At 47.1% G+C, this 127,452-nt stretch overlaps 6 protein-coding genes across 9 annotated transcripts; 2 read left to right on the plus strand and 4 right to left on the minus strand.

Moving 5' to 3' along the window:
* Positions 1–1,628: 1,628 nt before the first annotated feature.
* Positions 1,629–16,208, plus strand: LOC141479493 (uncharacterized). The gene is made up of 7 exons (XM_074168691.1): positions 1,629–1,662; positions 8,896–10,197; positions 11,328–12,254; positions 13,791–13,885; positions 14,116–14,283; positions 14,782–14,939; positions 15,798–16,208. Exons 2-7 carry the CDS (start codon positions 8,897–8,899, stop codon positions 16,041–16,043), a joined length of 2,895 nt encoding a protein of 964 aa, XP_074024792.1. The 5' UTR covers positions 1,629–1,662; position 8,896; the 3' UTR covers positions 16,044–16,208.
* Positions 16,209–16,431: 223 nt separating this feature from the next.
* On the plus strand, positions 16,432–29,003 carry GZF1 (GDNF inducible zinc finger protein 1). Its single transcript, XM_074168692.1, has 6 exons — positions 16,432–16,495; positions 19,702–21,068; positions 23,000–23,094; positions 24,091–24,258; positions 25,474–25,631; positions 26,164–29,003. Exons 2-6 carry the CDS (start codon positions 19,723–19,725, stop codon positions 26,518–26,520), a joined length of 2,124 nt encoding a protein of 707 aa, XP_074024793.1. The 5' UTR covers positions 16,432–16,495; positions 19,702–19,722; the 3' UTR covers positions 26,521–29,003.
* Positions 29,004–29,539: 536 nt separating this feature from the next.
* Positions 29,540–41,500, minus strand: NAPB (NSF attachment protein beta). Of its 4 annotated transcripts, none has more exons than XM_074168694.1 (11): positions 41,331–41,479; positions 38,678–38,757; positions 37,907–38,023; positions 36,717–36,763; positions 36,517–36,594; positions 35,467–35,522; positions 34,417–34,501; positions 33,580–33,684; positions 33,255–33,323; positions 32,816–32,866; positions 31,112–32,301 (listed from the first exon to the last, which is right to left on the minus strand). In XM_074168694.1, the coding sequence occupies exons 1-11, from the start codon at positions 41,426–41,428 to the stop codon at positions 32,197–32,199; spliced, it is 891 nt and encodes a 296-aa protein (XP_074024795.1). In that variant the 5' UTR covers positions 41,429–41,479; the 3' UTR covers positions 31,112–32,196. The 4 variants fall into 4 exon arrangements, with proteins under 4 accessions (XP_074024797.1, XP_074024795.1, XP_074024794.1 ...); XM_074168693.1 differs by having other exon boundaries at positions 31,351–32,301; positions 37,907–38,046; positions 38,674–38,757; positions 41,331–41,428; XM_074168696.1 differs by lacking the exon at positions 36,717–36,763 and having other exon boundaries at positions 29,540–32,301; positions 41,331–41,500.
* A 13,711-nt stretch (positions 41,501–55,211) lies between these two features.
* On the minus strand, positions 55,212–86,943 carry ZC3H6 (zinc finger CCCH-type containing 6). The gene is made up of 12 exons (XM_074168298.1): positions 86,244–86,943; positions 73,076–73,256; positions 71,465–71,590; positions 70,173–70,428; positions 67,543–67,664; positions 65,034–65,150; positions 63,408–63,519; positions 62,715–62,824; positions 61,662–61,915; positions 60,514–61,034; positions 60,020–60,259; positions 55,212–58,067 (listed from the first exon to the last, which is right to left on the minus strand). The coding sequence occupies exons 1-12, from the start codon at positions 86,333–86,335 to the stop codon at positions 56,572–56,574; spliced, it is 3,627 nt and encodes a 1,208-aa protein (XP_074024399.1). The 5' UTR covers positions 86,336–86,943; the 3' UTR covers positions 55,212–56,571.
* Positions 86,944–92,353: 5,410 nt separating this feature from the next.
* On the minus strand, positions 92,354–98,508 carry FBLN7 (fibulin 7). Its single transcript, XM_074168922.1, has 8 exons — positions 98,339–98,508; positions 96,888–97,047; positions 96,162–96,332; positions 95,505–95,630; positions 95,262–95,399; positions 95,041–95,178; positions 94,013–94,151; positions 92,354–93,842 (listed from the first exon to the last, which is right to left on the minus strand). The coding sequence occupies exons 1-8, from the start codon at positions 98,426–98,428 to the stop codon at positions 93,470–93,472; spliced, it is 1,335 nt and encodes a 444-aa protein (XP_074025023.1). The 5' UTR covers positions 98,429–98,508; the 3' UTR covers positions 92,354–93,469.
* A 1,418-nt stretch (positions 98,509–99,926) lies between these two features.
* Positions 99,927–121,246, minus strand: MERTK (MER proto-oncogene, tyrosine kinase). Its single transcript, XM_074168334.1, has 19 exons — positions 121,131–121,246; positions 117,107–117,470; positions 116,712–116,812; positions 116,294–116,467; positions 114,544–114,630; positions 113,749–113,864; positions 111,114–111,297; positions 110,656–110,807; positions 107,387–107,540; positions 106,885–107,038; positions 105,386–105,471; positions 105,190–105,285; positions 104,802–104,882; positions 104,397–104,489; positions 104,134–104,252; positions 103,124–103,233; positions 102,763–102,922; positions 102,236–102,372; positions 99,927–100,503 (listed from the first exon to the last, which is right to left on the minus strand). The coding sequence occupies exons 1-19, from the start codon at positions 121,198–121,200 to the stop codon at positions 100,023–100,025; spliced, it is 2,919 nt and encodes a 972-aa protein (XP_074024435.1). The 5' UTR covers positions 121,201–121,246; the 3' UTR covers positions 99,927–100,022.
* Positions 121,247–127,452: the final 6,206 nt, after the last annotated feature.

Below are 127,452 nucleotides of genomic sequence, written 5' to 3' on the forward strand. Positions count from 1 at the left end.
GCCTCTCGGCCTGGATGAGTCTAAGCATGTTGAGTCTGCACTAGTTATTTTTATTCTAAATATTTTTATTCTGTCCTTCCTATGGTGGTCTTGTTGTCACAGAACTGTAACAACATGCTCTAATATCTGGTAGCCAGCAGCCTGATAATTACAGGATCCAGTTTCAAATTTGTGTCACAGAAGTATAGAAAAGAAAGGTAAATAGCGTAATAACTTTCAGTGATGTCTGCCTCTTCCTGTTTTTTTTTTTAATGGAGGACTTTATTTTACATCACCTTGAGTAATTACAATCATCATCCAACATTTTTACAAGCCATTCAAATTTGAAGATTAAAACCAGCACTTAAGTAAAAAATGCTTCCAAGCAGGAATTTATCTGCCATTGGTCTTGGAAACAGTATTTGTGTGCTTAAGTACTTGGCAGCCCACAGAGTGACCCTCCCATCCGTCGGCTGTTTAAAATCATTTCACTGATAAATGACAGCAATACAGGGTCACTGGTGAGAAAGAGCGGCTCGTCCTCCAGGAACAGTGGTTCTGGGAGATGTGAAACCACGTTTGTGCTTCTCCTAAGCCCGGACTTACCCCACCAAAGTGCCAACTCTTAAGTGAGTGCCTGTAACTTTTCTCTTAGTACTGGAAATAATCCATCAGTATCTGCACTGGGAGATGGTGAGGAGCAGTACCTGGGCTGTAAAATAAGACAAGACATTTAATGTGGCTGAGGGCCTGAGGAACAAACCCACCACAGCCAGCCATTGGCAACAGGAGCAATTTAACCTCATTAAACACTGAAACACAGCACTTCGTAAATGTAAAAACAAATTGACTTTTTTTTTTTTTATGTGGAAACAGCTAAACACAAGGTACAAAAAATAATGGATTTCTTTCAATCAACTCTAATGAAGATGTGGATGGACCACTGTAAAAATGAAGTCCCCACAGAAATTAATTTTACTGTAGCCTGGCCTGAAGATGTAGAGAAACAGTTCTGTACCACACCTGAGTCAACTGAGCCCTAGCAGCCAGCTGGAATTGGTTTTTCACATCTGGGGCCCTGAAACCTGATCTGCTGTGAGACTAGAGCAAGGCTGGCTCACCTTCTCACACAACAGAAAAAAAATAAAATTGCACAGACACCTGACATTTTCTTCTGCCAGGGGTGGGTACCCTCCCCCAAATAAATCCATGGGCCGGTCTATGTATATAGGCAAAAGCAAGGCCTGGCACCACCCTGTGGTATTCCTGACCCACCCGGGAGTTTCTTGAGAGAAAATAATTAAAAGCGTGGCGGGTGGCACGCCAAGTAACGGCGGTAAAACTGACCCCCGCCTGCAATTTTCAGTGCCTTTGAAAGGTTCGCCAAGAGACCGTGCCCCGCAGCGCCCCTCCGCAAGGAGCACGGCAAGCCCCTCTCCGCGCCCAAGATGGCTGCCCGCTCCGGGCCCGCCGCCTCCCTCACTCAAGATGGCTGCAAAGCGACCGGCGGCTGATGTGGCGAAGCCTGGACGGCCATGTTGCTTTCGGGAAGCAGGGCGCTGCCGGGCGGGCCTTCTCCGCGCCCTACCATTCCGCTGAGGCGAGGTGCCGGTGGGGGGCAGCAGTGGTTTCGCCCGGGAGGGAGGAGCGCGGCGGGCGCGGCTGAGGCGGGAGCGGGGCAGGGTAAGGCTGTGCGGCGGCCCTGAGGGGGCGGTGGGGCAGCGGCAAACCCCGGGGCCGCTGGGAAGCACCTCGGGGACCGTCGGGGAGGGAGCCCGTCGGCGGCTTCAGCCAGCACTGCCCTGTCCGGCGGGAGGGCGACTGCCACAGGCCAGGCCTCGATGCCTCAGGAGCAGGCATGACGGCGGCGAGGCATCACCCGGGAGCGGAGCGGCCTGGCCTGGCGCTGTCGCTGGGGCCGAGCTGTCCCCTGGGCGGGTGGCGGGCGGCGGGCGGGAGGCCCCACGCTGGTGTTGCTTGGAGGGCCGGCTGCCTGCCATGGCGTGAGGAGACTCGCGCAGTTGTCAAGCACAGGGAGAAAGGACCTTGGTTTCTGATTTTCTTGCAAGGCTCAGGGTGCCCCTAGGCATGCTGCAGGCTGTTAGACACATAAAAATCTGTTGGCTGCACAAAGTAAACGGCAAAAATGAGAAGGCGATCACAACTGTGTTTTGTCTGTGGTGTAAGGAATAATACGGTGCGGTATCTTTCGGATAGGACTGTTGGTGTCCATGGTGTTCAGCCTGGAAAGTGGAATCAGCCTTGATTTTCTCATGTGAAGAGCATTTTCAGTTGTATCTTGAAGGTAATGTACTTGGGTTTTAGCACGGCAGAGATCAAAGTTCTGTATGTTTAAAAGAAGAACCAAACAACTTTGGATGACTCTTGGAGGAATTTTTCCAGCAGTACTCTGGAGGATAAATTGGGATGCTCTGTGTGGCGATTCCTCAACTTACCCAGCAGTGCACAAACAGACCGCAGGAGAAGGTGCAGTTGTTACTATTCGCTCAGTGTCCTGAAGTGCCTAACTTTATATGCATCATGTGGAAATTTATGTGAATAAGCTTAATTTTCCAGATTATTAATACAGTTGAGTAACTTCAGCTGTTATTTATGTCCTCATAATGTTTTTTTTTTAAAATCTACATTAGTATTATTATCTCACTGTCAGCAATATATTTTATCATCACAATCACAAGACAGGTAAAAAAAATCAGAAAAAAATGTTGGGTGTGGCTCATTTGAGGACTGAAGCTAAGTCTGATGTATCTCTGGCAGTGAATCTCATTGCCCTTTACTTGGGGCAGTTTGTGTGCTCTTTTGGAGTTTGGACACAATTTGGAGTTTTAGAAAGCAGGCACTCTGTTGCGTCGCTGGGTACACAGGGGATAGCTCCTTCTATTGTGCACCTCGAATGCTGTCGTCAAGCCAACTTTATACACAACAGATATACATATTCAGTGTAATTCCAAGAAAACATTAGTATGTTCATTACATTTCAGAGAATTCATATACACATTATAATAAGCTTTTGGGCGTGCGTAGTCATGCCTTCTGGTGGTCCTCGTTTTGAGTGAGGGTCGTTTCTTCCTCAGTCTTCGTTGTCTTCATCTGTCCTTTGGCTCACTTTGTCGAGCAAATAATTGCTCACATGTTGGCAAAACATTGTAACTGCTTGATTGATCATTAAAACTAATGATCTTCCTGCTACCACCTGTTTGTCAGACAATGTCCATATTTATTACATCCCTGTCTTAGACCACCATGTTCTCAAGGCCACAGACATCCTTTCTTATCTTCTTAAGTCCTTGAAACAATTTGGGATGGTTACTAAAATAGTTACATTTCTTCTCTAAAAGAACATTCCCTACAGTTTAGCCATTTACAGAATACTAAAGTCTGCTTTAGGTATCAGGATGAAGATGATTAAGTAAGAGTATACTAGGACTCCTTTTTTTCTTTTCTTTTTTTTTTTTTCCCCTAATACCTTTGATATTTCAAGGGTTCTAGTTTTGATCATTTTCGGGCCCCTTTGTTGTACATGTACATGCAGCTATTGAGAGTTTGAAGGAACCCTTCCTGGGAAAATAAGGAAGCATTTCCTCCTTACTTCTCTGGAGACAAACTTAAGTTCTTGTTGAAACGGCTTAGGGAAAATCAAGCAGCCAAGCATTATCTATACTTTGCAAAGAGCAGGGAATATTTGTGTGAAATAACAGAATTTTTGAGAGGTATTCAATTCAATTTCTTTGACCTATTGGTTTTTTTTCCCCTAGATAGTTGGGTGTATAAATTGGTGTACCTTAACTGTCTTCACTTCAAAAGGGCTGTACCACATCACACCAGTTAAGGCTCTGGCCTGTAGAAATTGCAAAGTAGATGCAAACAGTGAAAGTCCAAGAAAGAATGATGTTTTAGAAATACTTACTGTCCTTCCTACAAACCTCTTCATTTACTGTGTTAATTGTCCTGAATTAGATAGCTGCTCTTGAATGTGTTGTTGCATCATTAAAAAAGAGCGCTATAGTACAGAGCAAATATAAATCCTTTCTTTGAAATTGGAAGCCTCTGTTAGGTTTCATTTTTGAAAACAGCTGTACTTATTCCAGTGGCCTTATTAGGAACTGTAATTGAATTCACAGAATCATATGGGGTTGGAAGGGACCTCTGAAGATCATGTGGTCCAACCCCCCTGCCAAAGCAGGTCCACCCAGAGCAGGTTGCACAGGAACGTGTCCAGGCGGGGTTTGAATGTCTCCAGAGAAGGAGACTCCACCACCTCCCTGGGCAGCCTCTTCCAGTGCTCTGCCACCCTCAAGTAAAGAAGTTCCTTCTCATGTTTAGTTGGAACTTCTTACATTCAGGTTTGTGCCCATTTCCTCTTGTCCTGTCCCTGGCACCACTGAAAAAAGACCGGCCCCGTCCTCCTGACACCCACCCTTTAAGTATTTATAGGTGTTGATCAGATCCCCCCTCAGCCTTCTCTTCTCCAGACTAAAAAGACCCAAGTCCCTCAGCCTCTCCTCGTAAAAGAGATGCTCCAGGCCCCTCATCATCTTTGTAGCCCTCTGCTGTACCCTCTCCAGCAGTTGCCTGTCCTTCTTGAACTGGGGAGCCCAGAACTGGACCCAGTGCTCCAGATGGGGCCTCACCAGGGCAGAGTAGAGGATGAGTAGAGCGGGATGACCTCCCTTGACCTGCTGGCCACATTCTTCCTGATGCACCCCAGGATGCCATTGGCCTGTTGGCTCATGGTCATCCTGTTGTCCACCAGGACTCCTAGGTCCTTCTCCTCAGAGCTGCTCTCCAGCAGGTCAGCCCCCAACCTGTCCTGGTGCAGGGGGTTATTCCTCCCCAGGTGCAGCACCCTACACTTGCCTTTATTGAATTTCATCAGGTTCCTCTCTGCCCAGCTCTCCAGCCTGTCCAGGTCTCGCTGGATGGTGGCACAGCCTTCTGGTGTGTCAGCCACCCCTCCCAGTTTTGTGTCACCAGCAAACTTGCTGAGGGTACATTCCATCCCTTCATCCAGGTCGCTGATGAATATATTGAAGAGGACTGGACCTGGTGCTGATCCCTGGGGAACACCACTTGTTATGGACCTCCAACTAGATTCTGTGCCCCTAATCATGACCCTTTTGATCACGACATATAATTGAAATATGTTTTGGTTTTTGCAGTAGTTCTGTTAGATTAATTGCGTTTTCTGTAAATCTTCCATACGTGCAAATTCTTTAAAGTGTTTATTCCATTATTACCAGGCAAAAAGCTGAAAGAAGTTACAAACAAATGCATAAAATGCAATATGTAGAAAAAATGTTGGTTTTACTGAAATCTTCCCTTTGAAGTCAATGTGTTGGGAGACTAGCAGCTTGCTGCTTTCAGAAGTAGCTTCAGGGTGAAGCAGAATGATGTTTAATAGGGCTGTTTGTTAACCTCTAACCAGCTCCCTTTTGCGTGCTGGTTTCGTAAGCGGTAGCTGGCTTGCAATGACCCGTAGTGGTCAGTGGTATCTTCCTTGCAGCGGGGTGTGAACCCTGCCGCCTCCGGAGCTCCGAGAGGGTTTCTGAGGGTGTGAGAAAATATCAGAGGGGTTGTGGAGTGGCCGAGCGTGCCCCTCCTGCTGCATTGCACTTTTTCCGCCTTCACTACAGTTCTGCATCCCACCCAGGAATTTATTCTGCTGAGTTAGTGTGCTGTGTTTGCAGGAGAGCAGGAGAGAGAAGTGCCGATCCTCTTGGTATTTGGGCTGGCTTGAGCGCTGGAATGTGAAAGAGATGGGGCGCAGTTCTGTGAAGGCTTGGTTTTTGGATGAAGTTAGGAGCAAAAGTTAGGATTGTGAAGACCAGGGTGCCTTGTGTTCATAAATAGAGGGATAGAATTAAACCTACTAATGATGTTACCATTAATTTTCTTACTCGATTACTGGCAGTTATTTCAAGCCAACGTTAACCTGCAATTAGAACAAAATATGTCTTTCTCTTTGATACAGTAACTGGATGATTTACTGCAACATTTGTCATCTGCATTCCCATTGCTCTAGATGGAAATTGTTCAAGAACCTTCTCTTGTTGTTAAGTGTAAAAAGTAAGAAGAAAATAGCTTTCCTAATCTGTTGGGTATAAGAAGCTGCTTCCTTACCGCCAAGATGAAAGCAAAATACTTGGAAATCTTCTATTACCTGAACTTTGGGGGAAAAAAGAATCTACATCCTGTTTTATACCCCTGAAACATAGTGTTCTACTCTCAGTCTCATGAAACTGTAAAGCATGAAAACATACTATATTGAACACCACTTCAGAAAACTTTCTTCTCTACATGGTGACAAAAAGTAGAGTCTCATTTTTCTGGGAAGACAGGGAAGTGAGAATTGGTTTGTTTGTGGCATTTTTCATTGGAAAGACATTTCAATAAACCATTTGTGGGCTGATTTAATCTAGAACCAGCTGAACTAAAAGAGATGATGTTGGAACGTACCTCTCCGTTTGGCTTAGTATCAGGTATTAGTGTTAGTAAAGCTCACATGGGAGCTTGTATCTAGAATTTTATCTCAAGATGGGGATCTTAAAAAGGAGCAGGAGGAAATTAGCACGTGCTCTGCTCATTGATTTCTTTAAGCGCTACTGATCAGTGAGCTCTGCAACCCTGGGGTCAGTTCTGCACAGAAATGAAGAAGGATATCCTGTTGGAAAACATTAATAAGGGCAAGCCAGGGGACAGATTAAGCGAAAGCTTTTGTAAATTTGTGGACTTAATTTGGTCTTAACCTCTGGATCTGTGCTTCTCAGCCTTCAAGCGTGCCGTAGGAGCTGTTAGGGTCGTGGCTCCACGTAGCTGGTGATCATTGCTAGGGAATAGTTGGCATATGTTGAGTTGGGAGTGTTTTAAAGATGCCTGCTGGCCAGAGTTCGTAAGGCAGAGACTGTAGTAATTCCTGAACATTTGTAGGAGCCTGGCTGTGAGCAGTCCTCTTCTGATAGAATTTAGACAATGCTATTTTGCACATCGCCCTCCTCAATTTCTAGCTTCTGTGGGATGTTTCAACACATGCTTTGTCTGTTTCTTCGAGTTGTTACCTTTCTTAAGTATTTTTCATGTAGTAATATTTTTGTTTTCTGTTCTCTGAGTAAACATCTTTGAACTTGCTAGGAGTGAGGAGTGCAGGAGTGAGGAGGTTCTGCACCAGCTAGGTGAGAAGGCTGAGATCTGAAGCAGTCTCATTGGTTGGGGTAGAACTTCTTGTAGGAGCTCATCTAGTACTCAGGATCAAACCCCCAGTTAAATACAAATATGTGAGGTTCTCCATAACTCAAATTTACAGACATTTTCTATCTAGTAGAAATCTCATCCATTTTCTATGAATGTAGCTGTACATGTTCCAGTGGCAATTAATGGGGTCATGAAAAAAATCAGTTTAAATCTTTAAATGCCATTTTAAAAACGTTATTTGGGATGTTACAAGTATTGAATGACTTGTGCTTTGCAGATTAGAAGACAATTACCCTCTGCAGTGCTTGCTGCGGTAGGTTTCTCTTGAGCTTGCTATTCAAACCTATTCACTCTAGGCTATGTATTGTATTTGACTTCCTGGTACTCTATGCTGAAGACGCATTTGTCTTCCTAATCAGACAGTTTGTATGTGCCAGGAATGTATATAATATAATGTCAAACATAATTTAGATGAAAAGTGAAAGTACAGTTTGGTGTCATTTTCTGCCAACCGTTATTACTGTGAGAGGGAAGCATAGCAAGCCAAGCTTAAATGAAGCCTTTAAGCAATAACAAGCTGATTCGCCTTTTTATTTTGGCCTAATGCTCTTCCCTTGGTTACAAAGCAGTTGTAAGCATGTGCTAAATAACAGACATTTTAAAACTGTGCTAAGTTGGGAATATCAGCTTAGAGGATCAGATCAGAGGCAGCAAGGCCTCAGTAAGGTTGACGGCGTCACTGTTGTGCTTTATGGGCAAGTGTAAATGAGACTTCTCATTTCAGCAGTATAGGTGTCATATGTAGGTTGAGACAGGAAAGCCACAGAGTTCTGAGACATCAGATTTACTGTAGTAATAGCTAGTGTCTGTCTCTAGAGCTGGTGGGGAATGCAAACTGTTCTTTCTGAAAATGTCAAAATGTCAAAAAACTTCTGACCCTCTATTTGTTGATTGAGAAGGAGCAGTTTTGAAATATTTTTCAAATAAAACACTATTATGTACTCAAAAAAATTTGTAGCTATTTCTAGATTTGTAGTTTGTCCCTGTATGTTATTTAAGTGGCCAAATACATGAGAACCTTACTAACTATCGTTATTAACCCCTAGGTCTGATTGTTTACATGGGGGGGAGGAAAAAAAAAAAAAAAACCAGAAACAAAATTGAACCAGATCCAAAGATTTATTCCTGTGCTTTGATGCAAGGGCTGCCTGGCACAGTGAGTAGAGCCTGGTGTGACTGTGAAAACACAGGTTCTGTTTCAACACCAGCCTGGAAACAATCGGAAGTGACTTGTTATGCTTCAGTTCCCCCTTTGTACAAGAGCGGGGAAAAGATGCTTGTTTCTACTATAAATTGTTGTGACCTTTACTGTTGAAAAGTGCTTTTATGAAGAACGTTTTATTAAGTTGGGCTAATCACTTTAATCATATTGCATTACTGTTACCATCTGTGCTACAGAATATTCACTTTGAAGGGTTATCCTGGAATGTAAATCTAAATCTATGACTGCAGTAAACCAAATGTGTTTGGTGATGATGGTTGCACTGATGGAAGTAACCTTGGGGTTTTTGCCATGTCTTGTAAATTAGGAATTAGGACATGGATCTCCACTGAGTGTTTTGTATGATTGATGTTGTATATGAATGAAAAGATAGCTCACGGAAGAGGGAGAGCAAGCATTCAAACATTTGCCTGTTTTTCTGGCAGGATGGAGAAAAAGAAAATCCTAATGAAATCCAAGGTTGCAGCTTCTAACCTCCTGAGGGCACTGCATTCTCTGTACCAGTTCGGTCACCTCTGTGATGTGACAGTTCACACACAACATCTTGGAATTCAGGAGGACTTTCTGGTTCACAAAGCTGTCTTGGCAGCTTCTAGCAATTATTTTAAGGGGCTTTTCCTGCATGATGAGATGCTGGACACCAAGAATTGCACAGTGACTCTGCAAGACATTTACACAGAAGAGTTCACCTCCTTCCTGGAGTTTGTTTACACTGCAGAAGTGGAGATTGAAGCGGAAAAACTGCAACGAATGAAAGAAATAGCTGAAAGACTTGAATGCAAGGATTTGCTTGACATCTGTGAAGAAGTGAAAGCAGAGGGCAGGAAAGGTTTGGATTTGAGCCTCCATCTGAAAGGTCAGCTGTGTGAAAATGGTGGGCCACAGTGGACTTCCATGCAGCAAGAGGAGAACCACAAACTCAGTAACTCTTCTCAAGTTGTGGCAATACCCGTGCAGAGGAAACTTTGGGATAGGCAAAAACATAAAAAGTTGCTGGCTGGCTATGAACTCTTTGAAGGCCAACCAGTAAGCCTGCAGCAAGAGGACTCTGCATATCCAGAACCAAAATCCAGAACAGCAAAGCTACCGAAATGTAATAAGACAGATACCAGAAACAAACTTAGCATGAATATCATCAGTCTGGAGAACAGTCATTCTCTCCTAAGTCAGGCTGAGTCAAAGGAAGCCTCCGTAGTAATTAGGAACACTCTGCCTGAGCAATGGGAAGATGAAAACAGTTTAATTTCCAAATTCACCAGTAAAACAGAATGTAGGAAATCACCACGGCATGTGGCAAAAGCCTTGCCACAGATTGTGTGTGAGAAGTGCAACGAATCATTCTGTTTTATTGAGCAGTACCAGTCGCACATGGAGCTCAAGCATGACATAAGCCTGGCTGTCAAGTACAGCTGTAATACATGTGAGCAGCTCTTCTCCACTTACCAGAACCTCCAGCAGCACCACCTCACCTTTCATAGTGATGAGCAGGGCTTCTTCTGTGTGTTTTGCGACAAGAAGTTTAAGCGCCAGAAGGACAGAAATGACCATATCCGCAAAGTGCATGAGAAGAAGCAGGATCCCCAGGCCTGCCCATACTGCGACAAGGTCATCAGCTCCAAGTGTGGCCTGACAGTCCACATACGAACGCACACAGGCGAGAAACCTTATAAATGCGAACGCTGCCCCGCCAGTTTTGCTCAGAGGTCTGCTTACAATACCCATGTAAGGTATAGCATTCTCCGTGTGTGTATGTCCGTGTCCCTGCCTGCGCGGGAAAGTGTATTTTCTCATTGGGCACCAGGTTAAAAGTGTTCCTGAAGTCCTCTCTGGTTTAGTTTCAGAATTCCTTGGATCTGATCAGAAGTGTGTTGAAATCGGCACAGATTTTTTCCATTGACCTCATCAAGCTCTCAGTCTGGATTACTGGGTTGAGGTCTCCCAGGCTGGGAATTTAGGCAAACGTTTACTGTTGAATCAAAGAGGACTTGAGCAACCAGATCTGTTAGGCGATTTTGGAAGCCTCAGATTTGGATTTCTTAATAGGAGTCTGAAAAGAATTGGCATCTGTTTAAAATGCACAAGAAAATGCCCATTTCATAAACTTTGGTGTAGTGTAGTGCTCTTTAGTATGGTTTTCATGGGGCAAATATCCTGCATGCTATTTTGCTGGGTAGCATGAGCTTCCAGATGGGCTTATTAAGCTCTGCCTGACTGAAAACAAGATGTTTAAATTGCACAGTAGTTACCAGAACTGCAGAAGGCACTGCACATGTCAATCCGTATCCATACCCTGCTTGTACGGTACAGGATATAGGTGGCATTCTATTGGATCCCTGCTTCCCTTGTGAAAAATGTCAACATTTGTTTGTAGTTCAGTCCAGGAGCAGAAAAAACATTCCGCAAGTGTCACGAGTGAAATGACATCGCTTGTTCCATGCACCGAGTAGTGATAAGTAGAGTTAACTGCTGCAAGGGATTGCTTACAAGGGAATCTGTTTTGTTTTTCCGTATAGGCATTTAATCTATATTTCCCTTGGTGTAAGTCCATGATTACTTATCCTGGCCACTATGGCCTTCGAGGAAAATTTACAGTCCATCCCATGTTACTAGTCAGATGACGAATATGTATACCTGAGAGGCACCATCCTTGATGAACTGAGACCTTTTAATTTTCTTTCATTAACTGGTCCAACTACATAAAATTTTCCTGTTCCCAGCTCTCCAAACATGCTATTAATTTCTTAAATGGTGTGAAGAACAATTAAAAGGAAACGACTCTTCCTCCAAGGCAAACATGTCTGAATTGAAACAATTAAGCCTATTGAAGTTGTGCTCTGTTGTTTGTTTGTTTTAACAGAAAAATCCATGAGTCTGGGCAAGAGAGGAAACTTATGCCTGTCTATTGGATGGTAGTTCCGCCTGCACATAGACCAAACACAACAAGCTGTGACAAAGGTCCTGACAGAGAGACGTGGGATGGGACATCGAAGGCTGAACGACGGAAGAGTGCGAACCACAAAGAGGCCACAAATCGTGAGGAAGAACCCAGGGGTTCATCTGTTACCGAAGCAGACTGCAGCAATGAGCAAGAACAGAAGCAGAAATATAAGGAAGCTGAAACAAGAAGTGAAAAAATAAGTGAAGAAGGGAATGAAGATGAAGGTGAAACGAGTGTGAAGGGTGAGGAGGAGGTAGATTACGAGGCAGGGTATTCCGAAGTTGAAGACAGTAGAGATAACGAGGAGGTCTGTACTGAGGAGGAGGATGAATACTCCAATGAGAAGGATGGGGAAGAACGTGAATCAGATGAAGAATTTAAAATAAAGAAGGTAAATAAAAGTGGGATGAATAAGAAATCTGCCTATGTAATAACATGCGACAAGTGTAATGAGCAGTTTGTCTCAAGGAAAAAGTATGTGGATCACTGCAGAGATGTCCATCAGTGCTTGCCTGGTAAAGTCTATCAGTGTGATATCTGCAGCAAGTCGTTTGCTAGTTACAACAGCTGGAAGGAGCATCGAGCATGTGTCCACACTGAAGAAAGGCAGTTTGCTTGCACCCTTTGCAATGCTACTTTTAAAAGAAAGAGAGATGTGAGGACACATTATATGCGGAAGCACGAAGGCAGGGTCAAACGCCCTCTCTGCTCTGTCTGTGGAAAGATCCTCAGCTCCCGAACAGCATTAGTGTTTCATATGCGGACACATACAGGAGAAAAACCTTACGAATGTGGCATTTGTCATTCAAAATTTGCTCAGCCATCACAACTTAAGATCCATACCAGGTCAGCCTACAGTACTGCTTTCTCCCATTACCACTACCTGCATGCCCAGCATACTTCAGCACTTTTTTTCTTCTCTTCTGACTTCCCAGTTCCGAGTCATTCTTCTTGCGTGTCCTTCTAATTGGAACACTGGGATATCATTTGTTCTGTAATACCTGTGATTAATTCTTTTACGTAAAGGCTTTGTCTGCATCTGGTCGTTGCATCAGTTTTGGTAGGGATTTTGAAACATGCTCTATCTGAACTTGTAAGCAAAAGCCAGTTATTTGAGACAGTGTTCAAAATAAGATGACGGCCTTCACTGATGAAAAGTAGCATAGGCTGAAGAATTAGTCAAGGACCTCGGAGACCCAGATGTTGAGCCCTGCTCGCTCTTTATCACTGTGAGCAAGTCATTTAGTGTGGGATTTCATTTCTTGTATGCAGTACAAAAGCTGGACTTCTCATCTGGCTCCCTCTGTAGTCACTGGAACTGAATTGGATTAATTGCTCCCTGGTGCTGTCTCAGTTAAATGTGTCCTCTCCCAGGAGAGGGTGAATCATCCCATGGAATTTCCCATGTTTCTCCAAACAGGGACCCTAGCAGATAGCTTATAAAGGGAGGTTGACTGTTGGAGAGCTAAATGAAGTGAGAGAAATCCCGTTACTAGAGACTGTGGACCCATACAGTGGGGACAGTAGCTTGCTTCTGTTTCCTAAGCGTTCTTACAGTGATTTAAAAACTGGTGAGGCATACTGATTCAGGAGCAGCAAAACATCTGAAATGTCAAGATAATCTGCGTCAGCTGAAACGCAGCAGAGCTGCGCTGCGTATAAGATGTGGTATGACTGCAACAAAACTTTGACTCACGGGGTTTGTGTTGGGTAACTGGCTGTCTCATTTGCAGCATTTTGCCTGACAACTCAAAAAAAAATTATCCATGTTTTTGCACATCAGGCTATTTGGGTTGGAATAAGAGAAGTCAGCACAGTGTTAAGACCAGACATTAGGCTCAGACTTTCTCCAGTTTGAGCTAGTTTAAAATCATGTGTTCAGAAACACTGCTTGCCTGACCTTCCTTAGTGCCTTTTGTTTTAAAAATGGGAATATCCTGCCAATTGAAGTTTGCAGGCCAGAGGACACGAGACAGGGGGATTATGGAAGCCAAGAATGTGGCCCACATTTCCCACGAGATCTGCTGCTGGTGTTGTGCTGGGGACAATTTCAGTCTCTAGCACAGGAGCAGCTTGTCATCTTCCCTTTCTCCCTTCCGATACTGGTACCACAAGCTATAACTTGTGAAAGAAAGGTGGATTTTGTAGGGCCTGAGAGTGAGGAAAAGGTAAACCTTAAATGGAAATTTTAGTGTTTTAGCGTAGCACCTATACTAGCAAACACTCTATTTCCTGACTGAGCAGAAAGTACTTTTTTCCACTTCATTTAAAAAATTAAGTATGTTGCCTGTAGTGCATAGAGTGTAATTTCAAATATAGTATTTTAAGAATGCACTACAAGAGCTAATTTATTAATACTCATTTGTGTTTTGCTCCATTTAGGTCCCATACGGGGGAAAAGCCGTATATTTGTGAGGACTGTGGGGCTTGCTTTGCTGATAAAGGCAAACTCACCGGCCACAAAAGGACCCACACAGGTAGGCATTAAATACTTCCATTCCTTCCATCTGATTCCTCCTTTTATACTTTATGCTACTAGAAATTGCTAGTTGGGATTTGAAAAAGGTACTTGCTTGTTTTTGTAATGCGCAGAAGAGACTTCAAGTACCAGAAAAGAACTACTAGGGATAGAAAGACATCTGAAAACCAACTTTGAAGTACAAAATTCTGCTGAAAGAATTCAGAATGTCTTTTTCTCTTTACTCAGGAGAACGCCTTTTTAAATGTGATGTGTGTGGAAAACATTTTGCCACCAACGAATATTTAAAATGTCATAAACGATGCCACATGGGTGCTAAGCCCTACAAGTGTGAGGTTTGTGGGAAGACATTTGGGCTGAGAGCCTCGCTAGCCCAGCACAGTAACGTCCATGCAGGTAACGAAACAAACTCATCCGCGCTAGGAAAATAAACAGCACCGGAAGCTTAGATCTGAAGTACTTTCCAGTTTGGATGGTGACATTTTATTCCAGGACCACTTTAATAAGCTCCTTGAATTAAGTGAGGAGGAGAAGCAGGGCTTATACTGATCCTGGCTTGTTAAACAGGGCAGATACTGTCTTTTATCATATTGGATGACACTTGCCCACAAGACTGAGGCCTGTTTAGTGCTGCTGAAGGAGGTCAGGGCAGAGAGCAGCTGTAGTTGCTGTTGTTGCCCTTGCAAGATGAGAGCTGTTCTCAGGCTTTCCTTTGCAGCCAAGAAACGTTACCCACATAACCTTAAAAACCAGGGCCTCAAGCACATACTTCCTACATACGCCACTTTATCAACATTGATCTTTGAAAATTCTTTATGCTTTTTGTCTGCTGAAATTAAGGCCAAAAGAACCTGCCTTCTAACTCGGTGCTTCCTGTTTTTTTTCTGGTTTTAGAGACCAGACCGTATTTCTGTGAGCAGTGTGGGAAAACATTCACCCAGCAGGGCGCTCTGCGGCGCCACCAGCGCATTCACACAGGGGAAAAGCCGTACAAGTGCAGAGCTTGCGAGAGAACCTTCACGGACATGTCGACCTTGCGCAGACACGTGTCGGTATGCTGCCCCTCGTGTGTCTTTGTGGCAGGCAGATGGCGGTGGTGACATTTTAACTAATGAGGGAAATTTCTTGCCTTAATGAAGGGTGCATGTTGGTGATGAATATGAGGGTTGGGGGATCGATTACCATCTACACGCAGCTTTTAAAACACGTATTTCTGAAGTGTGCAGAATTTTTCTCCATCAACACAGCAACTCCCACTACTGGCTGTCCAGCCAGTCATCTCCTAAGTACTCGGATTACCTTCAAAAGGAAAATCTAATCTTATGAAAATGTATGAGGAAGGACTGGTTATTTAAAATGCTTATTACTGATTGAATCCTTTTCTGAAAAAAAAGGAATGGTACCATGTTTTGTATTACCACAGTCTCTTGAAGTCTTTTGAGCCCTTTACACAGAGGCCAAACATGATGGCTTGTCATGTCCTTGTGTTGCTGATGAGTGTGACTTTACCTGTTTCCAGTGTTGTGACAGGCTGAAAAATGGATTGCTGAGCTAAGCTGTTCTCAGAGACCTTCAGGTCCTTGAAGTGACTGCTTCAGACATGACAGAACATAAGGGTTTTTTTTTTCCAATCGCAAGTTTTTATGTTAATGTTTGCCTATATATTAAAACTTTATAGCTCCTTTTGGAAGATGTTCCCTGACAGCAGAGCCAGAAAATCAGCGGAGTTGCCAAAACAGTTGGCAAAACAGACTTGTTCTTGTATTTCAGAGTTCAGCTTTTGCATTTGAACGTAGTATCACAGAATTAACCCCAATACTGTATGATTTTTCTCTGGATTAAATCTTCAGTTATTAAAGTTGTTGTTAGAAAAAATTCAGATGTAATTGTTTTTCCCCCTTTTTTTCTAGATTCATGACCGGAATGCTCACTGGAGAAGTTTCTTAATAGATCTTACAACCAAAAAAGACCACAATTGGTCCAAAATAGAAACATTCTCAGAAGCCTGTATGGGTGAAGACCCTGTGCCAGAAGTTTGGTCGGTTGACCAAGGTAAACTCTATAAACCGGAAAGCGTTAGTCTTAAAAAAGTGGAAGACGCGCCATCTAGTGTAAGCAACGCGGAAGACACCGATCGCACCCTTTTATACTTATAACGGCAGTTATTGCCGTGAAACGGTTATAGTAGGCCCGGTTGTCTCCCGTGTTGGAAGAGTCGTGAGGTCAGACCGGCCTGCTGCGGGCGCCCTGCTCTCGCTGTCAACTACTGCTGGGTTTTTTTTGGTTTTTTTAATATTTTAATAAAGATGCGCTCATCCCATAAGCGATGTATTTGCATAGATCTGACCGCGGAAAAGTTGTTAATTTGGTAAGAATAGGAAGGTGAGGGTCTCCGCTGGGGGCTGGGCCGCGTTGCATAGCAACGCCCGTCGCTCGGCCGTGACGCCACTTCCTGCGCGCCACGGCCATGCCTGCGCCGTCCGCTGCCGACGGCCGTTGTCAGGGCGGGGCGCGGCGCGTCAGCGCTTCCGGCCGCCGCCCGGAGGCCCTGGGGTGAGGAGCGGCGCGGCGGGCCCGGCCCGCTCCGCTCCGCCGGCGGGGCTGCGCGGTGAGTGCGGCGGCGGGGGCCTTTCCCTTAGACGGGACCGCCGTACTGGCTCCGTCCCCCGGCGGCCTTGGCCGGGGGGAGGAGTGCGTGTGGGCTGTGCCCGTCCCCAGGCCCGTCGTCTTCGGGCCGCTGTGGCGAGCAGTGGAGGCCGAGGAAGAAGCCTGCTGAGGCAGAGGAGGGTGACTGGCCTTGTCCTGGCCTGGTCCGGAATTAGTGCGCGTCTCTGGGTGCCCGTGTGCTCCCGCAGGCGGTGCCGGCTCCTCCTGGGGTGCTCTCGCCTGTCATCTCAAACTCGGGCTGGATGCTCGCTGCAGTGTGCTGGCCTTTGCTTTGCAGGTGTAGTTTCCGCTTCTGCCCTGCGGACTGTACCTGTTGTGGTGCCATTACTACAGCTTCAATCCTAAATGAAGCCGATTGGTGCCTAGCAGTAATGTCTCTTACTAGGCCGTGTGGAATTATTGGAGCAGAAAAAGAGACAAACTCGTGGGCTCACAATCTGTTAAAATTAGCTGGCTCTTTTTATCTTATTTTTGGCTAGTTCTGCCTCTGGAAGGGGATACGTTTGTGTTGTGTGGTGGCTGACTGTATGCAAGAGTTGCTTTTGTTTGAGTTCTTCAGGCTTGTCCTAGCAGGCAGGCTCAGTTTGCAGATTTTAAGGCCTTGTCTGTTTTAACATAAATGTATCGTACCTGTGTTGAAGATGTTGTGCCAACCCAGTGCTCAGTAGCTCAGTGTACTTGCCACGGCAGTGGCAATGTAAAGCCTTCACAGCATAACTTATCTTACATATTGGATTACCGCTCCTCCTCTGAACAGTTAATTCCAAACCAACGGAAGGCTAGTGATGAGAGTGAGCGATGTGTTTTTGCAGTGGCTTTTGATTCTGCAAATACTGTGGTGGGAAGAACAGGAGGTTTCTGTTTTGCAGCCTTAAGAAAAAAGGAATTGGCACGATGTGTCTGTTGACACACAGGTCTGTGGTTGGCTCCTGGAACGGACAGCTCAGTAGGCTCGTTCACCCCAGCGGGAGAGGTTTGTGGTTTGGGTTCTTGTTTCCTGCTGGGGATTGCTGTTGTCTACATGTGACCACAGCTTTTGCCGTCTTCTCAGATGGAAAACGGATGGATAGTTATGGAATAACATAAGTAATTAAAAATAATTGTATTGGGAGAAAAAGGTTCCATTTTTATATCATTGATTACTTCAGATATAGCATTCAATGAGTCTCCGCTTAATTCATTTTCAAATATTTGGAGTGCCAGTGTGTCATGAGGAAAAAGTCACAGTGACTCTGGAGAAAGAGAAGCTAAGTTTAAACGTCATCTTTTATGCTTATGTATAAGAGTCAGCCTTTCAGTCAGGAGTCAAATCATGTCATTCTCATTCATATAAAATTTCTGTCAAACTAAAGTGTAGAATTGGGTTTTGCTTGTAAAAGTGGACAGTGTTTTGAGATGCGTGTTGGGCTCTGAGCTGGCACAGGTGATTCTTTGTCCCCTTGCTGGGTCTTTTGTTTTAGGTGGTGTAAGTGTAACATGGTAACAGTGTTTTTTAGGTATTTATTAGAATAATGTTAATGGAACTAGTTCAGTCTTAATGTTGAAAGTTCACTGAGCTGAAGATGCAAGGGTTAAGAAAGGTTTGCATTCTGAGGACGCGTTTGGTTCTGAGGATAATCTTTTTCTGTAGAATCTAAGGTAGAAGTTTGGGTGCCCGTGGTGGATTGTGTTCCCTGTTGTCCCACTCGCTTGTTGCATGAGGTTGGGGAAATGATTCTGCTTCCCTCTTGTCTGCCCTATTTGTAGACTCCTTCAGGCAGGGGCTCTCTGTGGCTTTTTACCTTGTGTAGTATCAAGTCTAGGAAACATTCATTTTACATGCCTACCGATAATCTCCATGAATCTGTGTATTTTGTAGTTCTCCATTTTACAGTTTCTTGAAAATACTTTATCAAAGCTGTTTTAACAGAAAATTTTGGGATGCGAGTCTAACTTTTGGTTTGTTAAAGCGAGTATGAACTAAAATTTGAGTTTATATGTCTTTGTGAGGAGAAAGAGTATCTCGTTTTGATGCTATGAATATTATTGTTGTGTCTCTCATGCTTAATATGGCTTCCTTGCTGTTATATTAATATAAAGTTTGTTCTGTTTGTACACTATTTTTTCAATTTATCTTTCTGAGCAAGATTTTTAATTTCCTGTGTATAAAAGGCTGCAAGTCTACTGCACCTGAGCATGTATGGAGAAAACCAAACCTTAGTTATCTTTTAGGAAGTGGAAAGAAACTCTTCAGATTCAAAATGCATGTGTACATAGTTGTTTTGAACACAGTAAAACTAAATAGATTGCAGGGGGGGTGTTGCTCAGAACATCTTCAAAGTTTACAGAAATACTGTTTATTCTGGGACCAAACATTTTTTTTTAAAAAAAAAAACACGTCAGTTCTTTTGAGAACTTTGGAGCAGCTTAAAACATTGCTTGGAAAAGGGACGTAGCCTAAATGGTAGTGGAAATGGTGAAACTCTCGTGAGGCTGCAAATGGGCATTCAAGATTTAGAGGCTGTAAGTCCATTTTGAGTGATGAATTTCTTAAAAAAAAAAAAAAATTTGAGGAAGTTTTATGATTTCTTAAATTTGCAGTTTGAGAATATGATTATGCAGTCTCCTATACTTTGATCAATTAAGCATTTGGAATTTTATCTGCGTCTTGTTTAAAAGTATAATCTCAAAAGCCTGTTTAAGGAAGTGTTTATTTAGGATTGCAGTTAACTTTTACTTAATCTTACCTTTCTTGTATTGCCTGATTAGGAGGGAGAATAATTTCTTAATTCCACATGCCTTAATGGGAACATTTCTTTTGATCTTCCTCTGTTTGCTTTGTCCCTATTACAGTTTCTGATAACGTGTAGTGTTTCAGGTAAGATTACGGTTGAGGCTTAAACTCAAATTAATTTAAGAGAAATCTCTGGGTATGACTGGTGGCATGGTTTTAGATATGACCACTTAAGGTAACACTTTTTGAAATCTACACTTCTAGCCAGACTTCTCATAATGTTCCTTTGAAAGTCTGGTCACTTAAGCTCAAGCACCTTAATGCTTAAATGTGAAGTGAAGCACTCTTGAAAGTCTGGACATGACTTCTGGTCCCGAAATCTTTGAGTTTTGTTAGCTTCTATGCAAATAGCTAACTTGCGATGTTGTTAACAGCTTTTTGCAGAGAGAAGAAAGATGGAAAGTAATGCAGTTTTACTGGAATCCAAGTCCTCTCCTATCAACCTTCTGAATGAAATGCATCAGCTGCGTCTCCTGGGCCACCTCTGTGACGTGACTGTCAGCGTGGAGTATCAAGGTGTCAGGGCAGAGTTTGTTGCTCACAAGGCTGTATTGGCAGCAACAAGTAAATTTTTCAAGGAGGTGTTCCTTAATGAGAAGGGCATGGATGGCCCAAGGACCAACGTGTTCCTGAATGAGGTCCAGGTTGCTGATTTTGCTTCATTTCTTGAGTTTGTCTACACTGCTAAGGTAGAAGTGGAAGAAGACAGAGTGCAGCGTATGCTAGAAATAGCCGAAAAGCTGAAGTGCTTGGACCTCTCAGAAACCTGCTTTCAGTTAAAGAAGCAGATGCTTGAATCGGTGCTGTTGGAGCTGCAAAGCTTCTCTGAATCACAGAACTCTGAGGATGAGAGCGCTCCCCAGCCAAGCATTTTGCTTGAGTCCAAAGCAGCTGCTGTGGTAGAAGCTGACCAGGCAGACTCTCCTCTGGATCCTCCAGATTCCCCAGCAGATAGGCCCAGCAATGGGGTGTCTCCTGAAATGCCAGCTACCAAACCAAAAGAGAGAATGGACAAAAAGAAGGAAATGATAAAGCCTCCTTATGCCAAAATCAGAAGGGCAAGTGGGAGGCTGGCTGGGAGGAAAGTGTTTGTGGAAATTCCAAAGAAGAAATACACGAGGCGGCTGAGAGAGCAGCAGAAGAACGCAGAGGTTGCTGTTGAAGAAAACAAATATCCTCAAGACCAGGATACGTGTGATATGGAGAGGGAGGAGGAGCAAGCAGAGAACAACATCAAACCTGAAAGCGAAGAATGCGATGGCAACTTTGAATCAGAAGAAAACCTGAAAAAATCTGAAGAGGATAAAAAGAAACGAGGCAGTAACTTCAAGTGCAGCACATGCAAGAAGGAATTCCTGTATGAGAAAAGTTTTCTCAAGCACATAAAGCACAGCCACGGCATTGCAGCTGAAATCGTTTATCGGTGTGAAACCTGCAGTCAGACCTTTGCCAACCGGTGCAACCTAAAAAGCCATCAGCGCCATGTCCACAGCAGTGAGCGCCACTTCCCTTGTGAGCTCTGCGGTAAGAAGTTCAAGAGGAAGAAGGACGTCAAGAGGCACATTCTCCAGGTTCATGAGGGTGGTGGGGAGCGTCATCAGTGCCAACAGTGTGGAAAGGGGTTGAGCTCCAAAACTGCCTTGAGGCTCCATGAAAGGACGCATACAGGCGACAAGCCTTATGGGTGCACAGAGTGTGAGGCTAAATTTTCTCAGCCTTCTGCACTTAAAACACACATGAGGTATGAACAGACTTAAGTGGCCTTGTTAGATTCTGGGGGGAGAAGCAGAATCCCCTGGAACACACCTTGAGCCTTCAAGTGAAGTGGGGATGTAAAATATGACTGACTGGAAAGTGTCCATATTTCCTTTTTTCATAGCTTTTTGGTTTTTTCCTGCTTTTCGGGTTAAGGGAGTTGCTGTAATTTTCTTTAAGCCAAAGTACATGTGTGTGGGCCGAGGCCTCCTGCTGCTGAAGCACACAGTTACCTTTTCTCATGGGAGAGTGGACCTAATAAGAGTCAGTGGGACATTTCACATGAGAAAAGCAACCCCCCCATGCTGAATTATTTGTAGGATTAGGGCTAATTTGATGTCTCTTTACAGTCAATAGGATAATGTTATGCAATAAATATGAAAATATTCTAAAAAGATCAAAATAATTATTATAGTAATTTCCATTGAATACGTTGGCCGTATATTAAATTGAAGAACACCAGATTTGGGTGCTAAGCATAGAAGACAACTGATACGTGACTAGAAACAGGCTGATACGTCACCATCTGGAGGTGAGTGAAGCACCAAAGGCACCCCCGCAGAGATGATGAAATCAGTTGTGGTGCTTATATTGCAGTGAGACTCAAAGGCAGAGGTGCAGAAACCTGGTCTTGAAAGTTCATGCGAGAGACGTTTTTATCAAGGTGAAGATTCTAGCTAGTAAGTGCTTTTATCAGTCTACCAAAGTGGTCATCTGTCACCAAAGTTCAGATTATAGGCAGGGAGTAAGCGTGGAGAGGGAGGTATAAAAGAAATATCCAAAGTACTACTACTCGGATCCAAAAAGAGAATGCAGTAGTGTCAGGGTGTTACTAGGTGGCATTTCCTGCAAGGTAGAAGGGTTCATTAACCACTGCTTTCTTTCACTGCCCCCTTTGAAGTCAGTGGATTTACTCCCAGTGGTAAAAAGCACATCCAAAAGCAAACTTCTGCTGGTGCAGCTGTACGGCATCTCTCTTTCATCACGTGTCCTTTCCTAACCGCAAGTACTTGCTCTGTGCTGCTTAAAAATTATGCTTTGGCATAAGTGGAGTTTCTCCTCGGTTGTGTATCACTATGACTATTCGGTAAGCTTGGTGAGCGCTGCAAACTCAATGCTGTCCTAACCTTGTGTATTGTGAGAGTCTGTGGTGAGAATTTCTTGTCTTTTCTGGATATATTTTCACAGCTGTGCTTCTCCCGTTGATGTATTGCCATAAAAACTGTCCTGTGTTGGCTGTGTTCCTGTAGCACTATTCAAAAGAGCCCTGATGTGTGCATGGGCTGAAAATTTAAGCTAGAATACTGGTACAGGCAACAATTCTGTACACTGCCCTTTGTGTACACACAGCCTTCCCCAGGACATCACCCTGCAGGCTTTGGGGTGACAGGAAGAAAATTGACTGTATAAAAGTGACATCTTTTTATTCTGTTCCTTGGGTGCCACTCGTTTCAGAGTAGCCAGTGACTCTACTTGGTGGCCCTGCAAGAGCATTGTGCCAGGGAACATGTCACTTAGAGTCTGTGTGGAATATTTTATTGATAGTGTCAGCAATATAAAGATACCTGCTTTACTCAGATCCAAGACCTAAGATGGTTACATTTTTCTTTCAGTCTGTCTATCTGGGTACGAGTTTTCTAAACTTTACTCAATTTTTACCTTGAAAATTTTGGTTTTACCCTAAAGAAATTTCTGGATCTGGGCCTTTATCGTGCGGCACATGCGTGATTGAGAAATAAAAGCAGCACTGCAGAAACCGTAATTCAGAATTTGGCACACCTGAAGGTGTTTTTAAAAGACACTAAAATCTTGTGCAGGCGTACAGTCGGAGAGCAGCCGCAAAGTGAAGACGACTTGCGTTGTGCTGTAAAGGAAAGAGACGTACCTCAGTATTTTAATGTTTCTTTCCCATTTCAGAATCCATACTGGTGAAAAACCTTTTGTCTGTGATGAATGTGGTGCCAGGTTCACTCAGAATCACATGCTTATATATCACAAACGATGTCACACAGGTAAGGCTTTCTTTTGCAACATACTACTACGTATAGGAGGAGGCCTGCTGTGAAACCAGGAGATCTTACTTTTCAGAAAATGCTTTTTTGTTGTTGTTTTTTATATAAAATCAGATACTCTCATCCTTAGATACAATTTTACTGAGAAAGGTTCCTATAGGTGGATAGGCAGACAGTGGAGAGAGTAAAAGGAGCTGATGGAAGAGAAAAGGAGTTCCCACCTGGCTGGGACCCAAAGTCTGAAGTGAAGACTGAGGCTGCTTTGGATATTCTTCAGTATCCTAAGATCTGTCATCAATAAATGTCTAGTTGAATTCTTAAGAGAATAATGATTTCTCTGTAAGTCTGGAACAGTTGGCCCAAGGAATATAAAACAGCTGTCTTGGCTTATCCTGATCTGCAAAGAAATCTTTTTAACAGCATATGCCCTTTTCCCCAGTATCTTTCATAGAATAAATTGGTGTTTTGAATTGACCGTTTGTACTACCCATGAGTTGTGTGTGGTGCTTTTGCATTTGCCTTCTGCTGGTAACTTGTAACTAAATGTGGATAGCAGAAAATATTAAATTACAACGAAATAGAATATAATTCCAACAAGATGCATAAAACTAAAATTGGCTGCTTACAGATGGAGGCCTTTCATTAAAGGCATGCAGCGTTGTGTTTACGATGAGAGTAAGCTAGAATACTCCAGAAATGCTGAAAAGACTGCTAGCTGCAGATCTCTGGGCTTTTCATGTACTATGTAGAGCTATTAGTGTTCTGGTGGATAGGTGTGGTAGCCCTTTGCACTTGGAGGGTTTTGTGCAGGTTTCTTGCAGGAGACCTCTGTGTCTTATGCAGAGATTCCTGCTGTCTCTTTGGCCCATTCAGATCCTTTTGTGAGGCTGGCACATGCTCAATTTGTATCTAATAGCATTCAGTTTTTGCATGTGATGTTAAGTAGCATTCTCAAACGCTATGTTGGATAAATTCTCCTTTTCACTCTTGCTGTAGGGGAAAGGCCTTTTATGTGTGAGACATGCGGGAAAAGCTTTGCCTCTAAGGAGTACTTGAAACACCATAACAGAATCCATACTGGATCCAAACCATTCAAATGTGAAGTTTGCTTCAGAACATTTGCACAAAGGAACTCGCTCTACCAGCATATAAAAGTTCACACAGGTAGGAGGTGCTCTTTTTGTTTGAAACAAATTGCCACGATTTTAAGATGTAGACCTCACAGTTGCATGATTTGGACAAGGAATTTCTCAACTAAGATTTCCCATTACTATGATTCCTACCCTGCAAGCACATTTTAATTCTTGATGCAGTGTGTTCTTTCATCTACTTCCTTTCTGCTAGTACTCCCTGTGCTTCTTACTGAGTTACAGCAATTCTCGGAAATACTTCCAGGAGCAATGCAGATATTGTTAATAATACTGCGACATTACTAACAAGAAGATTATTGGTGACCAAAGAACTATGTCCATTTTAGCTCTGAGCAAAGCACTGCAGAGAGCTGGTCTTGTTCTTGTCTGCTTGCCCACCTTTCACATTTGTGTTCTCTCCTGCTCAAATTTTCTCTTCAGTGTCTCTTCTTAAGGTTTCTTGTCTGGTCTCTCAAAGTCCACGTTACTCAGCAATATAGGTTGCAAATACTCATGTTACTTTCATCATGTAATAAATACCATGTTTGCTTGTCCATTGCCACCCCATAGGAAGTGTCCTTGCCAATGTTCTCTGTGTTAATGAAATTCTTGTTTTGTTGCCATGCCTTGCTCTTCCTTTGCTTCCTACATCTGCGTATCTGGTGTGGTGTTACTGTAGGGGGAGCAGGGAACATCAACATGGCAGTGCTGCTGTTAACGGTTTTCTCCTGCTCTGGAATGTCATCTCTTTTTCTGTGGCACCACTTGCATCTGTTATAAAGTTTTTTGGCATCCCTTTTTCTAGCTTAGCACATGTGGTTGTTTCAAAAAGTACTTAATACAGTTACTGTAGCAAGTCCTAGTTTGTGATGTATTTGGAGGTAGCCCAGTGGTTCTGAGCGGCTCTGTTATTCATGCTCACAGAACATACCTTGTAAATAGGAGAGCTTGTGTTCTGGGACAGAACTTTAGTTGCTAATGGAAAATACATGTAAAAATGTGGAGGCTTCAGTGGTTGCACAGATTTATGCAGGCTATGGTGTCTAGCTCTCACTCTGTGTCTGCTTACTTCAGATGTGTCAAAATTTACCCAACTGTGAGAATTCTGAAAACATCTTGATTTTTTTTCCTGAAGATGCTTGTGTGTGTCTTATTGTTTCTTGAAGTACGGGGGCTACCTGAGGTTCCCCAGTGAGTAACACTCATAATACAACTACATCACCCCTTTAATGCTGTGCTCTGCTTTCAGGTGAACGACCCTATTGCTGTGACCAGTGTGGTAAGCAGTTCACACAGCTGAATGCGCTACAGCGTCACCATCGAATACACACTGGGGAGAAGCCGTTCATGTGCAACGCCTGTGGACGAACTTTCACTGACAAGTCTACCCTCAGGCGGCACACTTCGGTAAGAACCTGTCATCCCGCTACCTTGTAGCTCTAGAGCCTTCCTCCATGGCCATGTACTGAGCTGTCAGCTTTTTGTCAGGCTTGGAGGGGATCTCTGTCCAATTTTTGTTGGGTTTAGCACATTGCCCTCTCTCTGACATGGCATTCCAATACTCAAATGGTTTGCATTCGGTCCTCACTCTGCAGTGAAGCCATTCTTAATCCATTGTAGCATAGCCCATATTGGTTATGCCTGAGGACTACTCAGTCACACGTTTGTTCTGTCACCTCTAACCATGTTCCCCGTGCAGGAGAATTCACGTTCTGGGCCAGGCTCTCTGCTGGACCCATTAGATACTTTATGAAATCAGGACGCTCACCAGGGACACAGATTAGTGCGTGGATGTGTACTGACGTTGTTTTGGGATAGCTGTGTGAGATGAAAAGAGAGACCTTTTCCACCAGCATCAGGTATGAGCTGGATCCAAGCTTTTGCCTCCCAGACAGTCATCATGTGTTCAGCCTTCTGGTTTTGGGTGGGTTTTTTTCAGATACATGATAAAAACACACCCTGGAAGTCCTTCCTTGTCGTTGTTGAAGGAGCATCTAAGAATGGCGAAGGTCACAAAACAGAGCTCCCTGATGAAGAGTATGATGTGTCACCTAAAATACCAGAGAAGCTGCTGTCTTTCTCTGAAAACGGCCACTATCAAAACTTGACCGCTGTCCCAGGGAGCGTGACTGCACTGCATGACAACGGTTCTGCCACGGGAACAGACTGTAAGTCGGATGGGACTCCAGGACCTGAGGAAGCCCTTATAGCTACCACTTTAAGTGAGCTGACAGTGCTACATACACAGACAGACTCTATTCAGCCACAGCTTCATGCTCTGGTGAATATGGAATAATTGGGTATTTACAAGTCTGGTTTAAGCTGCACCCGTTGTACAGTCCTTTGACTTTGCCAATAACCTGCTGAGGGAACTAGGAGAAGCTATAACAAGGAAGCAGGGATAGATACTAAAGACATATCCTGGATTTCCAGAATTTCCTTAAAAAATTCGTTATCCACCTCCAATGTGCACAGCTCCATCTCCTGATGGTAGTAGGGCAGAGTAACACCACAACAATGTGGTGGTAGAGGAGGAAGAAGTGCTAGTAAGTTTATTCCCTACAAATAAAAGGGTGTAGTTCAGACTGTTCGCTCTAGCTGGCCTGCAGTGAAAGTGAGTACCTACATTCAGAAGGTGCAAGTTTGATTTGCAGTTGATTGATGACACACGTACAATCAAGAGAAATGATGTTGTGTTTCTCAGCCTAGTAGCTTAGTGAAATTAATTGCATTTTCCCTAGTGGAAATTCACACATTAAAAAAAAAATTACTAAATTGCTTTTCAGGAAATGTTGGTTTATCTCTGTTTTTGCCAAAGATCCAGGCAGTGAGCAAACTCACTCCTTCAGAGTGTAAGTAGGAGCAAGCTTAGGAAAGATCAGGAGTTTCATTCCAAGAGTTTTGATTCTCTAGTTGCAAAATGGGCAAGTGGGACCCAAGTGCTCTGTCTGTACAGGTGGTGGTATTATTTTCACATTTCAGTGAAACCTGGTGCAGTTTGACACTTGTGTTTGGTCTTCATCCTCTAGCTGCTCAGCTTACGTGTAACTTGGCAATTAGGAGACTAAAACGTCTCTTGTACAAATGTCTATGAAAAATAGTACATCAGCTATGCTGGAAAAGCTAGCGTAGAAAGCCAGCTTATTGCCATTTCCCTGTTAACTTTTCTCTAAGCTGTTATCTGCTGGTCCAGATAGGTCAGCGATGCTCTTTTCTCCACCGTAACTCAAACAGTGCTGTTGCTCTGAACTGCAGACCTACTTTTAAATTAACAAATACTCTGGTGGGAAAAGTTAATTACTGTTTTGCTGTGGAGTTGCTACAGCTAATCCCACAAGTAGTGCAAGAGTCTCCAGAGGTAAATTCGCTACAAAGGGGAGGCTGTCTGGATTAGTATGACTAATGGCATAAAAAGATGCAAATAAGTGAAAAAAGTACTGGACTATTCAAGGGATTTCGGCCTTCATTTCCCAGATTGTGAATACTTTGTAAGACTATGTTGGAATCTGAACAGCAGTTTTAGGCTGGTGTCTGTTTAACTGTCCTCGGTGAGGTGTTAAGAGGCAGGCCTTAAGAACATAAGCGATGAATAAACTTACAGTTCAAAGGTTTTTCCTGATTATCATCTGCTGCTAAATTTTAGTGGAGTAACCCTGGCAATGTGCTTTTTTTGGTTTGTTTTAAATAACGAAATGTGACAAAGTGAGCAGAGGGACTAAGGGTCCCAAGTATGGCTCCTCTTCAGCCCACGCTCCAAAACTGCAACTTCACACAGCCTACTCCAGTACCCACTGGGTTTGCATCCAGGGCCACCAATCACTAAGAGAATCATGCTTCTGTTTGGGCTTTTCTTACCAAGATAGACAGAGCTTTCCTTTATAGCTCCTTCCCTTCCCCTCATTCTCCCCAGTCACATCCAGTAACTGGGAAAGCTGTTGCACAGGGAAACCTGAGTTTCTGTCCAGGGTAAGCATTTTTTGAATTTCCTGAAGCTCAGGCACTTCTGCTAACAGCGAAGCTGAGCTGGAAAGAGAAAGTTACTTTGGTTGCCTTCAGATTAATCTCACTGGAACACTTGGGAGGCTTTGGGGTATTTTCCCTTTGCAGGGAAGGAACCTTTGCAGTAGCTGGCACTGACAAAGAAACACCTGACAGGGATGACTTGTGGTTTTGGGAGCAGCTGTGCATCAACAGCAACTTGCTGATATGGTTAACTCTTCAAACTCAGGACCAGATTCACAGTGCCACTACGGAAAAACCTGGAGCTCTTCTAATGAATTTTTCTGTTTGGCTTTTCTGTTTCTCTGACTATTAATGTAGTGTTTCCACAGAAACTTTCTCAGCTGAAGCGGTGAGAAAAACTCTCTGAAAGATTGCATTAGCGTAAAGGTAAGCACAATCAAGCCTTGTTAGGGCCCGTTCTAAGGCTTAGTGGTTGGCAAAGCAATAAAGATACCCAAACTGTGGCACAGAGCTATTTTTGAACCTTAAAGGGATGTCTGATGTGTTACCATGGAATCATAACTTAATCTATAGAAAGGGATTTTTTTTAAAAGAAAACATTTCCAAGAAGTTATATTTGAAATATTTATTCACGCACGATGTTCCTGTTGAAGCTCAGTATTCCCAATGACCAATGTAAAGAGTTTGTAGATATATTTAAAGTCTGAGCATTAGTACCTGTAGCCAGGGAAGCTTTTGTACTCCATGAATGTGTGGAAGTGAGTTACTCATATGAACCATTCTTATTAAAATATTGAAGTCTTAAGACTGACCCTTCCAGTGACTTGGTTATTATAATCAAATGTTTCTGTGTCTTCCACATGCCGCTGTGAATGCGCTAAGACGCATCCACGTGTAAGTCCTAACTCAGCTCTGCTGCAGGCCTGGAGCTGTCGAGTGCCGCTCTTCTTCCTCAGGCCCTGCAAGAGATGCTCCGGTGCCACAGTGTGACAGTCCAAGCACTGTGGCAGCCTGGGCTGGACCTCCTCTTTCCACGAGTCAGGAATAGTTTCTTTAGCTAGGCATGAAGAAACACTCCTGAAAAAAGTAGGAAGTGTAACACTTCAGGACATTCCGATTTCCTTCAGCTGACACACCGTACAACAAGCAATGTGTGGGGCAGTCACTGTCAAACGATCAGCCAGTGCTTTCCTATACAAGTATTCACCCTTAGCATGTACCTTAACAGGTCACCAGAGTGACTGAAGGAAGCGCTGTGCGTGCTGGCTTTTACCATCACACCCCACGTCAGGCTCCAGCTTTAGCCTGCTTTTTGTGTTTTCCAGGAAAGAACGCTTATCACTACTTAAATTCATGATTTTCACTTTATTAATGTACAGATTCACGCAAAACATTATATTCTTGCTAAGGCCATTTCAGTCATAAGTTTTCATAGTACGGAGTTGTGTACTGGGGGGGGGAAATACAGCAGAGTGGCAGATTGTCATTTTAAAACAGTCACAATTTACCACTGATACACTGGAGGACATGCTGTAGCATACTTATAAAAGAATTAACATTTGTATTTTATTGATATCAATCCAGAGCATAGTAGCAGACCACACAACCCCATGGGTACGCTCTTCTGGTCCAGCAGCTCCATATGCATCTTACCACAACTGTGCCTAATACTGACAACTGGAAAAGTGAACGAAAAAAAGGCATAAAATACTTCCCTTAGCATCACACAGAACTAAGAAAAGTATACCTCACAGGCCTGTACTTCCCCTGACCAAGGCTCCAAAGGTGTTGGACATAAGATAAAGCCTTCAGCACAATGGGTCTTTGCTCACTAAGGAAACAGGTAAATTAAACAAAAACTGTTCCAACCCCATCCTTTTAGCACAGGTGAGCTCAGCAGAAGTTACATCTTTGGACCCTCTTGTCCAAAATGAAAGCAAATTTGCAGCTAATCCAACTTCAGCAATAAGAACACCTCCCGACTGTGGGAGCTGCGTCCTAAACCCAGTGATTTCTCTGCCCCGTGGAGGTGGCGCAAGCACACGAAGGACTCTGGTACAGGAACGGGACACCCACGGAACCATCAGTCAGTCAGCTGAGGTGTGCACCTGTCTCTCAGAGCCTTTCAGGTGGACACAGACCAGAACCACAAGCTAAACTGAATTTAAAGCATTTCTCTGCCAAGTTTGTGGAAAGACATAGGGAACACGGGGTGCTCTAAGTTACAGTTTCATTGTGGACAGAGATTGAGCTTGAGCAGTAGCCTTAAAAACACATCTGAGGAGTGAAGAAACTGAAGTTGCTTGGAAGAACGAGTATCATCCATCCAGGCTTTCTTAATGTGTTCACCTTGCTGGTTCTGCACAGCTTTTCTTTCAAGTTATAATGCATAGACTAGTGTATGGACAATAAATGACCAGAGGGGGGAAAAAAAAACCACAAGGAGCGTATTTTGCTTTTCTTTTTTCATAAGCCAGGGGTAGAGATAAAGTACCGCTTTAACAGAACTAAACCCCTTGGACTAATGAGCCAGACTGTTTGACTGGAATATCTAGATGAAAAACAAACTGAAGAGACATGTAGAGAAGAGGCAGCATTTTGGCTGCCGGAGACAATCGCTTCAAGGGGCTGACTCCACGCTGAAGCTGTCTGCTAGGGGCTACTGTGCTATTCCCACTCTGGCTATGGAAAAGGGCCCACTTGGCACAATTGCTGTTTAAATAAAGCAATTAATTAATTACTCTTTTATTCTTTACGTAGCAGTAGTGCAGCTGAAAATCACTGCGTTACAGAGAAATACTGACTGATAACTCCCACTGACAAATTGCATAGGCTTCCAAGTCCTCCTTAACGTATAGACATGAACTCATAGGTAGATAGCTTAACCAGCTCTAGTTAAACAAAGCATTGCACTGAAGAGCCTTGGGTGCAGACGTTTTAAAACACATTTCTAAAATTGCCACAGGGATTTTTAAATGTGTCTACAGCTTTTCAAAGCAAGCTCAATTCGTCTGTCATCCAGCTAACTAAAACAAGGTTTCTGTATAATCTCAAGTCTCAGTCAACACCTTCATACGTCACAAGAACGAGGCGGCTTCGCCAACAGCAGAAAGGGCAGAAAGGAAGGGTTGTTGCCCAGCACACAGGAAAGAGAGCAGCAGGAATTCATGTAAATGAAAAGTTAGAAAAATAGATTATTACTTGGGCCAAGTCATCTTGGGGGTAGAAGGGATGGGATGCACCACAAAATAAAGTAAGTGGAAAAATAGATCCAAGAAAATATAGAAGAACCTTACATTTTATATTTAGATCTGAAATACAAAATACACCATTAACCAGATCTACTTGCAACGACTATTCCGAGGGCTGACAGCAGTCTAAGCAGTCCTGTCCCCTAACGTGTAATGCTTTCAGCACTAGGTCGTTACATATTCTGTATTTATACGTGCACACATGTATCTGTATAGGATGTATACACACACATGCATACTTCATATGAGTCACAAAGCCTTTCACTAGCACCATTAAAAAAGCTCAATCATTTAAAAGAAAAAACAAGGTTCCAAGTGTATCTGACGGAAATCCATTTAGAAACAGAAAACAGTAATAATACAGCAACAGATCAGAAGCAGTTATTTGTACTATACTGGCGTGGACAAAATATTTCCATGCTGGAATCAATGGTACTGAGCCTTAAGACAGAGCAGCAGGGAAAAAACGGTAGTGGGAAGTGCGGACTTTGGGTTCACAGCTACCAAAAACCAAGAAAGGATTTCTGCCAGAAGTGCTTCTTTCGCCTCCAAAAGACCTGCCAGTGTTACCCAGAGCATCGCTTCTTATCTACCCAGGTTGTCACGACAAAGAGCAGGATACTAAAGAAATACACAAGTCATTGTATTTGTAAGCAACAAAATAAAGCTAGATATTTTATCACGTATCCCACAGTGGTCCTTGGCTGTAACACAAGAACAGATTACTTGGGCTGCATGCCACAAATACCACGAACGATTCACTTCAGGTCCCCGTCTCCTTCTCCTTGGATGGACTTTTTGATGCGAAGCAGCATGGTTGTCAGCCACTGATCCAACCGTGATATTGAATCAAATTCTTTAACCTATTAGGAAAAAATGGTTTACATTTAAGATACTAGAAAGCAGATGAGACTGCTGCAGAAGAAGCATTCTGCAGCTCTGGAAGTACGGTCTTTTAAAACTTCTAGTCTTCCCAGAAGAAAAAGCAGTAAAATAAAATAAAAAGATATCTATCCAAAACCACCCAGAGCACTTTAAGCCACTGTCAAAAAACAGCAAGAAGCCAGAGCAAAACCAAGCAGGATCTTTACTTGTCTCTCAATGATAAACTAGTGATTTTAAAGAATTCAGTGTGAGACTTGCAGGAGCCCGGGCTGGAAGCAGTTCTGCTAACGGCCATCTCTCCTGCGGGTTGTTTCCTGGCAGGATGGTGAAGCAGTGAAGCTCCCGGCGTTTTGCCCCAATGGACTCGGCAGTAGCACTCAGAGCTCGGGCAACCAGTTACCCAACATTTAACAGCGCGCACACCCCAAAAAAGATAAAAAAGGACCAGCCAGCCAGCCGTGAGCACACCTTAGCAAATTGGTGACTACTTACTGCCTCGGTGTACGCCTCACAGTTCTGCTCCTCGTGGGCTTCCAGCAGTTTCTAGGAAAACACCGTGAAAAATTAGAAAATACTCTCACTGCAAGTTCCCGGTGTGTGGGCACCTTGTCCCCAGGAGAGAGGGCCCCTCTGCAGCCACACTGCAGGGCACCCACGCATTCAGCAGTGGCACCTTCGCAACCCATTCAACCCACCCGCCATGAACACAGAAATAAATAGTTTGGGTTGTTTTTTTTAAGTTAGCTAGAATAATCATCGTTCTGCTGCAGCTACTTCCATAGGTCTGGTATAAACCCAACGCAAAGCGAGTCTGATGCCCTCTAAAACATTGGAATAAACGACCAAACTTCTAGCAAGGTGAAAAAGCACAAGGGAAAGGGCAGTAAGCATTTTCAAGCGTGACTATTCTTTTAATACTGGCTTTACTCACTTTCAATAGCTTGCACTCCCGTGAATCTGTGAACGCTGGGAACATTTCTTCGTATTTTTCAAGTGCAAGCTGAAAGAGAGAAGATAAGCGTCACACTCAGTTCATACAAAGCCACTTGCTTTTTATTTCAGTTTTTGCCTTCCAGTCCTAAAACCACACTTGGGAAAGTATTCACAGTAAATCCAATCGGATGCTGTGGCACTTCAAGCTTCAGTCCGTGCAGCTGCCGTGCAAATTCCTGTGCACACAAGAATGTGTCTCGGCCAGCAAAGGTTGATGAAGAGAGATGCGGAAAGTTTGGGGTAACCACTCTGAGCCCACTGACCTTCGCGTTCAGCTCATCCACGATGAAGTGGCACAGAGCAGCTTTGAAGAAATACTCTTTGGCGCTATACTTCAGCAAAGGATTATCCATCGTGTTTGTTCCAACCTGGGCACAAAAAGCTATTTGTTAGAGTTGGGCAAGAAAACCACCATCATTAAGAACTGAATTAAAAACAGGACAGCTGATTAAAATTACACACAGCACCATAATGCGAATGAAGCTCATAGAAGAAATGCCAGTGTCCGTACAAAAAGCTTTTGGGGAGCCAGACAGATTTTTAACGAATCCCAAGCGGGTCAGAAACCCGCAGGCAGCTGTGAGAGTGCGCTCGGGCAGCCCATCCTCCCAGGGAGCCGCTGCACCAGTTCAGGGGCACCACACCGGTACCTCACCGTGTTCCGCCTGATGCAGAAAGGGGAAAGCAAGTCAACTGGGTGAAAACCTCCTCCGATATTCACCCTCCAGAAGCAGAAAAGCAGCACTGCAAGTATTCCCATGTAAATACCTGGTACAAAGGCAGAGCGATCAAGTTTACAAATTTTGGGGGGATATTTTCTGCCAAACATTTGTAAATACGATCAAAAGTATAATAATATATTTCTTTCCCCAGCCTTTCTCTAGAAACAAGAGAATTCAGGGAAAAAATGCCTTTGGTAAGCTAAAGCAACTCTTAAAAAGTAAGGAGCAAACCATGCCTCGTAAAGGCATAACCAGCCCCAAAAAATAAGTAAGAGTTGGAGCTTCTATAGGCCACGGCAATTTTGTGAGACTGACCCACTGACCCACTTTCCATTTTCAAGAGATTTTTGCCCCGTTGGCTGAAGAGCGCATCCTCACCTGCTCATAGATTTCTATCGCCTTCTGGTACTGCTCCAGCTGCGCGGCATAGGCAGCCACCTTCAGCAGACACTTGTTGGCCGAGCTACAATCAATTAGAGCATTGAAGTAATAAGTAATTGTGTCCTGGGGAAACACAAATCCATGCCCTGGTACCTCCAGGCACTACCTCCACTACTTAGCGTACATGAAAGTGGGACCCGAAAGCTGTAAATTAAGGGAATTTTCTTTTTTAACAGCCAAAATTAAAACACACGGAAAGGCGTGAAGACCTTCAACTCAGCACAGACCTGGAGTCAGACACTGTTCGATTGCTCCGTGCTTCCTCTGCACCCAAAATGGCCACCCCAAACCAGACAAGGCTGCGTGCAGGATGAGAACCTCAAACAGAAATCTGCCTAAGGAGGACTTTGGAGGACTTTGAAGGGCTTTGAGGCTTAGGAAGGACATGGACCTGTTGGAATGGGTCCAGCGGAGGGCCACGAAGATGATCAGAGGGACGGAGCACCTCTCCTGTGAAGACAGGCTGAGAGAGCTGGGGTTGTTCAGCCTGGAGAAGAGAAGGCTCCGGGGAGACCTCAGAGCAGCCTTCCAATATCTGAAGGGAGCTACAGGAGAGCCGGAGAGGGACTCTTTGTCAGGAGATGTAGTGACAGGACAAGGGGTAATGGTTTTAAATTGGAAGAGGGGAGATTTAGATTAGATATTAGGAGGAAATTCTTTACCGTGAAGGCGGTGAAGCACTGGAACAGGTTGCCCAGGGAAGCTGTGGATGCCCCATCCCTGGAGGTGTTCAAGGCCAGGCTGGATGGGGCTTTGAGCAACCTGCTCTAGTGGAGGTGTCCCTGCCCATGGCAGGGGGGTTGGAACTCCATGATCTTTAAGGTCCCTTCCAACTCTAACCATTCTATGATTCTATGACTTGGGCGTCCCACCAAAGGACATTTTAGAAGAGGCTGGCAGATGAGGTGTGTGAGCATGTGGGCCACCCAGGACAAATCCCCATCTCCAACCCTTCCCTGTTGTGACTCTTTTACAACGACCACTTGCCTGTTGGACTCCTCTCCTTTGTAATAGTCTGCAGCCTGCTCGTAGTGCGCAATCGCCTGGGGACAGAAACATCGCACTTGAATGCCACTTCTGAAGTACAATTTTTGGTCAGACCAGCACACAGTGACCGCATTCACAAAAGCTGTTCCATTCCACACCCAAAGGGAGCAGCGCTGCAGCACGCTGCGGGGTTCGCGGCAGAGCAAAGCACTGCCACACGTCCCCTGCACGCTCAAAACACAAGGCTGCCCTTGGAAATTTGACCGTGAACTTGTGAAGCGTCCCAAACTTCCGGTGCAGGTTTAATACAGGTGACACTACTCTAGTAACGCCTGCGAATATTTATCATCACGGCGTGACGAGGCTTCTGCCAGCTTTGCCACAATAGAATAAATCGCTCAACAGAACAGCCCGGACGCAGCGGGGCTTGATTTGCATGGGGCTGCTCGTGGAGAGGCGACACTGAAGTCATGAACAGAGACAGATGGGATCCAAAGAAGTGGAGCTGAGGAAGCAAATGATTGTCTAAAAAATAATACCTAGAAACCACGCATTTTTGTTCTGCAAACTTCAAGCAGATTTGCAGCCAGTTGAGCTGCTGCAGGATTCCTGCTCAGGGCCCCGGGCTATGGGAACGAGAGTCAATGCTGAAACGTAAACCAAAAGTAACAGCGGCTTCCTTTGGGTGCCTCAGAAAATAACTACAAAAACTGCCCCACAACTTCCCAAAGTGTTTTTCAGATGTGGTAAAACCACCACATCAGACAAGGTTTCTCCCCCGGGCATTTTGCCAGCCCTGCCGTACTGCTGCTCAGCAGAGCGGCAACACCAAGGAGTCAGGGCTGCCCCGTGAGAGACGCGTGCTGGGGAAACCATCCTTCGCCCTGGTAACACTCACTTCAAGTTACGGGGTGACTGGCACCTACGTAAAGGAGCCTGGTGGCTGGATGAGAGATGGGTTTTTATCAGCCGGCGCTGCTCTGGCCGGGGAAGGGAATGCAGCTGCCGCAGCACCTGCAGAGCAGCACCAGCAGCGCCTGGCACCCTCACCTTTTCAATGTCTACCAGCTCAGCCTCGTAGATCTCCGCAATGGTGATGTGGTGCTTGGCAGCGATGGTGAACCGCCCCTAGAGAAGGCAGAGGTTGAACGTGAGACAGGGGCTCCCCCTCCACCCAGCACACACAGCACGTAGAGAGCTGCATCTCTTACAAGCACATCGGTCCACAAGCTGCCAGAGCAGCTTCTTACCATGTCGGTGTAGATATCGATAGCTGCATTTAAGCAGTTGATGGCCTCTGCAGCATGAGTGTTCAGGAAAAACAACAAAGTCAGCCAGCGCGTCAGACTTCCCAGCCCAAGACCTTCCCCTTCCCCCCCCCCCCAGCAAAATCAGATCTCGGTAACATTTCTCTTCATCAGACCACGAACCAGCTTCTTCAATGAACACCTACTCACACGTGTGTGTATGTGTATCTGGAACAACCAACAGAACATTTTCAACACCTAAGACCTACAGATGTCACATTCCCTGCGATTTTGCACCTGCAGATGTAATTCTTTCACCCACCCCGACCAACCTGTATCCCACCAACAGCCTGTTGATTCACCTGGGCAGAAACTCTGACACTGAAAGGTAACAGTCAAAAATTAGGATGGGCGAAATATAAACGACTTGTACCCCAGGTTTGCCAGGCTGCATCCTCAAACAGCAAAATTCAAAATGCTGATCTCATAAACATGCAGAGGCTGCCATTTTCTAGGAAATTTGGGGGTTTTACAATTATAAAACAGTGCTATCTGCCCCGAGTTACCTTCTTCAGCCCCCTGGCACAGGAAAGCATGGGCAGTACTGGCGGGTTGGTTGGTGTGTTTCCAGATACTCAGCTAGAGTAAGGGGAATCGGAGGTCTTCCACAAAACCACAACCCTGCTCTTTGCGACCAGATTTAAAGAATCCAGATCCTTTATCCTCATCCCATCAGAGGTCGGTCCATTTTCCTCCCACCTCTCCTCTGCCCCAGGGAAACCCCTGGGAGGGGGCTGGGGCTAAGGGCAGGGATCGCCTCTGATCCAGACCTAAGACCTGCCTTAAGTGTTCCTTCAGAGGTGAGTGTGTCTCCAAAGCCAAGCTAAGGAAGGAAGCTGCCCAGGGGCAGTGCCTCACAGCAAACGCGCTGCAGCGTACCAAAGCACCAGAGATCACCTTGAGATGAGATGATACCCCTGCGCGTGCCAGTCCACACGGCAGACCATGATGATGCATCATCTGAAGGACTACTTTGGAAAAGCAGAGGTGCAGGAGATACTGTGGCTTTCAAATAGTGTGCAGTGAGGATCCACAGCCCCACAGAGCCGGCGACTACCGAAAGCCTCAGCGCGCCACCTCCTCTGCCACTAAGCAGCTTTGCAAGAAATGATCCCGGATTTCGCTCCCCTTACCTTGTGGATCTGCTTTTTTGTAAGCGTTCCCAGCATCCACGAAGCTGGTGGCCGAGTCGTGTTTGCTCTGCAGCTGCATGTGCAGCTTGGCCGCCTGGCAAAACGCGTTTCCTGCGGCTGAAAGAGAAGCGCACACCAATCTCATGTACCCCTCCGACCCAGCAACAAGCAGGATCGACACAGAACGGCAAAGCAGGCGTCACTTCCCAGGACCCAGAGAGGTTGAGAGATGCAACAACAACCCCAAATTGTGTCCAGGAGGTGCTTGTCTGCCAGGGGTTGAGCCCATCTCCACAGGGCACAGTGGGGACATCCCACCTGCACACTTATCCTTGACAGTGTCTGTTTGTCCTCACCACTGGCTGCACCCTGCATCTACTGGATCAGCGAGGGGGATCCCTTGGATCTCAAAATCCATCAGGTTTGATGTCCCACCCCAACGTATTTCCTTGCTGAAGAGCAAACGTGGGGCAGTGCCCCTTCAGCAGGCTTCCCTGCAGAATTACAAGCTTTCATTTTAAAACGGTTGACTGCACCCAGGCTAATTTAACATCAGGAACCCCCCTTTGCCCACTCTCTCAACACTTAAATCATCACAGGGCTGGGCAAAGCAGAGGAATTGCATTCACCACAGGGACTATCCCCATGGAAACAGCCTGGGATGTAAGACTCCGCTGTGATAATTTGCAGGAAGATGGTCGGGCACGTGTGGGTCACCCTGGCATCCGCCACTCTCCAGGCAGACCCTGCAACGGCAGGGACTGTACTCACCGCTCCAGTTTTTGGCGATCTTGAACATGTTGGCAGCCCTGGTGTACATTTCACAGGCTTCCTCCACCCTGGTGTTGCCCCTGAAATGAAGCGAAAAAGCTCCCTGACACCGTGCCAGAACAAAACGCTGCCCCTGAAGCAGGGCCCGAGAGCTGAAATAAATGCTTAGGGTGTTGCAGTCCCATGTGTTAGGGCAATGTGCCCCCCCGCCCCCAGACTTGATGAGGCTGATCGACCTCATTTTAAAGCGCAGGGTGAGCATCACGCTGCTTAGAGAGAGGAAAGCTGGATTTGGGGGAACGGCAGCCCCCACTCTCCCAAGGCCCTCTCCCAGGGGGTACCAGCTCGTTTCCAACACACAGTGAAGCGGGGAGAAATTCTGTTAGTGCCTGATGGGATCCCCCCAAGCCCCGCTGCGAATGGGGAGAGGTGGAGTTGGCGGGTAGGGAATAACCAAGCGCTGGCTAGAAAGGGGAGGCAGGGTTGCTCATCGCATAGAGCAGGGACAGGAGAGCAGGCAAAACCCGCCCCTGAAATGGCAGCTTAGAGTTTTGGCAAGTTCCTGGAGAGTTTGGAGCAAGGCCCTATCTGCTCTGTGACTTGGGTCCCTCCTTTTTGGGCAGGAGCAGTCAATTCCTAAGATGAGTCTCGAGACACTCAGCAAAAAGCAAACTCTAGTACGCAACAAACGAGTGCATCATTTAGTGACCATAAAGCAAATCAAAAGCTAAGAGATGCCGGGCAGCTGGCTGCCTGCGTAACACACACGAGTGCACACTCTCCAGGTCCCAACAAATAAACCTCATAGACCGAGCACAGACCGAGGTGGGTTCCTCGCCTCCGCATCTTCTGGTAGGGAACACAGGCAAGAGAACAGCTCAACACAAGCCTAACTGGTGGGGTCCAGTAGCACAACTCGGCTCCCTGAACCGGCTGATTAATTATTAATTTGTCTTGAGAGCGAAGTTAAATATTTTATCGAATTAAATGCAGATATCTTCATGGGCTTCCTCCTACAAGCTCATTGCTGCCCTCTGTAGCGCACACTCCTGCTGACCTCGGAAAGGGCTGGAGCACAGGAGATGACAACATTTATTATTGCCTTTTTTTTTTTTTCCCCCCCTCCTCCTCCTGGCAGCCGACTGCGTTTCATTTCTAAGGACAGGCGATTTTTTTTGGACTGCTTGTTCTTGCTCTTGAAAGCTGCCTTTTGCCTGAACTGAAGCCAAAGGGGGCAGCGCAAGGGAACGCTACACCCGGCAAGGCGTCCAAAACCAGGTGGCTTTCAGCCTTTCAGTCTCAATTAAAAAAAAAAATAATTAAAAAAAAATAACAAAAAAAGAGCACTTGTGCAAGCTAATGGATCTCTTCAGGAAAAAATCAGACTGTCAATAACGCTTTTGGCCGGGCATCCCCCTTTCACCAGGAGGATGCCGAGAGCAAAGTCACCCACCACCTTTCCCTCCATTGTAAAAGAAATTTTTCTTGCATCTATTTTTAGCCCAAGAAAATGAGAAATTTGCCTCTTGAAATCTCTGCCAGCTCACTCCAAGGATTTTCAGCAATTTGCCGGCCGGATTATGCCCCTGGAGCACACCCTTCCCGATTAATCTGCCGAAGGCTGGGGAGGAATTTATTTTTAAAACTTCTGCTTTTAGGGCTGCAGATTTTTCCAGGCTGTTGTTTAGAAACATCAAGGCCTCCACGGGAGCAACGCTCCATAAATGCTCTTTCCTTAAAAATGAAAAAAAAAATAAAAAAGCTGAGATTGAGGCGGCCAAATCTGCTAGTTTTTCAACAGCACAGCTCTCGCACCCCCAGGAATATCTACTTTTACACAAAAAGACCCAGTAAAAAGGGAAGCTTTACCGTCTTCCCATGGGTGTCGCTGCCCCCAGGAAGCCCATCGCCCCGGAGGGTCTCTGTGCAGCGAGCCAAGGGCTCGGTACCACGGGGGACCCTCGCTCCGCGGGGCAGAAAATCATCTGGAAAACCCCAATCCGGAGCAGATTACCAGCAGCGAGTCCCCACCGGGATAAAGCTGGGATGAGCGCAGCCGCCGCGGAGCCGGCGCTGAGGACACCCCCCCCCCCAGGGGGTTCAACCCAGGCGGGTTGAACACAGGGAGGGGGGCGCAGGCAGATGCCCTGAGCTGCAGAGGCCTGGCAGGCTCATCACACCGCTGTGCCTGTGACAGCTGCGGGAGAAGCAGCACCCAGGAGGGCTGCGGGAGCACCACCACCGCTGCTACGCTATGCGGGGGGGAAGGTGTTTCCACCCCCCCCGTCCCCCCAACACAGCTCACCGCACCGGCTGCAGAGGCTAAGGGAGACCCTCACCCACGCGGGGGCCGGGGGGGGGGGGCACAGCAGCCAGGCGGAGAGGGCAGGAGCTGCGGGCACCGACGCACAGGGCCCGGCTCCCTTCGCATCCCCCCCTCCCTTCTGCACCCCATTGCGAGCCCCCCCATTTTGCGCACCATGCTCCCCCCTTTTGCAACCCTTCCCTTCGCGCACACCCCCCCCCCCCTCGCGATCCCTCCCCACTTTGCACGCCCCCCTTCGTCATCCGGGCGTCCCCCGTGGCAGTTCCGTCCCGCGCATCCCCCGCCCCCCCCCCCCCGGTGTCCCCGCCACCCCCCCGCCCCGCTCACCCGAAGAGCCCCCGCAGGAAGGAGTGGGAGCCCTTCACCCGCTTCTCAGCCTCCGCCATCAGCTGCACGGCCTCCCGTTCCTTCCCCGTGTTGTCCATCGCGGCGGAGCCTCCTTCCTCTTCCTCCTTCTTTTTCTTCCTCCTTCCTCCTCCTCCTCCTCCTCCTCCTCCGCTGCACCGGCGGGCGCGTGCACGGGGAGGGCGGCGGCGGGCGCGTGCACGGGGGCGGGGCGCGTGGCATCACGCAGGGTGCGGGATGCGTTGCACGATGCGTGATGGTGCATGTTGCAAGGTGCGCGTTGCACATCACGCAAGGCCAGGTGCGTGATCGCGATGCAGGATGCACCATTCACGTTGCACGATGCGCGTTGCACGCTCATGGTGGGTGACTCATGGTGCACGTCGTACAATGCACGTTGCACCATGCGTGTTGCACACCACACCACACCACGCGTGACGCACAGTGCGTGATTCAATGTTGCACACCGCACAAGGCAAGTCGCGTGATCCGTGATACAGGACGCACCATTCACATTGCACGGTGCACATTGTGTGCTCATGGTGCACAATTCACGGTGCACATCGTACGATGCACGTTGTGAGACGGCGCCTTGCAAGACGCGTGTTGCGTGTTGCACACCACACCACGCGTGACGCACAGTGCGTGATTCGTGTTGCACATCACGCGATGCATGTTGCGTGATCTGTGACGCAGGATTCACGTTGCACACTGCACATCACCCCTCGCCTCTCCGGCGCTTCAGGAGCGGCGGCATCGACCCGCCGCCCCCGTCTTGTGTGCCGCGCTCAGGCGGTGTGAAGGACTCTAAACTCTCAGGACTCTTTTGCGGCTTATTTTAAAAAAAAGCACCCGCACATCTGGCTGGAGGCAACCGGCTTCTGCGCCTCCACAACAAGGGGCGACTGTGCACGAGGGTGAAAGCTGGGCAGCTGTGCCGCCCCAGAGCCACCTCAGCATCACAAAAGTGATTTCTAAAGGTGGATGTCTTCGTGACCTTCCTGAAAATGTACATCCCTGTCAGAAAATCAGCTGTGGCTGGGATGGGAATGCTTAAAATACAAGGAAATGGGAGGATACGGCTGCAGCACGTTATCAGACAGACACACGTGAGCAGCATGCGGCGCTGAGGGTCACATCTCAGTCGGGATCAATCCTTATCCCTCTGCAGCCAAAGCACTGACCTGTGCCCGGGTCAGCTGCATGTACTGAGCGTGCTGAAAAGGGAATTTATCCCTACCTGAAGGTGGGGTTTTTCTTGCAGCTTCGACTCCGCTTTTATTTACGGTACGCTCTGAGTTCCCACAGAATTACTTCAGCTTTAAGGCAAGAGGTAGGGCTGGAGCGTAGGCTCCTGGGAGAAGGGTTATCGTGTCCTGTGGATGTTCTGCATTAAGTGAAGAGATACAGAAAACAATCACAAGAATAGGCAGAAAACGGAATCACGGAATTGTCAGAGTTGGAAGGGACCTCCAGAGATCATCTAGTCCAACTCCCCTGCCGAAGCAGGGTTGCCCAGAGCACATCACTCAGGACTGCATCCAGGCGGGGCTTGAAAACCTCCAGAGAAGGGGACTCCACGACCTTCCTGGCCAGCCTGTTCCAGGGCTCTGGCACCCTCACCGGAAAGTTCTTCCTCATATTTGAATGGAACTTCCCATGTTCCAGCTTGTGCCCGTTGCCCCTCGTCCTGTCACTGGGAACCGCTGAGAAAAGTCTGGCTCCATCCTCCTTCAACCCACCCTTTAGGTACTTGTAAGCATTAATAAGGTCTCCCCTCAGCCTTCTCTTCTCCAGGCTAAAGAGTCCCAGCTCTTTGAGGTTTTCCTCATCAGGGAGATGCTCCAATCCCTCCATCATCTTTGTTGCCCTACGTTGGACTCTCTCCAGCAGTTCCCTGTCTCTCTTGAACTGGGGAGCCCAGAACTGGACACAGTATTCCAGTTGTGGCCTCACCAGTGCAGAGCAGAGGGGGAGAATGACCTCCCTCGACCTACTGGCCACACTCTTCCCTACGCAGCCCAGGATTCCATTGGCCCTCTTGGCCACAAGGGCACGTTGCTGGCTCATGGATAGTTCACTAGCCACCAGGACCCCCAGATCCTTTTCCTCAGAAATGCTTTCCAGCAGGTCCACCCCTAACCGTGCCGGTTTTCTCACTTGCTTGCATTTGTGTCCTACCCCCCTAATTATCTGAGCGCACAGATGAGGAGGGACCCCTCCAGGTGTCTGCCCTACTCACACATCCGCTTCGCTCCTTAGTTTTGAGGGCCAAGGGTGTGTGTCCCCACACACGGCCCCCATGAAGCCAGGCAGGATGGTGGCGGGAGGGCAGGGAAGGCATCCGCTCCCACAGCGCGGGGATTAAGGGGCTGGCTGCGCCAGGACTAATCCGTGCAGACAGCCGGCTCCCAGATCCGGCGGATTTACTGGCCCGGGGCCGCCTACACCCGCCCTCAGCCGCCGCCGCGGCCCGGCCCTCCCCCACCCGCCGCCGGACTACAACTCCCGGCCTGCCCCGCGGCGACCCGGGCCGGCCTCACCGCCCTCCGCCGTCTCCATGGCGACGCTGGACCCTCCCCCGCCCGGGGCCCGCAGCGGCCTGCGGACTTCCCGCCCCCCCGGGGCTGAGGCGGCCCTCGGGCCCCTGGTAACCTCTTTGGCCTCGGGAGCGGTGCCAGATACCAGCCTCCCGCTGCTCCCTGCTGCCCCACACGGGTCAGCAGCAGGTGCTTGCCTTCCACCCCCCTCCACAGCAGGAACCGAGTTATGGTAATCAAGGTGTAATTAATCACACCCGCCTGCCCTGGGTTCGGATCCCTGCCCAGGAGCTGTCTGCGTGGGCACAGGCCCCTGGTGGCGCAGGCACCCCCGTTTCCCCACCAGCAGCCGGGTGCTAGGAGGTAACATCACCGTCACAGGGTCTCGATGCGGGGAGCGGCCCGCGAGCCTGTCCCCAGGACCAGGTAAGGAAATAGCTGGGCTGACGTAAGGATGGAAGCCAACTGGATGTAAACTCAGGACTGTGGGATGGGTCTGGGGCACCCCTGAAACACAGCCGGGCCGTGGAGCCCAGCAAAGCCAGGCTGCGGAGCCGGGGAAAGCTGGGGCAAAAGTAAGTTGCTGGCCTGGTTGCAGGGCTGGGAGGAACTAAACCCAGTAGCATTCCAAAGCCAGAAGCTGCCATTCAAATCCAAGGTCGCTGGTAAAATTGATAACAGTTACACACTGCAAAGGATCCCAGATAATCCCAGGTTTTGTTTCCCTTTTCCAGGCAGGACACAATGGAGCCTCTTTATCTCTCTGACCTTGCGCTCCTAACAGAAAACAAAGCTATTCAAAGGATCCTCTGCCCCATGGCAGCACAGCTCTGCCATCTAATCCTCGCCCTGGAATGGGAAGATGGGATCTGTCAGGCCTTTCCCAATTTAGGGGAGAATGCGGAAATATTATCCAAAGCCACAAGGGAACTCGCTTCTGTTGCAAGAAGGTGAGTGTGCTGGGTGGCTCCCGGGCAGATTTGGGGGCTGGGAAGGAGGAGGAAGGGATAGCAAAGAAACTGGCAGGGAGCCTGCCCTTCCTGCCTGGTGCTCCCTACCTGCACCCCACTGGAGGTGGGAACATGAGGAGGAAGGGATGGAGAACATGAGAGGGGGAACGGGATTAAGAAGGGAAAAGGAGAGATGGGAGAAAGCAGGGATATGTGCTCGGAAGGGACATGCGAAGTAAGCGAAACCTCAACAAGCAATATTTAACCTAAACACGCCTTAAAATAATCATTGGGCAATTGACCAAATGCATGAGTGAATTTACTGAATGCTTCTGTAAACTGGAGCCCAAACCCACAGATTAGGCACTGGCTGCTGGGTTATTTTGCTGTTACAGCTAGGGTAGATAGCAGACACCATGGCTTAAAGTGAATTGCAGCCACTGCAAAAGGTTCTTAAGCAGTTTGCAAATACCGCTAAAATCAATTCAAGCCCAATTAAGGTCTGGTGTAGATAATTGTTGTGATAAAGCCCAAGAATAGCACGTGCTACCCACCAAGGCTGGTACTCACAGGATGGTGAAGAGCTGAGCCCAGCGGTTTCTGTTCCAGGTTGGCTGAGGAGTCCAGCGATGAGGTGTTCAAGGAGGAGATGCATCCTGCAGCTGAGTCCCTCGTCCAGGCCGGGAGGTGCATTCTGCTGGTAGCCCACAAGCTCCAGGTACAGCCAGACAGCCCTGGCCACAGAGAGGAGCTGGCTGTGTCGGCAAAGAGGGTCTTAACAGAGACAGTGAAGGTAAACAATGGAGGGGGATGGTGCCGGCACGAGCAGGGAAAGATGTCGGGCTGGGATGCAGCAGTGGGTTAAAAGTGCAGCTGTAGGAGGGAAAAGAGCTCCTCCACCAGGACTTGGGATGGGGTTTGAGGGAAGCTCTAGCTGGAGCAATGGTGTTTCTTCACCATGTGCTCACTAGGGCAGGTCTGCTGGGCAAAACGCACCTCTTTGCTTCCCTACAAGGGCTGGGGTGTCAGCTTGGCTGCTCAAGGAAAAAAATAGTGAACAGGGATTCTTGCGCCTTACCACTCCGACTGTTTGTTTTTTTTTCTGGTTAGATCCTTCAGATTGAAGATGCTGCTGGAGTGAGGAGGATAATTCAGGCTGCCAGCTGGCTTTTGGAGTGCCTGACTGTGCTGCGGGATGCAGGGGACATGCCAGGACTGCTGGCTGCTTTCTGGACCTTTTCAGAGGCCTTGCTTCTGCTGAGCAATCTGACAGCAAAGCACCTCGAGGAACTTGGAAATTGTCCTCAACAGAAGAGCTTGGCCCAAACTTTGCAGCTGCTTCAGAAGTGCATTCCTTTGCTCCATGCAGCCAAGCACAGCGATCTTAAACACTCCTGGGATCAGCAAGTCAACCTCTCCAAAGGTTACACTTTCCAGCTAATGGAGAGCACCATCAAAGAGCTCACTTCCCAGCTTGTCAACAATACGGTCAGAAAGGAGCCATGGGACAGAAACGGGACCTTCTCCCAGCATGTGAGCAGGCTGCTGGCTCTCCTTTCTTGCCCAGACCCAGTGCAGCTCTCCGACAGCGAGTTCAGTGCTCATGTGGAAGCAGTCGTTTTCTACTGCATGCTTCTAGCAGACTCGTCCAGGTCAGATCTGAAGCTGGACCTGGTAAAGCATTGCTGGGTTCTGCTACAGCTGAGGAAGAGCATCTGCAGCCACATAAGCCAGCAGAAGGGGTGGTCAGGGCAAAGCTGGGGAGAAAGCGGCCTGGAGAAGGAATGGCACACCATGAGAGAAGAGGTAGAGACTCTCGACCAGGCAGTGCTCACAGCAACTCTGTGCCAAATCCTTGACACCTTCTTTGAGGGTAAGGAGCCCCTGAGGCAGTTAGTTGAAGATGCCCTTAGCCTTGTTGGTACAGGGTGTTTTCGAGCAGGACAAGAAGGATTTTTAAAGAAACTTCAGCCCCTCGCTGCCACCTTCTTCACACATGCCCAGAAGATGCTCAGAGTGGCAGACTTTGTTCTGGCCAGGTGCACCAAAACCCAAACTGCTAGAGAAATTGGAGAGTGGGTAGAGTATTTGAAGAGACTCCTTGCCAGTCTCCCTCCACTGCTCACAGAAATGAGCAGAAGTACAGCCCAGATGAGAGCTGCTGAGCAACTGCAGTCCTTGCACCACACATGGGCTGGAACAACAGAAAGCCTCTTGCAGTGTTTTGAGGAGACAGTCAGCATGCGTGAATTCCTTAAGCTGTCTGTCCAGGAAATGGCCAAGCACAGGGAATGGTGTGAAAAGGCCCTGGAAAGTGGGGACCCCAAGGGGCTCTCTTGGCATGCAACTCGCCTCATCAGTTGGGCTCGGTGGGTCACTGAAGCTACCACCAGATATGTGGACAGAGCCACAGACCCCATTTTCAGGAACGGCTTGCTGGTTTGGGTTGAGCAACTGGCCAACTCCATCCTTGAGCTGAAAGCGGTCACAGCCCCTTGTCCAGAGAGACTCTCCTGCCTCCAAACTAGGGATGTCTTTTCAAAGGCAGTGAGCTGCCTGATGGACTCTGCTCACCATGTCCGAGATGGACTGGATCGGTCCAACCACCCAGATATCCTCAGCCCTCTCCGAGAACAAGTGCGAAGCGCTGATGCTGCAAAGGCACTTGAACTCCGCCCATCCCGTGCTGGGCTAAAAACCATTACGGATGAGGCTGCGTTGCAAGAAGACATCTTAAGTCATCCATCTCCACAAGCAGATAACTTACACCTGGATGTCATTCCAAGGAAAGGAGATCTGCACCCTGTCATTACAGCTCTCCTAGCAGCAACAAGAGCCCATGATATGGCAGCTGTCAATGCTGCTTGCTCTGCCTTGCTTGAACTCTCCAGTGGCTCTATCCATGCGGCAAAGGAAGCTCTGCCCATTGCTGAGTCTCCCCAGATGGAGGTGCTGGGGCAGTACCAGAAGATTGTGTTAGTGACACCATGTGTTATTAGCCTGGCCAGGGAAACAGCCTCAAGGCAGCTTCGTTGTCCAGGCAGGCTTCTTCAAATGGCACTCGTGCTCTCCGAAGGGATCTGTAAGACAAAAGAGTGCCTGGCAGCCATGTCAGGCTCTTGGTATAGTCTGTCTCAGCAGGTACTTGGCTTTATCTTGTCTGCTGACTTCCTGAGCGGCAAACAGGCTTTGGACGAGACCATGATGGGTTTAGCAGGAGTGGTTCAGTTAGCAGAAGACATTGCAAGCATGGCCTGTAGTAAGGAAAATCCCATTTCCCCCAATGTTTGGGAGAGCTTTCTACAGGTCCAAGCCAAGTTTTCATGTGCTCAGACAAACAACAAAGTGTTACTTGAGAAAGCAGCATCTTTCAAGGGCTCCTGCAGGGTGGGAAAGGCGAGCCTGGAGCTGCACTGTGTCCAGTGGGCCATCAGTATGCATGTCCTGCTGAGCTCTGTGGATCGGTTCATAGGCAGGGACGTCCTGTTCCTGAGGGAGCTGAGGAGTGCCATGAACAATAAGCTTTGCTTGCGGAGCCTTTTGGCTGCTGTGTCTGAGAACTCCCTGAGGCTGCAGGAGGCTGCCCGGCTTTCTTACCTGTCCTGCCCTGAAGACTCTGGTTGCAGTGAAATCCTAGCGCTCAGGGAGGAGATAAAGGTGCTAGTGGAAGCACTGCTGGATGCCTCCAGTACCCTCTCGGTCTCCCCACTGTCTACTGCCAGCTTGTACATTCGCTTTGAGCTTCTGCAGAGAGACTTGGCCCTCAGGGCCAAGGCATTATTGCTCCACCTGGAGAAGGTCAATACCAAACACCTGCAGGTCATCCGTGATGTTGTTGGACCAGCCCTGTCCCCTTCCTCTCAAGAGGACAGGGAGAGGAGAAAAGAGGCCTTTGAAGAGAAGGCAAGTCGGCTAATGGCTAACGTTCAGTGGGTCAAAACCACCCTCCAAGACATTCTGGAGGCCAGTGCTCAATTGCAATCGCAGGCAAACCTGCTCTCCATCGCAGACCACCTCCTGGTCCTCACGTCTGATGCAGTGGGCAGCGCCAGCCAGCTCTTCAAGAGCCACCAGGACAAAGGTCATCTTCACCTAGACAGTATTGTCTGGTACTGGTCAGCAAAGGCGCACTACCTCGTCACGCAGCTGCAGGCTGTCCAGGGCATCAATGAACACATCCTGCAGCTCATGAGACAACACTTGCAGAACGCAGGGGACCAGCACTCTCCGAGACAACGCAACAGCACAGAGAAGCTCTTCCCAGCCCGAGAGCTTGATGCTCTGAGCCATGCCAAGTCAGCAGAAACTTGCCCAAGCGGGAGCAGACGAGGAATTGGAGTTGGTACAGTACATGAAATGGTACAGTAGCTTTTTTTCCCCTATCAACTCTTACTGCAGGGTGATAGTCAGGGCTGTCAGTCAGTCCCGTTACCCACACCACGGAGCATTAAGATAAATGATACTGGCAGGGACCTCTGGAGGTCAATAGTCCAACCCCCTGGCCACCTTCAAAGTTAGATCAGGTTGCTGACTGCCCTGTTCAGCTGAGTTTTGGACATCTGATCTGACGGACACTCTTGCATAAATAAAGTCATCTCCGAAATGCTGTTTCTGAGGAGTAGAGGGCTGTACTGCTCTCCTTCCCCTGAAACATTACCCTGCTCTGCTCAGCTCCTTACCTCCCCACAAGCACCCTTTGAGACTACCAGCAGCTCTGCTCCCACAACTGCTTTTGGATGTCAGGAGCTGGCAAAGGCTTCACTAAATGATCCAGATCACTCAGCAGAGTCGTTTCCAGCACTTAATTGTACTTCTCAACAGTGAGCACTGTCAGCTGACATAACACTACCACCCATTTGGAGATAGCTCCAGGAGATGATGGGATGGGGAACTGGAATTTGATAGTCCCACTGTGCAGGGGATGGAGGAGAGAAAGTCTGGTTGGGAAGGCAGAGCAGACCCCGCAAGGTGGTGGGCAGCTCTCCCGTCTCCTTCATTCGCCAAAAACTGCTTCAGAAACACACAGGTAGAGACTTCTCAGCATCACTCTAGGCTTAAAATCTGTTCAGTTACTGTCTCAACAGCACAAGAGCAGTCCTCCCAGCATCTCCCTTGCCAGCAGCCCTGCAAAGCACGAGAGAGAAAACAGTGACGCATGGAAGGGTGACCCTAGTAAGATGTCCCAGGTCACCAAGGACATGGCAACAAGGATGCTTCACATGACTCAGTTCCTGAGGAAGAAGGGTCCCATCATGGTATGGAGTGTTTCATCCCCTCCACCCCGACACTTTAATAAGCATAAAGAAAATATTTTTTCCTGAAGAGCAGAAGTCAAAGCCAGTGACAGGGCTGCCCAGCACCTGCTGAAAGCCTTGCATTACCCTACTCTTGTAAGGGTGGCACCGGCTGCATTTATGCAAAGCAATAGAAATTACTTCCTCTTGATTGGACGTGAACCTGGTGCCCAGTCCTTTCCTTGTTTCAGAATACATCCGGGCTTCCTGGACACTCCTGTTCTGCAGGAAAGGTGGTCTTTTTTCTCCTTCTCTCCCCAAACACGTGCATTTCTATTTTGTTTTAGAGCAAGGACCAGCTTGTTGCCTGTGCGGGGCAAATGGCTTCTGATGGCCAGGTGTTTGTTAAATTCGGCCACATCGTTGCGAAGCACTGCCTGGACGAGAGATGCTCCACAGAGCTGCTGTGCGCTGCAGAGCAGACCCACACCATCAGCAGCCAGCTCAGCATCGTGGCCAGGTGAGTTGCCGGGGTCAAGGACGATCTCTCCCAAGGCTGGTGCCCCCCTTCGCAAAGAGATGTGCACAGTGGTCTCCAGATGTTCTTGTTAGATCAGCATGTAGAGTGTAGTGTTCAGTTCCAATTCAGGGGGCTCCCTCTCCTCTTCCTGTTGCTGTAAACAGCCCTTTCCTCCCCTGGTTTGCCTGTATCTATGAAAAACTGCTCTGATAGTCCACGGGACAATCTTCTGGTTTTGAAATAACCGACAGAGTTCTGGCCACACAGGGGTGGCACGCTGTCTGATGCTCTTCCAGTAAAATCTTTTAAAATGTCTTTTAAGGGTAAAAGCAGTCACTGCAGAGAGCAAGTCCTCCTCTGAGCTGCTTGTGAGCAACGCGCAGAACCTAATTCGAGCAGTTTTGCATGTTCTGAAGGCAGCCGAGGCAGCATGTATCAAAGTAAGTTAACGCTGATGGCGTCAAATACGTTTTGCAAGGTGAGCCCATGCTGTAGGGAGCTCCTACAGCCAAGCCTGGTTATGGGAGGTGAGAGCTGGCTGCCTCGGGACCTCTGTGACTCCAGCTGGGAGTGGATTCTTACTGTGATGTTCCTATTTTATGCCTTTCTGCCTTGTTTTCAAATCCCGCTATGCATCTTTCCAGGCATTGAATCTGCTCTGTCAGTGCTACCAACTCTGAAGTCATCTTTAGCTGGTCTATTTCCCATTTCATTTTTGGATAGGAGAGCAGCAGCATCTTGTCGGAGGCCTTTATTTGAAAATAGTCCCTGTCAGTCTTAACCCTTTATGTTGTCTCAAGATGAGCTTTGATCAAACTCCCAAGTACTTCCCTGGCAGCTGCCAACTGCTGATTGATAAATAGTTTTGTAAGAGCAGACTTTATGTGAAAGCACTCGGAAAACTAGTGCAAATACAACCTCCCCACTGATGCAGGTTTTCACTGTGTGCCTTGGCCTCCTTTATAATCCTACAACTTTTGCTGAGCTCCAGCACGTCTTTTTGAAAGAGACATAACTTTGATTAGAATCCTGTTTGATGAACCATCAGCAACAAGGGTGGAAAAGCTCCTCCTGTGGTTAATTGCCCATACTGTTCAAAGATACTATATATGTCCATTTTTTACTTTGCTGATGTCAGCCTGAAGTAACTAACCATTCTTTTATCTTGATTGTCTAGATCACTAAGTCCTTTATGACCTGGCTTTTTCCCTTTGGAAATTTCCCTGCTTATCAATAAACTATACTGCATTCTTTTTATCTTTCTGTAAGCAGGCTTTTAAGCATTTTAAGCATTTTTTTAAGCATTAACAGGTAGAGGTGACACATTGGTCGCACTCTCATTGATACATTCAGGCTTTTATATAATTTAAGATATTGTTGTACATTAAATAGTTTAAAATATATTAAAGCTTGTAAATATTTTGTCTAATAGGGTTTGCGACAGCCCCTCCCTGACTCCGAAGAAGAAGAAATAGCTGCTTTTTGCATGCATTGGAGAAAAACTCTGCTGTGGCATAGAGCCAAGGAGTCTTTAAACTCGGACAGGGATGAACTAGGGCTCCGCAAGACTCAGGCAAGGGCTGAACCCACCCTGACGGCTATGGTGCAAGAACAGTCACCTCAGACCGAGTACACCCCCAAGCATCTAAAACCTATTAAAGGACATACAATTATGGATAGCCACCTGTAAAACCAGGAAGGGATTTCTGTTGGAGGGGAACTGCATCGCTAACTGGCCTTACAGGAGGACTGAGAGTGCAAGGCCTGAAAAGGCTTTTGTGTGCTGGCTGCTCCTCCTGTGGGAAACTCCACTCTGCAGAGACACTGATGCCACAAGCTAGTGTACTTCCTAAGAGGCCTCTCATCCAGATGGCATTTGAAGTTGAGTAATAAGATACGATACTAAGCCACAGAGGACACAGGAGTTGGGGAAAAGAGTTAAGACCCAGTCAAAGGGAAATCAGAGTTTCCTGTTCAGTGAAATATCATTTACCAATCTTTGTTACCTGGCACAGGACTCACTCTGAAACCATTACTTTTGAATCAATGGCCACCAAGCAGGTCTACAATTCTTTATATTTGTATAATGCATACCCCCGTACAGCTGTGAGCCAGCTCTGGCTCTTTTATAGTCAATCAGGCTTTTTTTTCTTTTCTTTGGCAAACTTTGCTATAGGAAAGACAGCATTTGATGAGATGTCTTCATTATGTTTCTTTCTTCTGTATTCTTCAGCACTGAAGATGTGAACAGAAGGATGTAGGAACATGCTTGTAGCAGCACCAGCAAATCTGGGTGGAGGTGAGGATCAGGGAGTTCTGTAAATGATTTAATTGCTCATCTCCGGCACAAGAAAGCGTCAGACCTGGCAGGTCTTTCTCAGGCCCTGATCTTTAGCACACTATCAAACTTTTTTTCAACCATCACCTTTTTAGCAACCATCACCTTTTCTTCTAAGGGTAGCAATCCTAAATGCTGCACAGGAAGGGCAGCCAGAGATACATAATCCTGCAGAAGAGTCAGTGAACAGGTTGGAGTCCATACGTAAAATATATTATCAGAGGATAACATGACAAAGACACTAGAAAAGTTGGAGGAAAGAAGTGAATGCGAAGGAAGGCTAAGGGATAGGATCACTGATTTTTGAAATGTAAAACAGGAGTGTAATTAAGTATTCTCAACTTTGCAAGAATAAATATATTTACGTTGCAATATAAAGGATTCATGTTAGAGTCTTTTCATCATGGTAGAAAAATATTAAAACAGGCTACCTAGGGAGGCTAGAAATCTCCCTACCAGTATTTTTATCGTGGGGCAGCGAACACCAGGTGGTGATCTAGGAATGCTCAGTCTTTCTGAAGCACAGAGAGCAGACAAGATCAGAGACAAACATTTTATTCTTCCACATCTCCAGGACTAGCAAGAGTGGGAAGCATTTTGTCTCACCTGCTGCCCCTGAGTCAGCAGATCCTGCAGAGAAATGAGACTTTTTCTCCCAAAATCCTTCTCAGCACCAGGACTCTCTTTTACCCAGAGTAAAACATTCAATGCTAATGATCACCCACCTCACAGCTACAGGCTTCCACAGCATCCAGGACCAACGACACCAGCTGCTCCAGCTCCTGCTCTCCACAGCCATGCTTCACAGCCTCAGGGGCATGAATTGCAAGTGTCCGAGGGAAACGCTGCTCTGTGCACTTGTGGAAGAGACAGAAACAAACCTCCCCTGTGAAAGAGAATCAATCCGCACAGCAGATCAGACCCGCTTGGTGGCTGCAGCCCGTTCCAGCCCACCTTGGTGTGGCAAGACTGTCCCCACACACACCTTCCTGCCGTCTCTGGCACCCCAATGCCTTTCCCGTATCAGGTAGTTTAGTACTTGCACTGTAGCAATGGATCTCCTTCACATTTTGAGACGGTGCAGTAACAGTGGGCACGCCAGAGCGAGCGTAGACTCGGGGAAGAAATCTGCAACAAATAAACCAGCAAGCACAGGTAGATGGAGGAACCGAGCAGCAGCCTGCAGACCCTCACGCTGTAGCTGGGGAGACCCACAGGGACCTGCTGCCTGGGCACGGCTGGACCTGGGAAGAAGGAAGGAGATGGTTACACATGGAGACAACAGACTGCAAGGACTAGCTGGCCCCTTCCAAATTACGTTTCCTCCTTACTTTGTACCCCTTCTTTTCCAAAATAAAGACCTGTATTGTATTAAAGATACTGAGATGACAGTGGATCTCCAAGGTTAGAAGCCAGCACTCAGCGTCCCCCTACCAGAACACACCCCCTGCAACTCCAAAATGGGTCCATAACCGGACCGATGGCAAACCACCTGAGATCCTTCAATTATCTCAATTGTAAGGTATGTCATTTTGCTCTTCATATCAAAGCTTTTCCTTTGACTCTTATTTTTCCAGTACTTTCAAAAAACCACAGAGAATCCAATTCAGTGATGATGTCATCACTGCACTGCAAGAAGGTGTAACCTCAGGTTAGTGTTACGAGTACTTTCCACATCTAAATGTGAAACCACACATTTTTGCTTCAATAACTGTCACTTTTGCTTTTTGTTCCCTTATCAATCCATGTGCTGTTTCCAGACTATTTCTATTTTTCCCTGCTATCCAATTCTACTGGCTTGTTTTTTTGATGAAGTTCTTTACCAGCCAAATTTGTCACCATATGAAGAAATAGTAAGTAATTATGTAGGACTAATATATTATTCCAAAATAACAACCAAGCTTATGTCTGTTATCCAGTTTTCAATTCTTTTGAGTGAGCACAACTCAAAATATCATAAAATTAATACCATTTACTGTCTGGGAAATTAGGAAGGAAAACTGAAACCATTATTGCCTTCAGTGATGTCTCCTTTGCCGTGTTTTGCACATGTAGAAGTCAAGAGCTTCCCTCGGTTCATCTAAGCTCTGCTCATCAATGCAAGACACTTGTATTCTTGCCTGTTTGTCTCACAGGCACAAGAAACCAAAACACTGGGATAAACACTGTACCGTACCAGTCATAAGCATTACTTGGGCTAACAAACAGAAGCAAAGAGGAAAAAGTCCACCAAGGAAGAGACTTAATGCAAAGAAACATTCCAAGTGGGCGGGAACCAGATGGCAATTGAGCAGACGGCAAATTTTTATTGTAAACATAGCTAGCTAGGTATGACTACATTTCCTCTATATAAAAAGCAACCCAAAAGGCAAAACAAGAAAGGCTTTGAGGACAGTTGTGCTCTTGGCATGCAACATCTTCAGAAATTAAAGAACATGCATGACATTTCTCATAGTGATGCTGGTAACTGTAGTAAGAGAACAATGACGACTCTCTCCAAATTAGCAACCTGATCTTGGAACCCCGCAGCAAACTAACTCCATTCGGGTTCAGTACAAGGTTAGTTTAAAAACCCGCCATCATCTGCTGTAAAGCGGTGTAGCAACTGCACTAAAACCAGCAGTTTTAGTCACCTTCATCTTTCAGACACCCTCACTGCTCTTCCCCCAATGCTGAACTACCTGCCAACATGTCAACATCACAGTCATCACCAAACTTTAACTGTACCCTTTTTAATTTTTTTGTTAAAAATGTCATATAGACACCATGAATACAAGTACTGCAGTTACATCAATACAAAAAAAGCAATACAAATTAAGCAGCTGAATACAAAAATACATTGAAATACATGAACACCACAATGTAACTCAATAGCACTAATCAGAATTGTGTATGCGTGAAAAAATTAAATAAAAACCTTTTTTGTATTAGACAACTTAGGTATTCTCCACTTTTAACAGTAACTTTCTTCTAGTTATGTACTTCACAATTTCTTCTATATACAGCATAGAATAAAATACTTTTAGAAGATATGACATTTTTATCCTCAATACGCGATATAGGTCTCTTTTACACTAAGAATATTGACTGCATGAATAAAAACTGTCAATGTCTTACATCAACTGATCTGAAAAGGAGGATCAACATTTTCCTTTTAAATCATTTACGTAGGTTTTAAATCAGTTAGTAGGTTTGGCTTGATGCGTCAGACAGTCCTTGTTAAACAGTGTCTCTCACAGTAATGTACATAATATTGCTTGTATCTATACAATCATACAAATGTGGCAATCATATCTAAATGTTGTTTATGAAAGAGACAGCTCACACATATACAGGTCTTCAGACTTTCTTAATGACGTATTTACAATGAAAGTGCTTTTATCAGCTCTAACACGATACATGGAGTTTTTTTTCTACATGTCAATTATTAGTCTCCCTGAAATTGGAAAAGTATTATATAGAAAATACCACAGCTTTGCAAACACTATAGCATACTGTATAACTGCATGTGGTTCTGAGATTAGCAGCTGCAAAGTGTTGATAATTATAATTTAAAAATAAATAAAGCAAAGAGGTAAACCAGTTACAAAACAGCAGAAAACTGCAATATTCACAACAGTAAAAAGACTTAAAATCAATTGCTAACAAAACGGTGAAGCGGTTGGATCAAAAGTCTTGAAAACATCTTTTAATGACTTATCATCTGATTCCCCATTCGGATCATTATCCTGTGTCTGAGTTACCTGTCCAGGCTGTCTGACCTGCCTTGGGTCACTGTACTGCGGTCTGATTAATCCCGATAAAGCTTGGATAGGAAGATTATGCACCGCAGGTGCAGCGCTGGAGTGTTTAGCCTGAGATTTACTGGTGCTATTTGCTTTATCTGAAGTAGCTTCTGCTGATCCTTCTGTGTTTTTTTCCACGCTCGAGGCAGCCTTCTGCAGTGATGTATCTTCAGAGAGACTGGGTTCATTTTTACCGGAATTTTTCAAAATACTTTTTTTCTGGTTCTCCCCGTTCTCTCCTGAACTAGCTGGAGCTGCATCCAATGATGAGCTGTGATCTCTCGGATCATACAAACTAATACCACTCAGTATTGAGCCTGGAGTTCCCAGCCTAACACCGCTCGAGGATAATTTGGGTGCGTAAGGAGGGAGAGCATCCGGTTCAGGTTTAGCGGTTGCAGCTTCCGACGGCTGTGATGAGCCAGCAGCAGATCTGGCGAGGCGGGGGTCAAACTTCGGAGGGTGTGAATCCTTTGCAACTCCATGATGCGTATCTGCACTCGACAGTCTGTGAAGTCTGGGATCAACGTTTTTTTGTAAGCGAGGATCTCCCAATTTGCTTGAGCTACTGGCATGCGAATCTGCAGATGGATCCAAATAGCCGCTCCTGCCCGTTAAGTTGGTTTTTGCCTTTGCAGCTAGTCGCGGGTCAGCTGGCATTGCATTGGGATCGTTTTTCAAATTCCGCATTTTATTAAGTCTCTGGTCAGCAATGAGTGGAGGAAGAGGTAAATTGATTGAAGAGATGGGGTCAGGCTTAGGCAAGGGTATTGGCAGTAAGTCCTCAGGTGCCCATACAATATGCTTTGCAAAGTTTGGTTTCATCAGGGTAACATCCATTTTAATGTGGCTGAACTGCCTAAGCTGAGATCGGGGATCCCTTAACGTTACACCAGGCAAAGGTTCCAACGGTATCAGAAAAGCTCGTTCTCGCAGTTCTCTTTCTGAGTCCTCTTCATCATCATCCATCCCTTTTTGCTTGACTTTAACTCCAGTGTGCTGGTGGTGCAAATCTAGCTTTGCTCCCCCAAGGGATGAGCTGGCATGACCACCCTCACTGACCTTGTGCATCCTGGGATCTCGTACAAGCCGTGGGTCCAAGGACGCGGATTCCGAAGGCTTTCTGGGGTTGGACCTCGGAGAGGCCCGAAGTCTAGGGTCAGCAGCTTGAGGCCCTGAGCCTTTTTCTTTTGCCAGCCTCGGATCAGTAGGAATACCAAGCATGTGCTGCTCTGTGGAATGTTGTTGCCGATTCCTAAAATTTTCGCTCTGTTTCTTTAGGGTTTTTAGTATTGATTTAACACTGCTCCCCTCTTCCTCTTCACTACTGGAATACCAGTTGACATTGTCATCTAAAAAAAAAAATAAATTATTCAAGCAAACAATCACCAGGGAACACAACACATTTACTCATATAAAGTTCTCAGTAAAATCAAACTGAGAACACCTGCGATTAAGTCATCACTCCCTGTATGAAAACAACCGTACTCTAAAATGACAAAAATCAATTTAAATTAAGAACGGACTTAACAAAAAAAAAATGTAGCTGGTCCCAAATTCTGCTGCATTCTCTCCACATATCTCCCTGTCAATATTAATCTGGGAAAATAACCTACTGTCAAACAATTATTTCTACCAGTACTACTAAAAAAACCATTGAAAATCTGAGTCTTGATGAAAATGACCTTCATTGAGGGGTGATAGAACAAAAAGTAAAATGGCACCTTACAGCAGTCTTAAAACAGGTAAATTACTAACGTGGAATTTTCTGCCTCATTACAATCCAAATCACAAGCTTTTGGGGAGAGGTCAAGATTCAGGAAAGGAAGAAATAAGAATATTTAATTTTACAGGACAAATTTTCAACTACCTCCTACAATTTACTGGAAAGCCTTATCAACACAGCTGTGTCCTCTGGTCCACATCCTAAACTTGCCTACTTGCTGAAGGAGACTAGTAGTCTATTCTGGCTCATTAAAATGAGAAATGGAAACGAAGCCCACCATCATCCCCAGTATCTAATGCACAATGATGTGTTTCCTAAACGATTCTTGTGTCTGTCCTGGTTCCAGCAGGGATAGGGCTAATTCTCCCCAGGCTCTAGCAGGGACACAGGTATTCCATCCCATGGGAGCCATGCCCGGGGGTAGCAGCGAGCTGGCGGGAAGTCGAAGCTTGGGAGTGTCTGAGGTGCGGTGGGTGAGCAGTGGTATTGTAATCGTGTTTGTATATTCCTCTATCCATGTTACCGTTAGAATTTTCTTGTTCCCTTCGCTGTTCTGTTAAACTGCCTTTGTCTCAACCCATAAGTGTTGCCTTTTTCTTCCAACTCTCCCCTCACGGCCGTGGGGGCACCAAGAGAGTGGCCACCTCGTGGTTCTTTGTTGCCGTCTGAGGCTAAACCACAACAGGTCACACAAATATTCAACAGCAGGAAGTGAGATGTTGTTGGAGACAGCTAACAGGAACATTTTTCCATTATACTGCTTTCTGACAGCCCTCTAGATAGGAGGACCAGTCACTCTAAAGCACTGGTGAGAAGCCTTCACTTCAGACTAGATTAGTCTGTGTCACTCGGTTTTGCATGTAGCCTGAAGGGGGCTGCGTATCCAGATCTCACCATTTGATGAGAATTATATTGGCAATGTCCTCGAAAACATTTGATACAGCAACTGCCTTTTGGTTACACAGAAGATGCATTTCTGGTCACAAAACTTAGCAGCCTCGGAAAAGGGTGCAGCAGGGACAGGCCAAGGGACAAACGTACTCAGTGTGGCCCCATCTGATCTGCAGGCTTACTGCTCTGCCTTGTCTAGGCTACAGAAGAGACACTCGGATTAAACACTGTAAATTTCAGATACCACAGAGGAAAAAAATACTCCTCTAGAGAAATGGAATATGCAGAAAAGATCAAGAAGCGCAACTGAATAAACAGAATCTATGATGCACTTGCAGTACTGGCAGTTAGAAATAATAACCTTTCTGTTTCAATCAGGGATTTTAAGAAGTAATTGAATTATCAACAACAGAACCTTTTAAAAGTACAAACTACATCCAAAAATTACCCACAGATCTTTCTACTTGGAACTCGAATACAGCAACTAAGCCTACACTAAAATCCTAAAACAATCCTTTCCTGGGAAGGAAAACAAGTATATTCAGCTGAAAATATTATTTGAGTTGGTACTTGCACATTCACAATAATTGTGAATGGTAATGTGATGAAAATCTAAGTCAACAGATTTATTCCAGGCTGTTACGTGGTCATTAAGTACGTTTAGAACTCTAATAAAGTTATCTTTACCTTCATCTTTGCTCATTGCCCTCTGACCCTGGCTGCTGACAGAGTCTCCATCTCTTTGATGCTTTTGACTGAGTCTTACATAAAGGGCTTTCTGCATTGCCGGAAGAAAATCCGGTACATTAATGGCTGGTTTATGGCCCATATGGCTACTCATGCAGTCTGACTCACTTCCACCTTGATGCGACTCTTGAGCCATGAGGTGAGCCTGGTGATCTGTAAATTCCCCGTGCCACGTGCCATCTGCAGTACAAAAGAACACAGTTAGCAGGCATCCTATACAAGCTTTTGCAGCAGAGGAGATAGAACGTAATCAAGCAAAGCTAATGTGACCTATATTACATGACTGCAACGCATTGGCTGAAAAAGCCTATACACTGAAGACACTCCAGGAGGTTTGGCTTTCTTTCAATTGCTCAGCTTTGGAGCCATGATGTTTAATACCACACAACTGCAAAGTGCCTTACCAAGGAACAAGAATTGTTAAACGTCCTTACCACCAGAGTTATTAGCTGGCTGGAAGTTATGTACAGCTTGATGAGAATAGTAATTGTCATAGAAATCAGCTGGGTTCTGAATAGGCTCATAATTCATATTCGGCTGCCGTTCACCAGGAATCTGCTGGTATTGTGGTCCTGGAGGACAATGGTTCTCTCTTGGCATATTCACCATATGTCCTTGAACTCCTGGGGCATTGTAAGATCCACCAAGACCTGGTGGTGTGAGAGGTGGACCACCCTGCTGTCCTTGCATAGGCATACCAGTCTGGTTCTGTGGTCCGAGAAAACCTGGTGGAACACCCTGCATAGGAGGACTCTGTGGCATTCCTGGGCCTTGAGGTCCTGCGCATGGATGATGTCCAGGAGAACCTGGGTGCATTGGTGGCCCATTATGTCCTTGTGACATGCCAGGACCTGGCCCTGGACTTGAACCTGGATTATACATATGCTGAGAATGTGGGTCATTTCCCTGAAATGGAGGTCTTGGTGGTGATGCGCTGTTATAGAAAGTTGGTGGCCTGTAGGCAAAAGAAAATTAATGAATCAAATTTTGCACCTACAAGGATCACTAGTCTACTGGCTATCTCCTCCTCCTCCTCGCTCTTATAGATGTCTGTTTGTACTTATTTGATCATAAGTAGGATAAAAATCTGAAAGAAGGAAAATAATTTTCAAAGACAGTAACTATATACATTACACATTACAGAGCTTGTCTGGAGGTAGAACATATTTCCAGTATTATCACATGCAGAACTGGACATTTGCCACAACTAAGAGTTTTAAACATCCCAAGGCCAACAGTCTCCATCAGTAGTGTCGATTTGCTTCCGTCAAGAAAAAGCTAACTATAAAAAAGGTTTAGAAGAAAATGAACTTTTCCCAACCTGCAAATGGAGACAGGCAAGGCAGGTACAGAACCAAAATCAAGAGCCAGTGGTGTGACCTTCTGGAAGGTCAAGGCTCAGTAAGATCTCTTCTACGGAAAGCATTAAGTAAGTAAACAATTATGATAGCCAATATTTGACAGCTCATTAACTTAGCAGTACACTCAGAAGTATACACTTCTGACAGGAACAAAATGAATTGTTTAAATATTTACGCAGCCATATTGTAAGGAGAGTTCTACACAAAATTATAAAACCTACTTTTTTCCAATTTTGTGTGCTAAATCCACAGTAGGCTTCACAACTATTTCAAAGAGAGATGGAATTTTCTTATATTCTCCTGAAGGATCTTGATAATTTTCTATATCGGACTCAGAAAACGCATATTGCTCTGGCGGGGTTGGCAGAAGTCCAACACCTGGTGGTGGCTTAGGGAGAGGAACTATGCCACGCTTTCTGAGTTCCTCCAATTCTTTCTCATCTTCATTTTGTGGTTCCTCCTCAGTATTCAAAACCTAGAACAAAGCAATGTATCAAACACTTCATTAATTTTGCAGTATGTGCAATTCAATTTAGTCTTGCACTTTCCATTTAAATATCATTACCTGCTACAATACTATTATATATTGGCATCAAACTCAGATGAATTATAAATCTATTATTACTTGTTCCGCAGGACACCGACTCACAACCAGGAAGAAAACTATTTCTGTAGTCAGGAAAGGACAATTTCACACTGTTTGAAGTCCATGTCCTTCAAACAGTAATTTCAAGTGACAGAAACTGAAAGACTTACTCTAAGATTCATCATGTTTCTAGTGTTAAATTCAGGCCACTTTCTGTTAAGGCCTGTTGCAGAGTAACTAGAGACACAAATATCCTACTTAACACAAAGGTCAAGATTTCATGAATCATTCAGAGTAGGCACCTCATTCCTTTCCCCACCCTGAGTGCAGAAGTCAGATGATATCTTAACTTCTAGGCAGCTAAAGGTATACAACATAAAAGCTATACTTCTTGTAACAAAACAGATGAAGATTTCAACAGACAGGGATGCAAAAGAAAGTTCATGGGCAGAAACTTGAGTTGTGAAAATAAACAAAGTCTGATATGGCTAAAAAATATCTGAGTAACTGATGGCAAGGGGAATTTCTGGTAGGACCACAGACTTACTGCGCTGAAGAGCAACAGGGAAGCTTAACATCATTAGTGTTTACCATCACACTCCCTCAGAATCTCACAGAAATGTTTAGCAATCTCCTCTCTATTCTTTCTAGCAACAAACCTTGTGTTTACAGACTATGAATTGCTCACCTTATCCAACAGCTCTTTTGTTTCTGCAGTCAGGGGAGCATGAGAAAACTTGCACTTATCTCCTTGATAGCATTTTGCTCCTGTATGGTAGAACTTGCAAGGGAATTCATGTAAGCAATGCATTAAGGATTCTTAACAAAGGCTGATTTCTAGTTTGTGCTGTTCAGCAAGTTTATAAAATTCAGCTGTCAGCTACACTTCAATTCTGCACCAGTACTTAATCTTTCCAAAGCAACGGCTTAAGAATTTTGAAAGCTAATAACCAACTTACCTCCTAGTTCCATTTAACATTCTACTAATAATTACGTTACTGTGGCTTTAACGTTACTTTTGACTCGATTCTAAAATTGCAATTAAAAAGATGAAGGTCTCAATTCCAGAATTGAACACAAGTCCTTTAAAACAAACAAGAACATATCAGGCGTTTAAAAGTATATGGACAAATGCATCAAACTTGAAGTTTAAAACATTAAAAATCCTTAATACCAAAACCAAACCGGTAATTTCATATGTATTTTCTCCTAACTATTTGAGAAAAAAATTAACGTTCTTGTAGTAAGTCTACATAGTCTTTGGTATAGTTTCGTAAGAAAAGAAACAGCTACCCCTAAAAATCACTTACATCAATTAAGAGTAAATATAAACTTTCAGTTTAATTCAAGTTGGCTTGTTGGGGTTTTTTTTAAAGGATATTGTGCAAATAAATGCAGTTCTCTCCTTTGGTGCAGTAACCCTGTATGTAGAACTTGCAGATTTCCTTCTTCTTTTCAATCTCTGCATCGTGATCAAATTTACACTGTTCTCCCTATAAATAAGAAAACAAGAAAAAACATTATCGATCTGAAATGCTGAGTAATTCCATTTCATATGTAAAGAAAAACATCCTCCTTAGCTGAATTTAAACTTTTTATCTTTATTAACACATAACTGCATTATAAACATGAGCCATAAAAACTAAAAACAGGGGCCTGAACATAGAGAAACAATTCCTGAATCGGGATACAGGGAATATACGCAGTGGTCACAGTAAACAAGTCGGTCTTACAACACCAGCTCTCTTCTCTGTCTCCACCTAGCAATTAGCATTAAAAAGGCACTAAAACAAATACTTTCCTGAAATTATTTTCCATATAAACAATTATGAACTTGATCAAAAAACCTGATTCTGTTTTAAGGGTGTGTGGGAGAACTTTAAAAAGTCCAACCAGCGAAGTATTAAGAATCTTCCTTGTATGAAAACCAGAGTCCAAACAACATCAAGTTTATTTCAACCGTATCATGTTATACACGAGGATTACTTTGCTGGAACGTTTTTTTGCCCTTTTTTTTTATTTTCATGAAAAATACACTAAGTGCTCTTTCAGCCACTTGTTTTAAAACTGAAGGTGGCAGCAAATACTCATCTCACTGAGCATGGCATACTAAAATATATAAAGGCAGCGACAAATGCATTGTCTTCAATTCCCCCCTGTTTTGGGAAAAAAGCGTACTAATTTTCACCTTTATTTTGGCTGTTTGAAAAGGAAACAGAAAATGTTCTTTATCTAAATACAAATAGGAACCAAATATAAATGACGCGCTCACTTATTCAAGAAACACGTGGCTTCTCTTAAGTGTTTTATAACTGACTGAATTAGTTTGACATCAGAGGATTCAACTCCACAGCAGTGCAAGCTTCCAAACGAAGCAACAGCAATTTTTTTTTTTTTTTAATGTAATAAGACACTGTCCTGCTACTGCTTTTGCTTGACACCTGACTGCTCTGAACAGCATTCTCTTCTTTCTGCTGCCTTCCACTTGCTGACTGAAGGAAGATGGTTCTTTGGTAGGGAATTCTTCTACACCATTACTACAACCCCACTTTTTTTCTTTAGAGAGAGAAATAATTTAGCATAATTAAGCAATTTCTTCAATATTTCGAAATTAGTAGTAGCACATAAAAGAGAAATGATGTCATGCATTCAGAAATTGTTGCCTATTTACAGATTCCATACTTGAAAGATTTGAATATTTACATATAATACATTGCCAGTGTAAGTTTATGATACTATCACAATGTTTTTACTGTATATACTAATAAGCAAATACAATAATTTTTAGTAGAATTTGTTATAATTCAAAATGTGTACCAGAACGGGATATTTTTCCACAAGTACTTCTGTTGGCATTAATCTATAAATATGCAAAACACCAGAAATCAAAACACCGAGTTTCAACACACAAGTTTTCTGTGCATCAACTGAAGTAAAAAAAGCACAGCGCATCTTCTCCCCTTCCTCGCACCAAAGCAGCAGACCGACAGACACAGTGCATAATTACCTTAATACACCTCCCTTCAAGGAAATATTTACAAATTTGTTTGCCTTTGTGTTCCACTGTATGCTGATTTATGAACTCCTGACTCATATTAACCCATTTCTTCACTGGTTTGCCGTCCTGTAAGAAAAATGAACATCCTACTGATTTTTACTTATTAAGCACAGTTGCAAAAATATTAGATTATACTTGGTGCACTTGTTACCCCAAAATGTGATTAACTACACCATGATTTAAGTTCTTAAAATTAATATACTCACAGCTCAAAGTAAAGGTAAATACATATACTTTTTTCTTAGCTGCTTTAATAGAGAGTCTTTTTTATAAATGCAACCAAATCAGAAACTTCTAACAACAGACGCAAATAACTTCAGTGAACGGACAAAGTATCTCAGGCTTCATGTGACAATGCATCCACTAAGTCAGTGCCAACAGCCCCCAAGTAAGGGCACCTCTGCAGCCAGCCAGGAGTTGAGTAATCACCCAGGCTTCCAGACAACCACCTTAGCCACAAGGTTATACTTGACCAATCCTTCCCCTCTACGTGCTTCTCATGCAATTGTTATCTCTAGCTTATCTTCTTTTTTCTCCCATTAGAAGAAAAATAACCTGTTTGCTTATACCATGAGGCAAAGCAGAGAGGAAAGCACAATTCAATCACGACCTAACACCTAAGAATTCTTATGTACCTGGTTGGGCAAATAATTGTTCCCTCTTATGATTTGATTCCCATACGGCATCTGCACTTGAGATAAACTAAAGAAACTGCAGTAAACTCATCTAACTACAGAGTCTGGGATAGATGTTGAGAGGGCCTGGCAGAGCTAGTGAAGTCATGGAAGTAGATGGCCTTTAATGAACTGCTGCGTGTGACGCTGCAACAGAGGGTAGAAACAAATGTCATCTTTGCAGTGCTAGGTGGTTGCTTAATGATCTGATGATAGGAGGAAATAGGTTTTTCGGATTTCCCATCTTCACAAAAATGAGCAGTGATCTGACCGCTGAGTAGGAGCTTCTGAAACAGAATGGATGGGTTCTCCACAGTCATCACACTGCGTCGTGAGCACACCTGAGCATACCACATCAAGTATCCAGTCTCATTTTGATCGGCAGATTAAGCAACGTCACAAAACATTAACACTAAGAACAAGTAGTGGATTTTGCTGACATTGAGAAGACATCTTTGAGCTAGAAATGCCACTCCTGGATGAGTCAAGATCCATTTTCTACTCTGAACACATTAAATTCAGAGAAGTATCAGCTGCTTCAGACAAAGCAGCTTTGAATCTAGTAACTGATCCTCTTCAAGGTTAATGCAAATATCACATAAACATGATGCTCCAAGTCTCTTGGGAGCACTGCAAATCAGTGACCATCCCACACTACAAATCACTCGAAACAATGGCCTGAGGAAGGTTGATATGCTCACACCATGTCCCCGAGAATCCCAGGGATGTTGCTGGGTGGATCAGGAGTCTCAGTGGCTACCCCACCACACCGTGCAGCTCAGCATCTGCATCGCAGAATTCATTATTTTGGTGTAGCGAGAAGCCCAGCTTTTTGTTTTCTGCCTCCCAGCTCTGCTGGGACCTGCCTGCAGCTGCCTCCTTGCCTCCACCCTTCCCCACGGCTTGGGAGATGGCGCTGGAGGACCAGGCACGCTCTGCAGCAACAGGAAGGAGGAGTCCTATAAACGAGGCATCCTAACAGATCAAATGGCTGCCCTTTTCCCTACCACATGCAGGGCAGGGAAAGGAACATCTAATTGGGACCACCCAGGAGCCCCAGAGAGTTAGGCCAGCTGGAGAACACAGGGAAAAGTTAACATGGCTGAATTACACATCACCGCGTTAGTAAGAAGCCAGCCGTGTCCACTCGAGAGCAGGAGGGAGAACCACAGGCATTTTAGAACCAAATGTGATTTGGCTTAAATAATGTATTTTATCCATAGATGGATTTGATCCATTAATTACCGATTTTGTATTGTTTTTCATTTAAATGAAGACTGGAGTGAGAAATTTACAAATACTGTGGCAATACTGAACACTAGGTTTTCTCTAATTCCTGTGCAAAGAATTACTAAATTAAAACCACCCTAATATATACTTCCATTTCCACAGTAACAGCTATGGAAAGAGAAGGAAAATTCTTCAGGATTCAGATGAAAACTAGCAAAAGCTGTGAAGGCGTCTATTTTCTTTGCTGAAAAATCTGAGGTAAGCTGGTAGTAGCAAAACAACTTATTTCAGATACTTTTAACACTGAAGTTCACGCACCATTCAAAACCAAAGCTCATAAACCACTTTCTGCTAGTTTTTCGTATTTCCAAGAAAAACAAGAAAATTATGTATTAGCTTAAGTTATCAACTAGACTTCGTATATCATGCATTGGAAAATTCTAGTAATTTTCTAGAGAAAAAAAATTTAAATATTTTTAAATACTCTTCTGTTAAAGCAATCCGTCATCTGAAACATTTACAATTGTTTCAAATTCAGCTTTAATTCTACATACCTCATGAAAGCCATCAGATCCTTTATTGCCCCCTCTTCCTCTTCCACGATCTTTACGCTTCAATTTCTTTTGCATTCCACGCCCTCGACCAACATTGTAATTATTACCCCTTTGAGAAATACCTGAAAAACAGCAGTGACCTCTTTAAATGGCCTCAGAAAGTAAAATTATTATCTAGTGACATCGAATACAGACAAATCTAACAAATTAAGTATCTACCTTTTTGTGGTCTGAATTCGTAAATACTATCGTGAATCACGAGTTGGCAAGTACAACTACACCAGCCAGTTGTAATTCTGTGCAACTGCCTGCTCTTTGAAAAGCTCTTCAAATCAACAGCAGACTGACAAATTGAGTGTAGAACTAATCTTGTTCAAAGTAGCTTCTCACAATTAGAAGGGCAGGCATGTTATTTCTAACCAGCCCAAAAACTTGAAATTTTGTGCTGTTTGGTGACTTTCTGGGCACAGAGCTAACCAGTACAAGCGGCACCCAGGTGTGTGTGCACATTGTATGTCATAACATGCAAGAAACTTGAGATCACAACCTAAAAAATATGACAGAACAGCTTTGAATATAAAAAGTTTAATGGTAACTGTTTGGAAGCCTCAAGACAGTAATCATCCAGCCAGCAGCATGCCAGGAGCCTTGATCTCAACTAAAGCCACCGAGACAGAGTATCTGCTTTCTCATCAATTTAAAATGAAAGAAAACCACTTAAAAAGTTCTGCAGACATCACATCAGCTTCAGGTGGCAGCTACCCTGCGACAGTAAGGCTGATTATCCTGCCCCTCTGCTCTGCCCTGGTGAGGCCCAATCTGGAGCACTGGGTCCAGTTCTGGGCTCCCCAGTTCAAAAAGGACAGGGAACTGCTGGAGAGGGTACAGCAGAGGGCTCAAAGATGAGTAGGGGCCTGGAGCATCTCTCTTATGAGAAAAGGCTGAGGGACTTGGGTCTTTTTAGTCCAGAGAAGAGAAGAGAAGGCTGAGGGGGGATCTGATCAACGCCATAAATACTTAAAGGGTGGGTGTCAGGAGGACGGGGCCAGTCTTTTTTCAGTGGTGCCCAGGGACAGGACAAGAGGAAATGGGCACAAATTTGAACATAAGAAGTTCCATCTAAACATGAGGAGAAACTTCTTCACTTTGAGGGTGGCAGAGTACTGAAACACACTGCCCAGAGAGGTGGCAGAGTCTCCTTCTCTAGAGACATTCAACACCTGCCTGGACATGTTCCTGTGCAACCTGCTCTGGGTGGACCTGCTTTGGCAAGGGGGTTGGACTGGATGATCTCCAGAGGTCCCTTCCAACCACATATCGTTCTGTGATTCTGTGTGTGATTCTGTGATTGCAGTGAAAATGCCTTGACTTCATCTCAGATGACTTGAAGACAGAAATTTTGAAGCAGTATTACCAAACAGCACATGAAAAAACACTTTTTGTCTCAGCTACAAAGATTCTGCCAACCTTTGGCCAATTTATTTTATTGTGAACCAAAACAGAATACAATAAATCTTCACTGTAGGAAATGAAAGACAGCTTACTACCTTTGTGTAACACACAGTGTCTTCTGGAGAACTAGTAAGGTATCCATACTGTCATACAGTATTGCTCAAATTTTGCCTGGGAGACAAACTTTTAGCCATGATTAAAGGAAGAAAATTTTGCAAACTGAATCAACAGTTTCTGAAATGAGAACTTGATCTCATAGAAAAGGGGATGAGAACAAGTTAAGTATTTCTAGATGGCAGATCAGGCTATCCCTGTCAATGGTACACACCGCCTCTGTTGCCTAACCTTCCACACCCCACGGCAATACACAGTAATACAAGGCAACTGGGGAGTCTGAAGTCCCTGCACAATACAGAGGCCAGAGATGTAAGCTGGCTCAATGCATTGCACTACAATGGCAAGGAAACAATCAGATACCAAATGAAAGGTGCAAACAAGAATGCTTGCATAACTTGGTTTATATAAGTAAGGCATGAAATTCTTTCAGCAGATTCTTTCAGAAATACATTGCTTAAGAGGAACACACTCTCGCCAGCATTTTATTGCAAGCTTTGAATGCAAGAGAAGTTGTGAAAAGAAAAATAAAAGGGTACTAGCATACTTGTGGGGCCAGTTTTATACCAATAAAAGTATTCAGGCACCTATCACAATTTCTAGGTACTTAATTTTATTTTCTGTTGGGGGAAGGGGGCGGGAGGAGGGAAGCTCACTAAATTATATTTTGGAATTGACATATTTACATTCCTTCCCCCAAACAAGTTCCATCTCAGACTTTCATAAACTACCACCAGAAAGTCACTTTACAGCCCTGTGATTTCTTACTCAAACAGCTACGCAACAAAACTGGCTTTTTAATAGGGTTTTGTTTCTTTATTACTATGTACATATCACCCAACACTTGATCTTTTTCTTCAATATATACATCAGTGCGACAATATGATATTATTCCTTCATGATGAAGAGCATTCTCACTTACTGATGGGGAGACTGCAAGCTCATAGGAAAGCCACCACTGACAGCTTTCTTCATTCAGCTCTTAAGACAAACATCCAGAAATGACGCACAATACAACTACTGCCATCATCCATTACTACAGTTAATGATTCAAATTATCTTACCTTTCTGGATCCCTTTCATCCCCTGTTTTTTCACTGGTTCTTTCAGGAATGGAGGTCCTAAATCAGTACTGGAGGTCTCTTTAGCTTGCCTGTATTGTTTAAGCTGATCAGCAAAATCCTCATCCTTTTCTTCCTCATTATAATTACCAAAGTTTTCGTCACTGTAATGACTATAGTCATCATACTCCTTACTTTTTATATTTTTTTTATGTTGCATTTTCTGTGAACTCATGTAATTTCCTGATACATGTCCATGCTGTAACGAAAGCGATTGCACTGTTTAGAAGCAACTCAGTATTTCAAAAAACACCCCTCCAAACTCCTCTACAAAAAAAATTAGTTTTTACGCTGTTTTATTGTCATGCTGCCTACCAAATTTGCACAAACAAGAATCAGTAATACACAGTGAAAATCAGTTATTCAGTAAAAATTACTACTTTTCATTCCGAAGGCATCAACATTGGAAAAAAAGACAAAAAACAGCATCAGCATCTATACTCCAGAAAACTTTTCACTGGTGTTGACAAAACATTTTAACATATGCATTTCTAAATGTCCTAAATGCTACTTCGATGAACTATGATTAAAATAGTTTTTTTCCCTTCATGATCTCAAATTCTGACCATCTCGGACACAGATGATGCAATCTGTCCTGTCTCTGTCAATCGGGATGAAATACTGCTTATGGCCGCTCCTAAGCCAGCACTGTCCCTTCTCCCATTTCTGCAGACAGGATCTTCAGTTTGCTAATAAATTCAGCTGGCTTAGAGGTTTCTGGAATGCTTTCAGGCTAAAAGGAGAAGTCTCCTCTCCTCTGAAGTACCAGAGTTTCATCAAGCCTCTAGCTGCTCTGTCACAGCTTTAGAGAATGCATTCTATTTCATGCAGTGGTCTCAGCAGGGCTATCAAGCTGCACAGACTGAGAAATGCCAGGACAAACTGAACCATCAGAAAGCAGAATCAACTCTTAGGTATTTAAAGGCAGCTTTTCATGAGGTGTTTCCTCTTAGTATAGCCTAAGTCCAATGCAGGCAATAATAAAGATATCTTACGTGTTGCCTGATGAAGGAAAAAATAGTATCAGGCTTGTTTACACCACCTACGTTCATGCCACAGATAATGCTTTACATTTGGAAATCTACCCAATGAGACGAGAACTAGATGCGTTTCCTGAAACCTGCAAGAATGGGCACTGTGATCAAGTCAGCCTTCAAAAACTGCATCACTTACATTTGCGTTCTTTAAATTACACCTAAAAGACGACATGAGAAATCAGTTTAAAAAAATACTACCTGACTGAATGAAGAATCATAATCTCTGTATGAAGAGCTGCTGCTCTTTTTATGTGGCCTTTCTGTACGCTCAATATCAGAATCATGGCTGTAGTCTGAACTGTCATCACTGGAAGGGGAGTTATGCTGAAAAAAAAAAAAAGAACATGGCTCTCAGACGTTGTTACATAATTCTCTGTGTAACTGTTCTGCTGTATATGTACTTAAAGGAAGCATTAGCTCAATAAATGAAAATATTTTCTTAATTCTCCCAAGCCTCTGCTTCTGGGGGAAGCTAAAGAAAGCACATTCTTTGATGACCCACTCTTTTTACCAGAGAGAGAGATGATGAGGTTTCAGAATGTAAATATCGAGGGCTATGTGGTTTCTCTGGGTTATATCAGCCTCCTATGGGTCTCTCTGAGCCCTGCTTCTTTGTGACGTAGCAGAGATGCTGCTGGAAGGCTAACAAATCTGGGAGATGGCTAGAAGCTTGCACATGACCATAGAAATGATTAGCATCCTGTCATTTTCTGCCAGGAGAAAAATCAGCATTACTGCATTACAAGTGTGTTATTTACATGTATTGTTCTGCAGAAAATTTAGAGGGGAAACCAGACAATACTGTATTTCTGTGATTTTTAGAGAATTACCATTTGGTTTAATTTTCTATGTTAAAATTTTGTGAATCTCTTGCATTTATTGAAGTTGATTAAAATATATATTAGAAACTTCTTAATTAACTTGACTGAAGAATTTATTTAACTAGCCTGAAATCTTTTCTTTCCCTAAATGATAATTAGTACAAAAAGTGAAATTGTAAATTTACATTTTGCCTCTTACCCTAAAAAACTCACTCTCTATGGTTCAGCTACCATTACCATTGTCAGTGGCCATTACTGAACTTAAACTGCTGCTTAAATTTAAACAATTTAAGAAGTGGTTTAACACTTTGGCCTTTCGTGTCAGAACTACCACAACCATTCACAATGCCAAAGAGTAAAATGCTCTTAAATGTCAGTATTTTGTAAACTGCTATTAAAAGAAATATTGACATAAATACATAGCCAATGAAGATGTGTATCACCAATAACCCAGCTACACCCACAGTCTGATTTTTTATTTCTTTTAAATATAAACAGATGAAAACCAAGTTTATGAAAATCACCATCCCAGGAGTTATTTAAAAGACGGGTAGGTGTGGTGCTCAGGGACATGGGTTAGTGGTGATTTTGGCAGTGTTAAGTTGATGGTTGGACTCGATGATCTTAAAGGTGCCTTCCAACCTAGGCAATTCTATGATTCTATAAAATGCATTTAAGCAAAGCTAACAAGTATGTTTCCAAACTATCATTTGAAATGTGCTACAGCTGGATTAATTAATGATGTCTCTTACCCCACATAAACTGTCACTGAATGCGCGAATATGCACTTCCACGTGTTGAAAGTCTATTCAAACAAATTCCTTAATATTGAAATGCACCGGTAAGACAGAAATCTCAAAAATTCCATTCCAAAGACTGCCTAAATAGCAATAAAATCATTTTAGACTTCTTATTCAATTCCCTGGATCCTTGTCTGAACCTGGAATTAAAATAAACACCTCCAATATTTTGGGTTGTATTTCCTAACCTTATGCTTATCCCGTCTTCTCCTCTTTGATTTTTTCTTCTCTTTTTCTTTTTTGCGTTTCTTCCGTGATTTTCTATGTCCTTTTTCATTTTTCTGTTTATCATCACCTTTTGTATCACGTTCTTTCACATCTTCATATGCTGCATCATCTATTTCACCATCTTCAAGTTCTCCATCTTCTCTGTAGGAGGAAAAATATCAACACAATAAAATTACTTGTTATTATCTATCTCATTTGTCCAATAGCACAATAAAAAAAACCACACCTGGTATTTCTTTCCACCAGTTACATTTTTATACATGTGCATACACTTTTTACAACATGTAACACCCCAAGAACTACTAGGATTTTAGAATTTTCTTTTAAAGCTAAACAAAAATGGAATGCAAGCCATTAAATGCCCTTGAATTATACTGCAAAATTAAGAAGCTTTAAAACTATGTATTTATTTTATTTCTCAGAACAAAGACCTTCTCTGCTTATATAGTTTTCTCTAACCTAGATTAAAAAAACCCTGCTTCAATATATAGCACTCAGTTGCCCTTAAACAGGTAGTTTAATCATTTCTAGAAATAAAATACTTCTGCTACAACGCTATTACATGTCTTTATGTTGCTGTATTTGCAGAACCGATGTGGTCAAAATTAAAGACAATTAAAGCTCCCTGAAAACTGTACAGTTAAAGAGTAGCAATAATGAAAACAAGCAGTTGGGCGCTGCAGGAAAAACAATGCATAGTAATACAAACATGCTTCCTTCAACACACCAGCTCCTGGATCTAAAGATAGGTCTGTAGTATCTAGGATATAATGGCCAAAGTCATGAGCAATTCGAAAAAGGAGAAATAATTTAGTGGTTAAGTGGATTCTTTAAAAAGAAATTAGTAGTAGTAGCTGACAAGAGAGGAGTAGTTAACATTTGAATTTTGTTTGCTAGAATCTAAAACCTGACAGAAACAAGACATCTGATGATGCTATTTTTCTAATCTGTCCAGGGTAGTTTTTTCTTTTTAAAATTTGTAACATTGAGATTTGTAGGGGTTGGTTCGTACATCAATAAATACTGTAAATGGAACAACATGCATGTGAATATAACTTCTGCATATGAATGCAACTCTCAAGACTTCAAATTGGAATAACACCAAAGGATGATTTAAAAAAACAAAACCTAACACAAAATTTAAGTGCTTGTACACTAAGTAACAGAAAGGCTCATGCCTATCTCCATCACTATGGGAAAAAAAGTGTCTATGATTATATAAGATTTTATTTAAACTTTTGTCTACTGACCCAAACAATAACAATTCTGAAAGTACTTTGCCAAGAAAGAAACATTTCATCAAAACAGCAGCTAACCTATTTCTCATCCCTATTTCAGACATACTGCTGAAGCAACCTCAACTCCCCTTCTACTATACGGCATTTGCTGGGTTTTGTTTGTGGAATTAACTGCTTTTTAACATTCGTAATTGGCTCTATATAATTATTTCTACATTACCGCTGCTTCAGAAATTCAGCCTTTGGAGGCATCGTGGAACCTTACAGAAACTCAGTCCTGAATTTCCACATGGAGATTGCGTGCAAATGCCACCAGTCTTACGGTCTCTGAAACCCCCACTCTATGAATGTACCAGATGGTGGGGGCAGCAAGGGTAGAAGCCTGTAAATACTAGAAAACTATATTTAAAAAAAACAAAAACAAAAAAACCCCAAACTAAGACCAAACTAGTGCTGAGGGCAGTAGAAGGTATTGGGACAGAAGTAGTAATTAGGCTGTATTAAATTGCCTTACAACTTGTCCACCTTGGTCCTGTATTCACAATGCATTAACTAACTCCATCTACTTCAAGGGACCATGAATAGTAGGAAGGGGGAAGAACTCATCAGGAGGCAAAAGACCTGAGCCTCCACAGTAAAAAAACAGTGGTTAAGAAGTTAGAAGCAGCCCAAAGTTCTAACTTTTGGTAAGAGGAGTAAATGGATAGGCCAGGGAGAAGAAAAGGGGAGGCGACATGACAGCTATACTGTCACCTCATATGTTCTGGAACTTCTTAGAACTAAATGCTGAGAACTAAACTAAACGAGAAAAACTCCAAAAAACCACCACCAAGATATGATTATAGATCACTAACCAGCCACAGCCAAAAAATGTAAGGGAAAAATAAAACCATATTCAGAGGGTAAATCATGCTTGACCAATCTGATAGCCTCCTGAGATGTTATAACTAGATGGCTGGATGAGGGGAGAGCAGCCGATGTCATCTACCTTGACTTCAGCAAGGCTTTTGACACCGTCTCCCATAACAGCATCATTAGGAAACTGAGGAAGTGTGGGCTAGATGAGGGGGCAGTGAGGTGGATTGACAGCTGGTTGTATAACAGGACTCAGAGGGTTGTAATTAATCGAGCAGGGTCAAGTTGGAGGCCTGTAACCAGTGGTGTCCCCCAGGGGTCAATACTTGGTCCAGTTTTGTTCAACATATTTATCAATGACCTGGACGAGGGGACAGAGTGTATCCTCAGCAAGTTCGCTGATGATACCAAACTGGGAGGGCTGGCCGACACTCCAGAGGGCTGTGCCGCCATCCAGCGTGACCTGAACAGGCTGGAGAGCTCGGCAGAGAAGAACCTAATGAGGTTCAACAAGGGCAAGTGTAGGGTCCTGCACCTGGGGAAGAACCCCAGGCACCAATATAGGTTAGGGATGGACCTGATGGAAAGCATTTCTGAGGAAAAGGATCTGGGGGTCCTGGTGGCTAGTGAACTATCCATGAGCCAGCAATGTGCCCTTGTGGCCAAGAGGGCCAATGGAATCCTGGGCTGCGTAGGGAAGAGTGTGGCCAGTAGGTCGAGGGAAGTCATTCTCCCCCTCTACTCTGCACTGGTGAGGCCACAACTGGAATACTGTGTCCAGTTCTGGGCTCCCCAGTTCAAGAGGGACTGGGAACTGCTGGAGAGAGTCCAACGTAGGGCAACAAAGACGATGGAGGGATTGGAGCATCTCCCTGATGAGGAAAACCTCAAAGAGCTGGGACTCTTTAGCCTGGAGAAGAGAAGGCTGAGGGGAGACCTTATTAATGCTTACAAGTACCTAAAGGGTGGGTTGAAGGAGGATGGAGCCGGACTCTTTTCAGTGGTTCCCAGCGATAGGACGAGGGGCAACGGGCACAAGCTGGAACATGGGAAGTTCCATTCAAATATGAGGAGAAACTTCTTTCTGGTGAGGGTGCCAGAGCCCTGGAACAGGCTGCCCAGGGAGGGTGTGGAGTCCCCTTCTCTGGAGATCTTCAAGACCCGCCTGGATGCAGTCCTGAGTGATGTGCTATAGGCAATCCTGCTTTGGCAGGGGAGTTGGACTAGATGATCTCTAGAAGGTCCCTTCCAACTCCAACAATTCCGTGATTCTGTGATTATTGACTTGCATAAAGGCTTTGCACAAAAAACTAAGGAAATGCATCAATTTCAAGGTACCACCTCTTCACCTTTCATTCTCAACTAGTGGTGGGATCCTACAGCGTATCTACAGCAACTGTGAAACTTTCCTGTCATCTCGTGGAAGCCCACTGCGACCACCTAAAGACAAGTTACACACATGCCAGCCTCATGAAAACGCTTTGCTGTGTTCCATGATTGAGAAGGGGACTCGAAGACTATTTCTAAGCAATGCACAAGGGCAACGAGTCTATCTAGTGGGTGAAAAAAACACTACAGAATATGGGAGAAAATAACTTAGACAAGTACTGAAGATAGTTTTGGTTTGGTAAGTAGCATGAAGTAAGCAGGACGGAAAAGAAGGAAAGTTCATAAGAAGCTTTCAAATGTCAGAACATTACAAAGTTGGCATAAAAAGATTTAATCTGATTAGAAGATTCTGCTGCGGAAGGTGTCATTGAAAGACCAGCATTCATATTGGTGGGCAGTAAAACCAAGTTCATGGCAGGTAGCTAGTGGACTTTCAGGACTGTGAAACAGACAGCAGCAGCCACAGAAAAGGACTGGATAAATTCACAGAAAACAAGTGCATTAAAGGCATGGCTGTCCAACACACCAAATACAACTATGGGTGTTAGAAAAAACAAAAGTGAACTTAGAAAGAAGGTAAGAAAAACTGCTCAATTCCTACGTCTTAAGTTTAGCTACACTGCAAATGCAATTGTCACTGTTTTTGCTTATGGCCTTCAACATTTACTTGGACACATTTTGAAAAAGACGTTATTGTTTAGTGCTAATATAAAACAACAGGAAGCTATGAAGTCAAAGTTAGCTTTTGAACAAGTAACAGAAATTAATAATAATAAAGGTATGCACACTACCAAGTGGGCACCAAATGTGAAGTAGAGAGGCAGTTTCAGAACCCATTTTTATGTGATTTTTACAAGGTGCTCACAGAGATCTGCCCATAGACAATCCTCACACTGCCTCGTGAAGGACAACGTAACACCAAGATACTCCCATACTTAGAAAGAGATAAAAGACCTTCAGAATGTGTACACCAACCATAAAGTAAATGCTGTCTTCAAACACCACAGTGACTATTATCTCCAGCATTCCCTGACAAATTCTGAAGTACATCATAAAATATCCCAAGCAAGCATTGGTCACATCTTTCCAGGAGGCACTTGATTAATAAAGTATGCCTGATGAAATGCAAATATTTATGAAATACCTGCAGCTATTAGAAAAAACAGTATTTCATCTTTTGACAACATGAGCTAAACTCACTCTCTCAAGGATGTCTACTGAAAATGCTCTTTGGGAAATAAGGTATTTACCATTTACCAGTTCCTTTGGAAACTGCTGCCATATATCTACACTTCTGGGACGCATCCAGAACTTGGATAACTTTCTAGGTAAAACAATCGGGCAGAATCTCAGTAACACTATCCTCTGGATTGCATTTCAAAGGTAAAATTACAAAAGTCCTCTAATCCCCAAATGCCTAAATTCTTTCCACAACATCCTAGAATTTTCCAAGCATTGAACTTCAAGGTGTTTTAAAAAAACCAAAACACTGGATAAATATGATTTGAAAATATAACGGTAAAAAAAATGTGTAATTTCTTGGAAATAATTTAATTATGCTTCAAAGAAACTTTAAAGGAAATGATAGGGCAAAAATTACCTTCCATTTTATAGGCTTTTTTTCTCTCCATTCAAAATATAAACTGGAGCCATACACCAGAAGGCAAGTGCAGAACCTATCACTTTTAGAAGTTCAATTCCTAAATTCCAGAGTTGGCTATAGCAAGCAGCTTTGGGAAGGGCTTTCAGCAGTGTGAACCAAAACTACCTCCTTTTCCACTATGAGTAATAAAAGTCAACAAACAGATGTGGTCTGGAAAAAAAACACAGCTAGCAGATGATTTTCTAGGAAATGGGTCCGAGTCTTAGGTTGCTTTCCCATTGGCAGCATCTACAACAAAGAGATCAGAACACTGATCTAAAAAGAGTGAATACAAACTTCTGTTTTGCAAAGTACAGCTTCTTGCTTACAGAATATTTTAGTATGCTTCTATTATTGCTGGAAATGCCTGACAAAAAAGCCTAAAATTTTCTTAATCTAGAAAAGCAAGGAAGTGTAATTCTGTTGTCTTTTTAAAGATTCGCTTCTCTTTCAACCACCCCACCCCACAAAATAATACACCACAAAAACAACCTTCACTGAAATAACGCCAACAAGCTGTGGGGGGGAACAGTTTATGATGCCTACACAACGCATACCTTGAGAGTCAAAAAGACAGCCTCTGTTCTGATGGAACAAACACTGGCAATTTTTAACTTTTGCCATGTGTTATTTTCTTCAATTCTGTATTTGTATTTGCAAAGGCTGAACTAAATCTGATATATCTTCAGATTAACAGAAATTAATCCCTGACCTACTACAGTACAGACGTGCAGTATAAAATTCTGGCACAGAAAGCAGCAGAAGAGGTTAACTCACCTCTCACCACAGATCTCAGCTAGTATTATCAAGCCCTTCCCATCCTAGTGCATTTAAAGTCCTTTTGGAAGAGAAACAAAAGTGTCTTCATTAAATACCCAGTTTAAATTGCTTGGAGGTGTTTGGCTACCACTGCCCGACCTATTGGAACTCCTTCATAAAGAGCCCTAGATGACTTGAATGATTAAAACAAATTGCCATATGGTACTACTATTTCCTCATAACCCACGGGACAGCAAATGCAATCTTGCCATCCAGAACACAGGAGATAGAAAATTAATATCACCTAGACTCCATGAGCTAAACAAATCCTAACTAACCAAAGGCAGCACACTGGCCATGATCAGCCCCTGCACTAGAACTAGGTAGACACAAAAAAACCTTGGTTCATCTCCAAATGCAAGAGAAAGAACTAAAATCAGTGATGGATCACTCCCTTTTCCACAATCTCCAGATACTCGGAGCTTGATGGCTATGTGAAAACAAAACCATAAAGTGCTTCCACTGTCCCAAGAGTATTTCTAGAGCACCTCCAAAATGAATTAGAAAGGCACAGAAGCCAAATTATTTTTCAGGGAGAATCAGTTTGGTGAAATCACTGAAAGAGCAATTATGCAAATATTTGGTTAGGGAAAACAGAAATCCACACAAAGTAACTCACCAGTACTCTAGTGTTTACAGTTTCATTCCTGACATTCAAACTCAGCTTTAACTTACCTTTCTTGCCCTTAGTCCAAGTCGTTTTTAAAAATAGCATTCTTTATGTTTCAAAGAAGATTTACAACTTAAGCTCCTTAAGTCCAAGATACAAAAACAAGATCCATTTTCTCAGTACGCTGACAATTGTAGCTATGAAATATTTTAAGAAAATTAAAAGGGGTTTCCCTGCGGGACTGTTTTTCCAATCTTCCTAACAGAAGTACTTAGCATACTTGCAAATACAGCTGGTGCTACAGGAGAATCATACTTCTGTACGTTTTAAGAACTTATATGAACAAAACTGTACAACTGAAATGCGAATCTTTATCATTAAACATTCTTTTCTGTTAAGTTCATTTTTGGTAGGTTTGCTTCACAGATGAGAAAAGGTCTCATTTGAAAATAATTACATTTTGTTTACAATACAATGCTTTTGACTTTATTTATTAGAATAAGCCTTAAAGAGAATATAAATAGCCAAAAGCTTCTGAAAGCATTACCAAGAACAGAAAAAGTTAAGTAGTAGATAAAAACTAAAGGCTGCAAACATCTCCTTTTTACGTCTTGTACACAGAGATTTGATGCAGAGAAAAGACACAGTAACAAGAATGCAGACTTTATAGATGGCCATAACTCTAACACATTAGGTAATTCTTTTTAAGCAGCTACTAATTTCTGGTGATAAATGAATATTACTGTCCAAAAATAAAAATCCATTTCTTCCTAAAGTGAGTGCATGGTTAAACCTTAACCTCTTTGTTCTGTGATCAGTTCTAGAAGAGACAGGCTATCAGAAGGCATTCAGATGTCCAAAACCTCATCTTCTCATATAGAAGCAGTATGTTAACAGCCCTTAATTTACAGGGGCTGATAACAGCATCATACACCTGTTCTGCTGACCTCTGAATATCTGCGATAAGGACACAGAATGCAGGCGAGAGAGTTTAAACTGATGGGAAACTACCTGAGTGTTTTTGACACCAGTCAAGACTCATTTAGTGAAAAAGCCTTACACCACTCCTGGATATTACTTCTCCTTAATTTCCTTTGGGCATGTTTTCCTTAGCATCCCACACTAGATTTCTCCGTCAACCTCTCTACTCTAGCTCCTCATACACTTCTGCTGCTTCAAATAACCCTCCTGCACATATTTTCCACATCCAATGCATTTAAAAAAACATGGTGCTGTGCAGCACTTGAGACTGCACAGATGTACCCAGCTATCACCTCTCATCATTACGTGCTTACTTTCTGTCCTGTTCAATATCATGAGATGCAGCCACAATACTCTCGTGTGTAAGATACTGTTTTTATAAAATTATGAAGGGCACAGTCCTCAGATGCAGCTCAATGACATGAAAATTACATGTCGAAAATAAGATCTTAGAGGGCTAAAATTCACTAAAAGAGTTTGTCATAGCTTGCTGCTAGACTACAGAATTTATTAATGAATAAGGAAAAGTACACAACTAGAAAGTGTTGTTGCAGTTAACACAACAAGCCACTAACTAGAACCGTCACTGGCTTCTTTGACAATATTATACAGGTCACTTAACGGTACTTTTCAGCTGCCCATTAGTTTTGCCCACTCTGCAAATGTGAAGTTATTTTAATCTACAGCCAGGCAGTGAAACTGCATCATGAAAAGTTACAGACCAGATTGCATGGGGGTTTTAACCTCTGCTTTGCTTTTATCTGCAGGTCTGGCTTGAACAGACACTGTGTTCCCATAAAATGGGGGAAGGAAGTGAGAAAGACGGCAGTGAAGCATGACAAAAACCAGTTTCCTGTGGTGGTACTGGAGGCCAACGAGCAACTTTTGGAAAGCCCACTTTCTCACCCTGCCACCTAACCATCTTCAGTCCTTGGGGTTTAATACTGTAGAAGAAATTACAGAAATTCACACAGGCCACCTCCTCGCCAGGAGGACGAGGAGTAACAGCAATGTTAGCCAGCTGCATTTTTGCAACTCCTGCAATGTTTGCTGGATGGCAAACAAGCCTTGTTTGCCCAGAGGGCATATTTGGGAGTGATCATCACTTCCTAGTTTCTTAATGTCAAAGCAAGTTTTGAAATCATGCTCAAAAACAATAAAGCACTACAAGGCTGCATTCAGTCATCACAAAACTTGAACTTAACATGACACCTTCTTTGGTGATTAACTACTGCTGAAAAAAAATAATTGCTAAAAACAGCTGCAAGTAAGTATTTTCAAACCAAATTATGCACATGTGGACAGGACGCATTAAAGCACCAGGTACAATAAAAGAGACGCATTTAAGTCATCAAGTTTAACTAAAGATGGATGGAAGCCTTATTGCAAGGGAAACCGGGAGAGCGGTCGGGCTGGACAACAGCAGCTGCAGGTTAGAGATGTTTAGCCCTTGTGCTCCACAAATGCTTCCCTGATCTGTAACGCTATGGCGCTTCATGGAGCTGAGAAGCCACGTGGATCGAGACAAGACACAGACAAAGCCACTTGCAATATCATGTTGATTAAGCAGTAATGGAGAAAATGTACAACTGAGCTATGTAATACAGATTTCAATTTGCTGTTACTCATCTTGGTTATAACCCATCACTTGCATTCTCCCCTTTACTTGCCACTGGCTGTAATTTAGCAGAACAGGTCTCCATTACAGTAAACCAGACAGACCTGTTAGAGCAGCAGAGCGTAAATCATGCTCGTCAAGGACAGGACTGCAAAACCGGTACATGGAAAAGGGAGCAGGCAATTCCTAAGACAGCGGGAAGAGGAAACTGGGAAAATAAAATAAAAACAAAGGGGTGGCTGGCTGAAGTCTCTATTCACCTGGCTCATCTGGACTTACACCAGGCACACATAGCTGGCAAAGGAGAAGCTTTGGAAGAGCAGCACCACAGCTAGAAGTGGGCAGACTCACATAATCAAACACTTCAGCTACGCTTTGTAAAACTCAAATCAGTTTATCTTGAATAAGAAAGTGACTGTACCAACATCCTTCTAAAATGTAAAAATTATATCACATACATAATGAAAAAGCGTACAATGAGGATTAGCATGGTTCCTGGGAAAAGGAACCTGAAATGCAACAGACAAGTCCAGCTTAGAAATGGCATTTCCAAACACCCTCTGCAAAAATCAGGACAATTTTCTAGAGAAAGTTCACAGGCCACTCAGCATCTGTTGTAAAGCTCTCTCTCTAATGCAGAATTCCCTTTATTGTACGATGAGCTCATAGGAAAGGGCCTGATACTTACACTTGCAATGCAACTCATAAGACCATGCTGGTTACAGAAGCATTACTTGCACCTCTGGGATCTGTGAGTTAGGATCTCAATGTTCAGACCTATCATTAGGTCACAGCTATTTTTACAGCAGATAATGGTATAAGAAATCTCCAAGTCTAGAGATTAAATGACAGGAAAGCAGAGAGCACCAACAGAAAGTATCAGTACCAACCTAAAGTTTCAGATTTTAAATATAAATTAGCTCCAAGTTATTTTCTAAAGTTCCTGGTAACTGTAAATCTGGCACCAATTTCAAATGCAGAACGAACTGGAGCAAACAAGTCCTTCTCATGCCTGTAACAGCTCACTATTAGTCAGAAAATCAAAATCCACAGAAGTCTGCATGAGGACTGACTTCTTTTATATTTGTGACAAGTGTTTAGTTCATCTCTTAGGCACGTACATTCATCTACAGCATTACATATAGGTGGTACAATGTCTACCAAATAGTTTAAGAGACATGAAGCACTCAGTACTGCAGATGATGGTAGAAGCAATCACAAACTACTGCAAGTAATCAGACCTTGCTGACCTCCAGAAGAGAGCGATAATTTGCACATACAGCTGTTTATATACTGGGGCTCCTTTCTGAGTTATGCTGTTCTTTCCAACACAGTCTCACCTTCCTGATGGCAAGGAGGAGCTGTGTTTGCGTATATTACACGCTTTTGTGTATTTATTTGCTTTAACTGAGTTTGCCTGCACCCTGCCTCTGACTTCTTTCCTACCCTATCAAAGATTTCCTACATAACAAGCAATCCTTAATAAAACCTAATCTTACAGGAAAAACTTTAAAAAGACAACTGTTCTCTGTGTGTATAAAGTCTCGAATACTTCACCAAATATAACATCTCCACAATGAGTTAAGTAAAAATATTTCAAGAACGAAAAACCTTCCTCACTTAATCAGGTGCCCCATCTATAAACCAAGAAAACAAAGACTTTGGATTCAAACAGTCTTCCAGCTTAGAATATTCTAAGTGTGGCCAGACAAGGTTTTTTATTATTTTTTACTGCTCAAAAACACTAAACAACTTCTTCATAATTCTACAGATCAGTTCAAAACCAAACTAAATAAATGTTAACAGAAATGCTATTAATTTATGCTGCACAAATTGACCAAATCTGTTAAATGTTTTCAGCAGCTTCCTACTATGGGCTGTACCTAAAGTAAACTAGTCCTACCGAGCTACCAACACAGTAAAAAATTCATTGCAAGATAAAACGTAGTGAAACTAAACATGTTAATTTTAAAATACCAAACTAGTATTACAGTAAGACTCCAATTCAAGGTAACTCAGAATACGAGTGTAACAGATACTTGCATCTTTTCTATGGAACTTTAAACTGGCTTTTCAACTGACTGCAATGGAGACTGGACAAAACCAATTCGGTACTAAAAAATATTCACAGTTAAAGCTGTGCTGGCTCTCCCCTTGGCGAGTCGATCATGTTTTCTGTGGACAGAGAGACTTTAGGCCTTCCCAGTCACCAGCTGGTAGGGAAATATTTATAAACTTCAGAAAGTTAAACTATTACATTTTGACAGGATTACATTTGCACACCTAATATAATACAAAGACTTATACTTGGAGCTTTTTTTTTTTAACAATGCTCTAGGTGTATTAAGAATATACTTTACTGTACATGTCTCCTATCAGAGGGGAGCAGAAGTTTTGTACAAGTCTTATTTACAGAAAGTATTAACAGGTAAATGTGCTTATTTTTAGTCTTCTGCTCTTCTGAAAATATTATAAAGCAACGTTTATAAATTAAGCTGTATTAAAAGTACATTAGACTATTAGAGAGTACTTATTTATTCTATTTCATAATTTACCAGTGTAACAACAGGCGTACTGGTGAGAACAGCTGGATAGAGGAACTCTACTTGTCAACATCGCACGAGTAACTCCAAGTTAGAAAAACTATGCTTCCAGCAGAACAGTGGGTAACTTGGGCTCGTCCTCAAGGAGGACTTTAAAACACGAAGTATTTTCAATCCCTGAAACAGTAAAAAGTCACAGACTTACTAACTCCAGCAACTCTAAAACACTTTGCCTGCTACTGCTGCACAGTAAGTAGTTACGCCATATCTTCAGCAATCCCAGAGGATTACTAGTTTGCTTTTTACACAGCACTCTTTCAGGAACATACAGCATAACACAGTTTACACTCTTTCACAATTAAAAGCTGGAAGGTGAAACAAGAATCGGCAGCTCTGGGGTCTGCCCTGAACCTGCTGCTAAATCACTGTACGATTTTTGGACCAGTCAGTCAGCTCCTGCGGCCCTCCACTTCCCAAATTGTAACACAGAACTAGTGACTCTCTCCAGTGAGGGAACTATTACGTTACTCACAAGCCCTTTTTTCCCCCAGTGTTTTTCAGTCCTCTGAAACAAGTACTAAGCATGGTTGTGGAGCTGTGTGGGGAGGACAGGCTGAAGCCCAGCTGTCGAAAACCAGCATTTTTAACTCCTGCAGTTGTGTCACAAATGCTCTGAGTAGATGTAAGCTGAAGGACGGGTAGCTGTCACCCTGGCATAGTATTTTGGGAACTAGTTAGGAAGACCAGGGCTGCCTGGAGAAAGGATTTGCATTTCCAGCAGCTGCAGGAGAGAAAGGGAGGGAGGAACAGAGGTCCTTTCACCAGGAAGAGGACTCTTGTTTTCTGCGCATGGGGATTGAGAGGTGGCAAAGATAACGTCAGTCAGACCTTAATCTGCATAAAAAAAGATCCAGTTAAATGGGTAAGGTGTAATCTGGCAAGAAAATGACGTTAAATATGGATCTAGTGAAAGATTCTTGTATAAACAAAAACAACCAAAAAAAATAATAATCCAACTCAAAGCACCCTTTCCTACCTCACTAGCAACGCCAGGGCAAGGGAGAAAAAGAACAATGGTGACATTCAACAGACACCCGCTGGAAAGTGCAATTTATGGAAAGAAATGGAAAACAGTCCCCCTTCCCAGCCAGAATAAATAAATGAAGATGTAAAATGCATGCATTCAAAAAAATAAAACCCTACTAATAATGCACTTCTAATCAGTGACACTCCCCCTCCCCTCTTTGCATTCCCCCACCACCACCCCAGTCCTCACCCCGGTCTTCCAAGTCTGAAGGTGACCTGCCCCCACAAAAACATCGTTAACCCCCTAGGCACATTAACACACAGCATCATCATCATTATCAGCATCAGCATCATCCCACTAGTATCACCATTATGAGAAGCGGAGAGAGAGAAGAATGTTACTCGACCTTTCGTCCCCTGCATGTTGCCTGTCAGAGTCGGGCATGTTTGGGTCAAGAACTGGGTTTGGGGGTTTGGAGAACAGGCTTTCAAAGGCCATTGTGCTGGCTGTGGTGTGGTGAGGAGGAGGGAAGTGGAGGAAGGCAGGACACTGCCGCTGCCCGTGGTGCGGAGGGAGGAGGAGGAGGTGGCGGCGGCGGCGCGCACAGCCGCTCTGGGGGCGGCTCGGTGAGGAGGAGGGTCGGGTCCCTCAGTGAGGAGAGATGATGAAGGTTTCACTCACGGTTACTTAGTAAGACACTAACGGGCACTCAGTGCAGGGCGAGGCTGCACAGGCTGAGCCCGGCCGCCCCGCGCGGGCAGGAGGAGAAGGAGGCGGCAGCGGCGGCGGCTCGGAGGAGCAGGCCCGGGGCACAGGAGAACGAGAGGACACACACACACGGGGGAAGGGAGGTGCTGGTGGCCGGAGATGGCTGCCCTAATTCTTCCTTACAAACATGGCGCCCGCTCGAGGCACTCTCACAAAATGGCGGCGGCGGCGGCGGCGGAGGAGGAGGAGGAGGAGAACGGCGGCAGCGGCGACCTCCGGCGCTGGCCCCCAGCTCGCTCAGCGGCTGCGGCCCGCACCCGCCGCCGCCGCCGCTACCACCGCAGCGTCTTCCGCGCCCGTCAGGGCCGCGATGGCGTCGCCTCGCGCTGGCCGCCGCCGCCGCCGCCCGCCAACACGCTCCTCCTCCGCTGCCGCCGCCCCGCCCCCCACGTGCCGTCGTTGGCCGGCGTCCTCCTGCGTCACCACACCGCCCAGGTCGCCCATTGGCGGCGGCGCGCCTCCCGTCACGCCGCCCCTGACGTCACGCGAGCGCGGCGGGCCCCCACCGCCCGACCTGGGCGACGTGTGTGCGCGCGCCAGCGAGAGGGGGGCGCGGGGCCCCGCCTCGCCGCGTGCGGGCTGGCGTCACGTGCGCGGCCCGCCGGCCGTTATGGCGGCGGGTAATGGTGGTCGCCGCCCGTTATGGAGCTTCCGGGCTGCTCCTTCTTCCCCGCCCCCCTTCCGCCTCGCGAGAGCCGAGAGCGGCCTCCCTTGCAGCCGCCGGTGCTCCCGCTGCAGGAAAGCAGCCGCCGCTTCTACCCTCACCGCCCCCCGCAGAGGGGGCCCTGCCTCCCGCCTGCCTGCCTCAGGCCGTTAATTAGCTCCGAGAGCAATATCTCTTGTTAAAACAAGCGGTTCCCTCCCCGCTGTGGTTGTAAGTCCCGCCGTCGTCTCAAGGTAAAGGCCGTCACCACACGCTTCCTCAGGCTGGGGAGCGTTTAAAACGTGGGGCCTAGAAAAACGGGCATGTTAGCCGAGATGGGTGATAAAATTGCTGCTTTAGAGAAGGGATTATTGGTCAGGGTGTGATAAAAACGGTAGTAAAGAAGTTAGGGAGACAATAACCTTAACGTATGCAAAAGTGGTAAAGGATTAAAAGAAAATATGCTTTTGCTAGCATCACTTCAATGACTGTTATTGAAAAGGGCAAAATTCAAAACTCATCAAGAAATCCTTAATAGAGCTACGAAATGAAATACTGAGGAGCATTGTTGAAGCCAGTGATGAGGAAAAAAAAAAAAAAAAAAAAAAAAACACGCACAAAAACTTGTGATGTTTGTGTTGGTAATTCAACGGTAGGAAGTTTGACTTTGTGCTGTAACTGGCACGGGCCTAACCTGCGCCTTCAGCTGGATCCCAGTCCATCGCAGGCGGGTGTTCCCCCAGTTCTGGCTACTCTGTAATCCAGTAACACAGGCGACAGCTCTCAGCATCCCATTCTGGGCACGTCGTTTCACATTTTCAGTGAATTTCATCCTTTCCTGCAGTACTGCATCTCGCAAGTTCACTACCTTCACCTCAGGATGGTCTTGTCCAACTCAAATAAATCGCCTCAGCTGCAGATGTTGTCACCTCATTGCTCATCATTGCTTCCATAAACTTCATGTGTCCGTTTACAACAATGCTGGCACCAAGATGGACATATCCCACCTGCTAGACCTCCACATGCTGGGAGCTGGCCTTTTATTCCTGCCCCAGTTCTGCTGACTCAGGAGTTCATAGTCCCCAGGAGAAGCTTGTTTGTTGTTTTCTAACCATTTTAATGATTTTTTCTTTTAACATTGTCTTTTGAGGGACTTTGTCAAAACTTTCTGGAAAAATCCCAAGCAAGTTACATCAACTTATTTTCCTTTACAGGCTAGTCTCCCTGGCTTACAGGGCTTTTCAGGACATATGACTCTCTTTTTCCAGTGCCAACAATCCTAGAAAAAAAAAAAAAAAAAAAAAAAAAAAAAAAAAAAAAACAAACCTTAAAAAAGAGAGAACACCCACATCGGTTCCCATTCGTGAGAAACATTTTTTCCCCTTACACAGAGGCAAAGCATGGCCTCACATCCATGAGGAAAGAGGACTCTCTGTCCACATTCTGGCTAGTACCTGAGCAAGATGGGCAGAGCAGACGATCACGGCCAAGCTCAGCCAAGGGTCCAGATCATTGCACAAGTCAACTCAGGAAACCAACCTGAACTGGAGACAAACACTCTTCCAGCTCTGGGACTGAAATAGGGCCCCAAGGAGCATGGGAAGGAGGTGGGTGGTGGCCTCAGGTGGGGCTGGGGAGGGCCATTAGGGCTAATTAAGGCTAATTAATTCCATCAGCATGTGAGCAATCTCAGTGTGGTGGCAGTCCAGGAGCCAGTGCCCAGAGGGCTCAGCACTGTCTCCCTAGGCAACAGACAAAAAAAAAAAAGGGATTTCAAATTCAGAATAAAAGCCCAGCTCCTACTTTTCTTGCAAAGCATGCAGGTGCAAAAATACATTTTAAACAAACATGCAGCTGTTTGTTTAAGTACCCGTACGTGTGTTTGCGTTGTCAGGGAAAAAGGTATCCTTGTGAGAAGCTCCTGAATGGCTCTTTTTTTTTCAAAGTATAACTAAATTTGGCAATAGCAGCTAAACAAATTCCCCAGTATGCATGCACTCTTGGATATCACAAATATACTGGGATCTGGGGTATGGTGTGGAGACCGTAGCAACATACCTAGCAACCATAACAAACAAAAATGGTTCAGCTCTTCATTAAAGCCTGTAACAGGATTAATAAGTGTTTTGGCACGTGTGCTTGTGCTTTTGCTTCAGCAAGGATTTGAACTGCAATACAAATTTGTGAGGTGGGAGGAGACATGACAGTACTGATGGATGTGCCATGCGCCAGGCACAGGCTTCTCAGGGATGCTACCTAGTTAGGTGATATAATTCAGATTTTAACCTGCAGTTGAAAATAACCTGATGTTCTCTTGTGTGTTAAAGAGATAATTATCTTTCATTTGCAGGGACAGAAGGTGAAGAGAAGCCATGGGATGCTCAGGACTTTGGATGCTCTTCAGGGAAAGGCCCATCAGGAATGCATTTTGGAAGGAGGAAGAGGAGGAGGAAACAGGACATGAAGCCTCCTCTTGCCCCTGCCCTGGGGCTGGGGCTTGTCTCACCTCATGGGGTGAAGAGGACAGGGAACACTTTCCCATGCAGACCTTGGAAATTCAAAGGCACCATATTTCTTTCCTTGAACCTAATGGGTGCTGCATAGCTTCCCTCCAAGGCCACCTCTGCATGAGGTTTTCAGCCTCTTCATCCTCACCCCCAGCCATCTGGGGTGAGAGGATGTGGCTTTGGGGTTTGGGCAGAGCAGCCAGCCTCTCCCGGGCACACAGAGCACATCTGGAGTCAGCCGCCTTCAGCCCACCGAAGGGGAGCAGAGGCAAACCAGCTATTTTTTGAGCTCCAAAATATTATTATCCCAAAGAGAAGTTGTATTTACCAGGGCCAGAAGAGCCTCTCTCTGCACATTCCAGGCTTGAGAAGTCTGCGAGATGCCGGAGCGGCTGCTCTGGGATGGGAAAAAAATCTCCTTTAGTCAGCTCAAATGCTGGCCAGAGGTTTGCAGCCCAGTCCAGACACTGGAGAGCCGACCTTAGATGTTTCTGTGGCTGAAAGGGAGATCTGCAGCCAGCTAATGCTGGGAGAGATGGCTGAGCTTCCCGCTCTGGTCCTGGCCCTTGAGGAGGGCGAGAAGCAGCTGGGAGGACAGGCAAGGCTTGGCAAGCTCCAGCAGCATGCCAGACTGTCCTGGAGAGGGGAAACCAGTTCACCCTAGCCTCGGAAATTAAGAAATCAGTTCGGGGTTGTGCTGTGAGGAAAAGCCTCCAGTGCAAAGCTTCGAATGCCTGTTTCCAGCCTCATTAGCCGGTTAAAGCATCAGATGGAAACTATTCTGCCCTGTCAGGAACTTATCCTCTTACAGGCTCCTGGGTTTTGGCTCCCAGAGCCCGTCAAGGCGGGGGTGTAAAGTGCTGTCAGTGCAGGGATGATAAAACATATCACCCGTCAGATGTACCACAGCTAGGAACAGGTGATGGAGACAGCAGAGGTAAGGCACCAGGAGCTGCTCCTGGCACATCCCCAGCTTCCTTTTCTGCATCTCGTGGAGGAGCACATCCCCACATACAGGGAGCTCCTTATCATCCCTAAAACGCTGTAACAGCCCGTTGCAGAAGCATGTCCAACCAGGCTGAGCAAGCACAGCAGGGCAGACCATGTCTCCAGCAAACCACAGGCTCTGGGCTGTCAGCTTGGTAGCCTTCTTTCTCCTGCCCCCACAGCACTGCTCTCTTACCTAAGGTGCTAATTTAAAACACACACTAGGGTGGGTTCACAAGGACAACTGCTCCTTTTGTTGGATGAAACACGGCTTGGCCAGGGTCCGAGTAGCTCCGAGGAAAACCTCGTCACCTGCTGCTTAGAGCATCCCAGGATGCAGGCACACAGCAGGGTGGTCCGGCAGCCTGACAGTGTGTCCTGCCCATTCCCTGTCCTTCCTCTGGTGATGCCCGGCATCATCCTCTGGTCGCAGCCTGGGCTGCGCACTGAGCTGGGACCCCCGGGCTCCCAGGGGGGGAAGGTAAAGGTGGGTTTCCCCAGGCATACCCCCACAGACCAAGTTTTCTCCATGTGTTTTTCTTCTCCCCATATCCTGGGACCCTTTGGGTTGCCTTTGGCGGAGTCCCATACGTCTACCTCTCCCTCTGATCTTACACTTTGAAGGAAATTTGCCCCTGGCAGGCTTCATCCATCCCCATGCACGCTGAGGAAATAAAACTGGGAATGTTCCCTGCCATCCATGTTGCAACTCATTTCTCTTGCAGCACAACCTCCTGTTGGGCCTTCCCAGGCCAGGTCCAAAAAGCCGCCTCCTTGCCCATGCTGAGGCTGGCTGCATGGTGACAGCTTCCTATGCCACCCTGGGATTATTGGGGTGTCCTCAACAGGACAGGGAAGTCCTGCCTTGGGAGAGGAGAGGACGTCTCAGCCCCCTTTGAGGGAGGCAGCACTGAGCTGCCACACCAGCTGGTCCTTTCTCCTTTTTCTCCTTTTTTTTTTTTTAAGCACTCGGGTGGAGGAGTGAGCCTATTGGGTTTTCATTTCCCTCCTCCAGCAACCCTGGGATGCATTTCCCTGCCCAGCTCCACCGTCCAGCTGGAGTGCCCGCCAACCCAAACATCCTCCATCCGCCGTGCCTGGGCTCCAGCAGCCCCACGCCGACAGCGGCAAGGAGCAGGCACTGAATGTCCCTCCTTGTTTTGCAGGAAGACGTCCTGCCCCCCTCTCGAGCTTCCACAGAAAAGCCATATCCCTCCCCCAAAAAAATCTGGAGCTTGATCCCCCAAAGAGTGCAGCACAGATGAGTCTCATGAAGTCTCTTTCCCTGGGGCCAGGAGTGGGAAGGATGTTAGGGGGTACAGCTCAGCACACGCTGTGCGCCCACAGGGGACTCTGCCTTTTTGGGCGGGGGCAGCAGCAGGCTCCTTGAGGCCTCTGGAGGATGCTCAGGGGGGGAAGGATACTTGGGGATGAACCGCCCTGCCACCAGCCAGTCCCTTCCAAGCAACGTAAGGCAGAAAAATAAAACTGATGGGAGGCAGGTTCGTGCCCCACAGACCCTGGGACACCCTCCTGCCAAGACCCCCAAAGACACTGGGACACCTCACCCTTCCGGGTGAGCGTCGCCCTCCAGCTGCACACGCGTCAGGTACTTTGCACCTGCTCAGAGGCTATATCATCGTTTAATTGTACTAAAACCAGCATAATGGAGAAACATGCATAATGTCAGGGTTTTGTGGTTAACATGCACAAGCGCCGCACCGAGGAACAGGTACCAACGGCGAAGGGTGCAAGACCGGGGAGGTGTCTCCCTCCCCCCCAGCACGTGTCACAGCCGAACCCCAGCTGTTCCCGGAGCTGCTGCCACACAGTGGGGTGGAGGCTGCAGCTGACTGAAGCATGAAATATTCACACCTCGAGCACCCTCGATGCCAGCACCAAGCGCAGCTGAAGCCCTCCCTGAGGTCACGGAGGGGGGATGCACTCACGCAACCCAGTTCAGGAGGTCGAAGGAGCTGCTGCCCAAGGGCTGAAGCATGGGACGGCCCCAGCCCACTGCCAGCGCCCACTGGCAGGGCACTGGGACTCCACCCAGCAGACATGTCCCACTTGCCAAGGAGGGCACTGAGGGCCAGCCAGGGCTTGTAGGGATAGATGTTCGGGGATTTTTCTGCTCCCAAGTCAACCCTGGGGGAATAAGATGCTGGACCAGCCCCCTCCTCATGGGCTGCCATGGGTTTTCTCGGCATCCCCAGGGGAGCAGAGGCACACTTGTGCAGGGCTGGGATCAGTGCAAGCAAGCCTGGGCCAGCGGGGAGGAGAGCTGTAGCCACTATGAGCCTCCCTCCTCCTGCACGCACCAGCTTAACTTCTTTCTTAAAGAAAAAAACAAATTAAAAAGGAAATACGGGCTGTGGCTTCTAGCCCCTGTTTTCTGCGCTGTGTAGGCACTGAGGCTGCGGGACATTATCCTTCTGGAGCCTCGGGTGAGGATGCTCTTGCTCCCGTGCCCCAGAGAGCGGGTAACCCCTGCACCTGGTTTCTTTTGCACCTCATTTGCATTTTCCCCACATAGGTGGGTGTAAAAGCCACCTGGCAGAATAACCTTAAGGCAGAGGGGAGGATGATTGGCTGCAGAGGGGCTTCGGCATGGGATGTCACCTGGAGCTCCCATTACACGCCTGCCTCCAGGGCTAGTGCTTTCGGGTGGAGGATGCTGAGCAGGGACCATCACCGTCAGGGAAGCTGCCCTGACTGCCACCTCCCCTAAAACTCATAGGCGGAGACAAAGACAGTGATTTTGGACACGTGCTTGGCCTGGAAGACGCGATCCAGGTACTCGGACATGTCCACGTCCACGTGGATGGTCTGGGGACCCTTCAGGCTCTGCACCAGGATGAGCTCTCCTGTCTGACGGTCCGAGCGCTGCATCACGAAGTGACCGCGGTTGTTGCCCCCCACGATGCCGAAGCGCAGGCTGTCGGGCCCTGGCCGGCCGGGCGCTGCTGCTGTGGCCATGCGGAAGAGCGGGGTGGGGGTCAGCAGGTTGGATGGCAGGGGAAGGTAGTGGAAGGAGATGGTTTTGGGCGCTTGGTGGCATGACCGGCTCTCCATTGGGCAGGGGTTACGTTCACACTGGCTGCAAAGGCAAAAGCCGTGGGGGAGGATTTCAGGGAACCGCAGGGATGCGGAATCCATGTCCCCCCCCCCTCGCTGGTATTGGATCCATGTGGATGCTATGCATGTATTTTTGGGATCCAGCACCCAAAAAACAAGGTAGGGCCAGCTTTAGCACTCTGACGTACTTACAAGGGTGATGTTTTGACGTAGGTGACGTTGCCGGTAGGCTGGGGGCACTGGGGGCTGACGCACTGGAAGCCCCCACCCGTGTTGATGCAGGTGGTCCCCCTCGTGCAGTTATCCTGGGACAGGGCGCACTCATCGATGTCTGCAAAACAGGGCCGGGCAGCGGGTCGAGCTGACCGGAGATCTCAAACCAGCTCCATTGAGGGGTTCCTTTTGGCTGAAAACACTTAAATCGCCTAATAGCCTGTTCTGTGTCTGCTCTCCTCCCCCAATCTCTGCCTTGGGCCAGCAAGCAATGGCAGCTCCCTCACAGCAGGATGGCAGCTTATTTTCCAAACTTTCTGCTAAACTGTTTGAAAACACGATCTCTTTTTATTTACTAAACACCTGTGTAACCACTGAGATACCTGACAATAAATCAGGAGCTTTGAATGCACGTATTTGCTGGGAGCATTAGCAAGATGCTATGAAACACGCAGAAATCAGGGAGAAAAGGAGAAAGCGTGCATTTTCTCACCCTGAACTGCAATAATCAACACTTTATAGCACCCCCCGCCCTGTTTTTCAGGAGGAGACTTTCATATGAGCAGTTCTGGCCGCTCACCATTCCTACCTGCTGTCACTTTGCTTTGCTCTTAACCCACGCTCCAGCTCCCCTGCTTTTGGAAGAGCTGCCGGCCTCCGAGCTGACCCCTCGCTGTCTAATTCTTGCTTTCTAATGCTATTTGTGTTTCTTCTCAGGGATGCCCCATTCACAGGGGATAGCTGCATTGTGGCAGTGGAGCTCCCATGCTCTTTTTTGGGGAGATGTAGCCTTAAAGCATCGCACAGATTTGCCAGCGCTTGAACCTCAATTGTTTTCCTCCCCTCCACACCCAGCTTGGGAACCATCTCTCTATGCAAACCCCCTGAGATTTTTGCATGCAGAAATGCTTGCAAAGAAGGAGAAAAAAGGGGAAAAAATAAAAAAAAAGCAATCGTGCAAGTTGGGGATAAGGGGTAAACCCATGGGTTTTCAGCCCCCGGCTTACCTTCGCAGCTCTTGCCATCACCCAGGAGGAGGTACCCACTAGGGCAGGTGCAGCGGTAGGAGCCAGGGAGGTTGACGCAGGCGTGGGTGCAGAGTCGGGGACCTCCCTCACGCTTGTACACCTCGCACTCATTGAGGTCTGTGGAGAGACGAGGGGAGCAGGTGCATGGCCGAGATCCCCCAGCCCACCCCACCGCGTCATCCCCCCGCAGCGTGGCTCACCCTGGCAGAGGCCGTTGGCGGCCGTGCCGCTCATGTGGAAGCCAGGCTCGCAGCTGCAGTGCTGGGTCTGGTCGATCTGGGCGCAGCGGGGCTGGCGGCTGAACGCCGGATCGTCCGTCACACTCCAGGTGGGGGGAGCTGGGGGACACACACACACACACACACACACACACCACGGGATGGGCTTTGAAATGATGGGATGGGGTGCTGCAATATGCCTGGAGAGTGGCAGGGGTCACCCACCCGTCTGCGCCTGGTACTGGCAGGCAGCCCCGGTCCACTGCTGGGGGCAGAGGCACTTGTACTGGTTCAGCCCCTCCAGGCACGTCCCGCCGTTCTGGCAGGGACTGCTCGAGCACTCGCTGATTTCTGAAAAAAAAAAAAAAAAAAAGCAAAAAAAAAGCAGCCCCATTTCATTTTATCTTATTTTGGGAAGTAAGTCACAGGAACACCACACACACCGGGCCGCTTTGGTACCCCACGGCACATCATAACCATTTATTTTGCTGAACTCAGACACCGGCTGCTTCCGATGCCGCGGTTGTACCCCGATGCAAAGGTTGGCTGTGACTCAGGGAGCCATCATAGCACCGATGCCTTCTCCCCTCATCTGTGCTGCTGAACTCCAGGTAGGCTCCAGCTGTAATTTCCAGCTTTCCTTGAGGATGAGAAACCCCAAAGTACCAGCTTTGGGGTGCTGTGGGATCTGTAGCACCCATAGGATGTTGGCTGGCTGGGACTCAGGGACAGCTGTGATACCTTCCTGTTTGGTGAACCCCAGTAATCCCCCATGTTTAAACGAACCCAAATTACATCCCACTCCAGCAAACGATGCCCACGGGCAGACACAGGCACAAAGCAGTTTCACAGCCGTGGCCGTGGCAGCCCAGAGCACACTACCTGTGCAGCGGGGCTCCTGCCCAGTCCAGCTGCCGTTGGCCTGGCACATCCGTGTGCTGGAGCCCAGGAGCTGGAAACCCGGGTCGCAGGTGAAGTGAACCTCGTGCTCCACCAAATACTTGGTGCCAAACTTCTTCCCATCTGCGGGGGCTTGCAGGGCAGGGCAGGAGACTGCAAGAGAACCGTTGGGGAGGGGGTCAGTGTTCAAGCGGGTGCTTTGGGGGACCACCTCCTTATCTTTCCCATCCCCAACTCTACCTGGGCCATGGTTCACCCAGTTCCTCAAACAGCTCCTCTTTAACTATTATTTTCCTCTACTATTGGCCTGCTGAGGTCAGTCAGTAACACCCAGCCCCACAGTGAAAGTCCAGCAGGGATGCTGAGCATCACTGGCAAGGGGTTTGGTGGCATTCTTGCCGTACCTCTCATGCTCCCAGCACAGGAATGTGGGTCTTTTGCTGGAGACATGGTTTTCCAGCACACTCGCCTCCAGTGGTTCGCCAGGAGCTCTCTGCCTTGCAGCTATGGGCTTTTGAGCTTCACCACGTCTCACCAGGCTGGAAAGTGCTCGAATTCACAAGCACGAATTGCCAACACAGGAACAGGTATCTCCATCTGTAGGGATGCCCAAATCTCCACCTATGACAGCCCTGAGCATCTTGACCTGTCCACCCTAGCATCCTCTAAGGCCACAAAAGCAAATGCTGGGACCCAGGGAGGACTCACCAGCTGGCGGCTCAGGGGCAGCTTTGGCCAGGGAGGCGTGCAGGGTGCTCAGCCGGCTCTTCATCACGCGGAGGCCTTCAGTGAAGCGCGTCTCCTGCCCCTTCAGCAGCTGCTGCATCTGCCGGATTGCAGCCAGGAGCTGCTGCCTGCTGAGGCAGCTCTGTGGGGATGGGGACATCTCTCCAGCCCCGTGCGGCCATGCCAGCCAGGACCCAACCTGCTGCACACAGCCTGCCCCCGCCACAGAGACATGCTTGTGCAGGAGCTTTGTGACATCAAAGGTCCCCTGGGATATCTGATTTTATTTTTTTTTCTCCCATTTACCCAGATGCAGGAGTTTTTTTAGCCTATGCAAGAAGTCCTTAGCTCAGCCATGCTCTCCTACGTCTAAATGGGTAACACAGTGCTACAAGCAGGGCTGTAATCACTTTGTTAGCCCTGGGAGAGATGCCATAACTCATGTTTCATCCTGCTGGAGCTAGAGCCCTGTCCCACTTCCACATTACAAAATAAGAGGAAAACAGCTGTCTTGTGAGTTCTGCTGGGGCCAGGAACACTGGTGGGACTCCTGCCTGCAAAGCAATCGCTACCATGGGACTGACTCATGCAGGAGACGGGCATCGTTATTATAGGTTTCCTGTGGAATTGACTTAAAACCGAAGAAAAAGAGCGAGGGCTGAGCAAAGCCAAGCCAATTTTAGAGCTCAGAGGTTTACAGAGTGCATGGAGGAGAGCACACAAGGTCTGGTCTGGGTGGCACGAGACTGGGGACAAAGGAGCTCCAGGAAAGGAGCAGAGCTGCTGAGCTCCAGCCCACCTGGGCGAAGGGATTTCTTTCCCCCTCTGCGCTGTGCAGGGGTGAAGTTATTCTGTTTCCAAATAGCTACCGAGGGTTTACAAAGAAGAAATAAAAGCCAGCCCAAGCGGCGTGTTGTCCTCTGCTTCCCTTTGTGCAGTTTTGGGGGGGTCATGGGCTGCTGGTGGGGATGAGCCAGTCTGTGCCTGCAGCTCTGGGGTGCCTCACGCCGAGAGGGAGGGAGGCAAAAGCAAATAGATGCCTGGCATGTAGCTCGCTTTAATAAACAGCTCTTTGTTAGGGCTGGTTATAACTTCAAGAGCCAGTGGGATCTCCCCGTGGGATGCTGAACCGTAGTAAACCCCTGCTCCTCCATAAAATAGGGAGGATTCTTTGCCCCCGGCGTGCTCGGTGGTGACTTCAGGTGCAGGGTAAGGAGGAAAAACAGAGCCCAAAAGAAATCGGGCCCGGTTTAAGCCCTGTTCGATCTAACCACCCCCCCACCCCGGCTTTGCCCACCTGTTTGCCGGGGCCAGGGCAGGCAGACACACAGCGCACGGGCAAGGGGAGGGGAGGGAAGAGGAGAGGAGACCTTCCCCCCCCTCCCAAGAAAGCCTTTCCGAACCCCCTTCCCCCCGGGTTCCCCCCGGCTCACCTGGGGCGCCGGCGCCGCCGGGAGCAGCAGCAGCAGCAGCAGCGGCGGCAGCAGCAGCAGCAGCGGGAGGCGGCCCCGCTCCCCCGGCATGGTCCGGCGGCCGCCGCGGCTCTCGTCCGCCGAGGAAGGGCTCTCCCGGGCGCCGGCAGCCGCCTCTCCCCGCCCCGGCTGCGGGCGAGCTCTCCCTCCCCACGCCGCCCACGCCCCACGCGCGGCCGCGCTCCCCCGTGGACCTTCCCCGCCCCGGGGAGACGGGTCCCCCCGCCCCGGCGCCGGCCGGGGTTTTTTTGTTTTTTTTTTTCCAGGGGCGATGCTGCGAGCGAGCATCCCGGCCGCCCCCGCCGCTTCCCCCTGGGACACGCTACCCGAGTAGCGCTCGGTGCCGCTTGGGGCATCCCCCGGCGTGCCCTCCAGGCCACGCGTGGGACCGCCCCGCGCAGCCCCCCGCAAAGCAAACGCCCCGGCGCAAGGCTCTCCTGCAGCATTTCGGCGCGGGTTTTTTTTTTGCAGAAAAGCTGTTTCTGCCGCTGTCAGGAGGAGGGAGCACCGTGGAGGAGCCCACCCTCAGCCCACCGCTCCGGCCGGGCCGGGACCACCTTCCCCAGCCCAGCACCTCCTTCCCAGCCCCGCACCCCTTTCTCACTCCCTGTACTCCCTCCCCACCACTGCATCCCCTCCCCAGCCCCTGCACCCCTCCACAGCCCCGCACCCCCTCCCCAGCCCGGCACCCCTTCCTCACCCTCTCCCCAGTCCCTGCACCCCATCTCCAGCCCCTGCACCCCCTCCCCGGCCCGGCAGCCCCGTCCCCAGGCTCTGCACCCCCTCCCCAGTCCGGCACCCCCGCAGGGGAGGTGAGAGGCAGCCGGGTGGTGCGCGGGGTCCCGGCTCCATCTGCTGGGCACGGTGGGGCAGCCGGTTGCTGTGCAGCAGCAGCCGCTGGTATGGAAAGAGCAGAAATCCCCCCAAAATGGAAAAGGGGCCACTGTTAAGGGCCAGGCCACCGCAGGGTGGCTCCATCCCTCTCGGGACGCCCTTACAGACTCCCGTTTCCCCGTCGTTGCAACAGGACCGATGGTTTTCTCAGCACATGGCCAGGACAGATGGAAATCTGCTGTCTGGGAAAAGGGGGATTTCAAAGCACCCGCTGTTCCTCTTCGGGCTCCACTTGCAATTTTCAATGGAGATGTCTTACAGCATGAAATCCCCCAGCGGGCTATGTAGCAGGGGCTGCCCATCACAAAAGCCACAGCAAACGGTGATAAAAGCAAAAAAAAAGGCCAGGCGAGGCCAGATGCATCCTTGCCTTTTGGTGCGAGCGCAGCCTGGACAGTGGGGAGCCAACCCCATGCGGGGTAGCCCAGGGGAGCTTGCCTGTGCCCGCTGTGTGCCCCCACGCCTCAGCACTGTCCATCCTGGCCCTGCTCTGTTAACCCTGGGTAAGTCAGGAGCTGCCCCTTACCTGTGAGCCGGGGGGAGCTCAAATACCAAATACAGAAAAAATAATTACAGCATTTAATTACAAACCCCCATGACTTCAGCCCAGGAAGGAGCTCCTGGGAAGGGCCAGACACTGCCAGGAGAATCATGTAGGAAGAAATGGAACAGACAACTGTTTATTAAAATATACACCCTCTGTCCTTTTCCCCAAGCCCATTTACACCCTGCTCTGCACAGGCTCCCCCTTTCACAGCAGCACTTCGGAGTCCTCCATGCAGTTATCAGTGCAGGGCGGCTCCGGTGCAAGTGAGCTGCCAGTGGGCAAGGTACTGGCCTGGGTCCACACCGAGCCCTCGCCGGCCACCCCGCTGGGCAGCAGCGGGATGTAGGCCTCCTCCACGGGGCCACCAAGCTGCTCCTCCAGGACGTACCTTGTCCCCCATTGTTCGTTGTGGTGGACATCCACAGCCACCAGTGCTGCCTCCGCTCCAGGAGAGCAGGACTCAGCAATGTCCCCAGGGTCCAAATCAGAGTCCGCTTGGGGGAAGCCCGAATCCTGGGTGGAGTCTGGGCTCTCCTCGGGCAGACTGGTGTTGATGTAGATGACGTCCTTGGATCCTCTGATGGTGGGCAGGTTTTCCAGCAGCTTCTCCAGATGAACCTTCAGCTGTGAGAATGTCGGGCGAGCAGCAGGGTTGGCTCTCCAGCACGCAGACATTATTTCATACCTGGAAATGGAGACAGGAGCCTGGTTATCACAGAGGATGTTCACAGGCGCTGGGCTACAGGATGTACAGGGGCTAATTCCCTGCTTCTCTCAAAAATTGGGCAAGCCCTGAGCTGCTTTGCATTAGAACAAAGCAAAACCAACTCCCCTCCTTAGGCTGTTTGCCCAACAGCAGCGATTGATCAGCCCAAGCTGCTGTTAGATGTCTTTCCAATGCCTGGCACTCACTGAGGGTTGGGCAGAGGCAGCCAGATGCAGCCCTGTGATCGCCCCCTGGGAACATCCCAGTTCTTCTCCACCAAGTCCTTCTCTTGTCCTTCCTGCAGGTGCCTGCTCCCAGGCACAATGGAAACTCCCAGCGCCCCCCTGCAACCACATTACTGCTGGGCAAACACAGTCTCCTCTGCCCTCTAGCAGGCTGGATCTGACAAAAGGTTTCTTTGCTGCTTCCTTCAGGGACAGGCCATTGTCCCACACTGGAGAGGGGCCTTGTAGGAACATTGTGCCACTCCGAGCAGCTTTCCTAGTTTAACCGGTTTTGTATTTGCAGCTCTTAGCCATGGGGGAGTTAAACATTTTCAGCTGTAATAGCACTGGAGAAAAACTCAGGAAGAAAACTCAGGAGAAAAACCTTTGCCAAGCTGCTCAGAAATGCAGTTTTGAGGTTTCCATATTTCCTGTTCAGATTAATAGATTTTAGGCCCTGAAGGGCCCTGAGTAACAAAGAGGGTATTTTGGGGGGCGGAGAAGAGCATCACCAGCCAAGACCTTCAGGCTAAAAAGGAAATAAATAAATAAATAAAAAAAGGTCTGATTCCTCCACCACAAACTGCAGAGGGCATTGCTCCTGTCCTCGCAGGACCATCAAGGTGACCTGAGCACTCCCCACCCGCCCCACACCACCAACTGCCAACAGCCCAGCTCATCAGCGCTCTGTGCCAGCCCCGCGAACCATCGCTTTCTCCCAGGATATTTGCTGAGATTTCTGTGCGCCAGTTTGCCTGGAGTTAAGAAGATGCTTTTTCCTCCCTGGGTGATATGCCACTCTGGGATCTGGCTTTTGTTAGGCACATCAAAACTCAAGAGATTATGCAAATATTAAAGGATTTGAAAATATTAAAAGATGCAAAAAATTAAAGGATTGATTTTTTTCTTTATGTGACACTTTCGTTTAAAGTTTGACCCGCTCCATTATTCTGGCCAGCTTTCTTCTGAGAGCAAACCTGCATGTACATTCTTGTAAGTTCCCTACCTGTCAACCCCACAAGGAAGAAAAGGTTAAATCCTTTGATTTAGAGAATGCCTTTTTTTTTTTTTTTTTTTTTTTTAAATCTGTCTTTAGTAACTGTTATTTCTGGGGACCGTGGGAGAAATGGAGGGGGTGAGGCGGAAGGTGACTCCCTCTGTGGTACAGACCTGTCTTACTCCACTTGGAGAAGCAGGTTTGCAGCGAGGTGGGAGCATGGGCATACCGGCACAGTCTTTAACTGCAATATGTGATGCACAGCCTTGCAAGCTTTCAGCCACATTCAGTGCTAAGCCACAAATCCACAGCACAAGCAGTTGTTGTGTCCTTAAAGAAAGGACATCAGCAACCAAGAGCCACAGAGCCCAAAGAGCAGCGCCCCCCAGAATCCACCTCAGCTAGGGGCAAGAGATGCACAGGTTGTTTGCAGGCAGAGGGAGAGCAAAGAGGCTGTGCCACAGCCCACAAACAGGGTTACAATACTCACAGCTCATCCAAGCAATCCTCGGGCTTTTTCAGGCGCTGCCCGTGGAAGAGGTACTCGTAGATCTCGTGGTTCTGCACTCCTGGGTATGGCGTCATCCCTCGGGTCGCTATCTCCCACATGGTAACGCCAAATGCCCACTGCGAGGACAAAGGGAAAGCACACTGAGGGGACATTTCCAGGAGGAATGAATGAGTCTTTTCATGGGGAAAGGTCACTGCCCAGCATCTAGTGGGCCCTCACACAATGCTAAGAGTTGTCGCTCCAGTCCTGCCCTCCCCAAAATTGGAAATAATAAGCAATGGCATAGAAGAGGCAAGCAGCTCGCTCAATAAACCTATTCCAGGACACTGGGCAGGCAGCAAAAGGTCAGCCTGTCCTGCTACAGACAGCCTCCCGCTCCTCTGGCTTTGCACTTCAGGGCATAAGACCAGCCATAACGAAGTGCAGCAAGGGCAGACGACTCAACCCAGGGATCAGTTCCCGGCTCTTGCCTCCTGCCACCTGGCTATGCAGCCATGTGGACCTACCACATCGCTCTTGGTTGTGTAGACACGGTCAGCCAGGGACTCGATGGCAATCCATTTCACTGGCATTTTTGCTATTCGTCCCTGGCGGTAGTAATCGCCACTGTAAATCTTCTTTGACAAACCAAAGTCCGCCACACACACCGTCATGTCGTCCCGTAACCTGTCAGGCGGAAACAGGGATGGCAAGACAGAAAAGTTTGATGTGCCAAATTCTGAAGCAGAAACCTGAGGCTGAGCTCTTTTCCCATGTTTCTCAAGACAGAAGGAGGTTTTATTGAAGGAAGCCAAATCGTGCTGTAAAACCACAGGGCTTCCACCGGTGTCCATCTATCCAGGACGAAGCAGAGGAAAACAAACTCACATGCAGTTTCGAGCTGCCAAATCCCTGTGGAGAAACTGCCGACTGCTCAGATACTCCATCCCCAGGGCGATATCAACCATGAACTTCACCAGCGTCTGCAGGGGCACAAACTGGGAAGGGAAGGTGCAGGTTAGACAGCGCAAGACCTTTAGGAGGCACATTTGGCTTGATCTGAAAGGCTTCCCTGTCCAGGGCTGCCGGCTGACATCCTAGTGGTCTCACTAACCTCAGAGAGCACAAGGAGCCCACAGCAGCAGCCACCACGGACTCTCTCATTCCCATTGGAACCGTAAAATGTACCGAATCACAGGCTTGCGGAAGCTGCAGATGTGGGGCCAGTTAATTTAGAAATAACACCAAGCACTGTCTCTGTGCTTTGCTGTAGCACCCTTCACACCCCCACCTCCTCTTTCCACATCTCTGGAGTACAGTCTGCAAATGGACATTCCTTCCTTATTGCCTTTCCCACTGGCTGCCTTCAGATCACATATTTTTGGCTAGAAAACAGCTCTGCAGAGAAGGACTCGGGCGTAGAGCAAGCTGACTGTGGCTCAGCAGTGCACCTTCGGGCCAACAAAGCCCGACCTAGAGCAAACTGCATTAGCAAGAGGGCAGCCAGCAGGTCAGGAGAAGCTACTCTTCCCCTTAGCTTGGCACTGGTGAGGCCACATCTGGATACTGTATCCCGTTTGGGGCTCCTCAGCAGGAGAAAGGCAATGACATGTTGGAGCAAGCCCAGGGGAGATCACTAAGATGAGGCTAGAGGAGATGGTGTAAAAGGAGAAGCTGAGATAGTTGGGCTTGTTCAGCCTGGAGAAGGGAAGGCAAGAACTCCACAGGCTTTTGTGGAGCTGGATTCCACTGCTGCCACCTTACAAAGACAGGAAGCAGGACTACAACCAAGTCCTCTTGATGTTCTCGAAAAACAAAGGCAGGTTTGTCCCCAAAATAGGCACAGTCCCACCTTACTGCTCACAGACACAGGGCCCTCTGTTCCCTGCGCTCGTTACCTGAGGGGCCATCTCTAGTCGTGAGCGAAGTAGGAAGCTGTGCAGGTCACCGTATTTCATGAATGGGAGAATCACCATGGGCTTGGGGACCTGCTGGGAGCTCAGCTCGATGCACACACCTGGAAAACAGAGACAGATTGCCACAGCCCCGTGGGCAAAGGCACCACACTCTCCCTGAAGACATCTGGGGGGGATCTGAGCACCCCCCAGTCTGGCTCCCCAGCCCAAATCCCAGCTGGAGGGCGAGGAGTGACAACCCATACCTAGGAGCTTGATGACATTGGGATGGTCAAAATCCTTCATGCATGCTGCTTCACTGAGGAACTCTTCTATCTCCCTTTGGGAAAAGTTATCCACTGGGAGACAGAGAAAAAGGAGGAGGTTTAAAACTCCAAGAGCTTTAACATCACAAATCACTGCTGGCATCTCCCTTCACAGCACAGCTCCTGCGTGGGCCAGGGGGAAGGGACCACCAGGATGTCTCTCCCATCCTTGGCTGTCTGATATGAGTGCCCCTTCCTGACTGGCACCAGGAGCTGTGGTAGAGAGGCCAGCATCCCCACAAAATGGTGCCAGGATGCAGAGAGCACCACTTGAGATGGGTAGGAGTGCTGGCATCCACTGGGACAAATAGCATCAAGTTCTGCGAGGTCAGGGTGATGACTTACGCTTCATGGTCTTCACAGCCACCTTCTGTGGGGTGCCTTCGGGCTGGCTGAGACGCCCTTCCATCACTGACCCAAACTCCCCTGCACCACGGGAAAGAAGCAAGCACTTTATCCGCAGCCCGTAGCACTGCCTTTCAGGACACCACTATGTCACTGAACATCTGAAATGCTCTAAAACGGAGACGTCATCCCCAAAAGTCTACAACAGGAAGGCTTGTGTCTCATCAGTGGCAGAAGGAGGACATAGACCCAGGGGTCCTGGCACTTGGTCATCCTGACCCACCATCTTCCTCACATCCCCTGGGCCTGGAGCTGGGGGATGATGTAAGTAACAGTGGCAGCCCCTACCCCTTATGTCCATCCCCAGGTCTCCAGACCCAGCACTCACCCTCTCCTAGGACCTTCCCCAGGCTGAGAGCATTTCTGTCTATGACAACATCCTGCAGCTTCTGCTGGAGCTCGCTGCTGACGCCCAGGCTGCTGACTGTGGGAGAGAGGAACGGAAGGTCAGGTCACCTCCAACCTGCAGACAAATCACTGCTGTGATAACCTCCTTGCAGAGGAAAAAAAATAAATATACTTACGTGTAAGTTCAACAGCTCTCCGGCAGTAGGACTTCTTGGCCGTGTAGTTCACTGCCAGCTCTGAGTCGTTTCTGCTGAAAGCATTCCTGGAGGGACAGAAACAGATCATGCTGGGCCACATGTGGCTGCTTCTCCTCCAATATAGGAACAACCACTGCAGGGGCGGGCAACCACAGCACTGCCAGGGGTATCAGTAGCGAAGGAGGAAATGTACATTCACCCTAACCTTTTTCATTTCCCTCTTACTGGATCAGTGCCATTGCTTACAATGTCCGAGCAAAACAGCCACTTGATAAACAAGGCTGAGCTGTCAAGGACTGAGTCACAGAGGTTTTTTGGGGGAGGAAATGGGATACTCATTTCCTACTCAGAGCGCAGTCTGTACCGGTAGAATTATGGTGCCCAGATCTACCACCTCCTAAAGCGATCTCTTCTCTTGCCTGGTGCACAACTCCAGCCCGTCAATGCTCTCTGTTAGCATGTGCAACCCCTATCCTTTAGCCAAAAAGAAACTAAAGGGAGCTTCACACCATGGCCCTGAACAGTGGTGATGGGCATGCTGCTGGGAGATGCTGTGCGACCCCTCTACTATGGGACTGTGCAGAGGTCCAGCTCCAGGAAACAAAAGCACAGCAGATGCTCAAGAGCTCCCAAGGAGCTAGCATTGCAAGGGAAGAGCGACAATGCTACACCAGTTAGGAAAGGGTTCCTTACATACTACCAGTTTCCAAACTGGGATGGAGGTGATGCCGTGGGAGATCAGAGCAGTGGGATTCCTCCACAAGCTCAATAATCTCCCTTACTGAAATGATGCTCTTCCAAAGGAGTTAATTGTATCACATTTCCAGTTTGGCAGGAGACACCCAAGTGGTAGCGCTTAAAAGAAAAGCAGCTAGCACCACAATTGTTTAATGAAAACAGTAGCACAGGGCAGTTAAATGCCACTTAAGAAAGTCACAAGGCTGAGTGAGTAGCATTGGCTTATTGTAGCAGAAAACAGTCCTTTGTCCACATCATTAAAACACCACTTATGCAGCCCAGTGGCAGTCTCTCTGCCTGACAGGGCTGGTGCCACACTTAGGCATTGGACCCAGACAGAACTGGCATGTGATGAGGCAGGAGGGGTTTCTCTAGGCCACAGGAAACAGGATATTATACAGATCTGCTCTCTCACCTCTGTGTCAAAATGCCAAGGCCACCCTCCCAAACCAAGTTGCACAAGTTTACTTCCCTTAAAAAATAGGAAAAGTGAGCAAAAGGTGAACTGCTGAGCTAAAGAAGAAAGGGGAAGTACCATCGCTGCAGTAAAAATATACTCAGTCTCTCACCGTGGGCATAAAAAGTGCCATCTGTGGGAATGATGTCAGTACTGGAGCCACAAGTCTTCCACCCACCTCCAGCGTGGAGTGCTGGCCACCCACCCTGCCTGTCTGCACCCCACACACTTGCCACCTGGCCAGCTCAGGGCAACTCTGCAAGCTGTTTTCCCTTTGGCTTACCCGTATTTTGTTTCCACACATCTTTTCTGGATGACCACAGTCAAGCAGAGGATCAGCCCGACAGCAATTGTCCCACAGATAAAGCCCAGGGCTATGATAAAGGAGTCCGCGTTCCCAGAGGCTGGAGTCGAAGAGGGAGCGGAGGTTATTAATCCTAAGAAAATATCCCATTAATGGAGCCAGTGAAAGAGTCACCCTGCAGCACCCAGTGATTGGGGAAGGATTTCCCAGGGGCTGAAACCAAACCCAGCAAAGCCCAAAGGGTTACATGGGAGAAGAGGGCATGAGGATCAAGGTTGCATGTGGAGAGGAAGTCTCTCCTGGCTACCAAGGCATGCTGAAGGTCCCCTTGGCCAATAGCCTGGCTGACAGGGAAAGCATCTGAAAGAGGCTGGAGGGATGCCAAATGGCCTTGGTTGGGCAAGGAAAGCACATCCTGCACACTTCCTCATCATCCACCCCTGCACGCACGCTGCATGGGCGGGGATGGGCATCTCCTTACCACTGCCAGGGATGAAGACCTCCACGGGGCTGCTGAAAGGTCCCACTCCCCCCTTGGTGACAGCAGCCACACGGACAGAGCAGGTGGCATTGGTGGCCACCACAGGCAGGATGGCCACGCTGGCGTTCTGCCGGGCTTCAGCGGAGACGTTCTGCTGGAGAGAGGAAGCGAAGAGAAGCCTGGGCTCGGGGAGACAGCGGCCTGTCCCTACAGCAGGATGGAAACCTGGAGATTTACTGAGATCCCCTTGTCAAACCTCGGCGTTACTTTGCTTTCACAAGCCCAGAGGAAACGTAGCATCAAGCTGCATTACGGAGAATAATAGCCCTGACTACAAGAGCCGGATGGAATCTGGAAAGGGGCTGAGGAGCGCTTCCCATCCAAACCTTGTGCTGCTGATGCTCTTAGCTTGTCAACAGCAGCAGGACCAGCAGCCTGAGTTAGAAAAGAGGCAGGAAAGCGATCTCACAAGGAAGGGGGAAAGGCATTTCATGCACTGGTGGTGACATGCTTTTTGACCCCCAGTCTTCATTGCAGTCAGCTTAGCCAGTGGAGGCTCGCACCCCTCTTCGCTGCCAGCCAGGGATGCCTGTGGCTCATGCCAGGCAGCACCCACAAAGCCTCAGCACTTGCCACCGCTGCTCCTCTGCAGAGCATCTCTGACTGCTTTCAGCCACAGTGCTCCTGATTTGATCGTTCAAGTGCCCTGCCACAGAAGTAGATCTTAGGGCAGATATTACCAAGTGTGGTTTTGTGTCAAGCTAATAATATTTCCAGTTTTACAGGAGTGTTTCTTTGCCTGGTAACAAGGCAGGAGTCAGCATGCCCCATGGCACAGACCTTTTTCCTTGGTAAAAACACAAGCGAGTCTTTCCCTGCAAACTCCCTGTTATTTCCTGGTCTTCTGCAGCTGAGAAAGTGCTGCTGCTGCTCACTGCCAACCCCCAGCTGCAAAACAGCTGCCCAGTGGCGTTCAAAACATCTGGTGGGCTGCCGCAGCCAGCAGAGCCCAGCTCCTTACCCTGGCTGAACCTCACGTGGCCGAGCAAGAGCAGCAGCCGAGGGGGATCGGTGGGCAAGGAGGAGGAAATCAGAGCTGCTCAGAGGGAACCAGTCATAAAAAAGCCACAGAAATGGATGTGAAACATGCCCCAGCCCCAGGAGCGTGTCTGTGCCATCAGGCAGCAGTGTGAGCTGCTGCCTGCTGCTGCCTCTGCTCCCACACTCCTGCTTTCCTCTACCTCACACTCACAGCATCCTTCGGGAGAAATGCACGTGAGATCCTTTCCCTGCCGCCAGCCTAAAAACGCCCCGGGGCCCTTTCATATCACACACGGCTCTGCTGTGTCATCTGAGGACAGAGTCCTCCATCAAACAGCGTGTCATCTGTCAAACAGACCGTGGAGAGCATGAGCACACTGGCAAAGCAGACAGCTGTTCTGGCAGGACAGAACTGACAAAGTTAATGTTTTTTTATGAGTCTTGCGGTAGTTGAGGAATTTCTTCACGTCGCAGCTCCGGCTGCCTTGGCTCAAACAAGAACTACTGGTTTAAGAATAAAATAAAGTAACTTCTTTGAAGTTTTTAAAATAGCTTTTAAGCTGGTTGTGGAGAAAGAAGAGGCCTGCAGGTGGCCCTGCTGGTACAGGATACAGGACCCCCCGCCTTTATTGGGTTGTTAAACCAAAGGTTATTTTGGGGCATTTCACATTTAGCCTGCGAAGGGCCAAAACTCAGAGACTTTTATTTCTGGGAAATCAGAGCTCCACTCGACAGCGAGCACGTTGCTCTTGTGCTTCAGACTGTCTGTCCATCAGTTCAGGAGACCCTTGGGGCTGCGTGGGAGAACCAGACACCACAGCAGCCCCTGGTGCTCTGCAGAAAGGTTATGGCTCAGGTTCCAGCTGCTCCCGTGCCTCTTAATTCTGCAAGAGCCCTTATAAAAAGACATGGTGGCCCCTGCCCTCGGCTGGCTCTGACACAGGTTTTTGCCTTCCATAAACCTGGAGGCCGATGAAGCAAATCAGCAACAAACACAACAACACAACCGCTTCCTTTGGTCTGCAAAGAGCCAAGGTCCCTCGCACAGCTACCTCCCTCCTGATCTTGCTCCCCACTAGATGGGCTTTATGAAAGCCAGTGTTAATGACAACAGTTATTGACCAGAAACCCAAGCAGCATTTTCACCCCATAAGCATTTGACTGGGGAAATTTATAAGAAACAACAACAACAAAAGATAGTCTCCCAGGGCTTAAAGGGCAAGTCCTGTTTTTTGCTGTCTGCTTGAGAGACAACAAATATGTCAGCATTTTTTTTTTTCAATGCTAGTCACAAGACCATAATATTGTTTCCTTGAGTTCATTCAGTCTGGATCTATGCATACTCGTTTTCAGAGGCACAAAAGGAGAACAGAAAATGCAGCATCCTACAAAAAATAGGGTGTGAATCACTTTTTCCACCCTGGGTTCAGGCCATCAGTGCCTCTCTGTGCTTTCAGCCTGGGACAGAGGAAGACCAAACCACAGCACAGAGGCGACAGCTGGATACATCTGTGCAATTATCCAGAGGCTCCCCAACCACTGGCAGAGCCTGGACAGGATGCTCTTCTGCCCAGTAGCTGAGATGAGCCAGGACTACCTGAGAGGTCAGGCCAACCCTGCCCTAGCAAACTCCTGAAGGCTACTTCCCAAATCCTGGGAAAGGCAAGCAAGGTTGTGCCAGATGACTTCATACGCTCATGGACAGGCCCCCCATCCCAAAATGTTCCCTGAGCTATGAAACTCTGTGCCATGGGTTTGTAGATGAGTTAATGCACAGAATAAATCCCATCTGAGTAAGGAACGATCCAAAACCCAGGAAACAAGTTCTCCCAAACATCTTACGATTGACTCCATTGCTGAAAGTACCAAGAGATGCTACCAAACCTTGACTGCCACTCCAAAGGCCATAACAAAGATTGCCAACGTCAGGAAAAGCATTTCACTTCTGTTTTAGAGAATAGCAGCCGTGGTAGCAAACCTCTTGTCTCCTTTAAGCAGAACTGCTTCTTCCCCATATTAATGACTTAGGGCATTACCATGAGTTACATAAACATACATGAGAGAGACCACTTTTATTAAAAAAGCCCAGAAGAAAGCACAAGACAGCAGACAAATAAGCTCAGAAAGAATGTATGGAAGCCCCAAGACCAAACTGGACTTCCCTGCTTTATGCCTGATGGGATTTTTTCTAGGCTCTAGCCATTCTTCCCCATTCACTGGTGACTTACCAACCCCTTGGAGTTCTGCCACCTGTACCAGATGTGATAGCCCTGTAGTTCCCCGTGGATCCTCCTCAGGGGTGGCTTCATCCATCGGATCTCCAGGGAAGAGCTGGATTCATTGAATGACACTGTGACGTTCAGTGGAGGGGTTGTTGGAGCTGCAGGAATCAAAGAGAAATAAGGTGAGGGGAGCCAGGTGGATGGGTGCAGGGACATGGCAGGCTGATTGAAAATGAGCTGTAGCTCAACCAGAGAGCACACGGTATTTCCCACAGCCTTTAATATTTCCAGCAGGTGACCACCCTTGGGTAAATTTCCTTTCCCCAATCAACAGAGTCGAAATGTCCCACCCCATAAGCAACTATGGGTCTGGATGAGCATCTCATCCAGAGAGTCCTGCACAAAGCACAGCTGCATGACCGAGGCAGGGAAACCCTTCTCAGTCTTTGCTACTCATTTCCTACCTCCCTCGGTGGTGCTGGCGGTTATCCAGGGGCTAAATGCCGACCAGCCGACTTCATTCCTGCAGGACACGCGGATGTTATAGTCCGCCATGGGCCCCAGCTGCTGGACGTGATACAAATGGGGAGGCACTGAGGTGTTGAAGAGCAGAAGTGAGATGTTGCTTCGTGGAACAGCTTCCTTGACCTTAATTGAAAAATCAGTCCACAAACAGAGATTAGTCAGCAACAACCTGCAGGGTGAGACGCATGGCAGGAATTTCACATCTGTAAACAGGATCCAGAGCCCTGCCTCCCATCCAAACACCGGCAGGACCTTGTTCCTGCACGCTGGCTCATCTCTGCAGAGCAGAACGCTGACGGCAGGCCCTTTGTGGGGGCCAGGGCGAGGGCTCCAATGCATGCAGAGAAAGAGTTGCAGTGGGGACATGGCAGAGATGTGTGAAATCACCATCACTGTGGAAAGGAGGAGGGAGGGATGATTTGCTGTTTTTTGTGGCATAGAGCAAGAGAGGCACCCAATAACATTTCCAGGCAGCAAGTCCCAAATAAACAAAAGGAAGTCCTTTTTCATGCAACACGTCATTAGACTGTGGGACCTATCACCATCAGATATCACAGGACTAATCACAGACTTTGTCAGACTCCATCATTACATTTAGCAGGATGGATGAATTAAACGTACAAAAAACAAGTCACGTATTTTACACAAAGAGAACTTGCTCTCTCCCCAGAGGGGTGGCTGTTGAGTGCTCATGTAGCTGCCCACACAGTCCTTGCAGCTCTCCAGAAAGACTCTCATTTCGTGGGAAGCACCATGAACCAGTGGCCAGAGCCGGGACGATGGGAGGAAAGGGGGAAGAGCAAGAATGAGGGACACCAGCACAAGCGAGACAGTTAACTTGGAAGACAACCCACAGGACATGTTTCAGCATGAACCACAATCAGAAAGTCATACAGTCCTCTCAGAAGCCTCCATGCACAATCTGGGGGTGGCAGGAGAGCTGCCCTTCTGCTTGAGGAACAACCATACCCTCTGGGTAGCTCAGGGTGCACAGCATGGTCTCAGCATCAACACCGGCGAAAATGAAAGAGAACAGCCTTCAGACTCATAAAGCTGAGAAGATCCCCAAGCCATTGCTAGATGCTTTGAGGGAGGTGAACAGCAATCAGATGAACATGCAAGCCACTTCTGAAAGCACTACTGGGACTGGCTGTTCCCCTGAGCTTATCTCAGCTATCTCAATCCTCAACTCGTCTTCTGGAGGGAATCCATCAGACTAATGTATTTTTGAAAAATTAGGCTTTTTGCAAATTTAAGCAGCTTGAACTTGCCAGGTGTGATTCCCTTTTAAGCACCAGCATGGTCAGAAATGAGTCACTTGGCTGGTGGGCCACACTACCCAAGCGAGAGAATTATCAAAGGGGACAGGAGAAAAAAGGCTTAGTCACAGCTGTGTTTTTGCCAGAAATCATGTCTTGTTTTCCAATTCGAAAGGCTATTTCCTAATGACAGACTGTGAACGTGAAGTCATAGGAAATTCCTTGGCTCTCCACCCCACTTCCTGAGCTCCAACTGGAAGGCAGCAGTGCATGTGGTGCTAATATTAGCTCTGGTACCTTTCCTCCCTGCAACTCCTTTCACTTTTACCTGGCTTCAAACATCACCTCTCTCCACATGTTATCTCTGCTGGAGTATAGATTAGCCAGTAAAAAAAACCCTATCCACGAGAGAGCGAGCAACGGACTTGAACTGTGGAACCCAGCAATGTCAAACAGAAAGAGCAGTTGGAAACTACTTGCAGGGCTGTACCCATGGAGATGGCGTTCCCTGACTTGTCCAGGAGATAGGCAATCCCTCAGCTCCTTCTCAGTGCTTCCAAGGAGTGAAGAGCCGAGAGAAACCTCCACCTCCAAAAACCAGCAGGAAGTATGCTTGGTTGGGAAGTGTTTGACCAGGAGGTAAAAGTAGGGACAAGCATGTGCCTGCAGCAACTCAAAGCTCGCAAAGTCCCCCGAAGTGCTACCTGGAGCAGTTCTGGGCACCTCTCCATGAAGAGTCATGACAACCTCACTGTCTCACCCGAGGGGAGATTCCCACAGCTTGCTCCTGCACACTTCACAGGGCTGAGCCCAGATGGGGTCTTCCAGGCAGACGGCTTGCCTGTTCCCATCGCCCCTTGTTTCTGCCCCTATTCAACCACCCCACTCTCAGGACAAAAGCCTGCTTAATGCTCCCTGTGTCAGTCTCTCTGTGAGACCCCTTCCACCAACTACTCCCTCTTGCAGCGGGCAGAGCAAAGCTGCCACGCTGGTCTCCAGCAGCTCCTTCCAAGCCTCCTGACCACCGTGGTGGTGCTCCAGCTGACCCAGGTCCCAGTACGTGGGGACTCTGCCCACTGCTCAACTTGGACTCCTCAACATCATGCCTCACCAATTGCCCAGCCACCCGGATCATAGGCTGCAGGTGGGACAGCATGACAGCTTCCCCTTTCAATGCCATTGGGAAAGTCCAACTCAATTTGCCCAAACCAACAGCCTGGTCAAATCCATGCGGTTCATGCCAAACAACACTGATTTCCACCTGCGTCTGTGTGAGGGGGGTTGCAGGGACAAAAGGGGGGTTACGGATGTTTACCTGGACACTGCAGCTGTTCAAGGCAGAGAACGCATCAAAGCCTGGCACCCAGGATATCACAATACTGTGACCTGTTCTATTGAGGACATGCACACTGGCGGGTGCGGATGGTATTCCTGCAGGGAAAAGCCAAGGGCAGTCAGCTGGAGGTCTGAGCATAAACATGGTACACCTGGCTTCCCCCTGGTAGCTCCTGGGGCTCAGTCCGACTGTGTGTGAACCCCAGGTACTGTCCTGGGTACAGCCACAGCAGCATCCTCTCGCTGTGTACTGAGGATGTTTCAGACCCCTGGACAGGGAAGCAGAACAAAGTCATTTGCAGGACTATTTTGACCATGTTCTATATTTGTGAGCTGAAACAGCACTCTGCATTGCTTAGAGGCAATGACATATTTTGGGGAACACCTTCCTCACATTGCCGGAGTGGCTTCCGTCAGGAATGTCAAGAATTTTCATCATTTCCTATGGAAAATTGTGAGCACCGCCCTGGTTGTGAAGGAAGGAAAAGACCGATATAGCCCTTCCAAAACCTGCTCTGGGGCTGACAGTTCTGCTTTCAAATGTGTTTTTTTGTGCTTCCTCCCGTGGCAGCGATACTGGGATGACAGAACTGTGACTACGTGCATCCCGCTTGATTTTAAATATAGGTTTAAAATGAGGAAAAATAAGTATGCAAGTCCTAAAAACATCTCCTTCAGCTCATGTAAAGTGAGTGCTTGGAAGTGTGGAGACCAGGAAATCTCCTGCTTGGACACAGGTAGTCAACAGGTAAAGTGAGTATCGCATCCCTCTTACCTTTCACATTGACCTGCCCCGGGTTGGAGGCAGTCAGCCCTTTACTGTTGTGAGCCTCGCAGCTGAACAGCGCCGTTTCACTGAGACCTGCAAGGGGAAAAACAAGGACCCGTTCACTGGACCCACACAAAACGCCCAAATCACACCAATTCTCTACCTGCTGCTCACAGAAAACCCTTGCGGCTTCCTTTCTTGCACTATTGCTTTTTTTTTTTATCCCAGCAACACAGAAGACCTTTTATTTTGCGCTCATCGCTTCTCTTCATGGCATCTCTTTGCTCATCGCCTCGGAGTGACCCCTGCCATCCAGGTCACTCACCTTCCATGCCACAAGCATGAGCATGCTGTCAGTGCCAGATGCGGCATGGCGGGGAGGACTGTACGTTTCTATGGTGCCATTGCACAACCTCCTGAGTAAGCACTTGGTTTGTGTTCAAAAAAGGAAAGGCAGAAAGCAGAAGAGTCCACCACCATGGCTTGAATCAGATGACTTATTGCTTTTCGAAGATTGCTCAAATCTCCCAGATGATAAGGGAGAACGACTGCGTTTGGGGGCCACTGGAAATACCCGCGTACAGAGGGCTGCTTGTTTCCCCTAGGGTGTTGGCATGGGCAGCGCGAGATGACCCTGGGCAGCAACAGTGCTCGGGACTTTCCTGGAGGTGGAGGGCACCTCCTGGGCACATTGCTTGCTGCTGCTGCAAGGCAAAGGGCTTGCCGCGGTGCACTGGACACAGCGAGTGTTTGCTCACACCAGCAGCAGCGCCTCTTGGTTTGACGGGACTCCTGGGCCAGGAGGGGGACTGCTCAAATGACCCGACCTAGCGTGTGCCAGCCGGATGCAAGAACATCCAAGAGGAATGAGTCAACTCTTCCGGCTTTCACTGCCTTTTAAAGCCTGCCTTTGGATGCCAAGACGAGTCAGTTATAGTTTGGTTGCTAATTAGCTGGTGGCCTTCTCATGAACAAATCAAGTTTGAGAAGAGAAGTTCCTCTCTTTTTCCTCTGCAGCAAAATCGTGATGGATTTTATGGTACGTGAAGGACTTTTCTCCCTGTGCTCCACGAGGCTGGCATGGAGACTCACTGCAGGGGACAATCCAAGGTCTTCCAGAGATACAAAGAGGGGACCATCAGTAAAACATCCCATAAAAGCAGCAGTGTACTTGTTGGCATGGCCACAGGCTAGAGGAAAAATCTGCTTCTTGCTTAGGAAAGAGCAGTTTGAGTGTCCTGCCTCTTCCAAGGAAGAAATTTCCAGCAGCAGCCAGAGAGGGTTAGATGGGAGTTCCTGACTCCAGATCATCCCTGGCAGAGCTGTCCCCAGGGCTGCCAAACAAGTGGCACATACAGTGCTGGGCAAAGCCATGCTCCCACTGCCGAGGATGGAGCAGTAACAGGCTGGGACTCATTTTTGCAAACTGGTACCTCTGTGGTACCTCTTTGGCAAAGCTGGACTCCCATGTTCCACTGTAAACAATTTGATGGCCATATTTTATGCCAGACCTCCTGAGAAACTTATCTGTGCTGAGCTTTCAGCCAAGAGTCAGCAATGCACAGTGCCACACAACAATGAAGCAGGCTGCAACAACCTTGTGATGGTGCACAGGACCACAGCCGCTGCCTAACAGGAGGTGCGAGGCCAAGGGGATAGGCTGTGAGATGGCACAGGACACCTTCCCACCCTGCCCTTCCTAGTAGCCACACCGAGGTGTCCCAGCTGGCTGTGGCAAGGATGCTGCTGTGCTCACCTGGCACGGTCAGGACTGATGGGGAGACGTAGGGCTTCTCATTGACTTGGATATTGTTGCGAAACCAGTAGATCTCCACAGGCTCTGGCGGGCCCACGGCTTGGCACGTAAGGTTGAAAGGAGTGTTCTTGGTGACGTTCAGCTTCTCAGGCTGACGAATGAAGTGTGGGAGCCCTGCACAGACACAAGCAGGGAAGCAAGAGATTTGGAGAGCCTGAAAACACAGCTCTATTAACAACCCCAAACTTCCTGCCAGGGGTTATGCCCAGCTCTGGCAACAAGCCCCTTCCCATCCAGGACTCCCCATTTTTGGAGAACAGCTCCCAGCTCCCAGGTCGTGGTCCCTGGGGCTCTCACTCAGCCAAGGCACAATGCTCCACACCTCCAGCACATGCACCCTAGCCCTCCTCCATCTCACCTTCCAGCTGCACCAAGATCGGATCCGACACCACCTCCATGCCAGAAATGTTGAGTTTGCAGACATAGGAGCCATTATCCGAGCGCTGGGCCGCAAGGATGCTGCCAGAGAGAATGGAGACTGTGTCAGGGCTTTGGCAGGGAGCCTTGCCCCACACACTGTTCCCACAGGAGGACATGGCAAAACTGCCAGCCTGGCAGTGGGTTTCAGTCAGTACCACCCAGCCCACAGCACATACCAAGAAGAAGCTGGGCTTGCAAAGCCAGGCTTTGGGGGCTAGGGAGCATCTGCCTGTCATAGTCCCCGTTCCAAACTCCTGCTAGCCATCTGACCTCCCATCTCTCCCTGGGACCCAACGTTCAGAGCATCCCTCCAGGAAGGACGGCACCAGTTACCTGAAGGTGGAGGTCATTGCCACCTCCTCCTCGTCAGAGATCTCAAAGTGGCTGGTGGCAATGCGGTCCTGCATGTCCAGCTCCCTCCCATCCTTCCACAAGGAAATGCCAGGGGTGTCCGGCCTGAGCAGCAGCTGAGGTACTTTGATGGAGCAATTAAACGTGACATCCTTGTGCTCGTTAATCACAATGTGTTGCACCGTGGGGTTAAACTTAATCTTTCCTAGAGAACTGGCTGAGGGCTCTTCCCTGGCTTGCCTTGTGCTCTGGTGAGGCCAGTGACCAACGGTGGTCAAGCTTTGCTTGGGGTGGTGGGACTCTCCCAACAGGTACAGCCTTGGATCTCGATTTCGGTCAGCATGATCTGCAAGAGAAGACCTCAGTTTTGGTACCACCAGCCAGCAAGCGCCCCCTTCCAACACCCTGCAAAGCCCCACAGCTTCCACTAAGAACTAAAGGCAGTTGATTTACAGATGCTCCAAAAATTCAAAATCACTGAGACCTCTCGCCAAGAGCCCCAAGGAGGAAACATGGAGCAGGGGCATGCCTCAAGACTAAATATGTAGAACCAGCACCTCAAAAAAAACAAACCGGAGCAGCCCAGGCTAAAGAAAGTGCTTGGCTGCTTCTGTTTTGTCAGGGGAGAGAAAGGAGATATTTCTGCTGCATCGCACTCCTGGGACGGGAATATATAAGGATCCCTGGGCAGGAGGAATTTGGGACTTTACTCCAGTAAACCCCTTTCGGGGGCCTCATCTCAAGCATTTTCAGCTGGGGCAGAGAAAGAGTCCTTGGCAGGGTTTTCTCTGAGTTTCGGCTCTTTGTTGGTGACGCTGCTCCCTTTCCAGGACAGGGTGAGCTGCTCTGTAAGAGGGAGATTCTCTCTGAGTCAACCACAAACCCTCTTGCTAAGCTAAGTGCCTCCACCGAGCTGCTTTTATCGGGGAAACAGCTGCAGACAGATGAAGAAATGCCTTCAGACAGCGTGGAGGAGCCGGCTACTGTTTAGTGTTGTTCTCCCAGGGTCTTTTCCCAGACATTTTTTCCCAAGGGAAAATATTTACCGGGTCTTCCTGAGGGCTTCATGCCCCCACCTACAAATCACTTCACGTACCAGTCCTGTAACAGCATTCCCCACCGCCCTGCCAGCACTTCCCACCCCAGCCCCAAACAAGACAAAGAGCAGCTCCATATAAAGCAATTCCTCCCAAACAAAACTGTATATTTTGAAGAGATAAGATCTAGAAAATATACCACAAGTAGGTGCTTTTCCTAGACAGTTTCTGAGCTTCCCGAGGCTTCCACAGACATACAGAAATCCCAAGGGGAGTGGTAAATCTCCCTTGCTGCTTCAGCAAGTGAAGGCATCATGCCAGACAATTTAAAAGTTAATACCACAGGTAGAAAGCACAACTTTTTTACTTAACCAGAGTTCAGCTGAGTTTGTTTTGAGGCAGGTCTTAGTCCTCAAGCATCAAACCACAAGTTTTTAAAGCTACGTCATTACTATTGTGAGTAATGGAGCGTGAGCCTAGCGCGCTTTCCCGAGAGCCAAGAAACACAGCCTCATTTTGAGGCTGGATATATTCTTTTGCTAAATTGCTCACTATTTTTAACCCTCGAGAAATGCTACTTCTAGACAGAAATTTGAGTAGGGTTTTTAAGTTTTGCCTGGTCTGGTGGTGCAGCGGAAAGCGCAAGGCTCTCCCTGGCTCTCCCACAAAACAATGGGTTTCCCTTCTAGAAAAAAAATAATAAAAGACCCTAAGCTTTTCCAACGTGCTTCCTAAGCTTTCCCATCCCAAGACAAACAAAAGCCATGTGACCGCTGCAAAACGCAGCCGACTGCCATTTACTTGTGGGCTGTGTCACCAGCGCTCAAACAGCCAGGCAGCTCCAAAAAGATTTGCTAAATGCAAACAAGCCAGCGACACCAAATCCCCTCCCCTGCCCTGCTCTTCCTGGAGGTTACCCAGGCTGGAGCCACTCACTGCCTGGCACAATCCAACCTCAAACAGCTGTTTTCATGCTCCATTTTGAAGCTTTCCTGCTCTGGCCAGAGCAGCTCCCCCAGCCAGGACCCCTGGCCAGGGAGGACACCAACGAGTGCCAGCACTCTGCCTGCTCGGGGATGATTTCTGCTGCCCCAGGCAGCTTCAAGTTTAAAGGTAAAGAGCAAAGGTGATCTTAGCCTCGTTTTCTGTACTGATTAGGTGAAAAGAGGTGTTTGCTGGCTGGGGGATGAAATACTTTTCTCCCTGACTCATGTGACAACAGCAATTTTTCATACCTAGTGTTGCCTTCAAGTACCCCTTCCATCTCCAGCTGTTTGGGATGTGGATATCTTTGCAGTGTCTTTGAAGGGATTTGCCCTGTGTGGCAGGACACCCCTTACCTGTGTCCAGAACAATTTGCTTAGGCTGGATCTAAAAGCCCACGCCAGAGGAGCCAGCGTGCCTGCGTGGGTGCCTGGCACGCTGGAGCAGCTCCCCTCACTAACCACAGCTTGGCCTGAAGGAAAAGCTGGCGTGGAAATAAATCCACTTGCAAGCACAGTGCTGCTCCCTTGAAACACCTGGGATCACAGCAAAACTAAAGTGCTAGCGAAGACGGACCTTTCTGTGCAGCCCAGCAGGTCCCACGTGCCTTTCTCCATGACTAGCTTGGAGAACAGAGTTTTAACAAGAAAATCTCCCTGCTCTCAGAGGCAAAATACTTTCTGATGGATGAAAACAAAAAGCAGGGAGTTGCAGACCCCACGACTGTAACAGCAAGTCGTTCTGCTGACATTACAGTAAGGAAGGTAATAGAAAACACCCAGGTCTGCCAAAGAGCTCCTGACATGCCTAGCCCTGGATTTCCCATTACTGGAAGTAATTCACCTGCTGACAACAGCTTTCTGCTCGAGCACTTGTTGAGTATATCTTCACACTCAGACAGGGCAGGAGCATGACATGAGGAGGAACGAAGAGCCCCTGTGTCTCTGCCTGCGGGCTTTCCTACCTCCCCATCCCCCAGGAGCTGCCAGAAGCTGATTTCCCCTGGGGGCACACCTGACTTCCAAAGAGGCTCGGGGTTCAAACACCTTTTGTATAAACAATCAGTCCAGGAATCCTGGTTAAATCAGTCCAGGAATCCCGGTTAAATCAGTCCAGGAATCCCGGTTAAACCCACAAAGAGTTCACCTCGCTGCAGATTCCTGCTGTTCCAGAGTCAGGCTTTTAACTCCACCCTGCCCAAAGCAAACACCCACATTCCTGCCTTCCCTGCTAAACCGCCCCTGCCCACCGACTCCGAACCCCCCAGCATCCCTGAGCATCGCAGGGGATGCTGCTCACAGCCTCTGACCGAGCGTTGGGCAGCCTTGCCGATGGCACGCTCTAAGTCCAAAACCTCTTTTTTTTTTTTTTTTTTTTTTTTTTTCTTTTTGCCTCTTTGCATTTCTTTTTGCAGGTAACCAAGCACGTGGAGCTGAAAAGCCAGCAGACTGACAGCACCGCAAAGCGCGTCCCTGTGCCACAACCCACAGCGTTTCTCCGTGGTTTTCCCCAGCAGCGCACGCTAACGGGGGTAAATCCCGGACCCGCCGATCTGTCGCCGCTTTTGGTCCCCGCCTGTCGCGGCGCAAGCGGAGGCACATCGCGGGCCGAAGGGCTCCGACACAACCGGAGGCAGAGCTGTGTCCCAGGCCGGCGAGACCCGCTCTCTGCGGGGCTGGGGGAGATGCGCTGCCCCCAGAAACCCGCAGCAACCACCGCTGAGCTTCCCCGCAGGACCGAAGCTTTGCCGAAACCTGCAGGCCCGGCGGGCGGCAGAGGAGTGCGGGGGTACCGGGGTGCCCGTGCGACACCCCAGCCGCTGGCAGGGTGACAAGAAGCGGGATCTGCAGGTGAAACGCTCCGCGTGCCCCGGCCAAACACCCCTCGCCGGACCCCCGCCGCCCCCACCGCCGCCCCAGCAGCCCTGCCCGGGGACACCCCGGGCTCCCCCGGTCCCTCTGCCCGGCGGCTCGCCGTGGACTCACCGGCCCCGCCGTGGGGCGGGCGTACGGCCGCCAGCAGCGCCCAGAGCAGCGCCCATCGCCCGCCGCCCATCGCCCGCCACCGGCACCGCGACCGGCACCGCGACCGGCACCGGCTCCGCTCCGCCGCGCCTCGGCGCCGCCAGCGCGCTGCCGCCCCGCCCCGGCCCGGTTCCGCCTCCCGCCCGCGGGGCCTCGGCGTGGGGCGGGGACGGGGCAGCACCGGGGGACGCTGCCCGGAGCTCCGGAGTTTCGCTCCCGCCCCGCGAAGCCCACCCGGCCGGGCCAGCAGGTGGGAAAGGTTCGGCCCCGGTTAAGATGCTGGGAGCAATCCCTGCTGCTTCGGAGAAGAACTTGTCTTTCCGTTCTCCACGGATGGACAACTTTGTGCAGGGCTGGATTTATCTCCAGAAGGTGTTTCAGGACTGTGCTTGCATATTCTGAGGAACAGGTCCTTTCCTCCCAGCCTCCCCTTGCTGCCGAGCCCCACACGGAGAAGGTGGGGACATTGCTGCTGCCTGGGGGACAAGGTACAGGACCCAGCGTTCATAGAATCATAGAATGGTTTGGGTTGGAAGGGGCCTTTGAAGGCCATCTAGTCCAGCCCCTCCTGCAATGAGCAGGGACATCTTTGAGTAGATCAGGTTGCTCAGAGCCCCATCCAACCTGACCTTGAATGTTTCCAAGGATGGGGCATCTACCACCTCCCTGGGCAACCTGTTCCACTGTTTCACCACCCTCATTGTAAAAAAATTCCTTCTATCTAGTCTAAATCTTCCCATCTTTAGTTTAAAGCCATTACCCCTTCTCTTATCACAGGCCCTGCTAAAAAGTTTGTCCCCATCTTTCTTATAAGCTCCCTTTAAGGCCACTGTAAGGTCTCCCTGGAGCGTCCTCTTCTCCAGGCTGAACAACCCCAACTCTCTCAGCCTGTCCTCATAGGAGAGGTGCCCTCTGATCATCTTCGTGGCCCTTCTCTAGACCAGCTTCAAAAGGTCCACATCTTTCCTGTGCTGAGGGTTCCAGAGCTGGACACAGGACTCCAGGTGGGGTCTCACCGGAGCGAAGCAGAGAGGCAGAATCACCTCCCTTGACTTGCTGGCCACACTGCTGGGGACGCAGCCCAGGATGTGATTGGCCTTCTGGGCTGCGTGCACACATTGCTGGCTCACGTCCAGCTTTTCATCCACCAGTGCCCCCAAGTCCTTCTTGGCAAGGCTGCTCTCAACCCCTTCGTCTCCCTGCCTGTACTGATACCAGGGGTTGCCCTGACCTAGGTACAGGACCCTGCACCTGGCCTTGTTGAACCTCATGAGGTTTCCAGACATGCTAGGACAGGCATGGTGAGCTGAAAGCATCATTCCTCCTCATTTGCCTGGACCAGAACAGCAGGACAAGAGGGGACAGGGACAAAACCAAGCCACAATGAGAAAAGGAGGAAGACACAAGTGAAACCAGTGTGCAACACAAGCCATTTAATGTAAGGAGGGAAACAGAACAAATCTCCTGATAGCACGGGAAGGAAATGAGGGATTTTCTGGGTGTCCAGAACATGACCCAAATGCTGGACATGCTTGAAGAGGTTTGAGGCCATTAACGTTTCCCCCACCCCAAATGGGAAGGGACTGGGGATTTGGGGAACTGGCAGCCAGTCTCACTTGATGTGACTCAGTGTATGTTTCTGCTGAAACAATTCTGCTCCCTGCACATAAAATTCTTTGAAACTATGACACAAGAATAACTTTTTCTGTGGCAGCCTGCTATAGTCTTCCCAAAGCCTTGCAGAAGAAGACAGTTAGGAAAAGAGATGTAAATTTTGTTCAATTAGCACTAGGTAAGCATCAGCACACCATGGAAATAGAGATGGGGCAAGCTCTGTGATGAAGCTGCTCATTTCTGGGTATAATGTATAAGAAGAGCTAGGAAGGGCTTCTCAGGCTGTTAGAAAGGGAAGAACTGTACAAAATCCAGTCTGAAATATTTTCCAGTTGGGAAGAAAAAACCTCTTAAGTTCAGTGAAAAAAAGAACAAATCACTCCCAGACTTCTTTGACTTGCAAAGCTGCTTATTCACTGCACATTCTCAGGCCCTGGTGACAGAGGTTGAATTTCCCCCCTCGCTGCCTCTTTCACTCCAGACCAGCTTCTCACATCTTGAAGTGATCAGCAGCTAAGGAAAGGCATGTATAGCTGGAGGCCCAGATTAAAGGGGAGAAGAAAAAGCTGCTGCAATAAGACTGAGCATCTTCAGCGGTGCCCAAGAGCCAGTGCCTCCTGTGCAGCTCCAGTAGCATCACTTTCTCTCCAGATTTTGGGTGCATTCCCCACGTATGCAATGTCACTCAGGGAATAGGAGGAGACCGGGGGACAGGCATTTGTCCCTCTCTCTTTCCAAGCTGGCTCTTGATATGAGGCTGTCGTTTGTGGTCAGCCTTTGCTGCACGGGTGCACTTTCATCCGGCTATGTTCCCCTTGCTGCTGGCTTTGTGATTTTGGGGAAGCAATGGAAAGGCTTTTGGACGTTGTGGGCTGCAGAGTGAAAACAGCTCCTCGCATATGTCATATAATTGCCCCACTAACACAGGGCAAGGAAGTAGGAGCAATTTCTACAAAAGAGGAGGAAAAAAAAAATAAACAATGAGAACACATGGGCAGGTAAAGAGGATTTAAGCAGCTCTCTGAAATCCCCTAATTTGGGTCATTTCTTTACAGTAGGTTGGTTTCTGCTCAGTGCTGGTGTAAACTAGTCTCCAACTTGATAGGGTTTGTTGAAGTTCATTTGGGCACAGCTTGACGTGAGGAAGAGGATGATGCATGGAGGGGAAGGAAGAAACAGGGAGAGGAGAAACTCACAGGCCAGGTTTGTGATAGGAAAGGTCTGGAAGGCAGGAGACAGTCTGACCACTTTGGCTGCACTTGGATTGGTGACGTTCAGCTTCCACCTTGCCCAGCATACTGCTATCCTCAGCCTCCTTCTGACAGCGTATAGAATATAGGCTCAGGAGCAGCCTCAATGGCCTTCCTCCAAGCAGATTATGTATTTCCATACCTCAGAGCCCAAACTCAACAGTTGCTGGGGTCTGCACACAAATGGCTTGGGTTTTTTGGTCCCAAAGTACCTAATCATAGAATCACAGAAACACAGAAACACAGAATGATGTGTGGTTGGAAGGGACCTCTGGAGATCATCCAGTCCAACCCCTTGCCAAAGCAGGTCCACCCAGTGCAGGTTGCACAGGAACGTGTCCAGGCGGGCTTTGAATGTCTCCAGAGAAGGAGACTCCACCACCTCCCTGGGCAGCCTCTTCCAGGGCTCTGCCACCCTCAAAGTAAAGAAGTTCCTCCTCATGTTTAGGTGGAACTTCTTATGTTCAGGTTTGTGCCCATTTCCTCTTGTCCTGTCACTGGGCACCACTGAAAAAAGACCGGCCCCGTCCTCCTGACACCCACCCTTTAAGTATTTATGGCGTTGATCAGATCCCCCCTCAGCCTTCTCTTCTCCAGACTAAAAAGACCCAAGTCCCTCAGCCTCTCCTCGTCAGAGAGAGGCCACACTGTCAGAGAGAGGCCTGCTGGCCACACTCTTCTTGATGCACTCCAGGATGCCATTGGCCTTCTTGGCCACAAGGGCACATTCCTGGCTCATGGTTATTCTGTTGTCCACCAGGACTCCCAGGTCTTTCTCCTCAGAGGTGCTCTCCAGCAGGTCACCCCCAACCTGTACTGGTGCAGGGGGTTATTATTCCCCAGGTGCAGCACCCTACACTTGCCCTTGTTGAATTTCATCAGGTTCCTCTCTGCCCAACTCTCCAGCCTGTCCAGGTCTCGCTGGATGGTGGCACAGCCTTCTGGTGTGTCAGCCACCCCTCCCAGTTTTGTGTCATCAGCAAACTTGCTGAGGGTACATTCCATCCCTTCATCCAGGTCATTGACGAATACATTGAAGAGGACTGGAGCCAGTACTGACCCCTGGGGAACACCACTTTTTACGGACCTCCAACTAGATTCTGTGCCACTAATCATGACCCTCTGAGCTCTGTCTTTCAGCCAGTTTTCAATCCACCTCACTGTCCATTCATCTAACCCACACTTCCTAAGCTTATCTATGAGGATGCTGTGGGAGACGGTATCGAAAGCCTTGCTGAAGTCAAGGTAGACAACATCCACCGCCCTCCCCTCATCTATCCATCCAGTCATGCCATCGTAGAAGGCTATCAGGTTAGTCAGACATGATTTCCCCTTGGTGAATCTGTGTTGACTACTTCTGATAGCTTTCTCTTCCTCCATGTGCTTTGAGATGACGCCCAGAACGAGCCGTTCCATCATCTTTCCAGGGATAGAGGTGAGGCTGACGATGCCTCATGTGTGGCTGGACTCAGGCATTGTCTGTTCTCGCTGCCTGGGGCTGGGCATCAGTTGCCATTTAGTCCTAGAAATACTTCACAGCCCTCCCAGGGCAGTGGGAGAGGAAAAAAGGCAACTGATGTCAAAGGAGGATCAAAACAAAGGGAGAACCTTTAATCGGAAACAAAGGTTGCCTGTCTCTCGTCTGTCTGAGCGCCAGGATCTGACCCTGAACCAGCTAAACCAATCATGCTCGCAGCTCTCCAGGTGCTGTAGCGCAGCACAGACCACTTTGGAGGGAGTGCCTACCTCTCCCCTTCCAAAGGAGGAGGGCAGAGTAGAGTGCGGGTAACACTGCACTAGTACCGGCTGTTTCTGAGCCACACTTTCAGCCAGTGGCTCTCCAGCGCAAAGGTTATCAGATGCGTTGCCCAAGCCATCCCTCTGAGGAGGGACCACTGCCCTTTGAGTCCATGCTTTCCTGCCGTGTTTGTGTACACACGCATGCAGAGTCCTGCTCATGAGCACAAAGATGCCTATCTTTACCATCACGAGCTTCTCCTGCCAGTATGAGAAGTTATAATCCCGTTCCGATAATATCAGCAACTCCACAGGTATTCTCAGCCCTCTCTTAGCAAGATTCCAATGAGCATTGTAGGGGCTCTCAAAGGCACCACGGAGCGTTGCGGTGCCAGGCTAGAGCCTGAACCTGACCCTTTAGGTTTTCTGCAGTTTCGTTTCAGAGCGTTGACACCATTTCTTCACAAGACTATTCAGAGAGTTTGGAGGTAACATAATACTTGTGAAATTGGACCATTTAGCAGAAATGGTACTTGGCAATCAGGTTTTGGGCCATTATCTGCTGAGATTTTTTTTCCCTTTTGCTATTTCTGTATTTTTATTTTCATCTTGCTAAATCTATTCTTTCCTTCATTTCTGCTTCCTCTTTGTGTCTATTTTTATTTCTATTTGCAAGGGCTCCTGTTCTTTTAAATACCGAGCTCTTTTGGCAACATGTTTTTAGCTCAAGGCAGATGGCCCATTTGTGTTAAATGTTATACCCTGGTCACAGGATGAAGCTCACACACAATTTGCAGAGAAAACTGAACATTTTGTGGTGCTACTGAAATGCCTTTTTTCTTGCACTGCTTTCTTTGGGCACATGGTACAATCTACATCTCTTGCCAGGCACGCTTTGTCCCTTGGCTCAGCTGTTTCTTCCTAGGACAGCTTCTCCTGGTCTGCAAATTATTTTGCAAAAGCAGAAAGCCATCTCCAAAGGTTGGATGTTGGCTTGAACCTTCCTCGTTTTGAGCCCTGTGCATCCTTACTTGCCCACAAAACTGCTGTTTGTATTTCACAGTCTTATTTGTGTAAATACCCCCATTTGTCTCTATATGGAAATTTGGTCCCTGGCTGGATCTGTAGATCCAAGTTACCATTTCTTCCGGATGGCTTCCTACCAGAAGCTGTGATAAAATTTGAAAGCACTCTGCAGCTCGGTGAATTCTTGCTTCTCCTAAGCCTGGCATTCCCCAGCAAGGCTGCTTCTCGTTTCTGAGAAAACGATAGTGCTTATTGTCATTGGGGAACCAAGGATTCCACAAGCCACACACTGGAAGAATGGTTTCAAATATGTTTTCAATTCTTCACCAGCTTCTCCCTCCACCTCTGATTTCTCATGAGAAACTAGATCTTGAAAAAAGTCATCCTCATCAGAATGCACTACCCTTCTAGGTCCCATTAGGGTACTTCATAAAGGTTTTGTTCTGTGATTATTGCCTGTCAGACAAACACAGGCTCATTTTGAGCTTCACAACACAAGTACTAATTTAAAAAAAAAAAAAAAAGGCATTTTGTGGTATGCCACTCGGACACAAATGGGGAAAGTACACTGTCGCAGGGACGGTGCTATGCTGAAAGCTAGTAACTGGCTGTGATCTGTAGCCAGCAACACCCTCTTGTTTAGGTGAGCAATTATA

Source organism: Numenius arquata, chromosome 2, assembly GCF_964106895.1.
Source record: "Numenius arquata chromosome 2, bNumArq3.hap1.1, whole genome shotgun sequence".
Classification (NCBI taxonomy): domain Eukaryota; kingdom Metazoa; phylum Chordata; class Aves; order Charadriiformes; family Scolopacidae; genus Numenius; species Numenius arquata.

What these genes read in the sequence shown, in the direction of transcription:
- LOC141479493 (XM_074168691.1), top strand. Translation starts at nt 8,897, where the DNA reads ATGGAGAAAAAGAAAATCCTAATGAAATCCAAGGTTGCAGCTTCTAAC. An exon ending in CCACAAAAGGACCCACACAG is followed by an intron (nt 13,886 to 14,115) that starts GTAGGCATTAAA and finishes CTCTTTACTCAG; the next exon opens with GAGAACGCCTTTTTAAATGT. An exon ending in GCACAGTAACGTCCATGCAG is followed by an intron (nt 14,284 to 14,781) that starts GTAACGAAACAA and finishes TTCTGGTTTTAG; the next exon opens with AGACCAGACCGTATTTCTGT.
- GZF1 (XM_074168692.1), top strand. Translation starts at nt 19,723, where the DNA reads ATGGAAAGTAATGCAGTTTTACTGGAATCCAAGTCCTCTCCTATCAAC. An exon ending in GCATATAAAAGTTCACACAG is followed by an intron (nt 24,259 to 25,473) that starts GTAGGAGGTGCT and finishes CTCTGCTTTCAG; the next exon opens with GTGAACGACCCTATTGCTGT. An exon ending in CCCTCAGGCGGCACACTTCG is followed by an intron (nt 25,632 to 26,163) that starts GTAAGAACCTGT and finishes GGTTTTTTTCAG; the next exon opens with ATACATGATAAAAACACACC.
- NAPB (XM_074168693.1), bottom strand. Translation starts at nt 41,428, where the DNA reads ATGGACAACACGGGGAAGGAACGGGAGGCCGTGCAGCTGATGGCGGAG. An exon ending in TCGATATCTACACCGACATG is followed by an intron (nt 36,595 to 36,716) that starts GTAAGAAGCTGC and finishes TGCCTTCTCTAG; the next exon opens with GGGCGGTTCACCATCGCTGC. An exon ending in GTGAGGCGTACACCGAGGCA is followed by an intron (nt 32,302 to 32,815) that starts GTAAGTAGTCAC and finishes TTTTCCTAATAG; the next exon opens with GTTAAAGAATTTGATTCAAT.
- ZC3H6 (XM_074168298.1), bottom strand. Translation starts at nt 86,335, where the DNA reads ATGGCCTTTGAAAGCCTGTTCTCCAAACCCCCAAACCCAGTTCTTGAC. An exon ending in GAACTGCATTTATTTGCACA is followed by an intron (nt 62,825 to 63,407) that starts ATATCCTTTAAA and finishes TGCATTGCTTAC; the next exon opens with ATGAATTCCCTTGCAAGTTC. An exon ending in GCACACAAAATTGGAAAAAA is followed by an intron (nt 61,035 to 61,661) that starts GTAGGTTTTATA and finishes TTTTGCCTACAG; the next exon opens with GCCACCAACTTTCTATAACA.
- FBLN7 (XM_074168922.1), bottom strand. Translation starts at nt 98,428, where the DNA reads ATGCCGGGGGAGCGGGGCCGCCTCCCGCTGCTGCTGCTGCTGCCGCCG. An exon ending in TGCCCCTGAGCCGCCAGCTG is followed by an intron (nt 96,333 to 96,887) that starts GTGAGTCCTCCC and finishes GTTCTCTTGCAG; the next exon opens with TCTCCTGCCCTGCCCTGCAA. An exon ending in CGCCAACGGCCTCTGCCAGG is followed by an intron (nt 95,179 to 95,261) that starts GTGAGCCACGCT and finishes GTCTCTCCACAG; the next exon opens with ACCTCAATGAGTGCGAGGTG.
- MERTK (XM_074168334.1), bottom strand. Translation starts at nt 121,200, where the DNA reads ATGGGCGGCGGGCGATGGGCGCTGCTCTGGGCGCTGCTGGCGGCCGTA. An exon ending in GGCAGAACTCCAAGGGGTTG is followed by an intron (nt 107,541 to 110,655) that starts GTAAGTCACCAG and finishes TCCTCTCTCCAG; the next exon opens with CAGAACGTCTCCGCTGAAGC. An exon ending in GAGGATTGCTTGGATGAGCT is followed by an intron (nt 100,504 to 102,235) that starts GTGAGTATTGTA and finishes CTCCATTTCCAG; the next exon opens with GTATGAAATAATGTCTGCGT.